The sequence below is a fragment of the Phascolarctos cinereus genome, unplaced genomic scaffold (assembly GCF_003287225.1).
Source record: "Phascolarctos cinereus isolate Bilbo 61053 unplaced genomic scaffold, phaCin_HiC Scaffold_3;HRSCAF=262, whole genome shotgun sequence".
Taxonomy (NCBI): Eukaryota; Metazoa; Chordata; class Mammalia; order Diprotodontia; family Phascolarctidae; genus Phascolarctos; species Phascolarctos cinereus.
The window spans coordinates 42842998-42987176 of NW_027555736.1; the positions used below are offsets into that span (position 1 = coordinate 42842998).

General features: G+C 39.8%; 1 protein-coding gene across 1 annotated transcript; it reads right to left on the reverse strand.

Moving 5' to 3' along the window:
* Nucleotides 1–4035: 4035 nt before the first annotated feature.
* On the reverse strand, nt 4036–57828 carry TMEM72 (transmembrane protein 72). The gene is made up of 5 exons (XM_020994682.2): nt 57497–57828; nt 16372–16438; nt 14414–14485; nt 9850–9989; nt 4036–7393 (listed from the first exon to the last, which is right to left on the reverse strand). The coding sequence occupies exons 1-5, from the start codon at nt 57564–57566 to the stop codon at nt 6927–6929; spliced, it is 816 nt and encodes a 271-aa protein (XP_020850341.1). The 5' UTR covers nt 57567–57828; the 3' UTR covers nt 4036–6926.
* Between the last annotated feature and the right edge of the window lie 86351 nt (nt 57829–144179).

Below are 144179 nucleotides of genomic sequence, written 5' to 3' on the forward strand. Positions count from 1 at the left end.
TTGTGACTCGTCCAAGGTCACAGAGGTAATATGCTTCAGATGCAGGATTTGAACCCAGGTTCTCTTGACTCCAAATGCACCACATTTGCACTATAGCCTGCTCTCTTCTGTCTCTGAACTTCTTAGATTTTTTATCTTTGTTGTTGTTCTATGTAGTTTGCAGTGGTCCCATCCACATTTCACAATGTCACCCTTTCCCAGTCCCAACTATGCCCATTTTCTACAATTGGTCCTTATGTGGACAGAGGGTTGGGCTCGGTGTTGTAGAGTGATGGCCTCAAAGACTAGAAGACCTGGCTTCAGGTCTGTTTTTGATATATACTGGCTGTATAATTCTGGGTAAATCAGTGATAAGTGATTTACTTATCACTCGGTGTCCCAGGCAACTCCCTAAGATTCTGAGAGAGGGAAGGGGAGGGAAGGAGGAAGGGGGGGGAGGGAAGGAGGGATGAGTAGAGAACGAAAGAAGAAGTGAGAGGGAGGGGGAGATAATCTCCTTGCAGAAAAGCTTCCCCAAATCTCTTATAAACAAGAATTCTCATTGAAGTCAGATAAAATCCAAAAAAAAAAAAAGGATATATTATATTTCTCTTTAGAATCATTATCTGATATTCCCTGAGCTAGCTTTGACTTAGCTCAGAGCTTGGCATTGAGGAAAAAAGCACTTGATTTTGAGCCAGAAGACCTATGCTTGCATTCTTGGTCTGAGCTTCCTACCAGGGTGACCTTGGGTAAGTCATGTAGGACAGGCATAGAACAGTATTTATTAAGCCCTTACTATGTTTTGGGCATTGTGCTAAGCACAAGGAATATAAATACAAGCAAAAAAAAAGAGAGTCCCTGCCCTCCAGGACAGCATATACCTAGGCAGTGAGGTGGTAGAACATATAGAACGTTGGGCCTGGAGTTAGGAGGACCTGAGTTCAAATCCAGCCTCAGGCACTGACTGGCTGTGTGACTCTGTACTGTTGCCTGCCTCAATTTCCCCATCTGTAAAATGAGGATAAGATAGCACCCACCTCCCAGGGTTGTTGTGAGCATCCAATGAGATAATCTTTGTAAAGCACTTCACACAGTTACCTGAGTTCATCTCCCAAACGGACCTCACTTCCATGAAATAAGGTGGCTGGACTAGGTTATATCTCTAAGGTCTCTTTTCCCAGTAAATCCTATGATTCTGTTATTTGTGTTTTTGGACAGGACATATAATTTCATCAGTATTGTGAATTCTTGATGAGGAAACACCCTCCGCTGATGCAGATTGGTACCAGATTGCTACCACTGAGAGTCTGAAGGAGGTGCCTGGGTCCCTCAGAGAATAACTGATTTTCCCAGGGTCACAGAAGCAGTATGCACCAGATTTGAATCTAGAAGGTCCTGATTCTGAAGCCACGCAGCCTCTTAGATCCTAGTCTTTTAATTGACTCGTGGAATGCTAGAGCTGAAAGGGAGCTTAGTAAGTGGTGTGCCATTACGTGTTTTAACAAGCAGCTCTGAAAAAAATGTATACGCAAATCACTTTTAAGTTTAATAAGAAATATTAACATTTTCTCCACCATTTTCTTAAGTCTTGAGATAATCAACAAAATAATACATTGAGCCCATATATGTAGCATTCGTTGATTTCCAAGTGTAAATGCTCCTACTGAACATTTAGCAATTGGCCCCCAGATAGCTTCAGAACACCCCTGCCTAGGAATCGTCTCCTCCAATTTCCCCCTTTGACAGATGAGGAAAATGTGACCTCTAGAGGTGAAATGACTTGCTGAAGGCTGCATGGTTGGGATTTGGTTGACTTAGACTAAAGTCTCCACCTCTTTGCTCTCAACATGCTGAGCTGAGCTTTCTACTTCAAAACAGTTTTAACCCTTCTCATTTTGAAAAAAAAAATGCTCAGCATAAAATTCAGTCTAACAAAACAGTTCATTTAAACACTGCTCTTATTGTTTGATTTTCTAAATGTTTTAAATTTATGTTTCCCATCCTTCTGAACAATCAACTTGGAAGATGTCAGAGGCCAGCTGTGAGGGGTCACATGAGCCCTTTATCACTTAGGAAATTCCTGTTTACTTCTCCACTACTGGGCCCTTCTCCCTTCAAATGCCTTGGCATGAAGAGGATAATCATCCAGGCCTTCTGGTTCCCTGTTGATTTAAAGACTTTTCCAACAGCTGGAGGATCAGGGTGAAGCATGGATGGCCAAAGAGTTGTATTAGTTTGGAGGAAGGAAATTGCAATTAAGATTATATTCCCAGAAGCTCAGAGGTCTTCAGCTGGCAGGGTGTGGTTGTGTGTGTCTCTCTGGGTGTGAGTGTGTGTGGTACATACACAGGTTGTTTTTTTTTTCACATTTGAAAACACATAGGACTTACTTGAGAATTTCTATCATCGGGAACTAATGCTGATGAAAGAATGAAATACACTCTATGTGGTTTAGAGGACTGTGACTTTGTGGAAAGGGTGACTTGGAGTCAGATTTCAGTTTAAATCTTTGCCTAACCTCTCTGATTCTCAGTTTCCTCTCCTGTAAAATAATCTGTGTCCTACTTACCTCTCAGAAAAAGCTTTTGATTGTCTTAATGTGGAAGGAAATCAGCTTTCGAGGGAGAGAACCTGGATTCAAATCCCACCATTGATGCTTACTGCCTGAGTCTCCTTGGGCCAGTCACTGACCTAGCTTTAGCTTCACTTAGTTTGCCTGTAAAATGACAAGGTAGGACTAGATGACCTTTGACATTCCTCCCCATCAAGGTGGTGATACTCTCTCCAGTAGAAAGTTAGTTGGAGGGTTTGTGGTGACTGCTACCCTTGAACAGAGTGGGCAAATGCTTTAAAGCTTAGCCAGTGGAGAATCAGCCTTTGCATCACCTGGCTTACATCTTGAAAGCATGAGGTAAATAGTGGCCACTTCTATATATAGAGAGCCCCTTACATTTTCCTAAACTCCACAGAGAGAAAGCATTGGACTTGAAATTCTGGGCATGTTCTTTATATTTCTGGGCTAGGAAGTGAGTCACAGGAATTATAAGTCTTGGATCCTTCAGCTAACAAGTGGGTTTAATGATGCCTACCCACAGGCCATAATTTGACATTTTTTTACCCCCAGGGCAGGAGTAAGAATACACATCAGCAAATCAACATTTGAGGGTGGCCAGAAAGGAGGTATTATAATAATACTAACTAGCATTTATATAGCCTGTTAAGGTTTGCATGGTACCTTCCATATATTATCACATTTGATCCTCACTACAACCCTATGAAGTAAGGGCTATAATTATCTTCATTTTACAGGTGAGCAAACGGAGTCTGAGAGAAGTGGTGACATGCCTAGGGTCACATAACTAGTAAGTCCCTGAGGCAGGATTTGAATTCGGGTCTCCTCCTCTCTAAGGCCAACACTTTATCTAGTGAGCCAACTAGGCTCTAGGCTCGTGGGGAAGAAATTGGGATCCTTTTGGTAGGTTCCTGTTTTTAACTAATTATTTTTGCCAACCAATGCAAAACTCAGTTGTTTCCATCTGTTGAAGTTCTTCAAGCACCCTCTAAACTCCAGCACCCCCAAACCCCAATTATCCTGCCCTTCTTCTGCCCACCTCTACTTACCTTTTGTGGATACCAGTGAGCATGACTACATGACAAAGTGCCTGTAGCTTGTCAGCAAATACTTCCCTTTTCTGTGATGACTGTTTTGACCTCATCCCTCTTGTCTCCAGGTCCGAGAAGATTCTGTCCCATACAATTACTCATAGGCGTAACTCTGGGAAACAGTTGCATGAAATCATCACTTCCTCTTTGATTTGGCAGCTAAGATCCATGTTTGGGAATTCGGCTCGGCTAAAATGGACAAGATCACAGATGTTCAAGCAGGTGTTTTAAGGCTTTGCACCAAGTATGTGCTCGAGAAATCCTTGATGACCATTTGATTGACATGGTTCGGGAAGCCGCGCTATCTTGGAACTTGCCCATCTCCCATATGTTTTGTTACTGAAATTTTTTTCCACTGCAGATGCCAGCTCAAAGATGTATCCACAACCATTGTTTTTCAAGTGTTTATTAAAACTTAGCATGACAGACTGAGAATAACTCCCCCTCCCCCCACTTTAGGCCTTTCCACTCCAGAGTCCAGTCTCACAAGGTCATTGGTCCTCTTCCAGAACAAAGGGCAAACAGCAACAACCAGTCCCTGGCTAAATTCAGTGAAAACAATACAGAGGTACTGACCAACTGCTGGATGCTTGTAACATCTGGCTTTTGAGGGCTAGGAACAATAATAGACCTGTGGTTTTTTCATTCGAGGGAATATCTGATTAAGGAAACTCTCTCTACTAAGAGGTCAGCACCTGCTGTGCAACTTACAGCCTTCCCGAGTGACCTAGGTTACCGAGAAGTGAAGTGGCTTGACTAGGGTCACACAGGCAGTTTGCCTAGCAGAGGAATAATGTCTTGGATTTGGCTCTTCCCAGCACTGAGGTCAACCCTCCACCTACTGTTCTATCCAGGCTCTTTTAAGTGCTTGAAATATGCATGCTTCCTTCTAGCACATCTCAGGAATGACATGGTGACGGTTTACTCCCTTGGGAAGGCCTTCTTTGGAGATCTGTGATGGGCAACCCACTTCGAAATGCAACACACTCCTGCACTCCAAGTTTGCTACCAGCACTTTAATTTGTTTTTTTCCTCTAACTATATAGATCCTCATTATTAGGGGAAATGGAGTTCTCTTGGGCATTTGCGCTGTTTTCCTCTAAGATTAAATGCAACTAGATTTATTTAGATTTGATTACTGTGAAATTTATGAGAAACATAAATTTAGAGCTGCAAGGGACCTGCAAAGTCATTTAATCGATGGCCTTCCTTTTAGATGAAGAAACTGAGATTGAGAGAGGAGGTGACTTTGCTAAGACCGCACTGCTAATTAGAAACAAAGGTGGCATGGGCTTCAGATCCCCACCCCTGGCCTAGACAATGCTCTTTCTAGTCCTGAGGGATGGCCTTGATTCAGGATACCAGCAAGGGCTCACGACCCTTCTAGGCCACAGAGGAATCTACAGCCTGGTATGCTTTGTTCCTCAAACACTCATGCCCCATCTTCCTTTTCCTGAGCTCTCTCCCCAACTCTGCTGCTCCACCCCATCCTGTCTCACACTGCTCACCTTCTTTTCTCTTTTCACCTTCTCTGCTCTTCCTCCCTCTCTTTACTTCTCCTTTCTCACCTAAAGAGACTAGGCTGGCCTTGGCTTCTGTTTACTAAGCCTCTGGAGAAAGTGCAAATTAATAGTGCAAACAGAATTGTGGGAGAGATGTTTTTGTTTATCAAAAGCAGATAAACTGCTTTATAGAACCTTAGAATATATATTTATATACAATTGAAATGTTAATTACAAATTATTATTAAAAAAAACCTTCTTAGAGACCTTTACTAGGCAACGTCTTGTGTGTAGTTGTTGTTTTTTAACTTGCCCAGGGTCACACAGGTAGGAAGTGCCTGAGGCCAGATTTGAACTGGGGGGGAGGTGGGTTCACTGCCTCCAAGGCTGGTGCTCTATTCTTTGGGCCACCCAGCTGCCCCTAGGCAATACACTGTTAATCAATGGGATTAATTTCTTCGGCTGCTGTGAGCTCCTAAAAGACATCATCTTTCATTTCCTTATGAAGATTTGCTAATGTCAGGGTTGTCCTCTTATCCAGGATGTGATGAAGAGACCTTGTCACAGAATCACAGAAGGCCAGAGTCAGAAGTGACCCCAGAGGCCATCAAGCCCAACCCCAAAGCCCTGAGAGTTGCAAGACCTCTTGTAGCGTCTCTCTCCATGTTGAACTTTGCTTGTGTAATACACTTAGCATTGATGCTCTGTGTCATGACATCACAGCAGATGAATTCTCAATGCTCTCAGTTCCTCTTAGATTCCAGGGTTCCCACACCTCTTTGGAAACTGGAAAAAATATTCTCAGAATGAGTGCTGTGGGAATTACCTGAGAATTGTTATGAAATTCTCATTCCCTTATTCAGACTCTTTTTCCCTCCCACTTAAAACTAATTAGTGACGTTTGTCCTCTTCGTGGGCCACCAAAGCCAGCACAATGCATTATCTGGTGGCCAACTTTCAAACGTGAACTTTTACTGCACTTCTTTTCTTTATAACCCCTCATGGCACCAAAACATACAGGAGGCATTTAATAAATACTGTTGATAGACTCTAAATTCAACAAGATTGTATGTCTTTTGAGCTTGTTCAAAAGGCACACGGATTCCCTGGATAACTACAGCTGAGACATATAAACTTAGATGACCGACAGAGGGCTACTCTGGGTGCTGGACTATTTCTGGACTAAAGGACTGGATATAGTCTTGATCAATAGCCATGAGGTAACAGACAGGGCTGTGTACAATGCACAGGAGAAAAAAAAAAGGTGGGATATAGCAAGGTAGTACACTGGCAATTCAGTCTCTGGGCCCAATCTAGCAGTCCCTTTGCCGAGAGAATTCTGTCATTCTGTGCAATGAGTGTGAAGGGCTTCTCTTGAAAAAATAAAAGTAAAACCAAAAACCTACAATGTAAAGTTCTTGGAGATAGAAAGAGTGTTGTTCTTGACTCGGAAATGTGGACTAACCATTTAGCAAGTTACTTTATGTTCCTAGGTCTCAGCCCAGCCATAATATGAGAGGAAATGAGCCTTACTAACCATACATCAAGAGTTGCTGTGTCATTTTGTAGGGTCTTCCTTGGAGATTCCATGAGTTCCTTGGGGACATTCGGAAACTCAAATCCTTTTTAGGCCTCATGAATTCCTTGGAGAGTCTTTGAACTCAGAGGCTTTTAGAAGGGTGGTAACATGAGATGGAATATTCTTTGGGAACCCCTGGGGGATGGGTACCCTTTCAGGCCCACTGTGATGAATAATGAAAGGAGAACTCTATGTGCTCTTCAAAACAAGCCTGTGGATGTGAGAGAAGACATAAGGAGAGGGGCCTCTGGAGGGGGAATGATGGGCACGGTATCCGAGGTGGTCTCCTCCGGTTCACTGTCCCTGTCGTCCAGGCTCTCGGTGACGGAGGGGATGATTTTGACCACCTTCTCTTCGAAGTGCACCTGCTTCTTTCCAGGTAGCAAATCAGCTGGATCCAGCACCAGCTCCATCAGCGTGTCTGGGGGCCTGGCTGGGGCAGACTTTTTGTTACCCTTCAAAATGCTTTTCACGTGGCCAAAGAGGGAGGTCGGCCCTTCCCTGAAGGAGCTGTGGAAGGTGTATGTTTGCTCAGTATCCCCATATCCGGTGGTGCTCACAGCACTAGCAGAGGGGTCCGTGTACTGTTCTGGGGGGCAGCTAGCTTTGTTTTTCTTACGTTTACTCAGGAGGAAGTATGCCAGGCCAGTGATGATCAGCAGAGACCCTGGAAAAGATGATGAGTTTCAGCCACTCCGGAAATGGCACAGCTGAAAGCCAAAGTCCCTCCAAGCATAAACCCCTGGGGCCACCCCCCACCTAGTGGCCGTCCCCAAGGGCCTTCATTTGAAGCTTTGTTTTCCATTAGTATGGGTACCTAGTACTTACCCCTCCTCATGCTGAGCTGAAAATAATAATACCTGATGTGCATAAGGAACCTAACAGAGTATAGTGCAAAGCATCGTCTCATCATCATAGTTACTCGTCATAGAAGCTCACAGTAGGGAAGAGTTCTTCACCTGGAGGTCCATGAACTTCAAAACATGTATGTTGATAACTATGTTTGAGTATAATTGTTTTCCTTTGTAACCCTATGTACTTTATTTGATGAATTTAAGAACACCGTTCTAAGAAGGAATGTCAAAGGGGTCCATGATACAGAAAAGGTTGAAAACCCTTTGTTTACAAAGTTGTTTCCTCACCACAGAGGCAACGTGGCTTAGTGTATAGAGAGCTGGCTTCTACTGTAATAATAGCATCCATTTCTAGAGAACTTTAAGGTTTACAAGGTGCTTTCATTAACATCCTTTGGAGGTACTAATGCCCCTTCGGGCACAGCCTGGAAGATCTGGGTTCAAGTCCTACTTCCAACACATGCTAGCTGTGTCATCCTGGGAAAATCACTGGACCTGTCTAGGTTAATATTGATGACTATAAAATGCTGAGAAGGTGTTGATCTGTATCAGGATAGCACAAGCATTTTTCACTAGAACTACTAGGCTCATAGAATATTAGCGGTGTAAGGGACTATAGAGACGGTCTAGTCCAGCTTCCTTATTTTGCTGATGAGGAAACTGAGTTCTGGAGAGGTCAAAGGGCTCCCTGAATGTCACACAGCTGATAAGCAGCTGAACTGGGATTCAAATTCATTCACTAATTCCTTTACACCAAGGCAGTTAGTAATGATAGAGTTGTAACTAGGATCTAGCAGCTGGGGCTTGGTCTCAGGGTGCTGACCTTCATAGGGAGTTGCCATTATTTATATTCTAGCAGGTAAAAGCAATCAAGCTTGGCACCTAGTAAATGTGAATGATTAGTAAAATAGGAAACTATATGATTATGAGCTTTTTCATCCAATGGATGTATTCTAGGCCGGTCCCTCCCTATCCCTACTTAGCCCCTTCCTAACATCAATTTCCCACTGTCCTGAAGTCTGCTGGCCTCCATGTGGCCTTGTGCTCTTGAGTCTGAAGTCTTTCTCTCAGACCTCTCAAACTGAATTTATATTAACAAGCTAATTTTACTGCTTCTCCACGTGTTAGAATTATGTCTCTGAGTGATAGCATGCCTATGGGCTAGGTTTCCCTCCTGGCTTAGAGGTGAGAGAATAAGTAAAGAGGGCCCCAAAGACACACTTGGCTTGGGGTCATCCGGCTGCATACACACACACACACACACACACACACACACACACACACACACACACACAATCTTGCTCAGTAGCTGATTTTTATACTCAGATATAAAGGAAGCACATGGTAATTAGTTTGTGAGCTCCTTGGGGGCAGGGACTGACTTCTGCCTCTTTTTGTAACCCCAGAGCTTAGCATAGTGCCCGACATGTAGTAGGTGCTTTGTAAATATTTCTTGTTTGATCGATACGGTAGAAAGAACACTGCATTTGGAATTTAGGATCTGGGTTCAGATCCTGTCCCTAACACTTAATATCCACATGGCCTCAGGGAAATAATTTAACCTCCCTGGGCCTCAGTTTGCTCATCTATAAATTGATGAAGTTATCCCACTTCTAAATCTATTCTCTACTGCCCTAAGAAATCTCTGTCCACTTTTAAAAAGTCTAACTGGAGGTCCTGGCATGGAGAACTCTCCAAGCTGACTGCATGAAGAGAAATCTCAAGGGTTATTAGTTGTGACTAAGTTGTTGACTTTTTCCAAATCTGATTTTTCTTTCCTGACTTCCTATATATATATATATATGTGTGTGTGTGTGTGTGTGTGTGTGTGTGTGTGTGTGTATATATATATGTGTATATATATATATATGTGTGTGTGTGTGTGTGTATATATATATATATATATATATATATATATTCTAGTGATTAACTTAATTTTGGCACTTACCAGAACAGTAAACCCTGTGGAAGGTTAGGATCAATATTGAGTTAAAAATTTTACCTGCTAAGACACTATTTTTATTTTAGGCCCCCAGAGGACTCTGGCCTTCTCCATTAAGGAAGATGAGTCCTTGCTCTGAATCCTCCATTTAGTCGGGATGAGCCCTACAGGCTCTCTCTCCATCCCCAGGGACCTCAGCCAAGCAGTCATATAAGGTCTCTGGGCTGTGGCTGGAGAGCCTGGGATGTTCAGTCATTTATACTTTGAGAGCACTTTATTGGGTGCTCTACGTCTGGTATTCCCAACGATCGCGGCCAGTGGTCATACCTGGGATGGTCACATGCCAGACCAGCACTGGGTGCAGAAAGCAGGCCACAGAAAGCAGCACATAGCCCAGGAATTTCTGGAAGCAGCCCAGCCTGCAGGCCTTTTCCCACAAGACATAGGCCAGAGATTCTGGTTGACACCTGAGAAAAGATAGGTGGGGATGGGAGTGGCCATGATTGATGGAGCAAAAAGCAAATGAGGAGGGAGGAGAGAAAATATTGAGGGAAGAGAGTGGAGGTTAAAGGAGAAGGGGAGAGAGGTCCATTTAAGGGTAACAGGAAGTGAGAGGGACAGAGATGAGGAAAACAGAAGGCAGGAGAGGAGAGGCAGAAAGGGGAGGAGAGAAGAGAAGAAGGGAGAGGAGAGGCGAGACAGAGAAGAGAAAAAAGAGGACAGAAGAGGAGAGGAGATGGGAGGAGAGGGGAGAAAAGGGGAGAAGAAGGGAAGAATGGAAAAGGAAATGAAGGGAAGGGGGGAGAAGGAGAGGGGAAAAGAGAAAGGGAGACAGAGATAGAGAGATTAATCTGAGGCAGAGAGGTAGACACCACACTGGCGCCTTGCTGATTCTCCTTGCTGACACCTGGCGTTTGTGCGGTTGCTTGAAACGTTCGACTTTATATTACCCTTTGAATCTAATACTTTGCATTTTATTTAAGGCCAGGGTTGGGTGACCTCTAGTGGCTAGGGAAAAATAGACTACAATGTAAAAGTCCAGGGAAACTGGAAATATCTGTCATTTTTAGAAATCCACATTTCTGGCTGGCTAACCACTCCTTTTTCTTGGCCCCTCCCCCATTACATATACATTTGGAGACCTAAGAAACCATCAAAAACAATGGCCAACCCTCTAGGGACGATGATTGAAGTTGCCCCAGATATTGATCAATATTGAATAGAGGCAGTGTGGTTTAACTGCTCCATAAAAGGAAATCAGGCTAATTTCCCTGATGGATTCTGGTTCTCTCTCTGTGACTCAGTTCCCATCCGTAAAATGATGAAGACAGCACTACATCTGTTACATAGGTAAATGTGGTGAATAAGGGCTATGAGAATTGAGGTCAAATGAAGGGAAATGGGCCATATTAAAAAATCCTTAAGTTTTTCTGCACTATGGAATCTTTGGCTTATTTCCTTAAGGGCCCTCCTATCCTTTCCTCCCCTTCCTTCACTCAGAGTACGGCAGCATGGATTGGAGTTGGAAGTGGCTTGGGAGGCCATCTAGTTCAATCCCATCAATTTACAAATGAGGAAACTGAGGCCTGTGGCGGTGAAGTCATTGTCAGAGGTAGGATTAAAACCAGGTCCCCTGACTCTAAATCCAATGCCATGTCACCCAGCATTCTGCCCATTTGTAGCCATTCTAAAGAGCCCTCAAATGGGCTCCAGCACAACATGCTCCAAAGAAGCCACTGGTCAAAAATCTTGGGCCTCTCATAGACCTTAGAGGTCATCTGTCCAACGTCATTTCCCATGCTGGAATCCCCTCTAAGTAACCCTTACGAGTAATCAAGGAAGAAGATTTAGAGCTAGAAGGAATCTTAGAGGTCTTTCAGTCTAGCATTCGTTTTATAGATGTGAAAACTGGGGCCCAAGGAGGCTGAGGAATCTCTGTGTGATCACACTGGCAAGTAAGTGAATGTCAGAGGTTAGATATGACCCACTCCTCTGACTCCAGCTGGAGTATTTTCCACACTACCACCCTGTATCCTGGGATGCCTGGGTTTGACTTTGGCTCTTACTCAATGAGTGAACACATGAAGGAATTTGTCCTGGTGGCCTACAAATCTTGAGCAGTCTGTGATCCGAAGTCACTTACTAGCTGTGTGACCCTTGGCAAATCACTTAACCTCTGTCTGCCTCAGTTTCCTCAACTATAAAGTCAGGATAATAACAGTACCTACCTCCAAGAGTCAAAATGCTTTAGCATGGCGCCTGGGACGTACTAGACACCTACCTAATAAATGCTGGTTCCCTTTCCTTCCTTACTAACACTCCCTGAGCCAATCTGTAAAACAAGAATTACGTTTTCGAAAACAACCTCTGAAGACTTGTGAGGAAAATGCTTTGCAAGCAGTAACACACTATAAAAAATGAGAGCTATTACCATTTTGAAAACTTTCAGGGATATCTAACTCACGGTCTCACTAGCACAATGTCTGGATGAGGCCTGACCTGGTCTAACATGTTTTTGGCCCTTTCTAGATATTGGTGTGACCCTTCTTGACCAGCCACTCTGGGCATCACTGCAGGTATGGTTTGTGGGGGAGGAATTGGATGAGGACGCAGAAGCTGGTTAATGTCCCTAGTTTCCCATCCATTCATTGACAAGAAGCTTTTTTTTCCCTCTTTGGCTAAAGGCTTCAGAGATCAGAAAAGATCAGAAAAGCTAAAGACTAGTGGGGCTGGGCTCTCAAACACACCACGGTGCCTCAGAAGAACAACTTTAGAGACTTACGCTTTGATCCCATATCTCTCATTTAATATCCGTTTAATTTTGGTCAATCCAGTACAGTCCAACAAGCATTTATTGAGCACCTGCTTCGTGTGTGAGGTGTGATCCTAGGACTGGGGGTAATTAAAACCTTTCCATCTATTATGTACTTGTCTGCCAAGTGAGGGAGGTGACTAGAACCAAGGCAACATTGGAGGTAACCCAACCCAACAGGAAGCAGCTTGGAATAATGAAAGAAACTCTGGACTGTGTAGTCATGAGAACTGGACTGCTGTCCTGGTTTTCTTTTCTGTGTGTCCTTGAATAAATTGTTTTATATATCTGGGCCTCTGCTCCTTCATTTTTAAAATTTAATTTATTATTATTATTTTTTCAATGAACAGAACTCTTTAATTTTTTCTTCTCTTCTCATTGGGAGAAAAAACCCCACACCAAACAATTTGCCCAGTTAAACAAAACAAATTCCCATACTGGCCAGGTCCCAAAAATATATTTCTCAGTCTGCACCCTGTAGCCATCACTTTTCTGTCAAGAGGTGGGTAGAATGTTTTCAGCGCTTTCATTCATAAAGGGGTTGGATTAAGTTTCCCCATATGGCCCTTCCAGCTAGCTATCACTGTCCATGAATCTGGGATCCTAGGAACCACAAGCACTCCATCCAAGTTTTCCCAAGCTATCTCATGTCTCTGACTTGCCAGATGTGCGCCTTTCAGCCTGCCCGTTATCCTCTAGAGAAAACAGAGTAATTGGTATCTCCAGCAGAGCCTAGCCTGATAGCACTGATTCCTTTGGGGAAAAGAAATCTGAGACTTCCTGGAGAGACCCTGAATGGTATTAGATAAACCAGGTATCACCATGGATGTCAGAGAGCTAAGCACTACCAGCGGCCTGTTTGACTGGCATTGGGCCCTGAGACATGAGGAGAGGACTGCGCCCTGTTTTCCTCCATTGTTTCCAGAACTGAGGTAATTTTCAGCTTGAGATGAAATGTCTTGCTAAGCGCATAGTAGCTGCCACCTGTGCAGAAGAAAGAGTACTAGGTTTGAGTCCTGCCTGTAATACTACCTGTGTGACTCCTAAGTCCTCCATAGGTCTCAGTTTTCTTACCTGTAAAGTAGATCCAACATTGATCTATGAACGAGCACTGAACAGAGGTTTTCTGCCTCCTCCTCCTCTCTCCTCTCTACTTCATTAAATCCCCTCCATTTCCTTTAGGTCTCAGCTCAAGGGCCACTTTTTACATGAGCCTTGCTCTGATCTTCCCAACTATTAAGGACAACCCTTCCCTTCCCAGAAATTAACTTGTATTTATTCTGTATATATTTCCATGAGTATGGGGTTTCTCCTGTAACAGAAGACAAGCTCCTTGAGGTCAGGACCTATTTCATTTTTGTCTTTGTCTCCAAAGCATCTAGCACAGGGCCTGGCCTAGCATAGGGGGTTACCAAATGCTTGCTGATTAATAATAATAGCCACTCATTGACTTGTTAATCAAAATTATCTGATGCTCCCAATAACCTGGTGAGGTAGGTTGTTCAAGCATTGTTAGCTACAATTTACAAAACAGCGAACTGAGATTCAAAGAAATTTAAGTGACTTGAAAAATAACATAGGGAGGGACACATGTCTAAGTGTCTAAACTGAGCCTTAAAACCAGGTCTTCTGACCCTCGGGGCTAGTATTATTTAAAAAAAAAAAAGACCTTAAGTTTTTTAAATGGGTAGCTTATATTCTTCTAGCACCTTGATTTCCAAATATATCCCTCCTCCCTCTCCCACCCAATTTGCAATTTCTTGTGACAAAAAGTAAAAAAAGAAAAAAAAATAGCCCATCAGTCAAACTGAAGTGTAATTCTGATTCTGACAGTAGATGCATGAATGTAAGACCTTGCATCTTCTGCAAAGGAGGTAGGGAGGTCCATCTTCTGATCTCTGCTTCAGGGTCATCTGAAGCTCCAGTGTTGGCTACTCTACACCACGCAGTGTCTCCAGGAATGGAAGATGTTCTAGGTTCTCTTGGTAAAGGAAGTGTGTTGGAAATGGTTTTGCTTCCCTCCTCCCCCTTGTCTCCTTGTTTATACTCGGCCACCAGGGAAATACGGAAAATACTCACCTGAAGCAGAGGGAAAGCAGCTTAGCCACAAAGTAGGACCCTTCACAGATGGAGACTGCAGTCCCGGAAAACCTAAAGGAAGGACACTGGTTAGAGGCAGCATCCCCTCCCCTCCCTCACTTTTGGGGGTTGTTCTTTTAATCATTGATTTCTAGTGTCCCAATCGATCTGTTGTCTGTACACGTTGTCTTTTCCCCTCCAGGGTGTGGGTTTCATTCATTTAATTATTCAACAGTAACTTTTTGGGTAACCATCATTTGAGAGCCACTGTGTTAAGTAAGCTCTGTAGGTAAAGTGGAGGTAAGTTAGACATGGCCCTTCCCTCTCCTTACCTAATTTAACATGATGTAGTATTAATCAGGAGGCAGCTAGATGGCTCAGTGGGCCTAGAGTCAGGAAGACATGAATTCAAATCCAGTCTCGGATACCTACTATCTGTGGGACCTTGGACAAGTCACTTAACTTCTGTTTGCCTTAAACCACTTGAGAAGGAAAAGGCAAACCATCCCAATATCTTTGCCAAGAAAACCCCATGAGAGCGTTGGCACACTGTGCTCCACAGAGTAATGAAGAGTTGGACACAACTGAACAACAAATTATTAGGAAATGTAGACTATCTTTTCTCTCCACATCTGGCTTGGATAAAACCTGAATTCTACCTACAACTATTCCATGCATGAATGTATGGTATGTATGTGTGCACATATGTGTATGTGCACATCTATACTTACACATATACATATATACATGAATATTTATATATAAAGGAGCTCTCTTTTTTTTTTTCTTGGTTTCATGGGTGTCCAATGAATTCATCACCCAGTGTCCAGCCTACTAGTGAAAAGCTTCTCTATCTCAGGCAGCTAGGTGGTACAGTGGATAGAGTGCTGGGCCTGGAGTCAGGAAGATGTGAGTTGAAATTTGACCCCAGACACACCAGGTTCACGACTTTACCTCTGTCTGCTTCCATTTCCTCAACTGAAAAATGGGGACCATAACAAAACCTACCTCACAAAGTTGTTGTGAGGATATTTGCAATAGGCTTAGCACAGTGCCTGGCACACAGGAGGTGTTGAATAAATGCTTGTTGCCTTCCCTATTCTAAACTTGGCTGGAAGCAGACATGGCGTATTTATAGGACAATACAATCAGAACTGGAAAGGACCTTCAAAGTCATCTAGTCTAACCTTCTTTTAAAAAAAAAAATTACAATTGAGGAATGTGAGGCCATACAGGGAGTAAAGGTCAGATGCAGGAGTACTTTGACTCCAAAAGCTCTTTCCAATGCAGCCCCCCTCCCCTGACCCCTGGGGCCATACTGGAAGCTTTTCCATCCTGATAGAAGCCATCAGAGTTTATGGTCCTTTAGCACAATATTCAAGAACCTAGTAGCAAGATAACTTCACAGTGAAGCTTTGTAGAAGGACCTGGGGGCCTGGTAGGGAGGAGAGCAACTCTGGAGGTCTTTGGGGAAAAAAACTAATAAATCATCTTCATCATCATCATCCTCATCCTCAAGATCAACAACAGCCACAACCACCCACATTTCTGGGCACTTTTCTCTTTACAAAATGCTTTGTCTATGATACCCTGTGAGCCGGATAGTGCAACAATTATTACCCCAGATTTACACATGGGGATACTGAGGCTCAGAGTGGAGGAGTCAGAAACTCAAGGCCACATTCCTGGGATGGTTTGAATACACCCCTGTTCAAAAGAGTTGGCTAGAGAGAAGGGCCTTGAAATCCTTTGGTAAGGTCATTTTCCTTTGTAAGGAGGCTAGGGACCTGACTGGGGTGGGGGAGGAGATAAATGGAATATACATTTATTAAGTGCCTGCTATGTGCCAGGCACCGTGCTAAACACTGTACAAAGATTATCTCATTTGACTTTCTGGGCCCGTCTATAGGCATCTGTACATACAAAGTTCTATACAGAAAAAGTGTTACTGTACTTACAGAAGATAGAAAGCCAGGCTTTTGAATTGTCCTTGGAGGAAAGTTTCAACTCCCACGCCGATTAGCACTGGAAATACAAGAGGCATGATGGAGAAGGGCAGGAGAATGGCTTGATGCCCCGATGCCAGACTTAAACACAACATCTCATTGACTTCGGGTGAGGAGCTAACTGTTTATTGTGGAACTGTTCTGGCCCTTTAACCACGTGCCTCAGAACCCTAGAGCTGAATCTAGCTTTTAAGAGACTCCATTGGTGGTTCCCTTCTCCTGCCACCTTGACCCTAAGCGCGAGGCTTTTGCTTCATCCCTATGGGAACCAGGCTGCCCTGTCACTTCTTTCGGTCTCCTTGCTATGGCTTCAACAGATAGTCTTCCTCTCCTCCCTTTGTGTCTTATCTTCCTCCATTAGATGTAGTCTCCAGGAGGGTAGGGACTGCCTTGTTTGCTCTTATATCTATCCCCAGTCTTAGCACAGTGTCTGACACATGGTAAGTGCTTTATAAATGCTCTACTTCATGGATTGAACTTCCTCAGAGGAAACCCAAGGATTTGAATGACTTGCCTAGATAGAAGTCGATTGAAAAAAGTCCCATTCTCAAGACAAAGTAAAGGGGAGTTTGCCTACTGAAGAGCTGAGAAAATGAAATTTAGAGTGCTCTAAGGCAGCTTTCTGTGTTTGCTTAGGTTGTAAAGATGGTTAAATGTTGAACCCACAGACAAGCTTTTCACTTAATCTTTTCAGAGCAGACCACATAATAAGCTGTTCTCACTCCTAACAGTTTCCTGATGTAGATGCCTGGGATTATATTATAGTAATTTTCAAGAAGAGGTTCAGACTGATGTGTGTGTGTGTGTGTGTGTGTGTGTGTGTGTGTGTGTGTGTGTGTGTGTGAAGGGCGAGTGTCATGGGATGCAGGTCTCTAGAAGGTTTCTCTAGCTCCCTATGGTCTCCAGGTGTGTTTAATTGCTCTTAGCAAGATAATGACTCTTTTCTACGCTCCATATGATGAAGGCAACTTAATCCTCTTTCTCCATGCAGTTCTGTCACGAATTTTAGGGATTTGGAAATCTACTCATTCCTTCCAATGCACAAATGAAGAAGGTAACTGTCTTTCTTTCTCAATGCTGATTCTTGCAAAGGCAAAGTCAGAACATTTTTTGATAAGAATGTTGCCCCAATTTTACACTGATCTGACACAGATGTGATGGTATGTAAGACAGGTTATGAAAGACAAGCCAATATGCTACTAGAATTAATGAAAAACTTGAATAAAAATCAAAGCATATTTAATGGAATCCATTTACATATCCTTTGTGAAATCTACACCTGCAGAAACTTGGCAGCTCATCCTGAAGTCTGTTTTCCAGGTCTCAGCCCCACCCTGGGCCCCCGGGTGCAGCTACCTGAGAGCAAGCTCCCTGTTCTTCCCCTCCCCCCACGAGGCCTCAGTGCTGTTATCAAAACCCTAATTTGTGGATTTGTCTTTTCTCCCTTCTCACTGCCCCTTTCACTTTTCCTCCTGGTAACCCTGAAGCTTCTCCACAGTTCCTATTCTCTGCCTTTCTCCTTCAGGCCTCAGGTGTAAACTTGAAAAGGATCTGGTTGTGGTCTTACTGAACAGGGGTCCTGATTCAGAGTCAGAGAACCCCACTTTAAATTCTGGCCCTGATATTCACTGTGTGACCTTGGGCAAGTCACTTCTCTCTGAGACTCTCTGAGACTCAGTTTCCTTATCTATAAAATGACAGAGCTGGGCTCCATGATTTCTAAGGTCTCTTGCAACTTGAAATCTTAAATCTTATAACACATTCTCTCTAAGATATTAGTGGATTAGGTGTTTGAACTTGCTGGGAAATGCGTTTCTTCTCACATGACACTTGGTTTTAGCCTTGAGGTCCAAAGAGGCATGTAATTCCCTGGCAGATGTGGGACTTTGGACTAGGTAGCTGGTCTGAATCATTTGTCTGCCAGGTTATGAAGGCTGGCTGAGGAGATCTGCTGGTTCTACAAGTCACTTTTCTGTTGTATTTGTAGGAAAGCTGGTGGCCAGTCAGCAAACATTTTATTAAGCTATTATTATGTGCCAGATACTGCGTGCTAAATGCTGGGGATACAAAGAAAGATGAAAACATGGCTCCTGTCCTCTGGGAATTCACAGTCTAATCCAGTCTACATGGAAACAACTACACAGGATGTATGCAGAGGAAAAGGCAGGCCATCTCAAAGTAGCAGAGGGAGGAGGAAAAAGCCTCCCTATAGAAGGTAGCATTTGAGCAGTCTTGAAAGAAGCCAGGAAATAGAGGGGAGGAGAGAGGGACATTCTAGGCATCACTAAAAAGGCACAGAGTTGAGAGATGGAGTTCTATGTGCAAGAAATAACCAGAAAGTCAGTGTAATATAAGAAGGCTGAAAAGTGAGGAAGGGCCCAGGCTGTGAAGAGCTTTAAATGCCAAACAGATCATATTATATTTGATTTTGGAAGTAATAGGTAGCCATTGGAGTTTCCTGAGTGAGGAAATAGGGTGGTAGCAGTGACACGGTATCGTCTGTATTTTAGGAAAATTATTTTAGTTGTAAAATATGGTGGCAAATGGTGACATTATGCATCCTATAACCCATTTAATTAATAGATAGCTTTGCAGGGCATTAGCAATCATAGAATATGACATTAAGTATGGAGCCCATGTGTGCTTGCTTGGCACGATGGATAGAATTCTAGACTCTATGGCTGTTGGGTCAGCCACCCTCGAAGAAGAGGAACTTGTTGGCAGGCTTATGCTAGAGAATTTGGTATTGCAATATACTAGCTATTATATTAGTGCATTCTAGCTACCTACTCAGGGAACAGATTGAAAGAGTAGAGGAGACGGTTATTCAGAAGCAGCATAATCAAATTAGGGGAGCAATTACTTCCTTGAGCTTTAGTTTCTTGGACTGCAAAATGAAGGGATTTTTCAAATTCTGGAAGCTTCCCCTGGAAGCAACTTTTGTAGGCCCTCTCAAAAAGCCACTGTGTCCTGGTAGCTGAATGAGACCTTTGGGGGGGAGAATTTCAAGACGAAATAACCAACTGGAGTCTTAAAATGTATGTTTCCTTTTGATAAGCATTTTTTTTTCCTTTTGTTTAGCAATAGCTTTGAAACAGGGAGTGAACCCAAAAGGAAAGAAATAGCTCTTCCTCCCTTCTCTGGCCCCACCTTTAGAAGGTGGAAATGCCCGCCCAAGGTCAGCCACACCTTTTCTCCTCTCACTGGACGGTTTCTTTTCACTAGTCCGTATCCCTGACTCCACCCCTGAAGAGACCTTCCCCTTCACTGGGAAAGGATGAGTCCCTGCTGCCCACTGTTGTCCAACACGGCAAAACAGTCCTTTGATTTTTTTTTTTTAGCCTGAAGGACTGAAGGAAAACTCCAGATTCAAAATAGTTCTGCCTTTTGGGAAGTTTATACAAAATCTATAAATCAAGACCTTAAGATTCTTTCTCAACTTTCTCAGCCCCCAGCTTGGCATCCTGGGGAATCAGGATTCTAACCCTGGATATTTCTGGGTCTCAGCATTCTGACACCTCCTTACTCTACTACCCTGCCCCTTCCTCACCCCGATTCACAAATAAGGTAGGGCACAAATCAACAGCAGACCAATCAGATTTAGCTAGCCAACCTACTTCAACCCATCCTTCACCTTTTTAGCTCTTTCCACCCCATTATTCCTACACTAACTTCTTCTGCCTAACTTGTGTTACCTTCAACAAGTCATTTCCCTGTTCTGCGTCTAAATCTCATATCTGTAAAGTTTTCTTTCTTTCTTTTTTTGTAAATTATTTTTATTTTAAACAAATACAAAATGAAAAAAGGGAAAAAACCTAAAACATTGCCATGTACACAGTAGACAATAAGAGAGGATTCAATATAAAACAATACATTTCCATTTCAAGGAAACCTATATAATAAATACTACACATTATTTTCAAAGCTGCCCAGCTTTTCTTTGCTTCTGTTGGTTTTCTTTTGTTCTCTGCTGTTCACTTTTTACTTTATTTCCGCTCCCTCCTTCCTCCTCCTCCCCAGAAAAGGCTACAATTAAGCATAGATATAAATGCATATAGATATCTATACATATACACATATATGCATATCTATAAGATCGTACTATGCTCATTTCTACCTGTCATCCATTTTTCTGAAGGTGGATAGCATCTTCCTTCATAAGTCCAGATCTTTCCATGTTTTTCTAAACCATTTCCTACACCACAGCAATATTCTAACCCAATTACATCCTATCTGAGAGATTTATCTATGAAACTTTCCCCCCAATTTTCTACGTTCCTTTTATTCTTGGCTACATAGGTTTTATTTATACAAGAACATTTCAATTTAAAATAATTGAAATTATTCTTTTTACACTTTCCCTCCTCTCCCCTCCCCTCTCCCTTATTATATAGTTTTAGGTTTGATACTGATGAATCTCCTTCCCTTACATCTTGTTTCCTGGTTTCTGTGAAGTTCCTGACCTTTTGCAATTCTGAATGAACTTTGTTATTATTTTTTTTCTAATTCAATAAAATATTTTTTTTTAGTAATTTAATTGGGAAGACATTGAATAAATAGATTAGTTAGGTAAAATTGTCATTTAAAATTATATTGGCTTTACCTGCTCATAAACAACAAATATTATTTCAGTTATTTAGATCTGATTTTATTTATTTATTTAGATCTGTTTTATATCTATGTTCACATAGTTCCTGTGTCTGTTTTGACAAGTATATACTCGAGTACTTTATACTGTCTAGGTATTTTAAATGTTCTAAAACAAAATTGAAAAACATTGCTGACACACATAAACCATACTGGTTTATCAGATTTTCATTTTTGATTAAATCTATTTTAACTTTGATTTTGAGGTCATGATTACTATCTCTGCTTTTTTTTTACATAAGTTCTACTCCTGCCCTTTATTTTATCATTGTGTATGTCTTTCATTTTTAAAATGTTTCCTAAAAGCAACATATTGTTGAATTCCAGTTTTTAATCTGCTATCCATTTACCCTTGTTTTCAAGGAGAAATATCTGTAATGCATCGGACTCACTTTGCCAAGACATATTATTAACAAAGTAAAAAAAAAAATTCTCAGATTTACAAGACTCTCCTTTTATTTGAGAATTCCAGGGTGGAGTATCCTTAATGAAGGGGCATAGAATATTTGGAATAGGCACTGTGAGACCTGCTCGGGAACCAAGTGGAAAGTAGAGGAATCACAAGCAACATTGGGGCCCAGTTACAGTTGTTGGGCATCACGAACTTGGAGTGGGTCTGCGTCTTTTTTTTCAACAAGGTTTTTAGGTCTCAAGTTCAGTAATGCAAAACATCTAGACAGTGGGCTTGACTTACTCAAAGATGGAAGGGAGTGTAAGGTAAGGGTGAAAACAGCCTCAAGGGAGCTATCCATGGCATCCCAGCTGGGTAAGGGAATCAAGTGGTGTTATCTTTTGTTAGCCTTTGTTTTTAGCTGTTTAGATGTCTGGTTTTCCTCCCAAGGTCAAGGCTGTCCCTTACTCCAGGGAACACTCTCCTCCCCACCCTTCTCCCCTCTGGCCCTCAAACAGTCTTTCTTTACCCTCTGCCCAGGGTAAGGTTCATTGTGTACTCTTTTTTTTATACTACCTTTTTGCATGAATCTAAAGATCTTTTCTGTAGTTGGCAAACAGACCTACCAAGAAGACAAAGGGCTGCCTTCTTTGATGGCTGAAGTTCAGTCTTTTGAATGGTAGCTCACTGCCTAGCAATGCTACATCTTAGTTTTGTGGGTATAGGACTGGAGAATTCCCATACTTCTGAAAAAAGGTGGGTAGGATCTGAGCCTCCCAGCAGAGGAGTATAGGTTTCCCTTTTTGCCTATTAAGGAATGGATTCAATTCCTCCCTTGTTCTCTAGGCAAAGAGGAGCTTCCCTTATCCCCTTCTCTCTTTCTCCCTGTTGTAAGTATAGATAAAAAGAAGAAAATGGACTAGTGCCCCTGGGGGTCACACTGCCTCCAGAAATACCCTAGTCACTCTTAATTGGAATTCAGGGACTAGACTGAAGAAGGGACTTAAGGAAATACGGGAAACACTCTATCTCTGCTCCAACCTCAGGCCAATGCCCTCTGGGTCATGCAAGTCTGGGTCTTGTAGGCAGGGGTCCTACCAGATGTAAGAGATGTCAGAGTTTCCCCTTTAACAGTCCCTCTAGATCTGAACAAACCAAGAAAATACAGGGTAGGAGCAAACTGTTTGGGGCCCAAATAACATAGATTAATTTGAAAACTATTTCCCTACAGCCCTTTCCTCAAAGACATGTGTACATAGCCTATTTCGTATTACTCAGTTAATAAATGAATCAACAAGCATTTATTAGGCATCTATTATTGTGCTGGGCACTGGGGATACAAGACAAAAATCCTTACCCTCAGTAAGTTTCCATTCTACAGAAGGAGAGGGCACACACACACACACACACACACACATATATATATATAATATATATATGATGGCACTTGAACTGTATCTTGAAGGTATCTTGGTAAAAGACTGAAATGCATTCCAGGCATGGGGGAAAACCCATGACACTGAGAAGGGAAATAGAATGTCATGTATAAGAAATAATACGTGAACTCTACTAGAACATAGAGTCTGTCTAAGGGAATAATGCCCAGTGAGGCAGAAAGGTAGGTTGGAGCCAAGGTGTGAAGAACTTTAACTGCCAGACAGAGAAGTTTTCACTTGCTCCCAGAGGTAACGGGAGGGCCATGGGGGTTGGTTAGCTTCTAGCCGTTTCAGAGTTGAGAACTTGGGCAAAACCTGGTTAACAGAGCACCTAGAAGTATAGATAAACCGGAAAATTTGGGTAGTGACAAATGGAAATATCTTTGCAGTGGTGTTCTGTGATTACACATCATGGAAAACCCTGGCCTCTGGAGAATTAGAGTTGAAGATCTCCAGAAGGTCAATGGAATGGTGTATGATTGGGATGAGTAAGTGCTTCAATGCATTAGCAGCAATGGACTGTACAGGAAGAGTGGCTTAAAGAATGTCATCAGAGAGATGTGGTTTGGAAAAGAAGGGTTATTTTTCTCCATGTTGGTTTAATTTGTGATGTGACCTTTCATATCTAGGTGATTACACATTAGGAGCTTTTCTTGGCATAAGGTATGAGGTGCTTGTCTAAATCTAATTTCTTTGTTATTGCTATCACATTTCCCCAGCAGTTTCTGTCAAATGGTGAGTCTTTGTTCCAGTAATGAGTCATGTTTGCTGAATACTTAGGTATTAGATACATTTGCTTTTGCATATTATATGCCTAATCTGTTCCACTGATCAATTTCCTAACCAGTACCAAAGTGTTTTGTAATAATTACTGCTTAGTAGTATAGATTGATCCACATATATGTCTGTTTTATATATATAAACATACATACATGTTTGTGTGTGTATGTACACGTATGTACATGTATATCTTTCTTGGTTAGGCCCCCTTCATTCCCATTTCTTTTCATCAGTTCTCTTGAAATTTTAACTTTTTTCCTTCACATGAATTTTGCTATTTTTTCTAGTTTTATAGAGTAATCCTTTGGCAATTTGATTGTTATAAAATTGAACAAGTAAATTAATTTAGATAGCATTGTTATTTTTCCTAAATTGCCTATGCTACCATGAACAATTAATATTTTCTATATTATTTAGGTCTGTCTATTTCTGTAAACAGTTGTTTGTAGTTGTATTTATATATGTTATTTTGTATTTTGGAAAGTAGATTTCCAAAGGTTATTTATATGTGTGTGTGTGTGTGTGTGTGTATGTGTGTGTATTCATATGTGTGTATGTGTATATATATATATATATATACATATTCATATCCTATATTATAAATAGATATATGTCCTATAATTGAATATAATTCTATTTTTAACACTTCTTGCTGGTTTTTATTAGTATTACATAAAAATACTGATGCTTTTTGTGGATTTAATTTATAAGCTACAATTTTACTAAGGTTCTTAATTATTTAGTTAACTCTATAGTATTCTTTAAGTGCATCATCATATCATCTGCAAAAACTGATGATTTTATTTCTTCTTTACCTATGGTTACTCCCTCAATTTCTTTTTCTCATCTAATTGCTGTAGCCAGCATTTCTAGTACTATGTCAAGATAATAGAAATGGAAGATGATGAATGTTATAGGGGCTGTGGGAAAACAGGTACAGAATATTTGCGAGGATAGGGATTGGATATCTGATTTCACCGGCATAGAGGAGTCTACATAATAAAATTCCTTCTTCCAATGCAAGCTGGCACTTTCTCTGCAATTTTTAGTCATAGGGAGTTGTTTTAGGCACTGAGAGTTTAAGGAACTTGGCGAACATCACAGAGTCAGTCACTCGGTGACAAAGGCAGGATGTGACCTTTGCAAGGCCTTCCTGGCTTCAAGGTCAGTTCTCTATACATGATGACATGTTACTTTATATTGGGTAGAGAAAAGAGGCTCATCACATGGTGAGAGAAGCTGTGACTAGACTGTGGTCTTCATGTCTTCATGATTGGAGGGAGTACTAGCCTGAATTATATTACATGTACATAGACATATCTAATTTGGCTCTGAGTATGAAAGGGAGAAAAAGCCTGTTAGTGCTGCCATTTTGACTAAAGGTTATTGACGGGAAAAAAATAATCTCAAGTAGCCCCATTCTTCTCAGTGAAATATTTTCTCCATATTATACATGGAAAGATGTAGGCAAAGCAGGACTAGATCATCATAGCAGTTTGACTCTTAAATATATATGTCTCACTGAAAAGAACAGAAAGTGAAGGGACCTTAGAAAATTTCAGGTCATGGAATTGTAGGAACTTGAAGGAACCCTAGGGGCCATCTTGTACAATTTTATTATTTTACAGATTAGAAAACTGAGTCACAGAGAAGTTTATTTCTATATCTACAAGTTTATATATGTATGCCATATATGTTTATATATCTATACCATAAGAAGCTTATATATGTATATGTACCTGCATGGACACATATAATCATGTGTGTGTATGTGTGTATGTTTGTGTATGTGTATTGCTCAAAGTCACACATTCCATAAGTTTGAGAGCTAAGATTTGAATATAGGTCTTTTGACTTCAGCTCTGGAGTTGCCTCAGCCATAATTTGGTCAGTCAATCAAACAACAAGCATTTATTAGATACTAACTGTGTGTCATATATAGTACTAGTCAGTGGGGATACAAATAAAAAAGTGAGAGGATCCCTGCCCTCAAGAGGCTTATATTCTACTAGTGTAGTGAATACGTTCATAGATAAGTAAATGCAGGATAGGATAGGGATAAGGATTGGATTTGTGGCTTCATTAGTATAGGAAATTCCCAGATGAGGAAGTACCCTTTACCACTGCAGGTTGGTTCCACTTACAGTCTTAGAAAGCTATCTATCCATCCATCCATCCATCCATCCATCCATCCATCCATCCATCCATCCATCCATCCATCCATCCATCCATCCATCCATCCATCTATCTATCTATCTATCTATCTATCTATCTATCTATCTATCTATCTATCTATCTATCTATCTATCCATCTACTGATCTGTCTATCTGTCTGTCTGTCTATCTATCTATCTATCTATCTATCTACACACTGACGGATAGAGTACTGACATGCACAGTAGATTAAGTCTTGTATTTGGCAACAAAGAAACCTGGGTTCAAATCTTAATCTCTGTGAGATCATTAGTAAGCTGTTTAACTCAGTTTCTTCATCTGTAAAAAGATGGGGACTAAAATGGCCTGCAGGGTCTCTTCCGGCTCAAAATCACTGATCACACACCTTCATTGGGATGCAGGGATATGGTTGGGTGCCTGTCAGCTCTGAATGTTACTTCCCTGGATAAGGGAAGTACCAGGGACAGTAGACAATTTGTTTTGTCATCCCTAATTTATTGATCTTACTCCCAGTGACAGAGGCGGGAAACTTAGAACACTATCGGCTCTTCCACAATTACTCTACATTTAGAGAAAAGGCTAAGAAACGTACCCTTTGGGGGGGCCCATAGGACTCTCATCATTTGGACATTAAAGTTGTGTCTCCATGATCCCTGTAACTTCGTCACACTTGGTTTCCTTATGCTCTTTTAGGGATGCACTTTCAGAGCATGACCACAAGGTGGCAGTGGTTATTCTGCTAACGCAGTCAATCTCAAACTTGGCTTTCAGGCTGTCTTTACGCTTAAAAAAGAGCAGGATCCTAAAGAAGTGTGTCTATATGGGTTGAATCTATGAATACTTACCATATTTGAAATTAAAACAGATAGAGTTTTAGATATAGTCATTTTAAATTATCAATAATAAACTAAACAAGCAAAATAAAAATAAAATAAAACAAAAATCAAAATATTAATAAACAAAATGACATTTTAATGGAAAACATACTTTCCAAAACAAAAAAAAATAGTGAGAAGAGTGACATTGTTTATATATATTTGCAAATGTCTTTAATATCTTGTTTAACGGAAGACAGCTGAATTTTCATGCTGGGTTTCTGCCCTCAATCTGTTTTGGATGACGGATATGAAGAAAATGCAAGCCTTGCCCAGATACAGATCTCAAAAGTGGAGGAGTGTTTGAATAGACAAATAATGTCTTCATATTATCACGAAAATAATTTTGACCGCATGCACCACCTGGAAGGGTATCAAAGAACCTCAGGGGCTCTTGGACCACACTTTGAGAACTCTTGTTCTCAAAAATGAGACGTTTGCAAAGCATTTAACACAGTGCCTGACTCATAGTAGTTGTTATATAAATGCTAGCTGTTGTTGTTTTTCTTTTACTAATTGCTGTGATGTTTCTCTGGGAACAGATTGGCAACCTGAGGTACATATGTTATAGGTTCTGGAGCTGGGAAGGACCTCATTTTACAAAGGAGGGACTGACGAACAGAGAAATGACCTACATCTTTTAGGGTCACACAGGTTACAAGGAGAGCTGGGTTTGAAGTCAGACCAGTCATTCATTCAACGAGCAGTTGATGGCTTACTATATGCTAGGCATTATACTAAATGCTGAGGGTACGCAGAAGGACAGGTCTTCTTATTCCAAATCCAGTGCTCTATCCAATCATTGTTTAGTCATGTCCAGCTCTTCATGACTCCATTTGGGGTTTTCTTGACAAAGATGCTGGAATGGTTTGCCATTTCCTTCTCCAGCTCATTTTACAGAGGAGGAAACTGAGGCAAACAGGGTTAAGTGGCTTGCTCAGGGTCACACAGCTAGTGAGTGTTTGAGGCCAGATTTGTGCTCAGGAAGCATCCTCCTAACCCCAAGCCTGGCACTCTATGCACTATGGCGCCACCTAGCTGTTCTGTCCCATACACCATGCTGCATATTCTACAATCCTACTCTATTGCACACCCTTTGTGTCGTTCAGGGTACCTAGGTAGGGTTGCCAGGTGTCAGCACACCTGGGAAAATATTAATCAGGCATGTGTGAAGAGCTTGTGAAAAGGCAACTTTGGGGGTCAGGGTAAGAACAAATGTCCATTTCTCATTGTTTCTTCTATGGAGGAGGGAGGCAGGAAGGCATGGTGAAAAGCATAATAAATTTGCATTTGGAGTCAGATGACCTGGGTTCGAATTCCAGCTCTGTTACTCACCACTGTTCTAGGTCAAGTCACAACCTCTCTGGGCCTTAGCTTCTTAATCTCTAAAATAATTTGTAAAATGGGAATAATCATAGCATCTTCCTTACAAGGGGATCAAATGGGATAATATACATAAAGTACTTTGCAAACCTTAACATAATAGCTATTATTCTTATTATAAAAGTGTTATTCTAGATGATTTCAAAAGGTGCCTTTCACCTCTAAACCCCTTGAACCTATGATATATTCTGCTTTCTTACCTACTCCTGAAAAAAAAGGCCCAGTTGGGTAATGCTAGAGGATGGACATGTTTGTAAACAAGTTCTTGCCTTTAAATTTCATTTCCTATGGAATATCTCTTGGATGCACTTTAGCTGGACCATCCAAAATTTTTTCTAAATAGGATTCAAAGATAAAGAGATCAAAATGAGAATTCCTTCTAGGTTCTAAGACTAATTGGCACGTTGGTAAGTACTTACAGCATCCAGCTGTTTTTCATGTTTTGTCCACAACCCAAGGGGCCTAATTCTATCTTACTTCTGTAAAATGTTCTCTCTTCTGTTCTATCCTCTATCTGCTTGTCTGTATGTTTTTGGAAAATCAGGGGATATTTGGCTAAGTTGGTAGCATGGAGAAAGCACATATGGTGTAGTTGGAAAAATACTGGACTGGTTCTTCTATGAATGGCATGCATGACTTCATTGCTATTCCTTCATTTTTCTGAGCCTCAGTTTCTTCCTCTGTAAAATGGGAGGTGAGAGGCATTGACCATGATGTTCTTTAAGGCCCTTTCCAGATTTAACCTTCCATAATTCTCTGCTCCTCTTCTCTGTACTTTTCCACCTATTCATCAGCAATCTCCTTATCTTGCAGAAGCCTTTTCCCTTAGGCCCTCTCTTCTGGTTGGTGAATACAGGACCACCATTTTGTGGGTGTGCTGGTAAGTGTATAATAACTGGGTTTCCAGAAAAACCAAAAAGCCATCAACAATAACAACAAAACAAATGTATGCACAGCATACTTTTAGGTTTAATCTGAATGATTAATATTCTCTCTGTCACTTTCTTAAGTCTAGACAATCAACAAAACCATTCACTCATTTCTGAGTTGTGAATATTCACACTGAACGTTTAACAATCAGCTCTTTGGAGACAGTTTGAACTGGATCCAGCACAGCCTGGTGCTCAGGCCATGACCATTTTATGCCCAGATCCACTCCTCATTCTCTGGCCTTTCCCATCTGTAGTTTTCTTCCTAACTGACACTAACACCACCCTTCCAACTCTCTTTTTATATGTAAGTTTCCCCTATTAGAATATAAACTCTCTGAAGGCAGGAGGCTGTTGCTTGCCTCTACTTGTATCTTTAGAACTTACTGCAGGGCTTGGCACACAGTAAGCACTTAATAACTGTGGGCTCTCTCTCTGTCTCTCTCTCTTCTCCGTCCTCCCCCCCTTCTCTCTCTCTGTCTCTGTCTCTTTTTGTCTCTATCTCTCTCTTTCTCTCTCTGTCTCTCTGTCTCTCTATCTCTCTCTCCCTCCCTCCCCCTCCTCCCCTCTCTCTCTTATTCTCTCTCTCCACCCCCTCCTGTACCCATATATCTTTATTTATCTATCCCTCGCTTTTCTCTACTTATTCTAAGAGAGGAATGTGCATATGTTAAAGTATGCTTTAAGCTGTGTCTGGGTGCCTTGTGTGTTAGGGAAATAAATAAAGCTCCTATGTTTATAGAATATACCTCTGTAGAAAAAAAAAACACAGTAAGCATCCAAAATATTTTTGTTTTCTTTCCGTACTTAGACAGATGATGCATCCACTGGCAGTGAACTTCAGCAATATGAAGAAATGGGGGGAGGGAACAGCTCAAGTCTTACTTTTCACAGGCATGTGTGGGATAGAAAAGAGCCTTGAAGTTGGTATCAGATGACTAGGATTCGGATCCCAACTCTAACATTTAGTGAGCTGCATGTCCTTGGACAAGTCACTCCTCTTTTCTGGGCCTCAGTTTTTTATTCCTTTTAAAAATGAGTTAAATAAGGTAACCTTTAAAGTACCCTTCAGAGGCTGTTAGGTGGTGTGGTGCATAGAACTCAGGCCCTGGAGTCAGGAAGACCTGAGTTCAAATGTGACCTCAGACACTTACTAGGTGTGTGAACCTGGGCAAGTCACTTAATGCTGACTGCTTTAAAAAAGTACCCTTTAGCTAATCCTTATGAATTTTTTCCCTTTTGAAGAGATCCCATGCAACATAGAGATGTGAGGAGAGATGGGAAACTTTTATTTAAAGACTAATATATTTGGATAAAGCTCCTTGTAGCTTTTTTTTTAAGGCAATTGGGGTCAAGTGACTTGCCCAGGGTCACACAGCTAGTACGTGTCAAGTGTTTGGTCAGAGGCCAGATTTGAAGTCAGGTCCTCCTGACTTCAAGGCTGGTGCTCTATCCACTGCGCCACCTAGCTGCCCCCTCCTTGCAGCCTCTTGAAGGAAGAATCTGTCTCAGAATTGTGTGTCCTCCACCTCCACCCCACCAACATCCAGCTCTTAGTATTAACACTGAACAATTATGCATGGATTTATTTTAATTTAATTTTTGATCAGACCTTTGATTTTATTGGGAGAGGGATATCTTGGTGAGGAATTTCCTCTACCAAAGCAGATCATTACTTATTTAAATTTATAGTCTTAGAATTCTCTGGGCCACTGAGAAAGTAAGTGACTTATCTAGGGTCACACAGCCAGTATGTGTCAGAGGTGGGACTTGAACCCAGGTCTTCCTGACTCAAAGGCTAGCTTTTTATCAATTGCACCATATTGTCTCTCATGCATAGGACATAATCTCCATTTGTCTCCAGATGTTTTCCATTGACTGTTAGAAATCCCAGCCTGCTACAGCAGGGCTGGAGAGAACAGAGTGCCACACTGGTGTGAATTAGTTTCATCTGTATAACTCTAACCCCCATCCCTCCTATAGTACATGATGAGAATCATCAGACTTGGAGACAGCCCATCGGTTCACAATCTCACAGGAGGATTGGGATTTGTTAGGCCATGTGGGAGAGTTCCTGTATTGACTTTCTTTGGGGAAATCCCTACCAGAGTCTGAGGTTATTTATTTCTGCAGTGTCACTTAAAGAACTCAAGCAAGCATGTTTGTCGTGATATATTTACATATATTTTCTCCCAAGGAGAGTTTTCCCTATTTGCTTGAAATCAGAACTGAGAAGGCCATGCCCAGGAACGCAGCTCATTTAAAAAAAAATTCGTTTGGTTGCATAACCCATTGGCAACATGGAATAATATGTGATATCTGAGCCCCCAATACTATTGGAGCATAAAAACAATGAATCTGTTTGAACTTTGGGCTCTTGTTGATTTCTAGAGCAGAAAGAGGTAAGGGGAAGAATGATACAGTTAGGCCCATATTTGTATAATTAAAAATATGTGTGTGTGTATGTATATGTGTGTATACATATATACACACACATATATATATATATATACACATATACATACACACATATATAAACACACACACATACACACACACACACATATATAATAGCATTCACTTCCTAGGGTTATTGTGAGGATCAAATGGGATAATATTTATATGTAGATACATATACATATACACACATACACACATACACACACACACACACACATATATATATATAAAATAGCATTCACTTCTCAGGGTTATTGTGAGGATCAAATGGGATAATATTTATAATGTATATACATATACATACACACACATACACACACACACACACACATATATATACACACACATATACATACACACACACACACACACACACACACACACACACATATATATATATATATATATATATAAAAATAGCATTCACTTCCCAGGGTTATTGTGAGGATCAAATAGGATAATATTTATAAAGAACTTTGCATACCTTAAAGTGGTACATAAAGGCTACATTAATAATAATAATTATTATTGTTATTTCTTTCCTAGTTCTACATCTATGATCCTATGTTGATACAGGCTGACTTTCCCCAACTACCTGAGTTGCTCGACCTCAAATTAGTTCTTTCCTCTCCCTCCAGCCACTGGGTTTAAATCCTACTCAGACACTCACTAACTGTGTAATCTTGGACAAGTTAATTAACCTATCTGAGCTTCAATTTCCTCATCCATAAAACGAGAGGTTTGGGCTAGATCTCCCTTCCACAGACAAGATCCTTTCCACTGCTAGATGTCTGATCTTCTACATTCTATGATCTACAGCCCTCTAAGCTTGACTTTCCAGACAAATTCATTTGGGCATATGTGATATGTGATATTTTCACTCAATTCTCTTTGCTCTGCTGGGCTGATATATGAATCTGTTTGCCTTAGCCCAGTGTGAGACAAACCTAAAAGACATGGAGGAAAAAGAAATTTAAGAAGGAGGTGCTTTTGTTTTGTTTTTTCCAAAATTGTTCCCAATATAGCCATGGGATTTCTCCCTGTCTATATAACATGTGTCATATGGCTTTCTGAGAGGTGGCCTCAGTGAATGCAGCATAGAATCACAAAGTCTTAAACTTCCTATAAAGTGAGACCTCATGACCAGCTAGTCCCATCCTAACTCAAATTGGGAATCACCTCTCCAACTTCCCCAGGGAATGGTCACCTACAGTCTTCCTGAAGACCTCTGAGGAGATCTCTAATGACCTCCAAAGCAGGGTAATTCACAACCTTATGAGGCAGCTCATTGTACAGTCTGGAATACTCTAGTTGGGCTAGAACTTCTGCCCTCTTGGGGCAACTGGCACAAATACAATCTTCCTTTCACATGGTGGCCCTCCTATCCTTGAAGAAAGTTATTAGCCTCATCCTCCCCCAACCCAAGATGTCTCCTTTATAGGTTAAACACCCCCAGTTCCTCAGTTTTATCAATCTATCATTTACAGCATCGTTACCAGTCCCCTAAACATTTAGGTTGCCCCTCTCCGGGCATGCTCTGGTTCATCAATATCCCATAGACTCACTTCACTATGGCTTGAGGACAGTGACTCAGAGGAAAGGATCCCCTCCACTCAACATCACCAGGCCAGCAATGCCTGGACGGGGAACTTGAATCAGGATTAGGACTGGAAGCAGGATGTCTAAGGCAGGATGTCTGCCGCAGAAAAAGAAAGACAGTAACAATGATAATAATAAAAATAATTGACTTCAAGGTTTGCAAAGCACTTTTACATATATAATTTGACTCTTGCAATAATTTAGTGAGTTAAGTATCATAAGTATTGCTATTCCCATTTTCCAGATGAGAAATTGGATTAAGTGACCTACCCACGACCACATGACTAGGATGTGTAAGAGGCAGAATCTGAGCTCAAGTCTTTCCTAACTCCAAATTTAGGACTTTTCCACATGAGGCCACATGTCTGAAATAAAGGGCAGTTCCTACTGCCCACCTTCCCCACTAATGCTTAGGGCAAGTGATCACCTAGGTCACCAGAGTTAAACCTGAATTTTCTGAAACTGGTAATTGGTAAGTATTTAATGAATGAATACACATTGAGCTAGGAATCAGCTGATTAGGATTATGTGGGTCACTTCATCTCAGCTGCCTTTCCATCCATGGAAAAGGGACTTATTAGAGCTATAAATCACTGAGTTTCTCATCTTCTCATCCCCCCACACTGAACAGACTCCAGGATGATGAAGTGTGTCTGAGGAACTGACTGCATTTAATAATTAAAACTGTCCCCAACTAGTCAAAAGAGGCTTTTTACTGGATACGTCTTATATTATTTGTGCTCCAGAGACCGGAGGAAGCCAAGTTCCTCGAGATGAGGTGGGCCCCACTAAATGGGCAAGTACTTTTGAAAGTATTGAAGTCAGGCCCTGTGAAGGGAAAGCTGTAACCAGAGCAATAATGCCATTGTAATTAGAAGGCAAAAGTGCTGGGGAGAGGGGATTAGGAAGGGAGAATGGGGCTCTTGTGTCAGTGAGGGACAGTATCCCCGTGGGGCCAAGGCTGCATACTCTGGCATCAGGGCAGTGGGTGGATTAGGGGTGTTAGTGTGTTCCTTGAGACCCTCTGGGGAGGCTTAGCTTGGCTTCTGGAGTTCTGTCACCTCCAGCCTGGGAAATCTGGGCTTCACAGAAGCTGAGCTCATAGTCAACCTGATGCCCTAGTGCTGAGCTGTGTCAGAATCACCAATTCAGAGTTAGAAAGGACTTCAGAGGTCATCCAGCCCAATCCCTTCACTTTACAAATGAGGAAACTGAGGAAACTTCATCCATTGAGATGAAGTCATTTGTCTAAGGTCATACAAGTAGCGAGGGGGCAGAATCAGGATTTTACCCAGGTCGGAATCTTGATCACAGAGAGCCCTGTACAAGTGTGTGCCAGGTTTTCCCATAGGACTCTATCAACTAGCTTGGTCTGGTAAAGTTGAGTCAACAGTCATTTATTAAGTATCTCCTACAGCACCAGTCACTGTGCTAAGTACTGGGGTTAAAAAAAAAAGGCAAAAACATAATTTCTCCCCTCTAGGAGCTTACCTTCTCTTAGTGCCTACTTAGAATTACAGCCAGTTATCTGCTATTGGATTATATAGTGAAACAATCAGAAAGTTTCACCTTCCGAAAGCATGAGGCATGCTTTAATAATGTGACTGGGTATACAATGGATAGAATCCATTCTTGATGTCAGCCATGAGTAGAAGTAGGAGAAGCTCCCTTGTGTTTAGTTACTATGATAAGTAGACATCCAGAGACAGCACTGGTGGAATGGAAAAGGCTGGCCTTGGAATCTGGAAGACCTGGGTTCGAGTCTATCTCTGACACAGAGTAGCTAGGTTATCCTGCAAATGTCATTTTCCCTCAGTGTCTCCTTGCAAGTAGGGACTGTTTCAGTCTTTGTTGTTCATAACCTCAGTGCCTGGAACACAGTAGGTTCTTAACAAATGCTTGTTGACTGGTTGATGACTTACAGACATCATTGGTGAGACTTTCCTTAAGTACATTTCCCAATATTGTTGGAATCACAGGTCCAGACCAAAACCAAAATGAAATGAAACCAAAACAACAATATTCCTCCCTTTCTGCAAAAATAACAAAAGTAAACCAAGGCATCAGTATGTTTTTCCAATCCCTATTCAGGGTATATGACAAATTCATAAAAAAAAGATTACGTGATATATTTAGTGTATATTTAAAAGGAATAGCAAGTTGTACATAAAAGATTTGCAGTTTCATATGGAATCATCTTTTATTGTACTATGTTATGGAAACATTTATTTTATTCCATAAATTAAAATAAAATGAATTTTTTTAAAAAGTAAATTACCTTCAAGGGTGAGCTCTATAGTCATGCACTCAGCAGCACATATGTTGTTTTCTCCCAGTATCATCTAAGCTCCTTGAAGAGCTTACCCATTTTTTGTATTTATATTCTTGGTGTCTAGACACCTTTTCTCCATATTTACCCTCCGAAGGATCCGTTTCTCCCATCTGGCATATCATTCCCTTTTCTCATCAGCCTTTCACATGTGCCCAATTTTTACTTTAATTACTCATTGGCTAGTAAAAGGCCAAAGTCTAGTAGACCTACAACTTTGGCTTTGGTAAATCCTCCTCTGCCCCTTCTTGGTCTAGGCCCATTTTCTGTATCCCTAAACTTCCCAGCTAACTTGAACCCAAGAGGCCAATCACTCAGGCTCCTTTTATATCATTGCGTCCACCATGGGCAAACAAGCAAGGCACAAGCATATGCAAGGATGTCATGACCAAATAAATTTGGTACCTGCCAAGGGCCAGAGATGGAGCAGACAGGACAAGTACAAACATTGGGAGTCAACAGAGATCATCAGTTAGCAACAGAGTTTATGGACAGGTATCAGTAATCAAGGACCCACACAAGACCCTGGGCAACAGGGGTCAGAAGCTTGGGAAAGGAACTGGGTAACAAGGATTGGGTGCCTTTAGCAAGAATGGTATTTGATACAGAGACAGGTAACAAGCAATTTGTTAAGGGGTTGTTCTTTTCCAGGCACTATGCTGAGTGTTAAAGATACAAAGAAAGGCAAAAAATAAGCACTGTCCCTTGCCTTAAAGAGCTTATATTCTAGTATGAAAGCAGAGATTCCTTATATGTCTCCTATCCAGGATCACAACTTGTCTCAGAGTATGGGACTCAGTCTTAGAATCACAGCATTATAGAGATAGAGGAGACCTCAGCTGCCTTCTAGTTCAAACCATACCTGAAAAGTAATCCCCACTATGCAACTTAATGAGTGGTTGTCCAGCCTCTTTTTTTTGGAGGGGGCAATTGGGGTTAAGTGACTTGCCCAGGGTCACACAGCTAGTAAGTGTCAAGTGTTTGATCTGAGTCAGGATTTGAACTCAGGTCCTCTTGGCTTCAGGGCCAGTGCTCTATCCACTGTGCCACCTAGCTGCCCCTTGTCCAGCATCTTCTTGAAGACCTACAGTAAGAGTGCCCACTGGCCCTTGGATGATAAGAGGATCTCATGTGAGTGGAGAGGGAGGTGGGGGTGGGGTGATTATATTTACCGCCAGTCATTGGATTCTCGGATTTGGTATATAGAGAATTTTATTACCTCTCCAGGTAGTCTGTAAGTTCCTCACAGTACCAGGGTGGTAGTGGAATGGACTCTCTACCTTTCCTTCTATTAGTTACCATTTATACCATAATTCAAGTTTTACTTTATGTCAAGACCTAGCTCAGTCATTTTTCTTCCTGGGAGCACTTGTGTCATGTCTGGTAGAAGGTGAAGGGGTTCCAATAGCTTCTTACATATCATTTCCTTTTGTATGCTGTTAGACAGATACTTCTTCAAGGCTCATTCTTATTCAGTTTGGCAGGAGACTTTGAGGAGTTCATGAAGGTTTGTACTTGAAATTAAATCTGGCTTTTGACTCCAAAGAGCCAATGTTTTTTTTTTCCTCAAAGGGACATTTGTCGGTCATGATCCATGTCCTGAAATCCTATGTGGATGGTCCGCACTCGGATATTACTTGCCCCATGCCAGTGTAAGCTGATTCTGTGTTATGTTCTACTCATTAGACTGTGGAGCTCCCTTCCAGTCAAGTCTGCCAACAATAATGCTTGTAACAGCCCATCTGTTGGGCTACTATGGTCTTCATCAAAATCACTAGTGCTAAATGTATGCCATATAGTGTGATGTAGTGCAAATAGCATTGAGCTTGCAGATAGGATCACCTGGGTTCAAATCCTGCCTCAGACACTGACTATCTGTGTAACCCTGGGCAAGTCACTTAATCTCTCTGTAGCTCAGTTACCTTACCTATAAAATAAGAGAGGTGAGCTAGATAACTTTTAAAGTCTTTTATATTATTAAATCTATGATCCTATATACATGTGGGCTAACATTATTCAGGAATTGTCCTTTTGCCTGCTTTATTACCATCTCTATGGTATTACAGTACACCATGCAGGAATAACGTCATGCTCACTCTTTTGCTCTAACCTTGGTTTCTCATCTATAAAACAGAATCCTAATTACTGCACTACCTTATAGGGCTGGTTTGAGAGCCAAATGATATAATGCATGTAAAATGCTTTGCAAACTTTAAAGTGCTATTTAAATGGGAATATGATTGTTATTGTCCATTAGTATGGTGACTAATGTGTTGGCAAATTTGGTCTCCTTATTGGTTAAAATTCACTTTGTACTAAGCCCAGAAATCCAGTGACTGTTGATGGATATATAAATAAAGCAGAATAAAAAAAAATAAGCAAATGGAAGAAAAGAGAACACAGTGAGTCTGAAAGTATAAAAGGGATAAATGTCTTGAAAGAAATGCACAGAGACTGAAGTCACCAGAAACCTTGCAGGCAGAGCTGATAAGTTGGTATGGTGTGGACATTTTATACATTGAAATTCATTTACCTAAATGCAGATAGTTGCAAAGCAAGCTTAATTGGTTTTTTTTGTTGATTTTTAAAATCAATTTGTAATAAATAATCAATAGGAAAATTTATTTCTTCCATTGCATCCCTCCCAGTCTGATAGGGAGGTGCACCAAACACTGAAAAAGCAACTCTGGTCCTTACACCATGAGGAGAGCTGTGCTAACCTACTGCTCACTATAAAATTTCATTATTCAAAACTTGGTCCAGCTTCTCTCTTCTATATAAATGACTATTTACGCTTGTATTTTCTCCCTGTTTTCATTGCACACACAGCAATTCCTTAAGTCAATGACAAGCTGTCTGGGGGAAATGGCAGCTCTCCAGGCTAACTTACAGTACACCATGCAAACAGTCACAAAAGCACATAAACAAGAGACCAGTCATCACCACGCTCCCCAGGAGTTTTTAGGCATAGGAGACCAGGTCTAGATTGAATGATTGATCTACCAGGGCAGGGCAAGCAGTTCTGGCTGGTCTGAGCAACAGACAGGAAGAAGTAATTGAGACAGTACTTTCCTCACAAATAACTCTGTGTGGGAGATGGTGTAATTCCTATAAGCCAGAATCTCAGAGCTAGACAGGACATCAGAGGCCATAGAGTCCAACCTATACCTATTCTTGTCTAAGAGAAGGGAAGAGAATAAACATTTATAAAGCTCCTACTCTGTGCCAGGCACTGTGCTAAGTGCTTTTTACAAATATTAGCTCATTTGATCCTGACAACAACTCTGCAACATAGGTGATATTATTATCTTGATTTTACAGTTGAAGAAACTGAGGCAAAAAGGGTTATTTGATTTGCTTAAGGTCATACAGTCAAGAATTGTCTCAGACTATATTTGAATTCAATTCTTTCTGACTCCAGACTCAATACTCTAACCACTGCATCAAGAACTGCTCACAGACAAGTGGATATCCAACTTCCGCTTGAGGGGAGGGAAGGGGGCACTACCCACCAGCAGTCCATTGCACTTTTGGTTAACTATTATTGTTAGGAGCCTCCCCCACAGGAAGCTTAAATCTTCTATGTTCTCTTGGAAGAGGATGACACATTGAGATTGCAAATAGGAATAATAATATGGGAATCCTATTTCATGGATGTAGAAGCTGAAGGTAAAAAAAGGTAAGTGACTTCTTCAAGATCATATAAGTAGTAAAGGTCAAAAGTAGGACAAAAAAGAAGGAATGTTCCTGGGAATGTTGGATAGGAAGGAAGCTGCATCCTGGGAGCCTGGAGAGCTTTCCATCTCTTTTCCATATATTCCCCATGTCTTGTTTACTGATTTAGACCATTGGAAAGAGGAAGTGAAGCCCACATATCCTCAGGAAGAGGAGCTTTTTAAGGCTGGGGTGGATGATCCATGCCAGGAATGATCATAGCAGGCTGTCCCATGGTGTCATGTAAAAGAGTTGCATTTCACAAAGACACTAGCAGAGCAATTTGTCCTCCCAGAGTGTCTGGTTCTTGATATGACTTTCCTGAGGAAGCTATCACTACCTGCTTATCTGATGAGGGCTCGTTAACCACACCCGAACATGTACATTGCCAACTACTTTGACCCATCAGCCCTGGTGAGGAGCTCAATTCCTCCTCCTCTTGACTCAGAACTGCCCTCTTCTCTCCCCTACTGGCTCATACAAAGATGTCACTCTAATCTGCTGCAAAAATCACAAAACAATGTGAAATGAAATATGAGCACGACAGATGTTTAGAGCACATCCCTCACTGTTAGAGGCAGAGGTTCAGGGATTCTTCACCTTCGTTTGTGTTATGGATACCCCTGGCTGTCTGGTGAAGTCAGTGGTCTCCCTTTCAGAAAAAACATTTTTAAATTCATGAAATAAAAGACACACAGTTACAAAGAAACCAGAAGTTAATGAAAATAAAGATGTAATCTCTCCTTTTCTCTTCAATGGATTATTTATTTAAGAACTCCTGTGTTAGAGGTTAGTTTGGTAACCATCCACATCACTGCCTCATCGGCTGAGTACAGAGCAGTCATGATGGGCTAGAGAGGCTCCTAGATGTCTCACTTGTACATCCCAATGGGAACTTTGTTCAACTGAATTAACTCAAGGGATTCTCCTTGCATATCCTTCTTAGGTATCCTTCTCCTTCTATGACTAAGTAAATCACCTTTTGTTAACTGTTGAATGACCTCTGAGTGTCTCATTTTGCTCCAATATCTTTCCATTGTACCACAAGACAAATGATAGCTGACATTTACTATGCCTAGGGCATTATGGGTCACAAGACTTGTTTAAACTAACGGTGTGACCCTGGGCAAGTCACTTAACTCCAATTGCTTCACTAAAAAAACAAAAACAAAAACAAGACATGTTTAAAAATACATTATAATAACAGCGGACATTTCTATAGTGCTTTAAAGTTTTCAAAGCATTTTACAATGCTTTACAATCATCTCATTTGACCCTCACAGCAATGTTTCTTGGAAGGTAAAGCAGGCATAGTCATCCCCATTTTATATTTGAGGAAACTGAGGCTCAGAGAGTTTGGGAAATTTACCCATGGCTGCCCAGCTACTAAGTGTCAGAGGTAGAATTTGAATCCAAGTTTTCCTTTCATTCTAAGTCCAATGCACTTTTCACTACCTGTTGTTGCTGTGAACTATGAGATCCTTACGATTACCCTATGACTTAGGTCACACAAGGATTATTTTCTCTGTGAGTTTAATTTTGTGTAGGAATTGTTACATTTTAAAGACTAATTAGTACCCTTGACTAAAGTATAATAATAATATAGCCAAGGTTATAGGGTCCATTGTCCCAGAGTGCAGTCCTAACCTGGTTGATCAGCTGATCTCCTTCCCCAAACACACATTCCATCTCCCTTGTAGAAGATGAGTCCCTTGAAGGCAGGGCTTTCGGATAAATCTTTTCCTCCTCCTCTTCCCCATCCCATCTTTGCATGCAGCTGGTTGTTGTCTTTTATATTCAAAGAAGACCAAACTGGCATCACTGTGTTAGGTCAATGGGCAGTGTGTCTGATTACGGCTGATCAGACCAATACGAGCTTGGAAGGCTCTATCACAGGGTAGACACAAATAGTCTGTATAAATATTTGGAATGGAGATGTCTCTAAATGTTCATCTCATGTTCTTTTGAGCTACTCCAATCCTGCTTTGCTCATAGAATACAGTGCCTTCTTTGATTTAGACACAATGTGGTGGCGGTCCTGTACCAGTGTCTCCCATGTCTTACAATTGATACCAAAATTCTTCAGACAGACCTTGAGAGTGCCCTTGTATTGCTGCTTCTGACTCCCATGAAACCTGGATACTTTTGCCAGGAAATTTAATTGCTTCCATTTGAATTGTCTTAGGAAGATTCTGAACATCTCCTGGCAAGATAAGGTACCAGATACTGACATCCTTTCTCGAGATGAACTGGCCACATCGTTTGAATGTCAAATGTACATTTGTCTAAAAGACTGTTTTACAGAGAACCCGCTCAATGCAAGTGATCACAGGGATTGCATGTGAACCTAATAAAAGCTTGCCAGATTGGACCATTGAATCCTGAAAACATATGCTCTTGGTTGGTCCCAGGAAGCATGGTGTGAGCATGTGGTTGCTTTAGTGAAAATTCATCCCTATTACTGGAAAAAGGACCTCATCTTAGATCAATGATATCAGCTTTGTATGAGTAGGATAGCACATTATTATAATTTTCTTTTTCTGTAACTGTATTAGTGATGGGCCTGTGATAATGTCATGAAGTAACATAAAACAGAAGTTTTCTCATAGCACAAGACCCCATCTGGGAAATGATTGTATTTCCTGCATACCCCGAGACCACCTCAGATTAGCATATTTAGGAGAAACCTTTAAGATTTGGAACTCTGTGGAGAAACCACTTTACAAATGTAAAAAAAAAAAAGAAGTTACTACTTGAGTAAATTCTTTTAAAAATGCTTTCTGGGTTGGTGATGATTTCATGAAATTTCAAGACCTGAAAACAAAAGCAGTTTCTAGCTACTCTCTTGTGAGTTGGGAGGGGGTAAATGCCTTTATACTTTTAAAAATATTATTCTGAGAAAAGGAACATAGACGTTTCCGGACTGTCAAGGTGGTCCATGATTCAAAAAAGCCTAAAAGCCTCTGATTGAAGAAATCAAAGCTGATATCCATAAAGGTACAGATATGAGAAAGCCTGTTGGTACAAAGATAATAAGCAATGCCTAACTAGAAAAGAAGGAACATATTGGAGAGTAATCAAAAATGAGTAATAAATCATAAAATATAACTATAAAATACTAGATCTCACATTGTAAATAACTCTGTGAATACAAACAAAGGGTAAACTAGATTACTGAGGGTGTTGAATGATGGATGAGAAATGTATAGACTTGGTGTTGGGGACAACTGGGAAATATTTCAAGGTCTGGAGAAGGGGGCATTATGATGAATAAATAAAATATCTACCAGTTAACTTGTATGTGAAAGCCACACACAAGATTTGTATTATACAAATACAACACAATCTTTATGGTCAGTGAGGAGTTACATGATGAGAGACATTCACTGCTCATGGTTGGGCTGTGGCAGGGATGTGCTGGAGCCAGCTCTCACTTGCATGCAAGAATTTTTAGGGTGAGCATTTACACCTCAGGAATAGACAATCTACCACAAATCAGGACTTTTATTGTTTCATTGATTGTCTAGACTTAATAAAGTGCTAATAACATAGATTAAACTTAAAAGTATATATGTATATATTCTTTTTTCCTAGTTGTTAAACATTTACTAGTATATTCCTGTATTTTTCAATAAACATTGCTTGAGTCCAGCAGGGGTGCAATAGAAGGCTCAGGGAATGAAGTCATCACCAAACTGGAGGTCTGGTGACTGTAGGCTAATAATAACAATAACAATCATAATAGTAGCACTTGGCATTCATATGGAACTCTAAGCTTCACAAAACCCTTTTTACCCATTATCTCACTTGAACCTTACAACACTCCTGGCTGTGTCAATAAAATCAAGATGACAGTACCAAAGTAATTTATAGTTTTAATGCCATATCATTCACATTATGCAAAGCCATACAAAACAATAAAAAAATTCATTTCAAAGAACAAAAGCTTTAGATTTTCAAGGAAAAGTAGAAATAGGAAGAGCAGAAGATTGAGGCATCGATAAGAACAGAAAATTTTCAAAAGTAATTGAGTGGACAGAAACCTTCAGATTGGAAAAACAGTGATCATGAGGTTTAATGCTAAATTTCCCCCTCACTTACATCAAGATTTTTTTTAATCTCTGTCTTTCAGGGTACCATGATCTCCAGCAACAAAAGAGAGAAAGATTTAGATAAAGTTAAGGGTATTGTGGTTGCTGTCGCTGTATATATTCACTGTCCTGAAGAACTAGGACAGATTAGCGGCATGAGCCAGCACACAAGACTTCCCCAGAGATATGGGGCGCAGAAGGAACCACAGACCTATAGAGAGTAATGCACCTGAGAATGTCAGGTCCCATTCTCTTGTCCTGAACTGCCTTGATGAATTTCCAGCCAGTAGACAATCTCTCCCTCCCTCCCTAACTGTTATCTTTCATCTGTCTCATTCTCACTGAATCTGTCTTTGCCCTTTCTCCTTTTTTTTTCCTCCAAGGACAGATTCTTGACTAACAGTATGGTTGGCCAAACTTCAAACACTAGCCAGAGAACGAGCCTTATTTTTGCTACTTTTATGTATTTGCTGACAGCAACCACAGTATGGGAGAGAGGTAGGTACCTTGTTCAGTTCTATGGGCATTAGATGTTGCCTTCCTCTTCCAAACAGCTCAGCTTGTGACTTTCTCATTGTGGTATCAATTACTGGTAAGTAGGTATTGAGATCAGGGAATTTGGCAGGAAAACTGTGATTTTTTCCTTCATCACCTCATGTTTTAGTGACCGCAATAGGCTCCTAAATATCTTCTTGCCTCTCCTCCATCCTCTGTAATATATCTTGCAAAACACTGTTGTCATTTTAATCTTCATGAAATGCCAGTGTCATCATAATGCCCCTTCTCAAGACCCTGAAATGTTTCCCAATTGTCTCCAATACCAAGTCTACACATCTCTCATCCATCATTCAACACCCTCAGTAATCTAGTTTACCCTTTGTTTGTATTCACAGAGTTATTTATGATGTGTGATTTAGTATTTATGGTTATTTTTTATGATTTATTACTCATTTTTGATTACTCTCCAATATGCTCTTTCTTTTCTAGTTAGGCATTGCTTATCATCCTTGTACACAACAGGCTTTCTCATATCTGTACCTTCATGGATGTCAGCTTTGATTTCTTCAATCAGAGGCTTTTAGGCTTTTTTGAATCATGGATCACCTTGACAGTCTGGGAAAGTCTACATTCCTTTTCTCAGAATAATATTTTTAAAAGTATAAAATAAAATACTTAAGGTTATAAAGGTAATCAATTATCTTGAAAAATAGTTATATACCTACGTCTAAATCTACCATCCATCTATTCATCCATCCATCCATCTATCTATCTATCTATCTATCTATCTATCTATCTATCTATCTACCTGTCTATCTGTCTATCTATCTATCATCTAAATAAAGCCAAGTTCATGAAACCCAGATTAAGAATCCCTGCCTTAAATAGATTCTAAATTTCTTCACTGCGCTATCTGTCCTATGTATTCTTCTGCTTAGTGTCTAGTAGAGGATTGGACACATATTTATTGCTTAAAAATACTTGTTAGTTGGTTGATTAATTGTAGGCAGACAGCTAGGTACCTCTTCATAGATTTAAGATAAAAGGTTGGAGGAAAGCTGGCTGAAAGGACTTTTGGCAGTCATCCTAAATATATGTTGACTTGATCTGTTCATCCCCACTAGCTATCATCCCAGCTTTCTCTTCCCCTTTTCAGCTGAACTCCTTGAGAACCCTGTCTATGACAGATGCCTCCACTTCTTTTGCTCTCACTCTCGTCTTAACTCTTTGCAACCTGGCTTCTGACCTCATCATTCAACTGAGACTGTTCTCTCCAAAGCTCCCAATGATTTTGCAGTTGCCAAATCTACTGGCCTTTTCTTAATGCTCATCTTTTTTTGATCTCTCTGCAGCCTTTGGCACTGTCAATCACCCACTTCTCCTTGTTCCTCTCTTCTTTCTAGGTTTTTTGTGACACTGCTCTCTCCCGGCACTCCCCCCACCCCTGACCACTCCTTTGTCTCTTGTTAGATTTTGATCCATGTCATACCCATTAATCATGAGGAATCTCCAAGGTTCTGTCCTAGAGTCTTTCTCTTCTCTATACTATTTTGCTTGGTAATCTCATGAGCTCCTGTGGTTTCAATGATCATTATACATATGACTCTCAGATCTACTTGTCCAGTTTAATTTCTCTCCTAATCTTCAGTTTATCATCTCCAGTGACCTATTAGATATACCAAATTGGCTGTCCTGTAGACACAGCTTAACATAGCCAAAATTAAAATCTTTAACTTTCCCTCAAACCATCCCCTCTTCCTTTATTTCTCTCTTACTGTTGAGGGTACTACCATCCTCCCAGTCACTCAGGCCGTTATTACCTTAGGTATCATCCTCAACCCTTTACAATCCCCCCTTTATCCAGTCAGCTGTCAAATACTGTTGTTTCTATCTTTGTGACATCTCTCATATATGCCCCTTTCTCTCCTCTGCCACTGCCACTGCCCTGGTGCAGGTTTTAATCACGTCATGCCTGGATTATTGCAATCGTCTGCTGGGAAGTCTGCCTGCCTCAGGTCTCTCCCTGATCCAATCTATCCTCCATTTAGCTGCAGTGTCAAAGTGATTTTCCTAAAACACAGGTCTGACCATATTACCCCTCCCCCCATTCAATAAACTTCAGTGTCTTTCACGTGCAGGATCAAATATGAATCTTCTGTTTGGTATTCAAAGACCATCATAGCTTGTGTCTTCACCCCATCTTTCCAGTCTTTTAAACCTTATTCCCCTCCATGATCTCTGTGATCCAATGATAGTGATTTCCTTGCTGTTCCTTGCATAGGACACCTCAACTCTCAACTTCAAAATTGTTTCCCTGTCTCTCCCCCCTGCCTGGAATTTTCTCCCTCCACATGGCTGCCTCCTGGTTTCCCTGGCTTCCTTCAAGTCTCAGCTGAAGTCTCCCCTTCTGCAAGAAGCCTGCCTACTCCTCTTCAATCTGAATGCCTTCCCTCTGAGACCATTCCCAAGTTATCTGGTAAATATCTTGTTTGGACATAGTTGTTTCTATGTTGTTTCCTACAAGTGATTGTGAGCTCCTTCAATGCAAGGACTGGCTTTTTCTTTTTTTCCTTTTTTTTTTTGCCTTTCTTTGTATCCCTATCATTTAGCACATTGCCTGGCGCACAGTAGGTGCTTAATAAATGCTTGTTGACTCACTAACTGAAGAAACTAGTCAGGGATATTGAAACTATACCCAAACCTTAGAAAGGTACCTAATAAATGATTTAATGCCATATGAGGATGAGTTTATGGAACTGGAAATGATGGGGAGTAAAGGGGTGAGATAAGAGGGGGAGACATGATAGATGTCTTCATATATTTAATGAAGATGAGGGATTAGACTTGTTTTCTTGCCTCTAGAAAGCAGAATCAGGAGAAATGTGTGGAAATGGCGAATCTGGACTTGATGTCAAGATTAAAATTGTACAAAAGCAGAGTGAACAGCCCAGGAAGGTGTGGTTTTTGCCTCATTGGAGGTCTTAAATCAAAGGCTGGGGGAGCTTTGACACTTGTTAGGTGGGTTGTAGAGGCATTCCTATTCAGGAGTGGGTTAGACCAGATGGCCACTGATGGCCCAGTTAATTCAGAACTTCTGTGATTCTGAAATATTTGTTGAATATTTCATGCTGAACTCTAAGAAAGGTTCAGTGTGACTTACAAATACGTGCTCAACTTGATCCTGAGGGAAAATAACAAGGCTAGATTAAGAAATGATTGATAATAGAATGATCACAGAGAAAGTTACTAGATGGTATCTATGTGTTATATTTTTAAGAAATCTTAACCCAAATAGTGTATAATTTATTCACATATATGAATTAGCAATACTAGTTGATAATTAAAATTGTTACTCATTGTAATGGGTGCAGCTAGGTGGCTCAGTGGATAGAATGCCTGACATGGAGTCGGGAAGAGTTGAGTTCAAATCTGGTCTCAGACATTTACTAGCTGTGTGACCCTGGACAAGTCACCTAACCCTGTTTGCCTAAGTTTCCTCACCTGTAAAAATGAACTGGAGAATGAAATGGCAAACCACTATACTGTCTTTACTAAGAAAACTGCAAATGGGGGCACAAAGAGTAGGACACAACTGAAATGAATGAGCAACCCATGGTAATAAAAAGTTATGTTTTTATAAGAGGCAGAAATTTGCCAAGGGTATTCACCACTGTAGTGGAGGAGATTGAACACAGAGTCAAAGCCTAAAGAGAGATTCCCTTTGGACAGTGGAGGTCCTCCAAATGCTACCATTTGTAGATTACATTCTGTTGATTGGGTTAAGGTTGGTGCCATTTTAGAGCATCCAAATGAGATTTACAGTCTCTCGAAAGAAATAAATTTATTTAATGGGAGAGGGAGTGGCAAGTATAATGGGTGGGTTAACTGGTAAAGATTCAGACATTAGAGCATGCTCAGATTTGCCCTTCCTGGGGGGTTTTAGAGAGCATGGGCAAATAGTCCCTGCTTGTTCCAATCCAACCCGTGAAACTTTAAAAGCCTGTGTCTAGCCAAGTGTAACTGAGGCGGTGGTAGTGAATAACAATGAAGAGACTTCTAATTGGTTATAGAGCTAGAAGAAATGGTGCCTCATGAGCTGATGAACTGGAACTGATGACCCATCAGTGACACACTATCTCATCCTTCTTGGCAGCGAGTAAAGCAATGACTACTCTGAGCTGTAGGGCTGGGGGGAGTGGCAGCCAAGTTGCCATTTGTCCATGAGCATGTGGTAACATGTTTCATTTGTGTTTATTCTTTCCTGATCCTATGCCAACAAGTATTCCTGGAGGAGGAGACTGCCCAGAAAATCGTGAATCTGGGAGATCTAGAGGTTTTATCAGAAATCCTATTAGTGAACAGAGGCTTTAGTAGAGGCTGCTAGAATGACAATGACAGAGGAAGTGCCCACAGATCAAAGTGGAGAAATAATCCCACTGGTGATTAGAAGCAACAGCAGATAATGGCTGCAGATAAGAGTGGAAAAATAGTCACCAAAGGGTATTGGGAGCTTCATCCCTGCTGATGAGGAGATATACTAATTATGGACTCTACCAAAACACTAGTTCACAGAGGCCAGTAGAGAGCTAAACAGAGTAAAATATCATGAGAATTCTACAAAGGGAGAAAGGACTTGCAGGGCCAGGAGTTTCCAGATAACTCATGGCCTTATCTATTCTCTCTATCTGTACCTGAATACCTTTGTACTTTACTTGTGAGTCTACTCTCCCTAAGGACCATGTGAATGCAAGGTGAGAATAGGTCCTGGTTTGGATTTTTTTTAATATTGTTTTCATTATATCTTCTCAATAAATTCTATTTCTAACTGATAGAGTTCAACTAATTCTGATTCATAATGAGGAGTAGAATGGTGGGGGCTCATGAGCTCTCTGGGTTACCAGACAGAACCCAGGAATTGGGGAAGTGAGCCATAGGAAAAAAAGTCACATTGATGAAGATTGCCTACTCTCCAGACAAGTCAAAGAACAACTAGAGTGTCTTAGGAATTTGAGTTGATGATCTCTGAAAGGGCGATGAGAAATGCATGATGGGATCTAACAAACTGCAGCACATTACAAATAAGGGATTATGCAGGAGAAGTGATGTGAAGGATGTCATCCAAGAAATTATCGGAAAGAGCATCCACTGGTCATGTAATGAGTACAAAGAATGACCAATAGACAGACTGCTGCTCTGCAAGTCCCATTGCCATGACAAGAGAATACAAGCTTAGGGCATCATATGGATGCACTGTGGTCAATTTGTGGGAATCCCATGGGATGGGCAGGCATGTATAAGTTGTAATTTACAATATTTGTGAGAATTCTCAAATAAATAAAGTCAGAATCTCAAAAAAAGTTTAACTTTCAAATTCTAATAAAGATATTACAATTTACATGGAATCAGTAGTAGCTCACATTAAAGATCTTCTCTTTATGTAGTGCTTTTACTTTCTTTCCACCCAGCAATGCTATGAAGTAGGCAGTACAAATTTATTCCCATTTTACAGATGAGGTGACAGAAGCAGAGAAAGGCTAATCGGCTTCCCCAGGGTCACACTCTGACTAAGAGGGTCAACTGAGTCTGGTACTCATCTTGTATCTCCAGATTCAGATGTTTTTCATGTACACAATGCTCCTTTGGGGTGAAAGAAAGGGAACGAAAGGCAAAAAAAGCATTATTAAGTACCTACTATGTGCCAGGCACTGTGCTAAGCACTTTCTACTTATTATCTCACTTGATCCTTACAATAACCTGGTGCTATTATTATCCTCCTTTTACAGTTTAGGAAACTGAAGCACAGGTGAAGTGGCTTGTCCTGGGTCACACAGTAAGCATGTGAGGCTGGATTTGAACTCAGGTTTTCCTAACTCCAGACTCAGTATTCTGTTTAGCTGCTTTTTAAAGGTTGGCTTTGAATTCCAAGCCTATGATAAGATGAAAAATTTCATAGTTGGAAATGTAGTTCCAGATTCCATTTTCTTAATTAGAACAGGAGAACACAGAGATATCATCTAAGAAAGTGATACAAGCCAAATAATCTTTAGATGGTGATGATGATGATGATGATGATGATGATGATGGTGATGATGTATGTGTGTGTGTGTGTGTGTGTAATGTATATTCTATTTATTCCTTGAATGGTCAGACAAGTTGAGAAAGCAAAACACCATGAATGATATGGTGTACAGATCTAAATACACAATTTGCCAACATTTGTAAACAGTAGCACTTTAAGGTCCACAGGGCACTTATCTTACAATAACCTTATGAAAGAGGTGGTGCAAGTATCATTATCCCCATTAGACAGACGAGGAAACTCAGGGTCAGAAAGGTTAAGTCATTTTCCCATGGTAGTACAGTTAGTCAAACCTAGAAGCAAAATGGAAATGTGGATCTGTTAACAAGCATGTTTTTTTACTCCATTCTCCTTCACTGCCTCTCAATTTTGCCTTGGAAGGGTAACAAATTCACCTCTATTTGTATCATTGTGTTCAATGATCTTTTTATTGGCTGGAGGAGGTTGTGGGGATCAAATTTAAGAGGGAAGGGTATTACTTTTGAGCCTCAAGATGGATGCGTCAGAAACATTAAGGTCTCTTGGACTTTGACGTGGGGTAGGGCCACATACCCTACTAGCTGTACTGTTTAAAATATAATGAGAACATCTGGATTTAAAATGCTCCTTGGGTCCTTCTATATATTAATAAACAATATCCCCATTTTCAATTCTTGTAAAAACCATGTGGTAAGGAAAAGGCATGGGTATGGGAAATAACTTGGACAGCTTTTTTTTTTTCTCAAAACATATGAGCAGGCCTGTGGTCCAAAGAGATCTGCACTGAGCTTCCAACTGGATCCAAAATATTTGCTAGGTGAGAATGAGCGAGTTAGCAGGAGAAACAGTGTTTACACAAAATCACTGTTTCAAAATCTGCACCTTGTTTGTTGGCAAAAGCACAGGAAAACTGAGCCTCTCTGAATCAGCTGCTTCAACATAAACTCCATCATCTGTTTGCTTCCTTATCAATGAATGTGTGTGTAAACAACCCATGAAAATGTTTTTGTCCCAACACTGTATGTTATGAGTGATTTTCAAGTGGGGAGAAGGAAGAATGAAAAACAGACAAATTAGGGCCTTCATAGAATTGTCCTTTCTCTTACATACAAACAGTAGGTGCTCAGCACATGCTTCAGAAGACAGAATTCAAATTTTGTTCCAGACACTGTTTAGCTACCTGATCCTGGGCAAGTCACTTAACTGCTATCTGCCTTAGTTTCCACAATTGTAAAATAGGGGTAATAACAGCACCTACCTCCCAAGTTTGTAAAGATCAAGTGAGAATTTGCAAAGCAATTTGCACAGTCTCTGGCACACAGTAGGTACTCAATAAATGCTTTTTTCCCTCCCCACTACTCCCATTGTTCTCAGTTCTCTAATCTATAAAATGGGGATAATAATAGCATTTGCCTCCCAGGGTTGTTATGAGGATAAAATGAGAATATTTATAAAGTGCTTTATAAAACCTTAAAGCTATGTTGTTGTAGTGGTTGTTATTATTATTATTAACTATTACTCAGAGGGCAGCCTGGTTCAATTGAAATAAGGTTGGAGCCATAGTTACGACAGACCTAGGCCCACATTCTGCCTCTGAGACTTAGCTTGTTAGACTGTGGGCAAACCGCTTGACCTCTTTACCTCACTTTCCTCACCTAGAAAAGGAAATTATGTATATTGAGGCAATCAGGGTTAACTGACTTGACCAGGTCACATAGCTAGCAAGTGCCTGAAGCTAGGTTTGAATGCAGGTCCTCCTGACTCCAAGGCCAGTGCTTTACCCACTGTACCACCTAGCTGCTCCCAAAATGCAAATATTAATAGGATCGTAAGTTCACAGATTTCAAGACAGAAGCGACTTTTAAGGTCATCTGTTCTGACCCTCTCATTTTACAGGTGAGAAATCTGATATCGGGAGGGGCAAAGTGACTTGCCCAGCTTCACACAAATAGTAAGTGGCAGAGCTGGGGATTTCATTCCAAATCTGGTGAGCTTTAAGGTCTCTTCTGGCTATAAATCATATAATTGTGTGACCTACAATTAGCAGTTTGAGTCACTGAAAACACCCAAAGATGTTAAACCTAATGCTAAACATCCATAGTCAGGGATGGCCTTAGGTAAAATTGTGAAGTGGTCAAGCTGATCTTTGTAGGGTCAGCTACTTTTCCATAGAGGAGGCCAATGCCCCCATGTTCTTTCCTTTTGCCACCTTTAGCAATGGACTTACCTATTTTGTTCACACTAAGGGAAAAAATGATGGAGAATGCCTCTTCTATCATATTTTATTAAATGTGATTCAATTCAATAAATGAAATGATAGACTCATAAACATTCAGAATCTGGAAGGATCTTAGAGGTCATCTAATCCAACCCAATCACCGTATAGGTGATGAAACTGAGAATCAGAAAAAGACAGGGCTTCACTGGTGACAGAAAGAACTTGAACTAATTTTTGCCTCCAAATCCATTGGTAACTGAATTTAATTTAAGACAATATTTATTGGTTACCTACTGTTTGCTGAGCTCTGTACTGGGCTAGATGACATAAACATTATACAGGACAGGATCTCTGCCATCATGGAATTAACAGTTGAGTAGACTGCATTTTAAGAGGCATCAGAGCTTTCAGATAAAAGTATGAAGGTTGAAGGACAGGAAGAGAGAAGGTAGGACTGCAGTAATGGATCAATGGAAAAGGATTTCTCTGGTACCTTCCTCAACCCTGAATCTGTACTGGTAGGTGGTTTTCTATTGTGTCTATGCATAAGTTTAGCTTGAGTCATAACATTGTTGCTTTAGCTAAAATAAAAGCTTGGCCACTGTTTAGGAGTCAGAATCCCCACCCATCTGTGCCATGACTACACACCCTTTCAAAGCTACATAATCCAGGTTTACAACACAACTGAGAAATTAAAAAAAAATGCAGATGTAATCCTTCTTGGAATAGTATAATGGCTAGCATTTACATAGCACTTGAAGTTTTGCAGAACACTTGATATATACTATTTGATTTGATCCTTACAACAACCCTGAGAGGTAGGAATTATTATTATTATCCCCATTTTTATACATGGGGAAACTGAATGGGAGAGAGGTTGTGAGCTGCCTTGGGTCACACATCAAATGTCTGAGTCGGAATTTGAATTTATGTTTTAATGACTCTAAGTTCAGGGCTGTACCCACTCCTGCTTGAATTTAGCTGCTTGAACAGTAAATGTTCTCAGAATCACATATCTTCAGAGTTGGAAAGGGCCTCTGAGGTCATCTAAGCCAACTTGGACAGGGGCACCTTCTACAATATCCTTGAGAAATGACCATCCAGGTTTTACTTGAATGCCTTCAGAGATCTCCAGTAACAGGGGATGCACTCTGTTATAAAGATGTCTATCCTAGCACTGGGCAATTCTAATTCTTAGGAAGGTTTTTATCAAATGGGGCAAAATCTGCCTCTCATACGTTTCCAACCATTGGGCCTGGTCCTGATCCCTGGGGACTAAGCAAATCAAATCTAATCCCTCTTCTACATGTCTCTTTCTTTTCTTTTCTTTTCTTTTCTTTTCTTTTCTTTTCTTTTCTTTTCTTTTCTTTTCTTTTCTTTTCTTTTCTTTTCTTTTCTTTTCTTTTCTTTTCTTTTCTTTTCTTTTCTTTCCTTTCCTTTTCTTCTTTTCTTCTCTTCTCCTCTCTTCCCTTCTCCCATCTCCTTTCCCTTCCCTTTCCCCTTCCCTTCCCTTCCCTTCCATTCCCTTCCCTTTCCTTCCCTTCATTTCCCTTCTCTTCCCTTTCTTTCCCTTCCCTTCCTTTCTCTTTCATTTTCTTCCCTTCCCTTCCCTTTTCTTTTCTTTGTTGAGTTCCTGCATTTTACCTAGGATAGAAGTTCAATGATAACTCACAGGCCTCTTCCCACTTGGCTTTAATCTGCTCTGTTTCCAACTTGGCCTAGTTTACTCCTCCTAGTAGCCTGGTGGCCCTGAGCTCCTGGGGACTCACCAAATTAATGTTATTTATTATCAGCGATAATAATTAATAATTTTTTCCATCTGTCTAGCCAAAATCCTCCTCCCTATAGCTTCCACTCCCCATAGCTGCTCTGGTTCTGTCTTCTGGGGCCAAGTCTGAACCATCTTTCATATGCCAACCATTCAAATATTTGGAGAGAGCTATTCTTTTCCCCTCCTAATGTCTACTCTTCTACAAGCTAGATAACATCATGTCCTTCAGTAGAATTTCCTATGGAATGGTTTTGAGTCATTTTGCCATCTTATTTGTGTTACTCTGGATTTACTGTAGCCTGCTAAAATTCCTTCTCAAATGTGGCACCATGTTTAAAATGTCAAATTCTGTCTAACTGTGTTTCTGGGTAGCTAGGTGGTGAAGTGGATAGAGAACACTGGGCCTGGAGTCAGAAGAACCAGAGTTCAAATCTGACCTCAGACACTTACTAGCTGTGTGACTCTGGGCAAGTCACTTAACCTCTGCCTGCATAAAACTGGAGAACAAAATGGCAAATCACTCCAGTACCTTTGCCAAGAAAACCCCATAGACAAAATGGTTGATGGGGCCACAAGGAGTCAAACGCAAGAGAACAGCAGTCCAACTGTCCTGTTTTAAGAGACGGCTGGGTGGCACACTGGATAGAATGCTGGTCTTGGAGTCAGAAGGACCTGAGTTCAAATCCAGCATCAGATACTTACTAGGTATGTGGCCCTGGGCAGATCATTTTTGGAAAGGGAAATGGCAAACAACTCTAGTATCTTCACCAAGAAAATCCCAAATGGGGTCACAAAGAGTTACACACAACTGATTAGACTAAACAACAACAGCCACGTTGTCTACTGAGACATCAAAGGGTAGCAATGAAATCATGGATCCTTGCAACATTTAGAAATGTACAAGGCACTGGGGAAACCAAAGTAAAAAATATCAGATGATATTTTTCTTTGAGGAGCTTACAATCTAGGAGGAAATAAGGATAAAGGCTAGACCTAGGAGGTTATTGCTACATGGAATTCCTGAGTGAAGAAAGTCTCTCTACCAATATAGGTCAGCACCTTCTCTGCAATTTATAGTAGGGGTGCTTAACCTTTGTGTGTGTGTATGTGTGTGTGTGTGTGCGCGCGCGCGTGCACACGTGCGTGCGTGCATGTGCACACATGGTGCACACATGTATGCATGTGTGTGCAAGTGTGTGTGTGTATGTTTCATGGACTTCTTTCTGTATCCGAAGCATTTTAACAAAAAGTTAAACATAAGGGGGGGCATCTAAGTGGCACAGTGGCTAGGGCACTGGTGTCAGAGTCAAAAGGACCTGAGTGAGCAAATTGCTTACCCCTGATTGCCTCAAGAAAAAAAGGTGGGCAGGTAGGTGGTGTAGGGGAGAGAGCATGGGTCCTGGAGTCAAGAGGACTTGAGTTCAAGTCCAGCCTCAGACTAGCTATGTGACCCTGGTCAAGTCACCTAACTCTGAATGCCTCAAAAAAAAAGTCTGATTAAACCTATGGGCTTCTTCTCAGAATTATGCTTTTGTTTTTAAATCAGGAGAGATGGTGGAATCTGAGCTAGGCTTTTAATTAAAGGCTGAATTTTGTAAGTGAGGGTGCATTATTTCTAAGTATAAAGAATGACATATGAAAATGCATATGAGAGTAAGGAGCCCTATTCCCTTGGAGCCTTTACTATGTGAAGGGCAGTCATAGAAAATATGACTTGATATGTAGGTTGGAGGTAGGCTGTGGAGGTCTAATTATTGACATCGATGTTAATGGCCGGACTTTGAGCAGGAAGAAAAAGCTGTGGTTAAGAGAAGTGATGTACAGACAGAGAAGGGACTTCAGTCTCTGCTGTGGGTATAGATACATTAGACTTTTTAACTGCCTTTGGTTAATCCATTAGGAGGAAAGATCTATAATTTTTTAATGGCTTACAGACATGTCTCTATCCCATTTACCATACTATAATCCACTCTTATTTATTTCTGCTAATGAAAGGGTACAGTGGCATGAATAATCTAAAACATTAGACAATCAAATATAGCTTTAGCTTTTAGATCTCTCTTATAGATTGCCCACCCCAGCAGATTTACCTTTTTAATGCTTTGCTCCTAATTTCACCTAATGTACTGCCCTTTTTATGTAGGGAGAGGACGTTGCTGTCCCAATTCCAGCAGGGCTTTTGCTTTGAGTAGGGATGGATTTGTGCTGAGTCTTTGGGACTATGGGCAAGCATCTGAAGGAGTTGGGGATGGAGATGGAGGAGCCTGCATTTCAACCAACTGAATTAACAAAGTCTTGCAAATGAGTTGTCATTCCCTATCATCCCCAAAGAGTGGATGATGGAAAGAATGGTCTGAGGACCTGCTGGTTGATGGTAGGACTAAAGTGAAGTTAAAAAAGAAAAAGTCTCTACAAAATCTACATAGTAACTAACTTTCTCCTAAGCAATGAGAACAATGATAATAGGATCATAGGCTTTAAAGCTAGACAGGATATTAAAGGCCGAATAGTCTAAGCCCCTCACTTGAAACTGAAGCTCAAAGAGTTAATTGACTTTCCCTAAGATCAAACAGGAAGTGACTGGCAGGTTTTGAATTCAAGCCTTTTGACTCTAAACCAAGCACCCTTGCTTGATGTACTCCACTATTGATGATAACCACGATCATAACAAGCAATACTCTTATCCACCTGGGTAGTATCCATATAATATTAAATATATTAAGAAAATAGGATAGTGTCTTGTCCCAGAACTCTGTCTATATGAACTCCACCTTAAAAAGCTGAGGACCGTATAACCATAGCAACAATAATAAATTCACATTTATATAGCACTCGTGAGTCTACTAAAGACTTAATGACAATCACAATTCATATTTCCATAATTGGAGGTTTACAAAACGTTTTCCTTAGAACAACCCTTTGAAATAGGTTCTCTCGTCATATCCATTTTTGAGATGGGGAAACTAAGGTTCCCATTGGTTCCCCAAGCTCATATAGATAGCAAGCATTGGAGCTGGGCTATGAATCCAAGTCTTTCAACTCCAAAGTCAACATGTTTCCCACTGCATAACAAATACTTTTCCAAAAATGCCTATATTCTTGCAATCATTCCCTATTTTTCCTCTCTGCTTCTGTTAAAGGGTTAGACTGGGGTTGGCTTTTGGGCATCTTGCTCTAATCCCAGAGAAACATATCATAGAATGTGAGAGTTGGGAGTGAACTTAGACACCACTGAGACTCATCCCTTCATGTTGTAGGTGAGTAGAATGAAGCACTCAAGAAGCATGGCTTTTGTAATATAAGCAAACCTTTGTACTTCCTGATGCCATCCATCAATCAATTTCTTTATTTAATTATTAAAATGATTGATGATGCAGTTCACACTCTATCCCAATGTCAGAATTGCTCCGACACGGGGAACTCTCTCTGGAAGAAAGTTTTAACAATGCCACAAGCTTTTACCCTCCACTTGGCTAGAATGGATACAACTTGGTAAGTTTTGACCTGTGTGTTCAGTTCTATACAACACCATCCCTAGAAACAGCTGATCTGGGGGTCTTGGAAAAGAAACCCTTGGGTCATGGAGAATAGTGACAGAGCAGATGAATGTCTCTTTCTTCTTGTCTGTTTCTTTCCTTTCCCTGTGGTTCCCAGTTCCTCTGGTAGGACTGTTTGCTATGAACACACCTGAGGTAGCCAGGAGGCAGGAAGAGTTTGTCTTACCTGCTGCCGTGGAGATGCCCAGGAAGCGACAGAAATATTCCAATCCTGTCCAAAAAGCCTGCCACTTCATCCTTCTCCTCGAGGTGGGGGCAGCCAGCCTGGAGAGGCAGCAGAGGCTGCACTTGCTAGCTAGCCCTGGCTCTTGCCTGCATGTCTCCCTAGAAAAACGCAAGGACCCGCAGGAGCTCCCAGAGTTCCAATGACCTTTCTGAAAGTGGTGTCCCCTCCCATTTCGTTTCCTAGAGGACCGTGCCTGCTGAGGCCCTGGAGGGCAGAGTGGAAGCAAAACAGGTTGTGGCTACATCCAGCCAGCTAATGCTGCTTGGGTTACCTCCCAGAAGTGTGAATAAAAATCACCTTCCCTGCTCTCAGCCTTGCTCCCCCTTCCTACACTGTCTCAATGATTGTGCTTAATAATTACCTTGTCAGAATTCCTTTCTGAAGCTGTAGCTATGTGCTGCTGGGTACACTGTGGCTTCAACCCCCCCCCCCCAAGCTTCACTTTGGAGTTGCTGTTGGATTGTAGATCAATCTGATTAAAGGCACATAAACTCCTTAATGCTGGAGAGCAGCTCACAACAGCATGAATTAACCATTTGTGGCTGGGGACAGATTGGGGTTCCTTGTCAAAAATCTGTTCATTTAGAAAGCTACACATTGCACCTGACCTGTGAATTGGGTTGGGGCCCGACTGGAGATTATGTCATACATTGGAGTCATACGTGTGTGTGTGTGTGTGTGTGTGTGTGTGTGTGTGTGTGTGTGTGTGTGCGCGCGCACTCGCAGGCAAGTTTATGTCAAGGTCATTGTGCCCTTTTATACCTAAGTGCTAAGAGACAGGATTTTGGTGGAGCTCTGTGACCTTGGACTTAACCTCCCTGGACCTTAATTTCCTCATCTGTTAAAAAAGAAAGGGTTGGAGTAGATAGCCTTTGAGGTCCCTCTAGGTCTGAGATCCAAGGACCTCTTGTCTTTCTTGAGAATTTGCACATTTGTGGTTAAGTAGGATGCTCTTCTGCTCCCTTCCTAGGCTCTTCAGTGGCTATAAATCGAGCCACAGGTTCAGCAGCCATAGAATTCCAGATGCTAGGGATGACTCTTGGGAGCTTAAAAAAGTCAGTTTCATATGAAATGTTGGTGTGTGCTAATGCCCACCTTTGGAAAAATGGGGACTCAAGGGACAGAAAAGAACAAAGCAAGACATATTCATAACTCATAGTAATCCCTTGGCTCTGAAGACAGATAAGGCTGCTGGGGGTGACTTGTAGCTGATTTTAGAATTCTGGGAAAACCGTTAAGTATCATCCACAGAATGGGAAATTATCCACAGAAACAGGACCATACACCTAACAAGATATTAAAGAACAGATGATACATATTTAATGCAAAAATCACTTTTGCTCTGAGCCTGTCTCTCTGATGGGATTGGCAAGGCACCATTCTGAACCAGACGTGTTCAGTTTTCCCTCCTCAGTCTCTGCTGAGTGCAGCCATATCCTATTAGTTGCCAGTCCTGTGAGGGGGAAGGGACAACTTGAAAACTGCATGGTGGAAGTAGGAGAGGTATAAGCAAATGGAGGTGTCCCTTAATCCAGCTCCAGGCTGAGCAAATGTAGGGACAACAGGAGGATCTGGGAGGGGACCCGTACTTTCTATTGATGTTGAGAAGCATAGAAAAGACAAGAGTTAGAGGAGCCATGTTCATTGGCTTCAATGTTTGAGGAGCTGTCCTGTGGAAGAGGGATCAGACTATTCCTGGTGGCCCAATGGGGCAGAATTAGGAACAAGGGGTAGAAGACAGAGAAAAGTAAACTTTGGCTTGATGAAAGGAAAATCTTTGCAACACATAGAGCTACACAAAAGGAAATGTGTTGCTTTAAGAGTTAGTCTCACTCCACCCCACACTCCATCCCACATTGAAGGTCTTAAAGCAAAGGCTGATTATCCTCTTTAAAATACATTGCAGAGTCTAGTATGGTGGAAAGAACACTGGATTTGGGTTCAAATCTCATCAGTCACTTTTCTGGGAAAAATGAAGCAAGTGTTTTCACCTCTGGGCCTCAGTTTCCTCTTCTGCACAATGAAGGGATTGGACTAGATGATCTCTAAGGTCCCTTCCAGTTCTCAATCTATGATCCCCAATGGAATTCTTTTTTTTTTTTTCTGGTATGGGGTGGGCTACGTTGCGACTGAGGTCCTTTTCAATTTTGAAATTTTGTGATTTTGTAATCTCGTCCTACCACCTTGGAATTTTGGCATTCTATCCCAGCTGCTTTGTGGAAGTTACTGAACTCCTTTTCAAGACTAAGAGGCCTTTCTCTATCTCAATAAACTAGGTCTTAAAAGTGGTAGCTTGGTGCAGCGGGATGAGGATTGACTCCAGAATCAGAAGAGACTTTGGTTTCAATGCTAGCTCTGGTATTTATTGGCTGGATGAGTCTGGGCAAAGCTACCTAATCTTTAACTTTGGTTTTCTCATCTATAAAATAGGACAAATAATATTTACCACTCCTACTTTACAGCTGTTGTAATGATTATATGAGAGTTTGGAGGGAAAGTGTTCTGTGAACCTCAAAGCACATGTAAATGTGGGCTATTATTCATAGAAAGGTGAAAGTGGGTGCCTATTATGAACAGAAAAGCTACTAAGGACACTATAGTTAATTCTCATTAGTCTGTCAGCTAGACAGCTTTTCCCCCATTCAAGTCTCCTGGGACCAATATTTTGAGGGGGCTGTTCTGGGGGCAGATTTAAAATTTTACATCCAATGAGTTTTTTAAAATACTCCCTGGGCCCTGCCATCGTCTTTATTTATCCCTTTTTGCATGATTGCAAATCTCTGGAAATTGCTTTGCACATCCATCTTCTTGAGAGTGACCTTGCAACTATAAACACTCACCAAAATCTTTTTTTTGGAGGGGGATGTTTAGGAACGTAAAGTCACTATCTCCAGATAATGAGTTTCTTTCTTTAAAATAATCCCACATGTGGGTGGGATGTACCATGTTTTAGTCAGAGTCTCGGAGTCACAGGACAAAAATCCTCCCCTATGAGCCATGGAGAATAAAGAGACTTACAACTAATTGGATACTTTAAAATGAACAAGGTCTGAAAGGACAAGAATAAGTGTAAAGGATTTATACATTTGTGAAGAGTCACCTGCACTCTCCTAGGATGTCATTCTTGTATAAATGTCTCCTCATGTTAGTGTGAGAGTTTCATATCTCCCAGGGTTTTCAAAAACTTTAGAAATACTATACTTTGTATTAACTAGAGAAACAGCATTCACTACCCTCAGTGGATCTAAAGGAAGGAGGGGGAGAGAGAGAGAGACAGAGAGACAGAGAGAGAGAGAGAGAGAGAGAGAGAGAGAGAGAGAGAGAGAGACAGAGAGAGACAGAGAGAGACAGAGAGAGAGAGAAAGAGACAGAGAGAGGCAGAGAGAGATAGAAAAAGACAGAGAGAGACAGAGAGACAAAGAGACATACAGAGAATTCTTTTTTGCATTATTGTTACTACATTGACATACAGGATTGTGGAATGTCGTAGATAGATGGAAGTTTAGAGGTCTAGTCCAACCACCTCATTCTTTAGATGAGGAAACGAAGATCAATCAATAGAGAGGGGGTAGTGCCTGACACACAGTAGGTGCTTAATAAAGACTTGTTGGATTGAATTGGTTTTATTGATTTGCCTAAGTTCACATGGCTAATTGGTTTCAGAGCCATGGTTAAAACTCAATTACAGATGACCAGTCCAATACTTTTTCCACTGTCCCACAGCGGTCAGATGCTATTTTACCTACAGCTTTTTAATGGTAGTTGCTCATTCATTTATTCAACACACACTTAATTATCACTTTATGTGAATAATCTATGCTCCAGAACTTCAGATCTAGGGTCACATAGGTTGGATTCAATCTTGAAAGCTTATTGATACTAACTCTAAGACTTGAATCTCCACACAGGGTTTGCCCACAGAATATCAGATTTTGGCACCAAGCCCAGATACTAGGATAGGTATAAAGGTGATTAAGACAAAGTCTCTGTCCTTAAAGAGATTAGAATCTCAGAATTATTGTGCTTGGATTTGAATTATTCCTCATTACATGCCTAAGGTTGCATCAACAACATAGTGAAACAGCCCCAATCCCTTCAGTCAACTGACTGAGGAAATCAAACTGGTTTGAAGGCTTCTAAAGGGTTGGGTTCATGTGTCATTCATTCATTCATTCATTTATTTTACATTTTTTGAGGGGCTACTGTATGAAAAATATTGTGCTGGCCATTGTAGAGGGTACAAAGACAAACAAGAAATAGCTCTTATCCTCATAGAATTTAGAGTCTAATGGGTAGTCATAAGAATTTCTACAATACAAGGAATTGTGTAAGCTGCTTCATAAAGGTGGCATGGTAGATTAGAATTAGTATTTGAGTTGAAATGAGAAGATATGGATTCAGGTTCGAACTTTACTTTCTACTATTGGCTCTGTGGCTTTGTGTAAGTACAAATAGCAGACGTAGACTTGAATCCCATTTCTCCCACTATCTATGTGCCCTCTCTGGTCCTCAATTTCTTCATTTGTAAATAATAATAATTACTAGTCTTATATAGTGTTCTTTAAGTTTGCAGCATTTTTTTTTGATTCTCATTACAACCCTAGGAGGTAGGTGCTATTATTATTATCTCCATTTTGTGGATGAGGAAACTGAGGCACAGGGGGCATAAGGGAATTGCCCAGGGTTACCTAGCAAGTAAGTGTCTGACAAAGGATTCAAACTCGTGTCTTCCTGACTCCAAGTCCTGAGCTTAATCCACTGATCAACCAGAGAGATTTCAATTAAATGAAGAGGTTGCCTTTGATATTCCATAAATCACTTATTCATTTTCAACCTCAGTTTCCTCATTTGTAAAATTGATATAATAATATTTATAGCGTCTACCTTATAGGGTGGCCATGAGGATCAAATGAGAAACTGATTTTACTCTTTATAACATTTATAGTTCTAAAGCACTACGTATACAGTTATACCTTCCACATTGCAATTTTCCCCATTGCAGTTTCTATATATTGCAGGCCGGCATAAGAAATTATAAATGGGAATTTTGGGGGAGTTTTGCAGAAGCTGCAGACGACATGCAAAGGTCAGCAGACAACACAGAAAAAGTTTAGAGACTCAGAGATGCACAAAATATACGCATAGTATTGTATAATATCAACATATTTTGTCTTTTAAAACTTTGTACTTTAATACTTTAAATAATAAATAAATAAAATAATACATTAATAATATCTCTTAAATAAATGCACCCCAAAAATACACCCAACAGTATCCAATATCAACAATATGGTACTGTAAATACCTCATAAAAGAAAACGAAAAAGTTCAGGCTTCTCTGATATGAAAGGAGGGCCAAACAATTTTACATGAATTTTCCAGGTTGTTCGGGTGCCATTCCCTTAGCCCCTCATTATGTGGAAGGGATAAATGTTTAGTCTAGAGGTTCATTTTTGCTTCTTGGTCCCCTTCGACAGTGTGGTGAAGCCTAAGTATCCCTTCTCAGAATCGTATTTTTAAAAGAACAAAATAAAATACAGAGAATTACAAAAGAATACAAAAGTTAGTGAAAATTGAGGTGTCATTTTTTTCCTATACAAGTTTACTTGACCCCATTAAATCTATCCATGGACCCATTATGGGTTTGTGGACCTCAAGTTAAGAATTCCTGATATAGATGAAATTATTACTATTGTGAGGATGATGAGGGCAATAAAGCTTCAGTGCGCTTTTTTTTTTTTAGGCCATAATCTCTTTCTTCTTTTGTTTATGCAGAGTTGAGGTGAAAATAAAACACCACAAAATCCCCTGGGGGCCAAATGTTCTAGTGATGAAACTCCCCACACCTAGCTAGGTTGGTCCTTGGATGACAGGAACACACAGTCCATCAGTGGGCATAGACATGAAACTTCCCTATTTTGGCGGAACCCATCAGACCTTGTACTCCCTTTGCAGACTCTTTGAGAGGCCAAGGTCACTTGGACTTGGAATTGGGAAGATGTGAGTTCTAATCCTGTCTCAGTTACTTATGAGCTGTGTGGCCCTGGGCAAATGTCTCAGTTTCTTCATCTATAAAATGAGGAAAACAATTGTACTTTATAGGGTTATGTGAGGATCAAATGTGACAACACACACACATATACATATACATATATATATATATATGTATATATATAGTGCTTTGTGGACATTGTAAGTGCTATATAAATGCTGGATATTTATTATCATCATCATCATCATCATCATCATCATCATCATCATTATTCCTCACTATGATAAGGCATTAGAGTAGCTGTAGTAGTAAAGCAGCTTGAAGATGAAGTGGTAAAGCGCTAGAGCAGCAGTCAAGATCTGAATTCAAATCCGGCCTCAGCCACTTATTGTCTGTGTGATCCTGGTCAAGTCACTTCACCTCTGTCTGCCTCAGTTTACTCAGCTGTAAAATGGGGATATTAATAGCACTTCCCTCCCAGAGTTGTGAGACTCAAATAAGATAATATTTGTAAAGTAGATCAGGTGTGGTGGTGACACTTGTCATCCCTGCTACTGGGGGAGACCGAGGCTTGAAGAGTTTTGAGGGTAGTAGGGTTAAAACCCATCAACCATCCATACTCCAAGCATCCAATATGGGTGTGTGTGTGTGTGTGTGTGTGTGTGTGTGTGTGTGTGTGTGTGCGCGCGTGCGCATGTGCATGTGTGTTATCAGCCTGCCTACCTAGGATCAAACTGGCCCAAGTGGGAAATGGAGCAGCTCAAAGGTCCAAGCTGAAGTAGGGCTAGAACCAGTCTGGTTTCTGCACTGAGTCTAGCATCAATATGATGAGGAGGTCAAAAGTCCTGTGCTCATCATTGGTAGGATGGGACCTATAAGTGGTTGCTGCACTTCTAGCCTGGGTGAGACAAGGTGACCCAGTCTCTTTCAACAAAAACAAAAACAAAATCACAATAGAGTAATTGGCATGGGAAAAGTCATTGTTTTATACTTTATTTCCTTTCACAATGAAGTTTTCCTCACTAAACCTAGAAAACAACAACAAATGTGTAACTAAAAAATTCCCAATCCTTAGTTTTAGAAGTGTGACCTCTTCCAAGAAGTTTTTTTATGAATTCCTCATTAGCGCTCTGCCTCCAGCCTTCCTCCTTCCTCCCCCAATTACTTTTATGTGTATTTCATTTCTACTTTTCTGTACAAGTTCTTTCCTTCCCTAGTAGGAGGTAAGTACCCTGGGTACAGGCAGTATTTTAATTTTGTCTTTGTGTCCATAGTGGTCAACACACAGTAGGATAAAAATTAGATGGCAACTGAAGACTATTTTTGTACATCCCCTTCTCTATCGAACATAGGCCTTCCCTACTTCTGGTCTTCACAGCTGCTAATAGCAAGTGATTGTAAATACTAAGGAATGATTAGTTTTAATCTGTTTGCAAAAGACATTCTTGAGAGACATTGCATAAGAAGGGTCAAATATACAAGAACATACCTTAGTTGGGAAGTTTCCATTGTCTTCATTTACACTTTTCAGCTTGTCAATATTAGTGACCATTGCATGGGTAATTCCTGCCCCCTAAACACACACCTTCAATTCTCACCTGGAACAGAAAATAATTTCAATTTGCAAGCACTCTAGCTAATTTCTTCATTTTTTAATATAAACCAACCTTCTAAGTAGGCAAATTTCATTAAAGGGAGTGGAGTGGAAGGGGAAAAGGAGGTGTACCCCTTAGTGACCAAGGGGAGAGTAGTGCCAGGACTTAACTAGTTCCTCCTTTTATCCTAGACAACTTACAACTCTTTAACCCTATGCTGGGGCAAACCAATCTCATGTTTGTACTTCAGGCTGAAGGACTCACTGTGTCTTCCACTCAGGGCTTGTACAGATGAGCCATCAAACACTCATAGAGATGGGTTGAGCCAGCCTAGCCCAGCCCTATACAGCTCATCCCTGTGGCTGCTGCTGCTCCTGGGCCCTGGGTATTACTCTGAGGAAGTAGGGATAGGAAGGGAAATGAGAAGAGAAAGGAGAGTGCTGAGTAAACAGCCCAAGGCAAGGGCTGGATGAGGGTGGATAGGAGCAGTCTCTTTTCTTGCTTATTAAGGGGCTGGTATAACAGGGTTAACTTACCTGCACCAACCCTGGCTTCTGGTTATGTAGGCAAGTAGAGTGTTGAAGTAGCACAAAGGGCTTCTTGATTATAGCCCAAATCTGCCCTGACTTCTGAGCATGCTTATTTCTACTGATAGTTACCGAAGACTTGTGTTCCCCTTCTCTTGGTTTTTGTAGGTAGAGGTAGGATTAAATGTAGTACTGTAATCATCTCAACCTCCAGGCTGAATGAGGGAGCCAGTGGAATATGAGCAAAACTTAATTACTTTCCTTTAAAATTTAAAGAAAATACAATAATATGAGAAAAGCTCATTTTTAAAAAAATTTTAGAGCCTACGAGAGGTGGAGCCAAGATGGCACAATAGAGAAGTACCCAACTGAGTTCTCCCAATGATTCCCTCCAAATGACTTAAAAAATAACATCTCAGAGCAAATTCAGGAGTGGCAGAGCAAACAAGAGGTCAGAGTGAGATATTCTTGCAGCCCAAGACAACTTAGGAAGTCAGAAAGAGAGATCTGTAGCACACGAGAGGAGGCTGGCTTGGAGTCCATGTGGATGAAACATGAGCGGTGGGATTAAGTGGTGGTGACAGAAGCAGCCGCAGCTTTAGGAGCTCTCAAGTCGGATATGATCATTCCTTGGAAGCACCGAAAACTTCCAACTCCCAGAACTAGGTCTGAAAATAGCAGTAAAAAAAGTATGAAATTTGAGATGGAGCCCCTTCCCCTCACCCCTCACATCAAGAACAGAGCCCAACATTAGCATAAAATTGCAAATCAAGAAATAGGGGAGAAAAATAAGCAAACAACAACAACAAAACCTGACCATAAAAAGCTACTATCATTTCAGGTAAGACCAAGAGACAAACTCAGAAGAAGACAACAAAGTAAAAACAGCTATAAGCCAAGCCTCCAAGGGAAAAAAAAAAGTGAATTGGACACAAGCCTAGCAAAATTTCCAGAGAGAGGAAAACATATGATGTTCATAATCAAATAAAAGTGGTAGGGAAAAATAAGAAATGAAAGCAAAGGGAGAAAATTATGAAAATATAATTAATAGCTTGATAAAAGAGGCACAGAAATGCTGCAGAAAATAACACCTTAGTAATAGAAATGGTCTAATAAAAAAAAGTACAAAAGTTCACTGAAAAAAAAATTCTCAGAAATTAGAATTGGGCAAGTGGAAGCAAATGACTCCATGAGGCACCAGGAAACTGTAATAAAACAAAGTCAAAAGAATAACAAAAAATGGGAAATATCTCATTGGAAAAATAGCTGACAGGGAAAATAGGTTGAGGAGAGATAATGTAAGAATTATTGGGTTATCTGAAAGCCATGATCACAGAACCTAGACATCGTATTTCAAGAAATTATCAAGGAAAACTGATCTGATATCCTACAACCAGAATGTAAAAGAGACATTGAAAGAATCCACCAATCACCTTCTGAAGGAGATTCCAAAATGAAAACTCCCAGAAATATTATAGCCAAATTCCAAAGCTCCTTGGTTAAAGAGAAAATACTTCAAGCAGCAAGAAAAAATAATTCAAATATTATGGAGCCACAGTCAGGATCACTGAAGATTTAGCAGCTACCACATTAAAGGATGAGAGGGTTTGAACTATGATATTCCACAAGGCAAAAGAGCAGGGATTACAACCAAGAATAATCCACCCACTAAAACTCAGTATAATCCTTAAAGGGAAAAATGGATATTTAATGAAGTAGACGATTTTCAAGTATTGCTGATGAAAAGGCCAGAGCTGAATAGAAAATCTGACTTTCAAATACAAGACTCAAGAGAAGTGTAAAACAGTAAACCTGAAAGAGAATTATATGGGACCTAATAAGTTTCAGCTGTTTCCCTTTATATACTGGAAGACAGTATATGCAATTTCTAAGAAATTTATCATTATTAGTGCAGTTAGAAGGATTGTCCATAGAAAGATGATGCGGGAGTGAGTCAAACATATTGGGATGATGCAAAAAAAAAAAGGGTAGGTGAGAAAAAGGGATGCCATAGGAGAAGGGGAAGGGAGAAGGATGAGGAAAATTATCTAACATAAAAGAGGTGTGCAAGGAAGAGCTTTTACACTTAAGGTTGAGATGGTGTGTGTGTATGTAAGTGCTTGCAAGGCTTGAACCTCATTCACATCTACATTTGTTCAAAAAGGAAAAAATATACATATTCAATTTGTAATAGAAATCTATGTTACCCAACAGGGAAGTAAGAGAAGGGGTTAAGAGAAAGGGGATATTATAAAAGGGAGGACAAATAAAAGAAGGCAATGGTCAGAAGCCAAATGGACTTTAGAGGGAGGACAGGGGAGAGAAACACAAAGGGAGAGAGAGAGAGAGAGAGAGAGAGAGAGAGAGGAGAGAGAGAGAGAGAGAGAGAGAGAGAGAGAGAGAGAGAGAGAGAGAGAAACAGAAAAAATAGGATGGAGAGAAGTGCGTAGTTAATAATCATAATTGTGAATGTGAATGGGACGAACTCACCCACAAAACAGAATATATTGATATTAAGTCTAATATTGATAGACTTAACCTTTCTCAGCAATACAAGAATCTAAGACATCTCCAAAAGCCTCATGTTGGAAAATGTTATCCACGTATGAAGAAAGAACTGTGGAGTTTGAATGCAGATCGAAGCATACTATTTGCTATTCTTTTTTCTTCTGTTGTGTTTTGTTTCCTTTTTTTGGTCATTCCTCCTATTGGTTCTAATTCTTCCTTACAACATGACTAACATGAAAATATGTTTAATGGGAATGTACATGTATAGCCTATATCAGATTGCATGCCGTCTTGGTGAGGGAGGTGGGGAGGGATGGGGAGAAAAATTTAAAACTCGAAAGCTTATGGAAGTGATCCTTGATAATTCAAAATGAATTAATTTTTTAAAAAATCCTAATTGTGAATGTGAATGGGATGAACTCACCCACAAAACAGAAGCAGATAACAGAGTGGATTCAAAACCAGAATCACACTTGAAACAGAGTGAGACACACAAAGTTAAAATAAGGGGCTGGAGCAGAATCTATTTTGCTTCAGGTGAAGTAAAAAAGACAGTGGTAGCAATCATGATCTTATACAAGCAAAAGCAGAAATAGATCTAAGTAAGAAGGGATAAGCAGGGAAATTTTGCTAAAAAGAAACCATAGGCAATGAAGTAATATCAATATTAAACATACATGCACTGAATGGCATAGCAACCAAATTTTTTTTTTTGAGGCAATGGGGTGAAGTGACTTGCCCAGGGTCACACAGTTAGTGTCAAGTGTCTGAGACCAGATTTGAACTCAGGTCTTTCTAAATCTAGGGCTGGTTGTCCTCTGTCCACTGCACCACCTAGCTGCCCTGTGCATCTAGATTCTTAAAGGAAAAGTTAAATAAAGTACAGGAGGAAATAGACATTGAAACTATACTAATAGGGAACTCAACTTCCACCTCTCAGAGCTAGAGAGATCTAACCATAAAACAAACAGGAAAGAAGTCAAGGAGATGAATAGAATTTTTAGAAAAGTTAGATATTATAGACCTTTTGAGAAAGCTGAATAAGAATAGAAAGGAGGATGCCTTTTTCTCAGCTGTAGATGGCACCTTCATAGAAATTGGCCATGTATTAAGGCATAAAAATTTCACAACAAAATGCAAAAAAGCAGAAATATTAAATGAACCTTTTCCAGACCATAATGAAATAAAATTACCTTTAATAAAGGGTGGTGGAAGCATAGATTAAAGCTAATCGGAAGCTAAACAATCTAATTTCAAAGAATGAGTGAATCAAAGAAAAAATGATAGAAACAATCAATAATTTATTAAACAGAATGATAACAAAGAGACAACATTCAAGATTTGTGGGATGCAGCCAAAGCAATATTTAGGGGAAAATTTACACCTCTAAATGTGCACATCAATAAAAGACAGAAAAAGCAGATCAATGAATTGGGCATGCAACCAAAACCAAACAAACTTTAAAAAGAACCAATTAAAAATCTTTAATTAAACACCAAAATGGAAATCCTAAACATTAAAGTAGAGATTAATAAAATTGAAAGTGAAAATACCATTGAGCTAATAAATGAAACTAGGAGCTGGTTTTATGAAAAAGTAAAATAGGTAAACCATTGAATAATTTGATTAAACTAAATAATTCAAATTACTAGCATCAAAAACAAAAAGAGTGAATTCACCACCAATAAAGAGGAAATTAAAGCAATTATTAGGAGCTATTTTGCCCAATTACATGCCAGTAAACTGACAATCTAAGTGAAATGGATAAATATTTACAAAAATATAAACTTCTCATATTAACAGAAGAAACAAAATACTTAAATAACCCTATGTTAGAAAAGAACAATTGAGCCATCAATGAATTCCTTAAGAAAAAATCCCCAGGAGCAGACGGATTCACAAGCAATTTCTACTAAACATTTGAAGAACAATGAATTCCAATACCATGTAAACTATTTGGAAAAAATAGACAAAGAAAAAGTCTTACCAAATTCCTTTTATGACACAAATATGGTTCTGATATCTAAATCAGGGAGAGCAAAAACAGATGAAGAAAACTAGAGATCAATTTCTCTAATGAATATTGATGCAAAAAATTTTAAATGAAATACCAGTAAGGAGATTAGGTTAAGATATCACAAGGATCATACACTACAGCCAGGTGGGATTTATACCAGGAATGCAGGGCTGGTTTAATATTGGGAAAATGATCAACATACCTGACCACATCAATAACAAAAACAAAAAACTATGTGATTTTATCAATAGATGCAGAAAAGGCCTTTGATAAAATGCAACACTCATTCCCATTAAAAATGTTAGAAAGCATAGGGATCAATGGAGCCTTTCTTAAAATGATAAATAGTACCTATAAAACCAAGAGAAAACATTATTTGTAGTATAGATAAACTTGAAACTTTCCCAGTAAGATCAAGAGCGAAGTAAGGATGTTCATAATTACCACTATTATTCAACATTGTACTAGAAATGCTAGCTATAGACAGAAAAAGAAATTGAAGAAATTAAGAAAGACAATGAGATCATTTATATCAACCTGAACTTTCAAAAAAATTCCCCTTTACAACATACCCAACAAGTAGTCGTCCAGTCTTTGCTTATAGTCCTTCAGTAAATGTGAACTCACTGCTTTCTGTGGCAGCTCATTCCACTTTTCTGTAACTCTAATCATTAGGAAAGTTTTAATTTTTCTTTACATCACGTCTAAATTTGTCTCTGAAACAATTAGAGCTATCTCTGAAACAATTAGAGCTATATGGGATATGTTGCTTGGGGAACAGTGGAATATGCTTGTTGGGGAATGGGATGCTTGGAGAGGCAGTAGGTTCCTCTTTCACTTAGATCTATAAAGGAAGGCTGAGTGATCCCTTGTCACAGATCTTGCAGAGGGGACTCCCACTTAGGTCTTATCTAGACTCTGAGGTCCCTTCTAAACCTGAGATTCTGTGACTGTGAATCCAGGGCAGTAGTAACATTTCTAAATTCATATAGCACTTAGGGCATTGCGCCTATGAAAGAAATATGAAATACTGATCATACCTTAAGTTGATATTCAGGCAGTGACAAAACTTAGACTTGATCAGAAAAGTTGCTTTATAAGGTAAGTCGAGTTTCCCTTTTCAAGGTACCTGGTATGGAGAACTTTGAACTCCCTGGGTGTTGCCTGGTTTTTTAGGGATCACCCCAAGCCCCTCAGCCATATTCAATAGAATCATTGAGGAATGAAAGAGATAGATCACAGAAGTCAAAAGGCAAGTGGCTTAGGTCATCTCTTCAGTTTCTCTGGGGACAGAAACAGGGCTGTTCCTTTATACCACTTATACCACTCCATTAGAAATGGAAAAAAGTGTTAGGAACTTTTACCAATCCAATCCAACCCAACACACATTTATGAAACATTTACTACATACGAGACTCACTAAAAGATGCTGGGGGAAAGACAAAGGCATAACAAAAAATAATCCCTGCTCCCAAAGAGCTTACATTCTATTTGGCATATATAGGATGTAAACAGAGAAGTATATACATTATAATTTGAGAGGGGAGAGAGCTGTAATAACTGTGGGGATGTGGAGGGGCCACATGGCATGGTAGATAGAGTTCTGGATTTGAATTTAGAAAGACCTGGGAAATAGTCAACAGAAAGAAGACATTATGAATAAAGAGGCCTGGGAAAGGCTTCCTGAAGAAGATAGGACTTCAGCTGAAAGGTGAAGGAAGCCAGGAAATTAGTGGACATAGATGAGAATGGAGAGGGTTCTAGACATATAAGACAGCCAGTGAAAATACCCAGGGGAGGATGGAGTGTAGTGTGTGAGAAATGGTGAGGAGGACACTGTCACTGAATGGTAGAGTAAATGGAGGTAAAGGTGTAAGAACACTGGAAAGGTAGGAAATGGGGGCAGGTTTATGGAGGACTTTGACCATCAAAACAGGATTTTATGTTTGGTCCTGGAGTTAATAGAGAGACATTGAAGTTAATTGGTGTGTGTGTGTGTATATCTGTGTATCTGTGTGTGTGTGTGTGTGTGTGTGTGTGTGTGTGTGTGTGTGATATAGGCAGGCCTATACTTTAGGAAGAATAATTTGACATTTGAGTCAATTGCCAGTTGGAGGATGGATTAGGGGGAAGAGAGACTTGAGGCAGGGAGATGAATCAGAAGATAAAGCAATAGTCCAGGCACGGAGTGATGAGGTCTTGGACCAGAGTGGTATCTGTTTCAGAGGAGAGAAGATATTACGAAAGCTGACAACTGATTGAATAAGGAAAATAACTTTGGCAGATAGGTTGAAGTACAGAGAGATTAGCTAGATATAGGGAGAGAAATTATGGGGCCATTACAAAACAAATCAAACAAAGAAGACAAGTAGCAGGAGCAGCTAGATGGTGCAGTGGATAGAGCACTGGCCCAGGAGTCAGGAGGACCTGAGTTCAAGTTCTGGCCTCAGACACTTACTAGCTGTGTGATGCTGCACAAGTTACTTAACCTCAATTACCTCCAAAAAAAAAACCTCACAAAAAATCCAAAAGAAAACAAACACACACACATACAAACCAAGGGAGCTCCTGAACTTGAGAAGTGACTGTTCAAGCAAATAGAAGGGAGCATGTGTGAAACATGTTGTAAAGATAGGAAAAACAAGATCTGGCAATTGGCTGGACATAAGGATGAATGAGTGTGAGGTACTGAGAGGATAACTCAAAGGTTGCAGAACTTGGTGGACTAAAAGGATGGCGGTGCCCTTGATGGCAACAAAAAAAAAAGTTTTAAGGGAGTGCCAAGAATGAGTTGGTGGGGAAAGATAATGAGTTCTACTCTGGATATGTTGAGTCTGTGGTGACCATAGGGTATTCAGTTCAAAATGTATAAGAGACAGTTGGTGATATGGGATTCGGGAGAGACTTGGGCTAAATATAAAGGTTTTGGAGATACTTTAATGGAAATAACAATCAAAACCAAAATCCTGATGACATGACCAAGTACGTGGAGAATAGGAAGACAGGCTAGAGCCTTCGGGAATGTCTACCATTAGGAACTGTGGTATTGATGATCATCCAACAAAGGAAACTAAGAAGGAACACTTAGGAAGGTAGGAGAGGAAATGAGATGGAAGTGTATCATGGGAATCCGGAAAGGGTGGATTTTCTCGGAGGCAAGGGTGGTCAACAGTGCTGAATGGTGCAGAAGTCAAGAAGGATGAAGACTGAGATAAGAACATCGTATTTGGCAATCAGGCAGGGAAGAGCAAGCAGGTCAGAGTCACTGGATCTCAGAGTACCTAGGCGGAGTAAGGCAAAAGAAAACTGAAAAAATGGGAAGGTCAAGTCAAGGTTGAGGTCAAGCTGAATTTTATATTTGATCCTGGAGGTAATAGAGAGCCACTGGAAGTTGTTGGATTTAAGGGAACGGGGCACATATTGTCAGACTGAGCTTTAGGAAGATCAATTTGACAGGTAAGTAGAGGAGGGATAGAAGGGGAGATGGGGGAGGGAGATTAATTAGGCAATTTCTGCAATAGTCAAAGACAGAGATGATTAGGTCCTCCTTATACCTGGGTGAAGGTGGCATCAGAGAAGAGAAGGGGGCATATATGAGAGATGTGGCAAAGGTAGAAATGACAGAATTGGGAACAGATTAGTTATGGAGAGGAGTGGGGAGTTGAGGTTGGCACCTATCTCTGAGGACTATCATTCACTGACACTGTTCTTGTGTTATTCTTTTCTCACAAGTTGCCCAGAAGGGGTATGTGGTTACTGCCTTTGGAGGTCTGTCATCCTGCTACGTGAAATTCACCAATGAATCTTTCCTATTCAATTAAATAGTTCAACCTGGGTAGATGCGGCTTTAATATATTTACCTGTAAAGTTCCTAGAGAATAGGTCTACCATTTAAAATGTTTTTTATAGATAGAAAACAGCAGTGGGCTTATTAGTACCTGTAAAGTTCCTGGAGAGTAGGTCTACTATTTAAAATGTTTTTTTTTTTATAGATAGAAAACAGCAGCGGGCTTATTAGTTAATAAATTAACTCTCAGCATTTTTTAATTTAATTTAATTTAATTATTTTACCAATGGGACCATAGATTCATATTTGGAAGGAAATTTAGAGATGGTCTAATCCAATTTCCTCTGCAGGATCTTAGAAGGAGGAAAACATCACATTGACAATGACAGTGCTAGCCTTAAGGTAGAGGTATGCCAATAACCACTTCCATACTAGTAGAGATAGTAACGATCAAGAATAATTATATACAACATGGCCTCTTTCAGGAAGACAGTTTAGCCCCCTATCTCCCGAATAGGATAAACATGGCTTCCAAGTTAGAGAGGGAGTCATGGTGAATTCTCTTATTAATCACTTGATCGGCATGGATGACAACAAATTATTTTAAAAAAAGACCTCATGAAACAGCACCTTTATCTTGTCCATCTTTGGGAGTCCATCTTTAATATCAAAATGTCATTGAGTCTTGATACTTAGAAAAATTCTTAATGTACACTAAAGAAAGACAGAGACTAATGGCTTTAGTTTCAATCGAGAGGTCCAACTGAACCAAAGGGTGAAACTATTCCTTATATTTTGGCCTCTTTCAAGCAATGCACATCAAGTATAAAGTTCTGAAGGAGAAAGATAAGGTTGTATATGTGGTTATGACTTATTATCACTCTGAATTCAACACTCAATTGTAAGAACATTTAAAACAACAACACCCCAAATACCAGTCAGCATATAATTTTGGAACTACAAAATATAGAGTAACATATTTGGAAAACATTCTAACAAAAATCCGTCCATTGTTAATGAAACATGGGGCCCATCATTCTTGGAAACTTTTTACTTATTTATTTATTTTGTTTTTTGTTTTTTGTTTTTGCTTTTTAAAAATTTTTTTTAAATATGAATTTATTTTTAGTTTTCAATATTCACTTCCACAAGTTTTTGAGTTCCAAATTTCTCACCCCTCCCCCACCCCAAGATGGCATGCATTCTGAATACCCCTTCCCCTGGTCTGCCTTCTCTTCTATGTCTCCCCCCTCCCTTCTCTTATCCCCTTCCGCTTCTATTTTCCTGTAGAGCAGGATAGACTTCTGTACCCCATTTCCTGTATTTCTTATTTCCCAGTTGCATGTGAAAACATTTTTTTTAAAACATGTGTTTTTAAAACTTTGAGTTCCAAATTTTCTCCCTTCCTCCCTCCCCACCCACCCTCATTGAAAAGGCAAGCAACTCAATATAGGTGTACATGTGCAGTTATGCAAAACACTTCCTTAGTAGACATGTTGTGAAAAACTAACTCTATTTCCCTTAATCCTATCCTGCCCTCCCATTTATTCTATTCTTTCTTTTGACCCTGTCCCTCCTCAGAAGTATTTGCTTCTGATTACCCTCTTTCCCAATCTGCCCTCCTCTCTATCATCCCCCTGCTCTCTTGTCCCCTTCTCCCCCTATTTTCCTGTAGGGTAAGACAGATTTCCATACCAATTGAATGTGTATGTTATTCTCTCCTTAAGCCAAATCCTATGAGAATAAGATTCCCTCATTCCCTCTCACCTTCCCCTGTTTCCCCTCCACTGTGAGAGACTTTTCTTTTCTGTTTTTTTTTTTGTGAGATAATTTACCCCATTCTACCTCTCCCTTTCTTCTCCGAGTATCATCCTCTCTCATCCCTTAATTTTATTCTCCAGATATGACCCCTTAATCTTCAACTCACCCTGTGCTTTCTATCTATCTATCTATTTATACATACATACATACAATTTTTTCCCTTCAACTACCCTAATACTCACAAAGTTCTCATGAGTTACAAATATCATCTTTCCATGCAGGAATGTAAACAGTTCAATCTTAATGAGTCTCTTATGATTTCTCTTTCCTGTTTACCTCTTCATGTTCCACTGGAGTCCTGTATTTGAAAGTCAAATTTTCTGTTTAGCTCTGGTCTTTTCATCAGGAATGCTTGAAAGTCCTCTATTTCACTGAATGACCATTTTTTGCCCTGAAGGATTATACTCAATTTTTCTGGGTAGGTGATTCTTGGTGGTAATCCTATCTCCTTTGCCCTCCAGAATATTATATTCCATGCCCTGCGGTCCTTTAATGTAGAAGCTGCTAAATCTTGTGTTATCCTGATTGTGTTTCCACAGTACTTGAATTGTTTCTTTCTGGCAGCTTGTAATATTTTCTCCTTGACCTGGGAACTCTGGAATTGGGTACAATATTCCTAGGAGTTTTCCTTTGGGGATCTCTTTCAGGAGGAGATCTGTGGATTCTTTCAATTTCTATTTTGCCCTCTGGTTCTAAAATATCAGGGCAATTTTCCTTGATAATTTCTTGAAAGATGATGTCTAGGCTCTTTTTTTGATCATGGCATTCAGATAGTCCAATGATTTTTAAATTCTCTCTCCTGGGTCGATTTTCCAGGTCAGTTGTTTTTCCAATGAGATATTTCACATTGTTTTCTAATTTTTCATTCTTTTGGAATTGTTTTACAGTGTCTTGATTTCTGATGAAGTCACTGTCTTCCAATTGCTGTATTCTAATTTTAAAGGAAGTATTTTCCTCAGTAAGCTTTTGGACTTCCTTTTCCATTTGGCCAATTTTTTTCTTTTTAGGGCATTTTTCTCCTCATTGGCTTTTTGGACCTCTTTTGCCATTTGGGTTAGGCTGTTTTTTAAGGTGTTATTTTCTTCAGTATTTTTTTGGGTCTCCTTTAGCAAGCTATTGACTTGTTTTTCATGATTTTCTTGCATCACTCTCAAATTTCTTCCCAGTTTTTCCTCTACTTCCCTTCCTTGCTTCTCAAAATCCCTTTTGAGCTCTTCCAAGGCCTGGGACTGATTCATATTTTTCTTGGAGGCTTTGGATGGAGGAGCTTTGACTTTGTTGTCTTCTTCTGGTTGTATATTTTGATCTTCTTTTTCATCAATGTAAGATAATATAGTCTGACTCTTTTTGCACTGCTTGCTCATGATCCCAGCCAATTACTTGAGTTTTAAACTCTTTGTTAAGGTAAGAGTCTGCTTCCAATGTGGAGAATGTACTGTCCCAAGCTTCAGGGGTTTGTGTACTTATTAAGATTGAACTGTTTACATTCCTGCATGGAAAGATGATATTTGTAACTCACGAGAACGTTGTCAGTATTAGGGTAGTTGAAGGGAAAAAATTGTATGTATGTATGTATTTCAGAGATACTTGTAGGGCCCTGTAAATTTTCAGTTCTTCCAAGGTGGTATGATAAGGGGAGAGGTGTTTACTCCTTTCCTGGCCTGTGACCACAAGTATTCCTTTCTGTCCTGTAACTGTGAGGAGGGGTTCATCTCCACAGCCACTACAAGCTCCACCACGCCAGCACTCCTCCTCACCCCAGCACTGCTGCCCAGAACTGTGACCCAGATCCACACACGGGCAAAGCAAGAGATTCCTGCCTCAGCGCTGGCAAAGAGATTCCTGCAGTCCCTCTCAGCCACTGGATTTCCCCCTCAGTCTGTGGGCCGGAAGCTCGGGAAGCAGCTGCCCCCCCAGGACCAGGCTCTTGGGGAATGGAGCTGAGACCCCACCTTCCTCTCTGACCACTGACAGAAACAGACTTTTCCCACTGACCTTCTAAGTTGTCTTTGGCATTCGTGGATTGAGGAGTCTGGAAACCTCCACAGCTGCCCACGATTCAGTCCTTTGAGGCCTGCTCCAGGTTTGCTGCATCCTGTCCGCCCACGCTGCGCTGCGCTGCGCTCCCAGCTCCGCACGATACACCTTTCTGATCAATCGTCCAGGTTGTCTTGGGCTGGAAATTTGTTTCACTCTGTCTTTTTGTGGGTTCTGCTGCTTCAGAATTTGTTTAGAGCCATTTTTTATGAGTATTTGGAGGCGTTTTGGGGAGAGCTCAAGCAAGTCACTACTTTCACTCCGCTATCTTGGCTCCGCCCCCTCTCGGAAACTTTTGGAAGGATTCACACTTCTTCATCAAAAAGGAGGAATAAAAATTCTAGAGCATATGACAAACAGGTTAAAACCTTCGAGAAATACTTTTTGGAAAGGTAGGTATCTCTTCAGAGAACAATAATGAAGGTTTGTAATAGGTACTCATCTTTGCCTTTTTTGAATGTGCAGAAAAGTGGTTTACCTCTGAATGAAGTTTGTGAAATAACTAAAATCCAGGAATAACATCAAAAGGCCTCCCTGGGGTAACATCCGCTAAAACGACCAACATATGCAGAGAAAGAAGCATTGAACAAATGATGGACTCATACAAATATTTTCTGGATACACAGTAGTTACAAGGCAAGTCAGTACCAGATGATTACCACCAGTTACTGTAGATAGATTATCCTTACGGAACCTGGATTTATTGATCAATTCAGATTATTCAAAGAAATAATAGACACTATGTAACCCATCACTATAGGATGCAAAAATTTAACACCTACTTAGAACCTTTCCACTGTCATTTTCCTTGAGGGCAATGTTAATGCTAATGGTAATATTTTCTTAAGGTATGTTGTCACAGTCTGTCCATGTTGTATGCATATTTATGTCTCCTGGACATACCATTGATTCATAAGAATTTGAGAGCATTTTTAGTACATATCAATGAACCAAACATTTGTATTGTCCAAGCTATATGGAATTAAAAGCTTTCAAAATATGAAGATCTCACAGAAGAAAGCAAAATCATGCAGGAAGAGGATGTTTATATCTTCGGCATCATCCTGTCTGCTTAGAAGTTACTTTCTGTGGGCCTACATAAAGAAGGTAAGCTGACAACTAATAATTTAATCCAATACAAAAAGTAACTATCTCACTCATTTGTGCAAAAGTCCACAGAACATTAAATGGAAAAGAATAAGAAAAGTATAGTGATTTTTCCCAGAACAGATTCTACCTAAATTTTATTGAAAAAAAAAAGAGATATAAGCACGGTATAATATCTCTCATTTTGTAATTTTGTATAAAAATATGAAGACTATTACAAGATAAATATTACCTAATAATATTTATATAACAGTTTAAGATTTACAAAATTCCATATATATTGTCTCATTTGACATGCACAACAACTTTGGAAGATAGGTTTTACATATATGACTATCCCCATTTTACAGATGAGGAAACTGAGGCTCACAGCTCTTAAATGACCTGCCTATGGTTACATAGCTGTTAAGTGAGAAATGCTAGAGATGCTGCTCTATTCTTCCCTCTCAGTGATGATAGATACTACTCAAGGAAATGGTTTGACTTTCTTGGCATGTTTAGTTATTTAAAATGGAGTGGAAGAAGTCATTAGGCAAGTAATGCTGTTAAGATTTCCAAGGGAGCAAAAACTGAGAAAATCTATTTCTCTGGTATCTCATGAAAAAAGAACCTTGAATTAAATGTGTAAAGAGTCTGTGGAGGGCTGCTGATTGCATAACAGATTTTTAGATTAGGTGTGTGACCTATTCAGGGGTTGTGGGTTCAAGTCCCAGTAGAGTTACACTTAAAAAAAAAACCAAATGCATATTATATTACTACAAAAATAATGAAATGTACTATAATGAAAAACAAACTTTGTATTTAGAATCAGGTAAGTCTTGGGTTTGAATCTTGTGATGTTTTAAAGTTGAAAACACTTCAACTCACTGAGTCTCAGTATTTGCAAAGCACTCTGCAAACTTAAAGTACTATATAAATGCCACTTATCATCATGATCATCATTATCACCATCACTATCGTTATCATCACCATCATCATCACCATTTCATCATCACCACCACTATCATTATAATCATCATCACCATCATCATCATTATCATCATATCACCATCACTATCATTATCATCATCATCGTCACTGGCAGAGTATACTTCATAAGGGTATTGAGAGGAACAAAGGAGATAATGTAGGCAAATTGCCTTGCTACCTTATTACTAATAACCAAATTACCTTTTCATGTTAAAAATCATCCTTGTAATGAAGGTCTCCTCTCATCAGTAGATGGCAGCTAGGTGGTGAAGTGGATAGAGTGCCAGGCCTACACTCAGGAAGCCTTATCTTTCTGAGTTCAAATCTGGCTTCAGACACTTATCAGCTATGTGACCTTGGGCAAATCACTTAACTTCATTTGCCTCAATTACCTTATGTATAAAATGATGTGGAGAAGGAAATGGCAACCACTTTAATATCTTTGCCAAAAAAAATCCAAACAAACGTATAGGGTTATGAAGAGTTTGAGATGATTGAACAGCACAATGTATCTATGCACTGGCTATTTGTTCAGAATCACTGACTGTGGGAGGTCATTCAAAGGCTTTGGGTTTCAGTCCTCCTAGGAGCATGTTTTGAAAGTTCTCTCTTGCATTATACACACTTACATTATAGTTAGAGGAAACATGGTAACATGAAAAGAATGATACATAAACAACTAGGAAAGATCTGAGCAGATCTTGCCTCAGGCAACAGCCACCCTCCTGTTGGCAAATCACTTGGTCTGTATTAGCTTGTGTTTTCTCATTTATAAAATTAAGATATTGATGCAAGAGGTACCTACCTCATAGAATCATTACAAGGATCCAGTGAGATAATGTCTGATAAACATTTTGTGAACTTTAAAATGCTAAATAAAAGTCAACTACTACTGTGGATGATCTAATCCATCCACCTTCTGAATTCTTATGAAAAAATATGCAACATCTTTCTCTCCTGCCCCATTGTTATCGAAAAACCTGTTTTATTTCAAAAAGTAAAAAGTAAAATAAATTAAATTAAAAAAAGAAAACTTGTATCAAACTCTAACATAAGGTGAGTAGACTCAGTCATATTATAATGATTCCACCTCTGACCTTACAGATCATTATCTTTAGGTTTGTCTCTCCATATTAAAGCTATGTACGATCTGCCCAGCAAACTCTGTGGTAGTCTGGATAGCACATTGGAACTCTATCATTTAAAGGTTAAAGGCTTGAGTTCTCCCAGAATCACATTCTGAAAACTATCCCCTGGCTTGTGCAGGGTAATGTGATGGTTCAAAGCAGCCTGGATTGGAGGTAAGAGCACTGAATTTGGATTAAAGGATGTGGGTTAATAGCTCTGCTACTTTCTGGATAGATGTGTTACCCTAAACAAGTCACTTACATTCTCTAGGCTATAATTTCCTCATCAGGGAAATGAAGGGATGGGCCAAGATGATATTGCAAGTACCTTCCAGCTCTAAATAATTCTGGGATAATTGCACGACTTTCATGAGATTATAAAAAAAAAAGTCAATAGAAAACCTATGACCCAAATTAATGCACTCACTACTCATCACATTTTTTCCTCATCCCAAAACTTCAGCAGCTTTACAGAGAAACATGCTAAGGTGGTATCTACACTAAGGGAATTGCTCCTCTATAAGAAGAGAATTGAAGGCCTAATTTTTTGGGGAGAGGACTAATTTCTTTCCTACATCCACTTGTTCTGTGGATCCAGAACTGATAGCATCAGCTACATTTGTGCCAGGGAGGCACAAAGGGAATTTCTCAGTGGGTCTAGATCTTCCTCAGGCTTCCATACCAATTCCATTTTGGAAAACCACCTTTGAGCTGCTGTTACATTACCCTGCTGCCATACCATTCTCAGTGTACCGTGTGTCTTTTTCTCATCTTCTCAATCAACTTACGCATTATTCTCTTCATGTCTCCTATGACCTTCATGCTGTTGCTAATACATAATCTTTCATTTCCTATGTTTGTGCCTTTGCCCAGTTGTGCCTCAGCTTAGAATGCCTTCTCTCCCCATCTCTTGGAATCTCAGGTTTCCTTCATTATCCAGTTTAAGAACCACCTTCTGCAGAAACACTTTTCTGATCCCCCTGGGCTCTACAGCCTTCTGCTCTGTGTTAGGAACAATATCCCGTGGTCCAGCCTCAGGGTAGGTGAGGCTAGCTTTTCCTTAAAACACATTAAAAACTCTCTTCCAAATTTAATTGACTAAGGATGTAGTTTCCCAGGTACCTAAGGACAAAAATGTCCAGCAAGTGGAGGGATGGGGCTCTACCCTCAGCATTCAGCCTGTAGACCAGCAACATTAGCAGCACAGGAAAGATGCATTCACCTGGATCCTCAATGAACATCCCTTCCCTGCTCTGAATGTCCTTCCTCTGCCATGGCTAACGAAGCCTCTGTTTGTTAACTCTTCATGATGAAGAATGTCTCCTTGTGTATGATTTCCAAAGCTCAGTACCAGACTGCCTGGTCAGCTCTGACCTATGACGTAGTCATGGGTTACCTTGTACTTAACATGTGTGCGTCTTCTCTTTGCACACATGTGAGTCATCTCCCTGTTTTTGTCTTTGTAGCCCCAGTGCCTAGCACGGTGCCTGGCACATAGTAGGTCCCTAATAAATGCTGTCATCGAAGTATTAGTAATGTCTGACTACTGCATTTACCCTATTGGGTGCTTCAGCTAATGTTCTGAAGGCAATGCAGTTTTAAATGCTTCCAGAACCTGATTAATAGAGTTGGAGGGGAACCAAAGTGGGCTTGAGTATATAAAGGAATCACATCAACCAGGTCCAGGTCAGGCCCAAATCCCCAAATATGCAGAGAATTTCTGAGGTAATAGGGATCTCAAGGTATCCGAAGAAAGTCATCAGTGGTAGTGATATTGGTAGGGCTGGATGGTTGAAGCAGAGGAAAAACCAGGCCCAATCAGAGAATCCTCTCAGAGTGATTTAGAATCAATAGAAAAGGCCAAGAATTGATCCACCTCCTGGAGCTTGTTTGAAATAGACCCTCTATGAAGGCTATAGAAGCTGTGGGCCTGTCCTCATCCCAGCCTGACTCCTGTAGAAGTATTGGGAGCTCAGAAGCTTATGAACTGCCTGGGGCCATGGAGGCCTGGCATCATGGAGGTCAGGGATGGGGATCTTAACCAGTTTGAGCCTCAATTTTCCTATCTACAAAATGGGAATGCTAGTGATAATACTTCTGGTATTTGCCTCACAGAACTGTGGTGAGGCCAAAGGGACATAATGCATATAAAATGACTTGTAAACTTTGAGGCTCCGTATAAGGGTTAGCTGTCATTATTTCTTATTGAGTGAGCATTCTGTGCTTGATATTCTCTTAGGCCCAAGTCTCACTTCTGGGGAGCCCCACTTAGGCTACACTTGGGGAGAACTGCCCCTGGCATTTGGTTGCATTTATTATGACTTCCCAGACATTAATAAGCATGAAAATTTAATATACAAAAAAGAACAGAGGATTGTAATGAAACTGTGTACTGTTATATCGAGTTTTTAAAAGTGAGTATTAGATTTCACTTTAAACTTAACAAAAATGCCCTGCTTGTCCGTGTGTCACCTTCTGGCTGGTTAGCATCTTTCAAGCACTGGCTTCTCAAGAGCTGCTCTTCCTCCCTCCATACGTGTGATGTTTCTCATCAGAACCAGGCTTCAGTGCTTCAAGGCTACGTGATTCTGCTCCTGTGGATATTCTCTCAAGTCATGCAGACGTCAGCCCCTCTACCATTAGTCAATGGCCTGAGAGAGTTGCTGAAGCCAATGAATCAGTCACCTTTCAGCCAACCAGAGGTCATGAGCCTCTCCAAATTCAGGGAAATTGGTTCTCAGAGGACAGCCTTGCCCTCACCAGTCTGGTCCTAGACTACTTTTCCAGCTGTGTTGGACCTGCCCAAGCTTGCAATCGGCTTGTAAAGCCTTGACCACCTCCAAGTCACAACAAACCGTTGGAGGAGAAATTTAGAAATGGTAAATAGGATATAAGGAAAAGGATAATCAGCAGGTAATTGATTTCTGCTGTGATTTCAGCTTTGCATGTCTTTTTCCACCTAAGGGAAAGAATAAAGCAGCCTTCCCAAACCAATGAAGCGAGAGTTCCATTCTAGCATGCTGTGCAGCAGAGCTACGCAGGGGAAACATCGAAGCATCATTGTATAAAGGATTTTGAAATGGGCTAATAGAGATTCACATCCACTTTTGTTTGATCCTGAGGGAACTATAAACTCAATTTCCTCAAAGTCCAAGCAGCTAAGAGCTCTCTAAAGGCAATATGGCATTAAAAATCTATTAAGAGAGAACAGAAAAGCCTCTCCTGGGTTTCCGGAGAAATTCTCTGAGTGCCCGGCTTAGACAATTAGATAGGGAGGCTAGCCAGTGGGATGTGCAGGGGCCATTGAGGTCAGCTGCAAGTCATGTTGGAGGGTCAGGCTTAGTTCTATAAATACGCAATTATTGAAAGAACCATCTCCATCATTATCATTCAAGACAACCGGGTTAGAGATCTTGGGTAATTCCATATTTGGGGAACAGGGAAGATGGATAATAAGACCTCAGCATCTCAATTGTATTTCAGAAAAAAACAAAACCCTGTAATTGTTCAGGCCAGAACAAAGGTTGGGCAAAGTTCATTTAACCAAGGTCAGCAGCAGAAACCGATAATGCCAAGCACACTACTTGATAATTCTTGATTTCAGGATCCTCAGTCTTAGACTCAGCACTTCTGTAGGCTGGAAGATCTTGAGTTCTGGTGCAGCTGCTGGTGAGGGGTTGGAAAAAGCCAAGCAGCACAGGGAGCATTACGGAATGGTACCTAGGAGGGAGTAGAATCAAGATGTTACCAATTTCAAGGTAGATCCATACCAGAATCTAACCCATAGAAGGAAATCAGAGTGTCATGCACCAAGAACAGAAGTTCTGAAATATGAACTGACATTCTAGTTTGGGGTCAGAGGCATCAGAAACCACATGGGGCCACAGAGAAGGCCCTCAAATGGCAATTGTTGTTTAGTCATTTTTTTTGCTCATGTCAGACCCCATTGGGTTTTTCTTGGCAGAGGTCCTTCAGATGTTTGTCATTTCCTTCTCAAGCTCATTTTACAGAGGAGGAAACTGAGGCAAACTGGATGAAGTGACTTGCTCAGGGTCATACAGGGACAGAAAATGTCTAAGGCTGGATGTGAACTCAAGTCTTCCTGACCCCAGGCCCAATGCTCTAACTGGCCCTGTGCCACCTAACTGCCTCTTTCATGGCAATAGCACAGCCAGCACCTTTTTGCCTAAGCATTGCTGTTTACTGTCTGTTTTTAAAGTCATTCCCATCCCCACAGAACTCATGGACCTCAGCTGGCACTGACAGGTATGAGCAGTTGTAATTAGAGCTCGTGTCTGCAAAACCATTAGACCAGTTGTTTGGAAATTTAATCATCTTTTGAGCTCTCTCAATAAATAATTTCCATGTAATTATGTCATGGAAAAGAGCAAAAACTATCTTATTTTTTCCATCCTTTCTTTTGAATCATAAAAACAAAGAATCATAGATTTAGGGCTGGAAGGGATCTCAAAGGTTTTCAGCACAACTGCCCCATTTGACAGATAGGGAGACTGAGACCTAAGGAGGCTAGGTGACTTGCCCCAAGTGATGTAGGTAGTAACAGTAGCAGGATTTGAACCCAGTCCTCTGACTCAAGCACTGGGGCTCTTACTCTTCTATCACATGTTCTAATTTGTGGGCCTCTATGTTACAGTTGGAGGATGACTCAGGGAGTTGTGCTAATGAAACACCTGTAATCCAGGGCAAAAGTATTATGAATTTTGTGTCTAGTGAGAATTAGAAGAGGTGACTAACGTGAAAGGCCAATGGGAGAAAGACAAAACACCCGAAAGCCACTATGGATTATGGGATGATAGTGGCCATCTGTACGTATGGGACAGATGACTCGGCAACAAAGATATCCTAATCATGATAAAGCTGAATCAGGTTACGTCAAGCCTTCAAAGTACAGCCACTTCTGGTCCAATCATAGGATGTCAGGGCTAGAAGGTCGATCAAGTCATAGATTTAGTGTGAGAAAGGGCCTGAGAGAACATGCAATCAATGCTTTTATTTTGCAGATGAGGACACTGGAGCCCAGAGAAGTTAAATGAGTTCTCTAAGGTCACACAGGATATTTAATTTTGGTCCCTTGAGTCCCAGGAAGTATTTTTTTCCCCATTATACTATGTGGTCAACTACCCATACAGCCTTCAAAGCTCAGCTCCAAGGCCAACTGATCCACAAAATTTATTCTGATTATTCTAGAAAGAAGCATGTTTTATAGTTCTCAGCTACCACAGTTACTTAATTCCCATAAAAAGGGGATAACAATAGCACCTACCTTCCAGGGTTGTGAGGATCAAAAGGTATATAATATCTGTAAAGTGCTTAGCGCAGAGCCCAACACATTGTAAATGCTTAATAAATGCTTGCTTCCTTCCCTCAATATTCTTCCAGTGGCACTGGGTGGCTCTGAGTCATGGAATTCTGTAGTCATTGAGGTGAGAGACAATGGAAAGTGAGGTTTGTGGTAGCTGTGAGCAGACTTCAACCTAAAACAAACAAACAAACAAACAATGGAATTATGTGGAAGAGGTGACATGGTGATAGAAAGGAAGCCATCATAGAAGTATATGGTTAGAAAAGACATGAGCTGGAGTGTTGTCTGTGGAGAGTAGAAGTAGGTAAGGGTAGCTGGATTGTAGAATGCATGGAAAGGGGTCACATGTAAGATGACAGGACAGATAGGGAGGGCCCAGGCTATGGGGAGATTTAAATGATCAACAGGAGTTTTATTGGATCCTGGAATTAATAGGTATCTGGAGTTCATTGAGTAGGGTGGTGACATGGACAGACATGATTTAAGAAATCACTTTGGCAGCTGAATGAAGAATGGAATGGAGAGGGGAGAGACTTGCGGCAGGGGACCAGTTAGTAGGCTTTGCCATTGTCCAGCAGTTGATGAAAAGCACCAATACTACAGTTCTGGCTGTATGAATGGAAAGAAGATGATCAAAATGAGAGATGAACATAAGCAACACGAGCAAATGGGAGTGGTCAATAGTGCTGAAAGCAGTAGATAGGTCAAGAAAGATGAGGACTGACTGAGAAGATAATAATATAATAATAATAATAATGACATATTGATGTAGAACTTTAAAGTTTTTGAATCTCTTTCCAGATGCTCCTCACAACAACCTTAGGAGGTAGGTACTACATGTATTATTATACCCATTTTATAGATAAGAAAAAATGAACATCAGAGACATTATTTTACTTGGCCAGGACAAAACAGAAAGTATCAGAGTGAGGACTGATGTCTTCCTCATTCTAAATCCAGCACTAAGCCACCACTCCCTGCTTTCCATTGGCTAGGTGAATCAACTGGGTTGCCCTCTGGAAGCCCTCTGAAGCTCTGTCTTCCATTTATGCCTCCCATCCCAGCTGATCACCAGAAGGGAGGCATAGAGCCCTTCCATATTTCCATATCTATTCCTCTCTTTCAGCATTGGTTTCATTGGGAGATACTCAACTTGTCAGAGACCAAAATAAGGTTACTTAGGGCAGTGATGGGGCCAACCTCTTTTTCAGGAGGAGCCTACTGGGTTACCCCTCCCCATTCACCTATCTGGGTGGGTCAGTTAGACTATTTCTAAATTCAGCCTTGCCTTATTGGCCCCATGTCAATATTTCTCTGAGTTCAACTCTCTCATTTTATAGATGAGAAAAATGAGGCCAGGGTAAAGAGTGGCAGCCATCACTATACCAGAAAGTCTGTGACCTGGACTCAGGATAAACCTGGTTTCAAATCTTTCCTCTAATGGCTGCTAAGTGAGTAACTGTGGTTAAGTCTCTGAGCTTCAGTTCCTTCATCTCCAAAATGGGACTAGTCATACAATTTTTACATAGTTTTCACAAGGTTCAAATGAGACAAGGAATGTAAATTGCTTTGCAGACCTTAAAGAGCTATAGAAATGCCAGTTATTATTATTCCATATAGTTTGGAATTTACTGTCTTACATTCAGAAAATGTTAGTACCCATCAGCTGAGGACTGTGAAGGGTTTTCTTTTTTCTTTTTTCCTTTTTTTACTGCTGATAAATAGGAGAAATTAAAACTTGTTCCTTCATTCGTTTAACAAATATTTATTGAATGTAAGCTATGCTCAGTTTGCAAAGGGCTTTCTCGTAGCAATTAAAAGCCTTGCCCATAATGGAAAACAAAAGGGTCAGTCAGGAGTTCTGACTCCCTTTCCCTTGCTTTAATTTCTTATCCAATATACCTCCTTCACTCATAATGTAGTCCACAGTGCTTCTAAAATGGCTTCAAGTGACTAAAAGAGAGCATCTAGATAGAGAGGCCAAATGCTGGCCAATGCCCATGACACTCAGATGTGTATATGTGGGGAGGGACCAGATTAGAATGCAGTTTGGAAATATTTAACAAAATGATCAAAAATACAACACAATATGGATAATATTAATTTGTGGTTTTCTAAGTCAAAATGGGACTATAGGGATTGGTTTCTATTTGAGTTTGATGCCACCGATCTAGTCAATATCCCAGACCTCAGGGACACATGCTGTAAACCAACCCAGTTAAATGAGAAGCCATTTCATTTATAAAGACCTAACCTGAAATCCCAGACCCACCACACAGAGGAGAGATCACTTGCTTCGTGAGTCATTTCAACAGATGGAATCAATAACAACAACTCTTATTGCTATGAAACTTGGAGGTTTGCAGGTCTGTCCTCACAACAATTTTATGAGGGAGGGAAGACAAGTATTACTAGCTATCTTATATACGAGGAAACTGAAAATCAGAGAGGGCCGCATAGCTAATAAATAATGGAGCATTTTTCCCTTCTAGGTTTCCTCCTTCTATGCTAAAGAGCCCTTTTCCAGTCTTGCTTATATCCCATAAATCAATGCCAACCTTTTAACCTCTCAGAAAGCTTGTTGGAGCTCTATCAAGAATCAATCACGAACATGGCTGGCCTTGGAATAAGGCCCTCTCAAGGGCAGGGCAGTACTCAGTGGTGAATCATATGGTGTTAGAGATTAGGGTCCTCAAGAGATCATCTGAAGCTTCCTGCTTCCAGAAGGAAGTGAAATTTATCTTTAAATGACACTGTTCCTTCCTCTTCCTCTCCCTCCTCCCCAGGCCTTCCTTCCTGTGTCATAGCCTTTCTCCACACCCAACCCATCCCAACCCAATATAAATACTGTACTATCAAAACCTCCCCTCAAGGAAGGATCTGATATCAGAATTGAGATCTTTATATAAACTTAACAAATAATTATCTAGCCTTTGTGAGAAGAGCAACAAGATGGGAAATACCTTACCTCCCAAGGCAGCCATTTCTTTTTAATTAGTTTTAATTGTTGGAGTGTTCTCCTTATATCAAACCTAAACTGGCCTCTTTTCATCTTCTTTTTATTTCCCCTGGTTCTGTCTTTGAGTTAAAGGGGCAAGTCTAATCTTTTCCCCATGACATCCTTTCAAATCCTTGAAGGAAAAAATCTTTTCCTCCCAGTCATTTTTCTACTAGGCTGACCATCCCAAGTTTTTTCAATAAATCTCATAGTACCTGGCATATAGTAGGTACTTAATAAAAATTAGGTTGTTTTTTGCTGCCTGAGAGTGAAATTCCCATGAATTTCTGTCTGGTTAACCTCTCTGATCTATGCAGGATCCAATTTTTTGACCCAATTTTTATATTATATTATTTTCGGGATGGAGAAGCCCTCAGAATTTCAGCTCAATTCAATTCAATTTAATTCAGTTCAACACAATAATCAGTGACAAAGGAAACTGAAATAAAATTGAATTTGGGATCTTTTAGAGAGAAGACAAGTTGAGAAATTCTTGAGCTAGGAATCATGAAATCATACAATTTAGAGATGGAAGGAATCTTAGACATCATGATGCTCAAAATCCTTGTTTTTCATATGAAGAAACTGAGGCTCAGAAGAATTAAGTGATGTATGCAAGATCACAAGACTTGCAAATACTAGAGCCAGAATTCAGTTCCAGATCAGTGGAACTGATATATCACTGTTTCTAAGGACTTAATGTGGAACCTCAATTCTGTTACTTGTCCAAAGTTGTGAGTAGAAAGTATTCTTTGGGTTCACAGTCCTAGAATCTGGCTGAACATACCTCACTCATCAAAGTTGTAGAAGGTAGCCCTGAGGTTTTAAGGTATCTTTCTCTAATGACATAATCTCAGAACTCCATTATGGGCATGTTCTTCCCATCATTAGCTCCACTGACTTGCTAGTCACTTGCTCAGGTCCACTGAATTAACACCATTAGCTTTCACAAAGGGATATGCACTTAATGATATAGTAAACACACAAGCACAGACATTTACTCCCAGTTCTTTCCCAAATACCTTTGGGTCAGACACTCTCCTCTACACCACCATACTGTCTGGGGTGACTAGGCTCAGGTTCAACGATAGCACTTCATAGCATTGGTTCATAAGCAAATACAGCATGCTGCTGGATGAGGCCTTATCTCAGTTACTGCTGGGCCAAGTCTCAAAGGCTTTTCCTCACTCCCTGGGGTATCAGTATTGGTCTGGCAAAAAAAAAAAAAAATCAGGTAGAGCCCTACTCCCGGACCAGGGGTGGTTTGTTCTCATGGCTTTTTTGAAACTCATAAGGTAATAGCCTCCAATCTCCAATAAAATGGAAGAGCAAATGTGGAGGCAATGAAACAAGGCTTGTAGTCACAGGTAACATGTTGCACCAGATGGGGAAAGTCTAAGGGAGAGTCTCCCCTTACAGTATCCTCTCTTTTTTGTCATTGTAACGCTACTAGGTAGGAAGAAGGGGGGTGAGGCCAACTGCTGTTTTTTGAATACGCCTATCCATCCAATCAAAGAGGCTCCCTAATCACCACGTGGTTAGCATAACAGAGCAAGTTACTGAATGTCTGTGGATGCTCCAAAGTCTCTCCTATTACATGGCATCATGAGTCTTCACAAGTAAGCCCCCTAGCCTCTTCTAAATGGGATACCGCCTCAGCTGCACTCTGTATATACTCATTAAAAAATTGACTTAGTGGCCAGTTCCCTGTTACATGTTACTTATTCAAGGTCTTATACAAGGGTGTTCTGGTAAATGTTTAACAACCAACACTTTTTAAAAAAAAGTACCAGTGGCATACTTTTAAGTTTTAATCTTCATTATTAACATTTTCCCTATTATTTTCTTAAGTTAAAACAATGCAATAAATGAAGCCCTAATTTATACTGCTTGCTGATTTCTGAAGAGTAAATACTCACACTGAAAATTTAAAAATCCCCTCTTGCCATCCATCTCAAGTTGACTTCTGTATACCCCTAGAACATCATGAACAACTTAATGCCTTAAAAACATCGAGTAAAACCTGAACAGAGAAGAGAGCTGTTTGGAGGAAGGAAGAACATGCCCTTCCCTGAAGTCTGTATCCCCCGTGCTTAGCACAGCTCCTTAGTAAGTGACTGACTAAGTGAAATCACACCGGTAGGTAGCTCGTCAGTTTTGCCTCCTCTCATGCCTGTGTTGGCTATGGGTTAATCTGTCCTTGGTTGATCTCATGGACTTTAACACGCCGTGGCCTTGTCTTCCTCGTCTGGCAAATGAGGGTGTTGGATTTTGTCCAGTCATGAATATCAACAGGGAGAAGAGGAGGCAAAGGGAATCTAATTCCCCCCAGTCCCCCAAAAGAGTCTCCCTGACAAGGTCATCCAGCCTGGGCTTGAAGACTTTCAATGAGGATTTATCTGCGACCCCCCAAGGCAGTCTGTTCTACATTTGGACAGACTTGATGCATCAGGAAGCGTTTTTTGGTTTTGTTTTTTTTCCTACCATCCAGCTGAAATGTTTACTTTTCTGCTTCTATACAATGCTTCTCATTCCATTTGGGGCTGAACAGAACAAGCATAATTCCTCTTTCACATGACATTCTTTAAAGTACTTGAAGACAGGTATCGTGTCCCCCTGGAATCTCCTCCAGGCTAAAGATCCTTAGTTTCTTTTAAGGTTCCAGCTGGCTCTAAAATGTCATGAAATTATTTGGTGTGAATTATTGTAGTTTGGAAAGGAGATTTTAAAAAGATGATATCAATTTTTTCATTTACCAAGTATACTGGAACTTGTTTTCCTCAGTCCCATAGCAGCCTTACCTACCTAGCTAAGACTTGCAACCTTATGTGTCAGGATAGTGAAAGGTCTTCCACTCATCGATTGCAGAGATTTGTTTGCTTAACTTATCTTCCCTACTAACTGTTAATTCCTTTTGGCAAGGGCCGCTTCTTCTTTTTTTTTTTTTTTTTCATTTTCCCATAGTACCTGGCAGGCTGCCTTGGCCATTGTAGGTGTTCAGGGATGGTTGTTAAATGAGTGAGTGAATGAACGGCACACTTAAAGAACATTCAGCAATTATTTCAAATCAACACACCTTTGTTGAGTCTGTACTATGGACAAGGCGCTAAGATTGGTGTTGAAGTTACAAAGACCAACTCACCCCTGTTCTTAAGACTCTTATGCTCTAATAAGGGAGAAAAAAAGGTTGGTCACATGATAGGAGCAAAGGATTACAAGTGGACAGCCAGAGTGCTCCACTGGTACCCTGTGATGACAGCAGAAAGTGAGCATGGCCATCCTAGATGAAGAACTTGTGGGATGACACAGGAGCAGAGACTGGCAGATTGGGAAGTCATGGATGGTTCACAATGTACATTTTTGGAAGGAATTTCCCAGTGAAAGAGATCACAGATACATTGGAGTTTTTGAGATAATCCTCATAAAGTTATTGTTAATTGTAAATAATATACATGAATGCCAGTTATTATTTTTTGTTTCACTTTTCTCTTTCTCCAATCCATCTTTCATGCCATTGCTAAAATAATTTATCCTGAAAGTTCACTCTTAAGCTCAGAGATTTTCCATGGTTCCCACCAACTTCTACACCTGGGATCGCAGGCCCTCCACGACCTGGCACTGTCCTCAGTGAATACCGCATACCAGTCAAACTGAATTATTGTCTCTTCTGTGAAAGCATCTTCTGCTTTCCTGCCTTTGTGTCTTTGCTCATGTTATTTGCCACGCCTGTGACATCCTCCCTTCCTCCCTTTTCCTTCTGAATTCCTACACATTCCTTAAAGCTTCACTCATGTGCCATCCCCTCCATAAAAATACTGTGATCCCAGTTATCAGAAATGATCTCCCCCCTCAGACTTCACTAAGCTCTTTATTATTCATTTTAATGCCCAGTTCATGTAACATGTTTGTATCAATCATTTCTATTTGTCACATATATCTTATGTATAGTCATATGTATATATGCACACATATGTATAATTATATATACACATACATAGTCATATATGTACACATATATGTAATTATATACATATAGTCATATATACACTTATATATTTATGTACATATAGATGTAATTACATACATAATTATACATACTTATATATAGTCACATATATGACTATGGATTATATGTATGTAATTATATATATATATTTATAATATATATATATATTTGTAATATATATCATTGTCATATGTATTGGTCTCTCATTATACAGTAATTTCTATGGGGGCAAGGATTGTGGATTATCAAACTTTTACATCACCCCTCCCACACACACACACACACACACACACACACATACTGCCTCAGGACTATGTATACAACAGGTGTTTAATAAGGAGTTGCTATGTGTTATATTCAATGCCACCATGCAGTCAAATACCAGTGCTTGTTCTGGCAGTTCAATGTAAAAATGAGAGTAAAGCTAAGGAAAGTGAGGGTTTTTATGTACTGTTCATGAAACAGTCAAAGTGTCCATGCCACACAATTGGCATTTAAAAGGGACTTGGTAGGGGACAATCTCTTCTTTTGTTCCTGTAGTTACATCTGACAGTCTTTTGGAGTGGTGCTGACTCACAGTAGTTTTGCAGAAATAAAGCACTATTATATTGAAGCACTACTGTACCTCACCAGTTTTTTTTTTCTTTTTTTAAACTAATGCCCAATAGTCCCAGAAGTGGCTTCTTGCATAAGGGAGCCACTTGGTCTAGGATGGACCCTGACTGTGAATGCTTCATCATAATGAATTCAGCAACAACATTTTATAGGCTGCTCAGAGACTCTGGTTTTCCTGGAAACACTTTGCCTGGTCTAATTGCTCTTCAGAGGCTGGTTAATTTTCCAAAAAAATGCAGATAACTTGCTGACTTAAAACCCCCACTTCTCTAGCCCATTGCCCCAGGCAAATAACTTATTCTAGCCATTCTGGACTCTATCTTTCAGCCAACTGCAGTTTGTAAACGGAAGGAAAACCTGGAGCAGGTGAAATGATTTTTACAAGTGACACAAGCTATGGTGGAAGAAGGGTCCCATCAGCACGATTCAAATCAAGGTTCTGTCAGTGGTGCAGGGAAAAGACAGGGATTTGGAGTCAGAGGACTTGGATTTAAATTCTGGCTTCTGTATGACCCTGGACAACTCACTTCACTTCTTTAGACTTCAGTCTAATTTGTAGAATGAGTCAATTAGATAAGATGGCCTTTGAGTTCCTTCCTTTCAGCCTATGATCCTACTTCCTATCTGTATGACATATGAGAAGTCATGTCATCTCTCTGGCTCCCAGCTTTCTCCTCTGTAACATGTAGACACTTGACTTGATGATTCCTCAGATCCCTTCTAGCCCTAAAATCTTATGGTCTTATGTGAGACCACCTGGCTTTAAGCCTAATGTTCCTGGCTATGAAGAAAAGTCCCTTCACTTTCCTTTTTTCTCACCTCCCTCCAGTGGGAGGGATGTGAGGAGGAATTTAAGAGTTGTGTCAGTTTACATTTCTCTCATTATTAGTAATTTGGAGCATTTTTAAAAAAAATATGGATATTGATAACTTGGATTTCATCCCTTGAGAACAGTCTATTCCTATCTTTTTACCATTTATCGATTAGGGATTTTTATTCTTATTTATTTAAATCGATTTCTTAGCTATCTGACAAAAAAGTGATGGACTAAATATGCAGAATAAAACATACATTTTAGGATGTGGCCAGGGTGGAGATTTGTTTTCTTGACTATTCATAGAAGTTACAAGAGGCATGCTATTCATATAGGTTTTTTTTTTTTATGGGAGGAAGAAAGAAAATGCATACTGATTATTGAAAAAAAAATTAAAAACCCCCCAAATTTCCCTTTGTTTACTGTTGGTAGGGATTGTGGGTATAACTGGATATTATTGTGTGTGGGAATATTATAAACTGGAAAAAGCATCTGGTCAACATTTCTTGAGTGGGTGAGCTAAGACAATCAGTCAAAGCCTGGGGAAATGGATAGAGCCTCACTAGTGAGGAGAGCTCAGTCTCTTGGAAAGCTGACCGGGGAATCTGATGGGAGGGGCCACACATGTCAAGTTGTGTGACCTGAAAAAGAAATATGGAGAGTAGCAGACTGAGGACAGTTGGACAGGGCATTTTGGATCCAACTCCTTATTTTAGAAAAGAGGAAATTAAGTCATAGAAACATTTCTATTGTTTTTATTTGTCCTTTGCTCTTGACTTGTTGGTGAATGGAATTTAAGTGGGGCAGAGGTGCACAAAGTCATCAGCCTCACTCTCTCTTCTAGCAGTCATTTAAGTCCAGTGGCAAGACAAAAGTCAGGATGACTGGTGATGCTCTGGGATGTGATAGATGACCTTGGCATTCTCAATGTCTGACCAAGCTAGAAGCACTCCACAGCTCCTGCTTTCATGGCCATTGGAATAAAATGTTCTCATCCACCCACTCCTCCAGGTAGAGGCTTCATGTGCTTGAGGTAGATATCCCCCTAACTCATCCTGTCAGTTAACTTCCACTACTTTAGCCCATCTGTTGAAACGGTTTTACCAGGATATGGCTGCTGAACATACTATAGCTTTTTGGAGCCACAGGTGAGAGTTGGGTGACAGGTGGACACCAAAGGTGGATGAGCAGCCCTGAAAAGGGCTCAGCAAGTCCTCCCAGCAGAGGTGCTGGTCCTCCTGGAACACCCACACACTCCATAGAAACATTTAGTGACTTCCCAACCCACTCACATAGTAAATAGCAGAGCCTGGATTCAGGCTCAGGTGCTCTGGCTCCCAATTGATCATTCTTTCATTCAGAGTCTTTTATGGAAGGGGTAGACCCAGACATGCGGTAGGTTGGAATGAGGTTGACAAGCCCAGGAAGCTTTGGATAGATTAGAGAATTCTATACACTAAACATCAGTTTTCTTTTTATCTGCTTTTTCTTAATTGTAGATTTGATAAAGTATACTTCTTTCTGGGGTGAATCATAAAGTTTTAAGGATGGAAGGGCCCTGACAGTTCATTTAGTCAAGCTTCAGAGAAGTAGATTCAGTGATTTAACTGCAGTCATAAATCAAGTTAATGACAGGATCAGGATTTGAACTCAGGTCTCCTTGATTTTCATTCCAAAGCAGAACTGCAAAGAGAAGAGAACCCAAGTTTCCTGATTCATAGCCTAATAGTATTTTCATCACACCTAGGGTGTTGACTTAACACAGGGTATTATTACCCTTTCACAGAGATTTTTCAAGGTTATTTAAAGATATTTGAAAAATCTTATTATCATCTTTTCCCTAATGCCACCTTGCCTTCTGTCATGGTGATTTTGAATGGGCCTCAACCACAATCACAATCTAGATTGTTAAGTTCTTTGAGGGAAAGTACTATGCCTTTGCAACTTTATGTCCTAAGAACCCAGCAAAGGGCAGTGTATGAAGAAGATGATTACTAAATATTTGCTGATTTTGGAAAAAAATTCTATGTCATGTTGCTTGAATTAGGAAAAAAGGACAAGAGATTTAGGGTAGGAGAATATGGGGTTGGAGGAGGCAGTAGGAGTAAGCTGAAGGCTTCATTATGGGTTGATGATAGTAGCATAGAGATATGGAAGGAACTCATATGTTAAGAGGTTTGGAGAGGCAGGCCAGTGAAAATTAAGTAGAATGAAGAAAGCAAAGAAGATAGAATTAGATATGTCTGGTCCCCTTCTAGCCTGTGTCCTGTTTTCTTCATCCTGACCTATTTCACATTTGGGGGATATGTCAGCCTGACTAGGATTGGGACTGGAGATAATAGGTGTGAGTGTACGGGCATTTAATTCAATCCTTAGTTTTCCCATCTGTAAAACCAGAAGATTTAATTAGATATCGAAGGTGTTTTCTTGAGTTTAAAGGTGAAAATTCTAAAGAAAGACAGCATGTCATAGCAGACAAGGAACTGGACCTGAAATTAGGAAGACCTAGGTTGAAAATACTGCCTCAAGTACTTACTAGCTGTGTGACTCTGGGCAAGTCACTTACCTCTCTGTTTTTTAGTTTCATCATCCATAAAATAAGGGAATTAGATGTGAAAGCCTCCAAGGTCCTTCCCTGCTTAAAATCTAGGATATGAACGCTTATTTAAAAATTTGCTGAGATGATCGGAAAAGACTGGTTAGCTAAAAATATCAGCGCTTCTCCTCAACCCCTTTTTGGCCCTCATGGTACTTACTGTAGTTCATCAAACCTGAATTTCTTCTCAGAAAGAGGTCAAAATCTAACCCCATATAACCCACCAGCCAGGAAAAACACCTTCTCCTTTCTCCCTAATTTTTTTTTTCCTTCGGGGCATTCGATGACAACATATGAGAGGACCAGGATTTATATCCACAAATTTGGCAGCTGTTGTCAGATCTGCTCGGAGGCTGAGAGATATAAATCTCATTTGTGTCTTTTTCTCTAAGACTCAGTTATTTGTTATTTGAATCCAAGTACCTCAGAGGACTGGCCAAGGAATGAGGCTTGGCCAGGAAGGTTTGGTTAGGTACATTTTTTTTTTTTACAGAGCTCTGTATTATTTTACCCTTTTCTCTATCTCTTCAAACTCCCTGTCATCATTTTGAAAACTAACAATCACACATAAATATAAAAGTCAAACAATGGATAAATTGCCCTTACCCTCAGCGGGCTCCAATTATCACGAGGCTAAGAGATCATCTGGTTTTTATCCCCATTCCAGCTCTTTGTTCTTTCCTTAAGTTGCTGCTGGAGGGAGGCAGAGATTGGAGCTGGAGGAATGGGGGATTGGTGGCTGCCTTCTTAAGTATGCAGCCTGTTCACTGAAAGGAGGGACAAGCAATGAAAATACTTTCTGAATGTCCTGGCAAATCTCGCTGTCTCTCAAGAAATAGGACTTGGGGACAGAGAGAACACTGTGCCCCAGACAAGTGCTCTTTGGATCGAAATTCCTTATAAATGGAGGCTCATTATCCACCTGGTATGATGCAGAACACTGACCTGGGCTCTATTTCTGGTTCAGCCACTGTCTGAGGGACCTTGGGTGACTTCTTTCTCCTCCTCTTGCCTCAGTTTCCTTTCAGCTCTAAGAAATTCTAAGTTCTATAATCTCCAAACGTTCCTAACTCAAATGACTCAGGGAAAGAACTCTAGAAGTAAAGACGAAAGCCATCCTGAATGAAAAGGAGTATTTTGGTTTGTTTTGAGTTTCTCTTTCTGTGTTGGGAAATGTGTATTTGTACATCTTCCCTTTTGATGGTCATTGTATCATATGCCTCTTGAAGCCTGGGGGTGGACACTCTGCACCATTTCTAGGTAGCACTTAGAGCCAGTCCGAGGCAAAATTATGATGAAGACGAAATTTGTGGTAAAACTTCACCTTGACTCTTGTTTTCAATTACTCCTTTCTCTTTGTTTGATACCTCCTCCCCCACTCCAAGATGTTGTGTCTTCATGTTGCTATGGTTCTCAGGGATCCCTAATTCATGCAAGGTTATCTGCATGTTCTACTTCTCCACTGTCTTCTCCTTCAAAGTCTTAAATAGCCTCAAAACTTTGTTCTTTGTCCTATTCTCTCTAGCCTAAGGGCCCTTAAGTTTTTTTGATTCATGAATTCCACTGGCAGTCCTTTTCAGAATAGTGTTTTTAAATGCACAAAGTGAAATACATGGGATTACAAAGGAATTCAATTATAATAAAATACTGTTGTTAACATATTAACAAATATTCATGGACCTGATGGACCCCTATATCTATCCCATAAAGACAGGGGTATGCTGCTAAATTTTTAACAGAGAGATCTTTGAGGGGAAAATGTACCTATAACACTTAGAAGTTTTCTTCATGTGTGCAACTTCTTACCAGGTAACATGTAATTTTTAATAACGATTTTCAGAACTTACCCCAAAGTGAGAACTGTAAGGCTTTCAGGCAGAACCAGCAAGAGGCGTGATTTTTGGGTGGTGGCCCTTTCTTCTCAACATCCATTAATCTCACCACAAAGGCATCTGTCTTCTCAGCCTATGCCCAGGGCCATTTTGACATATAACACTCAGCACACTCTACTTATTAAACCAGAATTACTATATTGGTGCTTTCTAGTACCTGAGCCTTTCTGTACTGATTACAGGGCATGAGTTTGGAGTTTGGACTCTAATTGCCATAGATGTGTGGGTAAGACAGTCGGCCTTGAACTTGGGAGGGAAACCTAAAGGACATGCACATGCTCAGTTGTGAGGGGTGTGGCATTGTGTGTTGAGTGTAAGGAGGGTGGGGTACCTTCAAATTTGTGGAGGAATCTAACCCACTGAATGAGATCTAGTGGGAAATATTGCCAGATTGAGCCATAAATATAGAGTCTTAATGCAATACTGTCAGCTCTTGAAATCTTTGGCACAGGCATGGACTAAGAAAGGGAGAGTGGCTCAAAAAAATGACCAGAAAATGAATTAATGAAAAATAACATTTATGAAGTATTTACTATGTGCCAGGCAAGGAGGTGAAGCTAGGTGGGACACTGGACAGACTACGGAATAGACTCATCTTCCTGAGTTCAAATGTGACCTCAGACCCTTACTAACTGTATGACTCTGAGCAAGTCACTTCAGCCTGTATGCCTCAGTTTCCTTATCTGCAAAATGAGCTGGAGAAGGAAATGGCAAATCACTCCAGTATCTCTGCCAAGAAAATCTCAAATGGGATTGTGAAGAGTCAGACATGACTAAAAAAATGACTGAAAATGAACATATGCCAGGCAGTGTGTGAGGCACTAGGGACACAAATACAAAATGCAAGACAGTTCCTGCCTTCAGTGAGCTTACATTCTAACAGGGAAGACAACACACACATATACACATATGTGTGTATATACATACATATACACACATACATATATATAAATATATACATATATGTTCATATACACATACAAATATACAATTAATCCTCAACATTCACCCTTTTAACTTTCTCGACTTCGAGCATTTGTGTGATTTTTATTAGTAACCTCATTTTTCACTTTCATGTTGGCAGCCTCACACATTTATGGCTATGTGTGGTAGAGAAAAAATGAGAGTCTTGATGCATACAAGTTTATGGAGTGGCTGGTATCCAACCAGGTGCTTCACTAGTCTTGTTCACCCCACTGTTGTATAGTTAAGTGTTCCCTGTGCATATGTTGTATATATTCATTGCCTTTAAAACTCAAGTTTTGTGTTGCAATTATGCCCCCCAAGGTGTAATGCAAGTCCTTTGGGCTCTAAGTCCAAGCTTGCAAAATCAATGATGCGGCTTAGTGAGAAAATAAAAGTGCTGGATAAACCTTGTTCTGAAATATCTGCAGCCATTGTTGGCCATGGGTTTGGTGTTAATGAATTGACAATTCATCGTATCCTCAAAAAAATGTATTTCAAGCTGTTGTGTTTTTCATGATCTCCAACATCACCCACAAGCTCACCAGTCTTGGTGTTTTCCAACAGCAGTGACTAAAGACCCAGCAACTTCTCCCTTGGTTTTCATAGGGTGCCCATGGTAGAGTATAGTTTATAGTACAACAGCCTCACACCACCATCTAACAGAGTGGAAAATAAGTTTCAGGTGAAAAATGTTTTAGTTTTAACAATTTTATTTGTTGTATAGTATTTATGATACTGTAGATTTCATGAGTAATGAAAAGTGAATATTGTCTGAAATCAATTTTTTTTGTTTTGATTGAGACAATTTAATTAGCACAAAAGATCACAGAATTCTAGGGAATTGCTGGAGAGGAAAAATGTTTTTCATGTTATCAATTATATTTTGTGTACTGAATTTCATGGATTATTTCATGGTTACTGTGTTAGGAAAAGTACATATTATCAGAATTAATATTTTTTATAAAGAATTATATGCAGAAAATCTATTTTCAATAATCTCTAGCAAAAAGATTACAGTTTTAGGTGGTCATGGAAACTTAACTCCTTATTTCCCATAGGTTCAATGTATCAATATTTGTATTTTTGACTTTTGCTCACTTTTCTAGGAATGTTACCTCTGCAAAAGTTGAGGATTGACTACATCTATCTATCTATCTGTCTGTCTGTCTGTCTGTCTATCTATCTATCATCTATATGTGTATATCTACATATGCATATATATATAATATATACCTATATACATATGCTTATATACATGTGTGTATATGTACATATCTCTCTACATGTATGTATATATGTATATATGTGTGTGTGTGTGTATATATATATATATATAGATATAGATATAGATATATAGATATATAGATATATAGATATATAGATATATAAATCTATTTATCCATCTGTCTGTCTATCAGTCTATCCTAGCCAGGGAAGAGTGCTTTGGATAGAGAAACGAAAGGAATAGTGAGTGAAGCTATAAGTAAGTTGATTCACTTATCCTTTCCAGGAATAGTAGTGTTGTCTGATTACCATTTTCAGAGCTAGAGTTGGAAAGTGTTCAGGGTCTAGGGTGGTAGAAGGAAGGACCTGGGTAAAGCTAGATGTGGTGAGCTCTCATCAATCAGAAGCCTAGGACAGCATTCCCCATCTGGCCCTGTTCCTGGCTCCTGGACTTCTACACTGTACTGTCTCCTCTTGGAACTTCCCTCAACTCCTAGGGTCTCCTGCCCATACGCATGAAACTGCGCCCATAGCCTTCGCATTACTGTGCAAGGCCCGCCCCCTCATCCTATTGGTGCATTCCTCCTGGACCCTCCATCTTGTGGAGGGTCTCAGGCTGGCCTTCATACCCCTCCTGGCCCTGTTCCTGGTTCCAGGACTTTAAAGCAATGCTCCCATACCAGGTAACTTTATTCCCCCACCCAACCCCCACTTTTCAGCTCCATTGTATGTGTTGTGTTCCCCATTGGAATGTGAGCTTCTTGAAGATAGAGATGGTCTTTTCTTTTTTTTTTTTGCTTACATTTGTATCCCCAGTGCTTAGCATAGTGCTTGGCACATAGTAGGTGCTTAATAAATGCTTGCTTCTTTCCTCCCTTCCTTTGCAGTGTAGAAGTTCAAGAGAAAAGCTACAAATGCAAACATGAGTAATATCATCAGGGCTCAAGCCATCAGATTTCATGCTGCCCGGCTACTTCCACAAAAGTCTCTGGGCTCTTGCCTTCCCTCTGGCCTCACATGTAATCAAGCTGCATGCTGTAGAATTACATTTGCCAGCTTTCCCCAAAGATAAACCAGCCCTATTTACTCTACTCAGCTCCCTTAAATAAACCAGCTACTGTTTGTCTGGGTAGCACATGTAACTCCTGCTTCCACCTAATGTGCAGTGGTTATACCAGGAAAGAGAAAACAAAGCAAATTCTGCCAGTTCCAAAGTACACTGTGGGTCTACTAGTCAGCTAGAGGATAAAATTAAAGTAAAGGCATTTGATGAAATAATGTAAGAAAAATAGTAATAAAACATTTCCTCCGCAAATATTGGGCACGCTTTCCTGCAAATACACAGCTCAATCAGTGGAAAGAGTGGCTACATCTTCAGGGGGTTGAACAGTCAATAAGTATTTACTGAGCATTTTCTGTGTACCAGCACTGTGCCAAGTGCGGGGGATGCAAAGAAAAGAAAACTAACAAACAAAAAACACAGTTCCTGCTCCCAAAGAGTACACAAGTCTAATTGGGAGACAGTATGTAAAAAGCAAACAAAAACCCCAAGACAAAAGCAACCTGTTTACAAACCAGCTATTCACGGGCTAAACTGGAGACAGTAACAGGTGTAGACCGTGGCATTCAACGGGATGAGAAAAGACTTCTTGCAGAAGGTAAGATTTTTAGCTGGAATTTGAAGGGAGCCTGGGAACTCAGGAGATGAAAATGAGGAGGAAGAGAATTTCAGGCATGGGGCAAAGTCAGTGAAAATGCACAATCAAGAGATGGAGAATGATAAGAAAGCCGGCATCACCGGATCTCAGAGTTCAGAGAGGGGAGGGAGGTGTAAGAAGACCAGAGACGTAGGAAGGGGGAAGGTTATGAAGGACTGTCAAAGCCACATAGAGGATTTGGGAATCTACAGAATACAAGGGGAAAGGCGCGAACCTTTTGAACGCGTGATCAGAGAGTGCAGGTATTAATAACAACAGTGAGAGCAGGATCAAGAACAGCAATAATGATACCTGTGTGGCTGATAGCTATGTGGCGCCTTAAGGCTTGCAAGGTGATTTGCACGTAATATCTCACCTGATCCTCAGATAACTTTGTGATTTAAGTGATACTTTTATGCCCATTTTATAGTTGTAGAAACTGAGGCTGAAAAAGTTTCAATGAGTTGCCCAGGGTCACAGAGCAGGAATCCCTGGTGCAGGATTCAAAATCAGGTCTTTTTTGACTTAAGTCTAGTGCTCTATCCATCGTCACCTAATGCCTTCAAGAGGGTACTTTTTTTTTTTCACAAAAGTTAAGAGAACATGGGACAGCTTGTGGTTAAATACCAGTACAATGCTATAGATAGTAAATGGTCTATGATCATAATTACAATAACTCATACACAGAAAGGTTTAAGTTTGGCCAAGCACTTTCCTCAAAACCAACCTGTGAGATTGGTAGTACACATATAATTAACTCCATTTTATAGATGAGTAAATTGAAGCTCAGAGAAATTATATGCTAGGTCCAAGGTCATATAGCTACCAAGCATCAGAGATGGGATTCCCAGTTCTACCCAGAGTTTTGGCATCACCAATTTCTTACCTCATGTTTTCCCCATCCTGGCATGACAGGGAGATACAATACTTGTCTTGAAGAAAGGAAAACCTGAGTTCAAATCCTGCCTCTGACACTTATTAGCTGTGTGACACTGGGCAAATCACTTAACTTTTCAAGCTCAATTTCCTCATCTGCAAAATAGCAATGATAATAGTATCTACTTCATAAGGTTGTTTTGTGAGAAACAAATGAAATAAGACATGCAAGGCGGTTTGCAAACCTTCAAATGTTCTCTAAATGCTAGTTAGAATAATGCTCTCTCTTGATTAGGACTTGACTGGGAATTGAAAAAGAACCCCAGGCCCTTCTGAAGAGGAAAGGTGGGACAATTAACTAAAAATGGAAATTGTCCATCAGAGCAAGGGAGCTCTCCAAGAGTGTGAGAGGTTGAAGATGATTAATGAGGAGCAGAGGGATGGGGGCATGGGTTTATTTCACAGAAGAGAATGGGAGTCTCTAGGAGTCACCATGGAGTTCAACAGGCTATGAATCAGGCCTGACCATTCTTCTACCAGCTGCACAAACTCCTGCCCATACAGTCTCTTCACTTTTGGACCTCTTTGGAAAGGGATTTTCCTTTTCTGCATAAAATCTTGAACAGATCTGGATTCTGACCAAATGAACTATTACAGTGGTAGGCAAAAGGTTCTGAGAACCAAAGGAAGAAACCGTCTTAAAACAGCAGGGGCAAGAATAATAGCCATTTGATTGAAATGTTTAAAAAAATACACTTTAGTGACTCCATCCCTTTCATTATGGAAGAACAGAGTACAGATGGCTCAGCAAAAGCTTGGAATCTGAAAAAAATGCATTTAAGAAGCAGTCTTTCTTTCCTTCTGGTTTTCCATTATGAGAAGTCCAATAGATTTAAAAGATTTATGGTGGGCACTTTGCAGATGACTACAGAAGAATTCCTCTTCATAATCAGGCATCTTTCATGTTGATTTCAAAGATGTAGAGCCGGGATGAGGTGGAGTTACTGGCTGGGAAAGAGGGACTTTCTTTTGCTGTGTTGAAAGGCCCCTTGCAAAACTCCTGGGAAAAGTCCTCCTAACAACTCCAGCTGGAGACCTCCACCAAATTTCTGGGCCCATCAACTTGTCTTTCCAGGAGGGAATTTGGAATCCCATAAGATTGAAGCTACAGTCATTTTCATCCAGAAACAGATGATTCTTGGGGCTGATTATCTAGCCCATGGATTATCTGGGCTCTTTCCTTCCTTTCCCCCCTTCCTCTTCCCACACTGGAGTCATTTAACTGCTTTTTTACTCATTTGTTCATTCATTAATCTAAGATAAATGAATTGAGCACCTACCAGGTGCAAGGCACAGTGCCAATTGTTGTGAGGGATATGCATATTCATATGACACAGCCTCAGTCCTCAAGGAATTTTTGATGTCATAGGAGAGATGATATGTACAGAAAGAAGCAAAATAACAAGGCAGGTTGTGATAAGTACCAGAAGAGAGGGGCTAACAAAATGTCATAGGAGCTAATGGGACTGAAAGATCACATCTGGTTCAGAGGGATCTGGGAAAACTTTATAGAGAGGAAATCATTTGAGTTGGGCCTTAATGGATGGAGAGGATTTTGATAGGCAGAGATAAGATAGGAGCAGGCATCCCAGGTGGAGGGAATTGCTGGAGCAAAATTATAGAGAAAGAAACAGTTCATTAGGAAAAAAAAATAAGTGTAAAAGACTTGGTAAAATGGTAGAGAAAGGAGGAAGCTGAAAGTCTTTTATAGGATCATCAGATCACATAATTAGAGCTCATCAAATCCAGCTCTTATATTTTACTGATGAGGAGGCACAGAGAGGTCACAGAGTTAGGTAAGACTGGAACTCAGGCCTTCCTTACTTGAACCCCATTACTTTACCTGGGACCTTCTTTTATTGATGGAACCCTTGTTCTGCTTGCCAAGGGCCTTATAGGGAGACGTAGCACCTAGGTGAAGGTCAGCCAGGAGAGGGCTTAGCCAATGGCTGTGGAAGCAGGCACTGAATCAATTAGAGGGAACAGTGGCTCACGAGCACAGTTCAAGGCTCTGCTGAGGGTAGGCAGATTATATGGATGTTGGGGAAGAAAGATAATGATGGGGAGATGGGGTAGAAGTTAGCAGCAGGAAGTCTAAGGTAATAACCAGATCAACTGAAGATAGGCAGAGGTGCTCAGGGGATTAGGTTACTCCCCAGAGTTTTGTCGTGAAGTGAGAATTTCTGAAGGCCTGCTAGGGGTATGTTTGTTTATCAAGTGACTCCTTCGACTCTAAGCTACATTCAATTTGATAACTATTTATCAAACACATATTGTATGTGCTAGGCACTGGAAATACAGTGACAAAGAACAAGTCCCTGTTCTCAAGGACCTTACATTCTACTTGTCTAGGTGGGTAGGGTGATGAGATATATATATATGTATATATGTATATATGTATATATGTATATATGTATATATACATATATATACATATATATATATATGTATATATGTATATATGTATATATGTATATATGTATATATGTATATATGTATATATACATATATATACATATATATACACACACATATATATACATATATATACATATATATATATATATATATATATACATAAAGATAACAACAAAGTAAACAATGATTTGCAAACAACTAGAGTGATTTGCAGTGAGTCATCATGTAGGAGAGTAGAGTCAAATGCAAATAGAAATGGATCCCTACCGGTACATATTGACATAGGCAACTGTAAATTAATATTTATGTTGTATTTTTTATTTATTTTGTTAAACATTTTCCAATTATATTTTAATCTAATTTGGTCTCCCTTGGAATGAATTTGACACTTCTGATGTAAGAAGTGCTATTTAATCTGATTCTTGAAAGGACTAGGGATCCCAAGGGGGCAAAGGTGAAATGGGACAGCATAAAAGGCATGGCGGCCAATTGGTGCAAAAGCATGGAGGGAAGTGGAATATTATGCACTCGTGTATTCAACAACTCAGGTTACCAGCAACGTAGAATGCATAGAATCAATCTGTAATGATATGATGGAGCCAGACTGGGACATTTAAAAATGCCAAACAGGGGAGACTGCCCTAGAGGCAAGTAGGAATCATTGAAGCTTATTGACCAGGAGAATGACATTGTCCAACTTCAATCTGAGTGATGCCAATTTGGTAACTACTTGAAATATGGATTGAATAGGAAAAAAAGACTGGCTTCCTGGAGAACTATTAGAAGGTTACTGCAGTAGTTCAGGCAAAAAAGTGATAAGGGCCTGAACTAGCATGGTGGCCACGAAGGCAGAGAGAAGAATCTGGATGTAGGAGATGTGCAGAGGTAGAATTGCTAACACCTGGCAAATGATTATGATATGGGAGGGGGAGGAAAATGAAGAATAGAGGATGAGTCTGGGGTTTTGAAATTGGCTCATAGGATCAATACTAGAAGGGATCTTAGAGGTGATCTAGTCCAATCCCCTCATTTTTACAGATTAGGAAACTGATACCCATAGAGGTGAAGTCACTTGTCCAGGTCACACATATAACAAAAGCCAGAGGCAGGATTAACACTCAAGTACTCCTGATAACTAACCCAGCATTCTGGATTCTCAGAAATATTGGGGTGCCCTCTACAAAAATCAGGAATTTAGGCAAAGGAGTGTATGTTGGGGGGAAGATAATAAGTTGCATGATAATGTCTTTGATACGACTTTGAGATATCCTGGTAGCAGTAACATATCTTTCAGGAAGATGGATGTGGGGTTTTCAAAGTCCATTTTGGACTGTAGTGGAGGGTTCTAAAGGACATGAGCAGGGGCCTTGCCCTGAATTCTAATAAAGTTTTCCATTAGTTTATGTTGGCTATACTGTAACATTCTTTTATTCACTACCTGTCACTCCATTTTCCATTAAGGGATATTCCTTTATGGTCTATTTTCAACCTAAATAAAAAACTAATCCTTAGCTGTAAATATGGTGCCGAGCTGAGTCCTGTTATAACCCTAAGATTGATGTTTTCTGATTAGAAACAAATAAAACAAGTTATGCCAAAAATAAATCTGGAAATTCACTAGGTCAAGGTTGAAGTTAATAACTGAAACTAAATGGCTGGCCACAGGCAAATTTGGTTAATGTTTGAATGGAAAAAAGAGGGCGCATTTGTCATTCTAGGCTCAGGGAATGCTTCTACTTCTAGGCCCTGGTGAAATGAACCAAGACAACCATGTGTGGGCCACGCAGAGAGAGTGTCAGGAACCCAAATGCTTGGTTCTGAGAAATCTACTTGGATAGCTAAGGATCTTATGCAAAGGCTCTGGTCCCAGTGACAATGTGACTGAGCTAACCTTTCTGCAGGGGAATGTTATTTCTGTTTTGTGATATTTATCATTAGTAGGGCTTTGTGACTGGAAGGATGAACAAGACCCAGAATGTTCTAGTTCAGCGATTCTTAACCTTATTAACGTTATGAACCCTTTTGACAGTCTTAGATCTCCTCAAAATAATGTGTTTACGTGTCTAAAATTAAATACATAGGATTGCAAAGGAAATGTTGAAATGCAATTATCACAAGATTTTTTTTTTTAAGTTTAAAGACCCCAGATTAAAAACACTTCCACTGATGTGATGCCTAGGTAGTGGTGAGTGATGGAGTTGGCCAGACCCAAGGAAGTTGAGAAGAGATTGATAGATTAATTAAGATAGGGAAAGTAATTGGTAAAAGTCCTAGTAGGAAAAATAGAATAAAGTTTAGGCAGGTGGGTAAATTGGACATCAAGGAAACATGGGAGCTAATAAGATCTAAAAAGATCAGTCAGGTGCCATATTCCCTAATGTACAGGCCATCTACCTGTCTGAATTTTATACTATTTCCCCTACTAGAACCTTCGCCAATCATTTTCTCTGCCTTAATTAGTCTGTCAATCTCCACTTCTCCGTTGTGCTGTATTTGGCCCATCCTATCATCCACTAGCACCTAGTAATGAGGAGCACCATGAAGTCACTGCATTGGGCAGCAAAAAAAGGAAGTTGAGCACGATATCATGGGAATATAGTGGCAGCCAGTGGACAGAGGGTTCACAGGAAGTCAGTTAGTATTAGGTGAAAGGATGGTCTGGCAACAACCACAGAGGCTGTGGTTCAAGGTCAGATTCTAGTCTTTGGGAGGAGAAGTGAGAACAAGCAGGGGGTCAAGGCAAGGACTTTAGTTCAGAAGAACATGACAAGGACCTTGTTATTGGAATTTGAATAGAAGGTAGGGAGCAGGAAGGGCCCTAGTTACCCACAGGGTCAAGGTACAAGGTCAGGTGAGAAGCCATGCTAACTATACCATCATGGCCAGTGCAAATGATTAACAGCAAGGGATGAGCTAAAAATCCAATGACTAATTTTCACTCAAATAAGAAGAGGGTTTCAGATTGAGTGTCTTCTTTATAGATTAAAAAAACACCCAAACTAAATACTGTACTTGTCCTGTGGTAGAAAGTCCACTGGCTTTGGAGTCTGAAGATCTAGATTTAAAAGCTGCTTTGAAACTTACCACCTTGGGCACCTTTATAGACTCAGTTTCTTCATTTGTAAAATGAGGAGACGGTTATTTATACTAACCTTCAAAGTGATACTTCAAAGTTCCTTCCAGTTCTACAATCCAAGACGAGTTATACGTAGCTTGTAAAAAGAAAATAACAGACATGGGAAAATATATTTTCTTCTATTTAATTAATTTCATATATCAGAAGTATACATGTTGTTTAAAAATCTGTGCAGAATGACTGTCGAATATCAAGATTTCATTAGGTCAAGTGTCCATAAGTTGCTGAATAACACTGGTGGCAGATGGGACTCAGTGCAGACCAGACCTGCAGATCTGAGAAAAAAATCTTGACCTACTAATGCAAGCCCAAGTCAGATGATAATGTAGGCCACATATCAGGAAGAATAATAACTACTATATACCTTAATAGTACATAAGGTTTTTGTTATTGTAGTTATGCTTGTTTTGTTTTTAATGAGTTACTATAATTGAAAAATCACATCATGTTTGTGGCATCATGTTTGTGGCAAACAAGCTTTGGTGGCAAGTCTCACTAAACTGACTGAGGCTGATCCTCAGACAACAGATATAGAATGGGTCACTCTCAACTGTTGAGAACCCAGGCTTACCTGTAGTCCCAAGGAGCCATCAGAGTAGGAAATTAACAAAGGATATGAAAAAGAAACCAGTATTTTTATTTTCTCTTTCCTTTCTATTAGAATAATACAGATTTTGTTAAAAAAATTAGTCTCAAAATTGAAATAGTTTAGGCTTTAATTAGGTCTTAATCTGACTGTAAGCAGAACTTTATGTTTTTCCTGCCTAGGCATTGGATGGCTCCCAAATCTTGGAGTGAGGCTGAATCTCCAGGTGGGCTTAAGTGGCTCCAGCTGCAGGGTTTGGGGGGCGGGGACGGAGAGTGAGTTGGCTGCTCTAGAACTTGGTCATCTCTAGCAACTAATCAGATGGCTACATAGCCTCATAATTTCTTGAATTTTTAGAGAAAGAAGGGACCTTAGAGATCACAGGATCATCAACCCAGCTGGAAGGGAGTTGGAAGGGAGAGCACACACTATTTAGTCCAGCCACTTCATTTTATAGCTGAAGAAACTGAGGTAACATAGTCTCACATATTGATTCTCATGACCCACCAATTTTTCAGAAGACAATAGTGAAGCTCAGAGTGGTGAAAGACTTGGCCAACATCATATAGCAGTAGACTTAGAGAGTGCTCAAATCCTAGATCGGTGAGTGTTCTTCCTACCTTTCTACTCCACTCCTCTGTTTGATGTTCATTTTAAGAAGTCTCACTGCTAATGTGTGTGCAAGGAGACAACCACAGTGGGTGACTACACTCCACCCCTTTATTACCACAACTCGAAATGGCATATGTCTGAATTCATGATATCTTATACTGATAGAACGTGTGTATGTGGTTGATGAATAGATCTGTTTCTGGAACCCATTGAACCCTAGATTAAAAGGAAAGCTAGGTATGTAATTGGGAGATAGAGAATACTAATGAAAAAAAGTGTTTATGCATAAATACATGCATCTATATATGCATACATGCATATACACACATATATGCAAACATACATACACACAACCACACATATATTCTTATGTAGAGAAACTGGAGATCAACAGAGCCCAACTTCCTAAATAGGTGGGGAACCCATCTAGTAGCTGAGTAGACAGAGAAGATCCTAAGGAACTTGATAGAGATCTGTTCCCTGAGGCTTCTAAAGACAGAATCTGTGCTGGAAAAAAAAATTGGTTCAACTGAGCTATAAGAAAAAAAAAATACCGAGCTAAGGACTTAGTCCAGCTGGATTCTAGGACTACTCTAACCACTTCATAAGGACTTAGAATAAGAAGGAACTTTGGAGATCATCAAGTCCAGAGACTGGTTTTGAACATTTTGTGTTGCGAACCCCTCAGACAGTGCCTGGTCAGGCCTAGCCCCTTCTCAGAAGCATGTTTTTAAAGACATAAAATAAAACACACAGGAATCCCAAGAAAACCAATGATCCTGGAATAGTTATCAAAATATGTTTAAAAGCATAGTCACAAAAACCATGTTAAGAACTCTTGATCTGGTCTAAACCACATATTTTTTTTTCAGATGAGGAAAGCAAAGGACAGAACAATGACATAAAAGGAGAATATATATTTGTACAAAAATATTTATAGAGGCTATCTTTTGTGGTGGCAAACAATTGGAAATTGAGGAGATGCCCAACGATTGGGGAATGGCTGAATAAGTGGTGGCATATGACTGTAATGTAATACTATTGTGATGTAAAAAATGATGGGCAGGATGATTTCAGAAAATCCTGGGAAGACTTATGTGAACTAATGTAAAGTGAAGTGGGCAGAACCAAGAGACCAGTGTACATAGTAGCAGCAATATCATGTGATGAATGACTTAGCTATTCTCAGCAATGCAATGATCCAAGTCAATTCCAAAGGACTCATGTTGAAAATTGCTATCTGCCTTTAGAGAAAGAACTGATGAAGTCTGAATGCAGATTGAAACATGCTATTTTTTACTTTATTTTTTTTTCATCTTTCTGGTCTGTTTTCTTTCACATGACTAATATGGAAATTTGTTTTGCATGATTGTACATGTATAACCTATATCAAATTGCTTACTGTCTCAGGGACGGGTGGGATAGATGGAAGAAGGGAGAAAATTTGGACCTCAAAATCTTAAAAAGTAAAATTGGTTTTACATGTTATTGGGGAAATACTATTAAAAATAAAAGAATGATGGTGAGCTTTGCTTATGGTCATACAGCTTGCAAAGGGTCAGAGTCAGAACCTAGGTTACTTCTGCTATTCCATATTGTTTCCATAGTATAATGGGAAGAGCTCTGGACATAATCTGTGTTTTCAGTCTGGCTTTGCTATTTACAAGCTGTGTGATTATGAGCAAATGACATAACCTTTCTGAGCCTGCGCTCCCTCATCTGTAAAATGAGGACAATAACAGTTTTGCTGTAGTTACTTTGCAATGTGACTATAAAGATCAAATGAAATATTGAGCTAGGTGGCGCTGTGAATAGAAACCTGGATTTGGGAGTTAGTCAGTAAAACCTGAATTCACATCTGACCTCAGATGCTTGATAACTGTGTGCTCCTGGGTGAGTCACTTAACCTCTGTCTTTTTCAGTTCCCTCATCTGTAAAATGGAGATCATAATAACACTTACCCCCCAGTGTGGGATTAAATGACATAATATTTATAAGGTGCTTAGCATACTGCCCTGTACATAGTAAGTACTTAATAAATTCTTGTATAAATATTGTAAAGCCCTTTCTAAAACTTAATGATCCATCGGTTAAAATTTAGATATTAAATTCCGGTTTAGACCAATTAGTTATGTACAAAGAAAATGCTATAGAATATTCTTATGAATCTTCCTTGGCTTTCCATTAAAAAATAATTTGATAATATTGTAAAGTATAGCTTATAGGAAAGGCAGAATCGATAATTAACAATTATCTAATTAATTGGATCAGTATAGATAGATGCACTAGGTAATTCAGGTCTCCAAAATGGAGAGTTTTAATTACCTGGTTGATCAGCTGTCTTAACACTTAGCATGGCTCCACATGAAGGTAAGTACTAAATTAATATGTTTGATGATAGTGGAAAATCAATAAATTTTTATTTTGTTTCTTAGTTCATTAGCAATGGTCAACATACTACTGTGGGAACTGAGCAGCATCATTTTTTACTTTCTTGATGAATGAAGGTAGAAGACAAAAGGAATTTGTAGGGGTTTAGCTCATTACTTAGAGCTAGTAGAAATATTAGAGGACGTCTGGTTCACTCCCTTGCTCCATTTGGCAGAGGAGAAAACAGGGCTAGAGAACTTAAATGATTGACCCAAGGTCACAAGGAGGTAATTGGCAGAGTCAAGATTTGAACCCAGGTCCTCTGACTCCCTTTCTGTAATTTCATAACAATTCCAAGGAAGGATTGCTCACAGTTTCTTATTGGAGGGGAAAATAAAGGAGTTGTTTTTGTTGTGGTTTAAAAGGCAACAAGAAACACCATTTCCTGATAGACTTGGTCATCTCATATTTCAGTGTTCATGAGCAACATTTACAAAAGCAAAACAAAATGAAATAAAAACAAGCACCATGAAGGTAATTGCAGCTTATGCATCAATATTTGCACAAGGGGATGAATCCTAGAAAAATTCTGTGGACAACTTGATAAGCTTCTCAATAAAATCAACATGTATAATAAGAGACACATAAATATATGGTACCAGGGGTGGGGAACCTGCAGCCTCAAGGCCACATGTGGCCTTCGATGTCATTGAGTGTGGTGTTTTGACTGTGTCCAAGTTTTACAGAACGAATCCTTTTATTAAGGGGATTTGTTCCTTGAAGTTTGGATTTAGTCACAGGGCCACACTTGAGGACCTAGAGAGTCATATGTGGCCTCAAGGCTTCAGATTCCCCACCCCTGCTACGGCAGTGAAACAAGTATTGCTTTGGACAAAGAAATGAGAAAGACCAGAAGTTTGTAGACTTTACACAAACCTCGTGCCTATATAGTCTGGATGTTTTTTTCCAGGAAGAGTTGGAAGGCCACAGACATGGCCAAACATCAAATACCATCACAAAAGAGGAAATTCACTATATTCTAACAGACAGGAAACATCTGATTACTAGTGATGGAGTAATTTCTAATCATTTGTCCGTAAATAATCAAACCATTGATTTATTAGAGTGAAGTTCTCAAAATGTGGAATCCCTAGGGATTCCTGAGATTTTTCCATGGGGTCTATGAAGTCAAAACTATTTTCATAATAATTCTTTATTTCTAATATGGTAAATAACCACAGATACAACCCACATAAACATTAGCGTTTCATGGAGTGGGGTTCTTAATAATTTTTAAGAGTGTAAAGGTTTGAGAATCACTGTGTTAAAGAGATAAAAATAAATATCAAATTAAAATAAAGGATAAAAATTAGAATGGCATACAACCGAGACAACTCCAACTTATTTATTTACACACATGGTTGATACAAAAAAATGGGACATGGATGAAAGTACAGGTATCTATAAATCCTACACTATTTCTTAAGGAAGTTTAACCAAATGTAAAGTAATTGCAGCAATTTGTCGGTCAGTCATTTTAGTCATGTCCAACTCTTCATGACTCCATTTGGAATTTTCTTGGAAAGATTCTAGAGTGGTTTGCCATTTCCTCCTCCAGCTCATTTTATAGATAAGGAAACTGAGGCAAAGAGGGTTAAGTGACTTGCCCAGGGTCACATAGCTAGTAAGAGTCTGAGGCCAGATTTGAACTCAGGAAGATGAGTCTTCCTTTAACCCCAGGCTTAGTGCCCTATAGACTGTGCCACCTAGCTCACTTTAATTGGAAGAATTAGGAAACCAAAAAAATCTCAAACTGTCTCAGCCAGCAAAATATTTGATGTCCTTGACAGGAAGAGAGATATAGCAGGGAAAGGCAATGATGCTTTGTGAAATCTTACAGGGAAGGATAATGGGAAATGTGAGTGAGGTCATCTTTTAAAAGAGTAAGAAATAGCACAGGGAAAATTGCAAGTTCTCAGAAAGATTGATGAGAAACCTAAATGAATCCTACCATCCAAAGGATCATTTAAGTATAAATTGGAATGATGACAACAGATGAAAAAAATTCAAGATGAAAAATGCTGAAGGCCTGGAAGCATTTCTATAATAAACTATTTTCTTTATCAGTGACTGTCGAAGCACTGCATTCGCTTTCAAACTTTATAGTCCCCAATGTATTACGTGAGGAAGTGAATAGAGTGGATAACAAAGGTGAACAAAAGAAAGGTGAGAAGAACATTTGTCCAAGACAAAGTACAGGCAAAGGTGGTCTCTGCTGGAGATGATGATTGTGAGGACATTGAGGAATCAATTCCCTAGCTATCTGAGCGAGGAAAACAAAAAAAAAATTGCATTATTATTAAAAAGTATGGAGGTAATACCAAAGAAGTTAAAACATTTTTACTTTTCTGTCTTTGCAAAATTTTTATGAGAATAATTGATTCATGGATGGAGGGCATCCTTGAAGAAGGCATAAGAATGGGACAATCATACTTTTGGGTGGAATAATATTTTATTTTTTCCCTATTACATGTAAAACAATTTTTAACACTTGTTTTTAAAATTTTTGAGTTCCAAATTCTCTTCCTCATTCCCTTCCCCTCTCCCTGAGATGGTAAGTAATTTGATATAAGTTATACATGTACAATCATGCAAAATGTATTTCCATATTAGTCATGTTGTGAAAGAAGACAGACCAAAAAAACCCCACAAAAAATACAGAAAGTGAAAAAAAAATACAGAAAAGTGAAAAATGCTTTGATCTGTATTCAAGCATCATCAGTTCTTTCTCTGGAGGTGGATATCATTTTTCATCACAAGTTTTTTGAATTGATTTAGATCATTGTATTGCTGAGAATAGCTGAGTCATCCACAGTTCTTCATCATACAATATTGCTGTTCTCCTGGTTATGCTCACTTCACTTTGCATGTAAGCCTTTCCAGATTTTTCTGAAAGCATCCTGCTTGTTTCTCACACAACAATAATATTCAATTACCTCACATACCACAGCTTGTTCAGCTATTCCCCAATCGATGGACATCCCCTCAATTTCCTATTCTTTGCTACCACAAAAGGAGCTGCTGTAAATATTTTCGTACATGTGGTACCATTCTGCTTGATAATCATGCTTTTCCAAATAATAATTTATAGTATATCTTTATAGTCACATAGTTGCCTGAGAATTGCACAGAACACACAGTGATATCCCCACTGGGTTTATTGTTTGTTGATTCTTAGAAAAGAGTTTGATTGTGGAGACCCAAATACTACCTTAAAGGTTTTTCCCAGATAATGTGCCCACACTCATATGTTAAAACCATACAAAATTCCCTAAAAGATACAACAACAGAGATAACTTTTTTGAGACCTTCTGGTTATCAGTATCAATTGGGATGTAAAAATGGATGCTTTTTTGTTTGACCAAGAAGTTTATCACCTTTGTGCTGTGCTAGGTACTGGGCAAGATATAGAATTTCGACAGGGCTTTCCTCAATGGTCTTAATACACAAACATAGATCAATGCAATACTTAATATTATATAAGTGCAATGGAGTAATAGAACACAAATTACTACATGAGATCTTCAGGTGAAAGTCATTACTGACTGCGAGAGAGGGTCGTGATGAGGGAAGGCTTCCTCGCAGAAACGGCATTTGAGTTTGGCTTTAAAAGATGGGTAGGAATTCACCCAGTGAAGGAAGATATTCCAAGCCTAAGGGAACTTCAACAACCTGGAGGTGGGAAAGTACAGACTATATACAGAGGACAGAATCCATTTCAGTTAAAGTATAGCATCTGTGGTGAGATAAGGTCTATAAGATAGGATTGGAGAGGTAGTGTCGCACTACACTGTGTAGGGCCTTGAGAGCCAGGCAAAAGAGTTTGGACTTTACTTGTTAATAACATCTCCCTCCATTAGCTTTATTTATGAATTTTCTTTAGAAACATATATCAGCAGTTAAATATGCTAACACACTCATCAAAACATGACGAATAGAGGCAGCAACAGGAGGAGCAGTGCTCAAACGTCACTCACCTATGTGCCCGTGGACAATTCACTCCCCCTGCCCGGGTCTCAGTTTTTCCATCTATAGAATGGAGTAATTAGACTAAATGCCCTCTAATATCCCTTCCAGCTCTAAATCTGTGCTTTAATGAAAAAGGAAAGTACAACAAACAACCCAGTGATTGGGAATGATTGTCCATATATTTGTAACTGCTTCAATTTAATGATTGGTATTGATCACCTATTACATTTAGCATGAGTCTTATTGCTATGTAATGTTGCCTTTCCACGTTATTGTTAATGTGTTTAGTATTCTTTTGGGATCTGTTTTCTTTACCCTGTGTCACTTCATTTGAGTTTTCCACTTTCCTTGCATTTTTCATAGTCATCATTCTTCCCATATATCTTATTTTCTTTACTCATTCCCTAGTTGTTGATCACATAATTATTTGCAATTATTTGTTTGCGTTTGTTTTGTTGCTGCAGTTTGTGATACTGGGAATATTTTTGTATGGCTATGTCTTTTACTACCCACCCATCATTCCTCTCCTTCCCCCATTAATATCTTACTTAAGGCATAAAGTTAAGGATGGGATTTTGGGGTCAAAGAGTTTCCATTGAAGACAGCACTGTCCTCCTAGGTACACAGGTTTAGGAATTCCTCTTTTTTCCCCTGCCCTGAATATCTGATCACTTTCCAAGTCTTGTCAAGACTACCTCCAAGATATTTTTTAGCATGCATCCTCTTTTGTACCATACACTGATAACCCTAACTCAGGAGGCCATTATATCTTGCCTGGACTATTATAACAGTCTCCTAATTTGTCCCCCATGCTTTCAGTCTCTCTACTCTCCAATTCATTTCCCAAACAGATGCCAAAATAGTCCTAAAGCATGGGGCAGACTGTGTCATTTCTCTGCTTAAAAACTCTTAATTGACTCCCCATTGCCTACAAGATAAAATACAACCCCTTAAGGATCTTTATAGGCTGATTGACAACTACCTTCTGCCCTAATTTGACATTGCTTCTCTTCATAAACTCTACATTCTACCCATAGTTGGCACTTCAACCCCCATCTCTGTCTGTCTGCTTGTGTTTTCCCATGACTAGAGAGACAGCTGGTGAGACAATGGATAGAACACTAGACCAGGAAGATCTGAATTCAAATTTGACCTCAGATACTTGCTAGCTATATGATCCCTAGTGGTTCCCTTAACCTACGCTTGCCTCAGTTTCCTCATCTGTAAAATGAGGATAATAATAGCTCCTACCTTACAGGGTTGTTATGAAGACCAAATGAGATAATAAAGTGTTTAGAACAGTGCCTGGAATGTAGTAAGTGCTATAAAAATGTTAGTGCTCTCATCATCATCATCATCATCATCATCATCATCATCATCATCATCATCATCATCTTACGAGGTTGTGAGGATGAAATGAAGTAATATTGGGAAAAAGTGCTCAGCATAGTGTCTGCCCCCTAGTAGGTGCTATATAAATGCTTATTATTCCTTCCTTTCCCCTCCACACTATGCCTGGTAAGCCTTCCTTCCACATCTCAAATTCTCAGAACCCTTGTCTTGAATGAACATTATTATAATTTTTATTCTGTAGTCCATGTTGCCTTATAAAGAGGTTGAACCAATTAAGAATGACCTGCAGTAAACTAGTTTGCTATTTATTCCATAGCTCAGGTGGAATCAAACTCCTTTTTACTGTCTTTGGCATTTTGATGGATATTTGGTGATAAATGTTTAAAATTCTATCACAGTAAATATTAATAGATTTAGCTTGCATAAACAAAAATACTTTGAGTTCTCAGTAATTTTAAAAAGTGTAGAGAAGTCTTGAGATCAAAAAAATTGAGAACTGCCAGATTGGAGGGATGTTATAAAGAAGACATTGACAATATTTCACACCTGATTGGATGACAGGCAAGAGAGAGCGAAGAGCCAAAGAAATCACCAAGGTTTCAAGCAGGTGACAAGATTAATAATGAAACTATTGACAGACCAAGTGAAACCAGAAGAAGAAGCAATTTAGGAAGAAAGAGCACATTCTCTCCTTTGGATCAAGGACTGACAGGCTCGTAGTGCATCCTGATTGAGGTGCCCTTTAGGAAGCTGGAATGTGTGTCTGAAGCCCATCTCCACACATCCTGTTTCCCTGAATGGTAGACATCCTGCTCCAATTCATATGATTTAGTTAATAGTTTTTTGACCCTCATCGCTTACTCCCTTACCCAGGAGTTCTTAACTTTTTTATATTATGAACTTTTTATGTTTGACAGCCTAGTGAAGCTTATGGAATCTTTTTTAGAACAATGTTTTTTTATATGCATAAAACAAAATACATGGGATTACAAAGGAAGCCAATCTTGTCTGTTCATTAGGAAGGTAACTCAGGCATGATATGAATGATGGGTTAGAGGGGACAGAATGCAGTCAGGGAGGACTTTTGAAAGACTATAATATAGGTAGGCAGGTATTATCACCATTTTGTTGATGTGGAAACTCGGGTTCAGAAGGTAGCTTGCCTAAAGTATATGGAGTAAGAACTAGCAAGAGTTTCTTCAGGAACACATCAAGTTAGAGCAAGTAAGCTGGGAGGGTCTAAGATCAGACAGAAAATCCTTGACAAAGAAAAGAGCTGAGGCTCATTCTATGACTTTTGGATTTGTTATCCAGCCCCATTTTCATTTGCAAGGAAACTGATCAGGCAGCACTGTGACATCTGTGACTGGCTTACCAAGTGGGCACTGCTTTCACAGCTTCCGCATTACTAGACCACCTGGAATGGAGGCAACGTATGCATTTTTAGGTGCAAAGGAGAAATGCCCTGGAAGTGGAGCAACTCTGCCCAGGAGCGGCTTGCAGGGGAGTGAACTGCTTGTCCATCCAAGGCAAAGCCAACAGGATCAACATGAATGACACGTTGGGCTACGTTCATAGAAGCATAGTTCCCAAACCAGAGGACTGCATCCTGCAGCTGAAAGATTGTCAGATTTGGAGTCAGAAGGCTTGGGCTCAAATCCCAGTGCAGATGCATATTACCGGTGTTACTTCGGACAACTCAATAAACCTCTATAACAAGTTTGAAAGATGTGGTATGTAGTATGAAAAGTCATATGATACAAGTAAAGCTGAATCTGGGGAAGTTACATATAACAACCAAAACAAAGCCAACCATAACAGCTAGCTTTCATATAGACCTTTAAGGTTTGCAAAGCACCTTATATTGCCTTATTAAATTTAAGCCTCACAATAACGCTGTGACATAGGTATTATTATAATCCCCATTTTACAGATGAGGAAACCAAGGCTGAAAGAGGATAAGTGACTTGCCTTAGTTTCCCCCTCAAAGTCAGAGAATTTGTGGTGGTGGTGCTACATAATCTTAGCAGTCCTCTTATTTGGTCCCTCCTAGTGCCAATATTTTGTGATTCCATTTGCACACTAGGGGGGAAACTAAGGCACAAAGAAAGGAAGTAGATTTCTCAGGGTCACACAATAAGTGGCATTAGAGATGGAGCACAACTCAACAGAATTTGAGAAAGGGGTGAGCTAATCTAACGACTGGAAAAATTGAAATGAACTTTCTTGGATAGCTGTAGAAACTTCTTCTTTGGAATGGTATAGAGAAAAATAACGATTTCCATTTCATGGGTGATATGTTTATAGGAGTCATCGGTCTCTTATTCTTTTCTTGTCTCTTTTTCTCCTTTTTATTGCTAAAACTTAAATACACAATAAGAAAAGAAAAAGAAACATATTATAAACCTAAATATTGAAACTTAAAAACAAAATGAGAAAAGAGAAAAAGCATGTCATGTGCATAGCAGAATGTGAGAGGAGTCAAAATATATAGCAATAAATTTCCATTTCAAAAAGCTTGTATAATAAATACTTGTTGTATTGAGAGCTGTCCATCTTTTCTTTGCTTCCTTGTAAGTTTTCTTTTCTTCTCTCCTGTGCACTTTTTGCTTTATTCTTTCTTTCTCCTTCTTCCCCACTCTTTTTCCTGTCTCATTCTTAACGCTAGCTCTATTTCCTCTCTGATGTGAAAAGCAATCAAATTATTATATGAAATGGATCTTAAAGGAACCAGAATTTACTCCTTATTTGTCTTCTCATCCTCTATTTACACAGTTCCCCAAATGTATAACCTTGCATGGGATTGATCTTATTTAAGATGTTGTCTGGTCACATAGTGAATTAATGTTTGTTGAGTTGTGGGTAGTTGAACTGGATGTTCAAGGTCTTCTGGCCCCCAGATATATTTCCCTTCACCCTACTCCTATGCTTAAAGTCTGAAATCTCACCCTTAGGGTATATTCATTCCTATAGGCATTCTATGATCATGTGTCTTCTTCTTGAGTATAAGTATCCCCAAGAGAAGTCATGTTTAGATATCATGAGTCATTAACATGACTAAATGAATTAGTCTGCTTTCTTTCTTGATTAACTCCATCCCATAACTGAGGAAAGGGGCTGAGGGTAAGTGGTAGGGAAGGGGAAGAGATAGATTTGGAATTTAATTTGCATTGTGCAACAAGATAATGAGCACCTGGGTTTTAGGTCCTAAGGAGTGGGAAGACAAAGAGCTAGAAAGGCCCCAAAGAAAAACTTCTCTTCACAATTTTGCTGAGGGCTATCTAAACTTGCTTCCTACATATTGTACTTATGAAACTAACTTTTGACTCCATGTGCAATATTTATGTTTATCCATATGACTTTCATCTTATTTCATTTGACTCAATGTTCTAGCCTATTAAAATCACCACTGTATTAATTTCCACTGCTGACTTTATGTCATCTACTGATCTGACAAGAACAACCTCTACACATTTGTCCAAGTCATCATTAAAACTGTTTGAAGAGCACAGAACTGCTTTCCTTCCAAGGTGATTTTGAACCATTAACAACACAAGTTCTGGTTGTTCAGTTTCTTAGCCACTTAATTATGCTATCATCTAGCTTCTATCTCTCCATCTTTCCACGAGAATAGCATAAAAGATTTTGTCAAGTGCTTCTTTATAATCTATTTAAACTATATTTATGGTATTATCTTGACATATCAAACCTAACAATCTAGTAATCATTAAAAAAAAAAAGAAAATTAAGTTGGTCTGATATGACCTATTCTAGGTGATTTCATATCAACACTTACTAATAACTGATGCCTTTTATAATTGTTTTCTTTCTTTCCTTCCTTCCTTTCTCTCTGTCTCTGTAATTTGCTCCCTCATTTATTTATTCATTCATTTATTTCCCTATCATCTATCTATTTATATATTAAATTTATATACTAATCTATTTAGCTAACTTTTTCTTTATTTATTTGGTTTGTTGTTGTTTTAAAACATACCACTGTCATTTGCCTATATTCCCTCCACCCCACCCCCAGGAACTATCCCTTATTATGAGGAAAAAAACAATGAAGCAAAACAAACCAGCCCAACCATTGCATCTGATGCCATTTTCTACCCTGATGAACAGAAAGTGAAGGGGAGCTGAGGGGGTAATGCAGCTTTTAGCACAAGAACCGTTAGTATAAACAGAATATATTCTTTTTTTTTCTTTGTGTAGGAAATGTAAAGAGGGATAGAATTAGGACTTGATTGGAAATTGTCCCTGGGGTTATGAGAATGAAGGTATGGGTACAAGTAATGTTTACAGGCTTGATTTAATTCTGTATTAATGTTTTACTATTCTGTTCTACTTTCAATTTCTGTGTCATCTGGTTTGATCAGATAAAAGGGGATTATCAGGTGGGGGCTCATGAACCAAGGATGTAAACTGAAGTTGACTCAAGGAGTACTTTGAAACTGAGCTTAACTTTAAAATAGTCATTGGAGATTGGGGAAACCTGACTATATAGAGAAAAAGATTGAATAAATTATTTTTATTGCAAATAATTATTTTGGATTCACAAATATGCAGTGAAGCTGCCTAGGGATTCAAGTCACATATCACTTGGCTTCCTCTCTCATTTGGATTTAAGCCCAAACCATATAGAAGTCGGTCATATTAAAAAGTTAAAAGATAGTTTAATTCTTATCCTGGAGTAGGAAAATTGTACTTTTTTTAGGAAACTGCTCAGGATTGTGCAGCACTGAAAGAATTAAATAATGAGTAGAGCATTTTAACTTTTCAGGCACACCATAATTGTGTTAAATAACTCACCTTGTATTATTGAAAAGCTCATTTACTACTTCTCATTTTCAAAATGTAGCACTAAAGGAATAAATACTGAGTAATCCTCTTACTTGTGCATCGTGTGGGGCACAACAGACTGTTCCCTGTTCATGTCTTCACTGGAGAAAAAGCAGCATTGATTGAACTATGATGGAATTGCAGAAATGCTTTAGGTACACAAAAGAAATGATTGAGTGAATGCCATCACTAAGGAAACAGTAGTATGCAGTGTGTATTCTCCCTCTCAAGTAGTTTATAAGAGGCCAGGAAAAAATTGAGACGGAAAACTGGGGACTAGCCTATGCTTGACAAGCAAGAGGAAAGGGAACCAAGAAGAAAAGATCAAAATTTGATCAGTTCTTCGTTCTTTACTTATCTGTGCTTCAGAGAATCCTTTTGGTGATGACACAGCCCTAGGGCCATGGTCTTTATGAAGCCTTTCCTGAGCCCTCACAACTACCAATTTACATTGTATCTAGTTACCTTACATTTGCTTGTTCTATAAATATGTACTTAAGTAGACATTCCTCCCCCAGAATATAAGGTCCTTGAAAGCAAGAAAATTTCATTTTTTCCTTTGTATTACTCGCACCTAGCTGAGTACCTGGCACATAGTAATAAATTGATAATATAATAATAATAATAATAATAACAACAACACAAAAAACAACTAACATTTATATAACACTTTAAGGTTTACAAAGAGCTTTATATATGTTTATCTATCTAACCTGACAACTGCTTTGTAAGGTACCATTTTATCCCCATTTTATAGAGGAGGAAACTGAGAAATAGGTTATAACTTTTTCTTATGAATAACTACCTGTTTTCTACCTGTCTATGTAGGAAAGGTGATGAGCAGTTGCACAGTTAGACCCCTGAGCTTTTCATACCCTTTATACCTCATTTTTTCTTAGATATTAGGCAGAAAATAATGTAATTTTTTAATTTTTAATTTATTGAAACTCATTGTGTGTGTGTGTGTGTGTGTGTGTGTGTGTGTGTGTGTGTGTGTGTTTTAAATCAAGCATAATAGAAGGCGGGAAACCCAAAACTTAACTAGTAAGTAATTGAGGCTGGATTTGAGCTCAGGTCGTCCTTACTCCAAATCCTGTCCTCTATCTGCCACACCATAGAACTTCCTAGATATATGTCAATTTATTGACCTCACACATTAAAGAAGATTCAAGGAATACTAAAAGATTGAACTTGGGAATAACTCTAGGGCCAATGTTGCCTGCCATCTTCTCCAAGTGGGTATGGCACTGATGTTGGCCATTATTTTTATGTTTGATCAATGTCAACTAGAATCAGGGTGTAGACACAAGCCAGACAGTCTTGTCATTTACCAAACTTCTGGCAGTTTGGAGTTATCTCATGGGCCATATTTTTCTTAAAATTCTCCTGAATAACTGAAGTTATATATCAATGTCTCATCCTGGTGAGTAGGTGATCCTGGGGTATTGACGGCTACCCCAGTAGAACAAGCCTGGCAGATTCCCGTAAGCTTTTAGTGGAGTCACAGTGACAGACAGATATATCTTCATGTCTGTTGTCTGAGAACCAACCTAAATTTCACAAGATTCATTATCTCCAACTCATTTTTTTTTTTGCTTTTTGATGAGGCAATTGGGGTTAAGCGACTTGCCCAAGGTCACACAGCTGGTAAGTGCTATGTGTTCAAGGTCAGATTTGAACTCAGGTCTTCCTGACTCCAGGGCTGATACTCTATCTACTGCACCACCTAGCTGCCCCTCTCCAACTCATTTTCGAAAAGGAATGGGTATTTGTTAAAATTAATAATGTTGGGGCAGCTAAGTGGCGCAGTGCAAAGAGCTCCAGCCTTGGAGTCAGGAGGACCTGAGTTCAAATCTGACCTCAGGCACTTGACACTTAACTAGCTGTGTGACCCTGGGCAAGTCACTTAACCCCAATTGCCTCACCAAAAAAAAAAAAAGAAAGAAAGTAAAATTAACAATGTAGTAACCAAACCATTGTATTTATTTGTGTCCCTTTCTGCACTTTTTTTGGTTGTCTAGCAGAGTTTTAGACTCAATTAACTATATCATGAATTATTTTTCATAAAGTTTGTGGGAATTATCAACCCTTCAGTTCATATTGAGAGAGAGTTTTGAGCAGATGCTGATGAGGCAATTGTTACAAACCTAAGCAACATTTGAAACTTGGAACCCTTGTGTCTTACTTTTGCTAATTGCTTTTATCCAGGGATTCTTCATCTTTTCTGTGGTATTGACCTCTTTGGAAGTCTGGGGAATCTTATGGACCTCTTCTCAGAATAACATCATCAAATGAATAAAATAAAATACACTGTATTGGATTAGGAAGGAAACTGGGATATGATTTCAATTACAGTGAGGTATTTTTTTTTCCATCCAAGTTCACAAACTCCTTGAAATTTATCCATGGACTCCAGGTTACATATCCCTGCTTTAAGTCTTCACTTCAATGTATGTGACCTGACCTATCATAAAATAACTCACTGGGGGTCGTGATGAAAAGTGTTTTCCAGCATCACAAAGATGAGCATTTGTAATGATCATGATCTAGGACTAGAATCAAGTGGGAGGAGGAGATCTAGCTGGATTGCATTTGGGAACTTGAGCCATCCTTTCAGTGATTCCAAACTGCTTGGTGTGCAGTAGCAGCCTATCTCTTTAGTGCCATATTGTCCTAGTGATGCTCTAGGGCTAGGACTCATGGAAGACCACAGTTTCAGATGGATGAAAATGATATGTAAGCCAAAGGGCACTGGAAACACACATGGTGAATATAAAAGGGCTACAGTATATTTGCTCTCCTCCATTCCCATCAACTTGTTTGTGAGAAGTCTTATAGAAGATATGATCAATGATATCTCTAAGTGGGAAAGGAGATGGGTGAAAATCATGGATGGAAAATGACTTCACCTGAATTGCCATCGGTATGCCTAAGTTTCTAAAAGAATTGTACAAAAGTCTCCAGCGTGTTTACTTATCTAGTTACCTGTAGTTCTTCCACAGAATGTAAGCTTCTTGAGGGCAAGGCCTGTTTTTATTTTTTGTTTTTGAATCACCACCTCATACACTGTTTGGAACAGATTAGGGGCTTCATAAATATCGACTAACCTGAATTGACTTGAATTGTCTCTACCTTGTAGAATCATATGATCCTAGTTGTAGAGATGGAAGGCACCTCTGGTGAAAAAATAACAAAAATGTCATGGATTAAAAAAAAAAAAAACTTGTGTGTCCACAGTTTGCTTATTGTCTGCCTGCATTAGACTATGAGCTTCTTGAGAGCACGAACCGTCTTTAACTGTTTCTTTGTATCCCCAGTACTGAGTACAGTGCTTAATAAATGTTTGTTATCTGTAGTTCTTCCATAGAATGTAATAGACTGACAGATTAAGAAAGGGTGGGGACGTTACTTTTTGACAGAATAAAAGCGAATACTGATCATTGTTTCAAAGCGCTGATAAAAAAAAAAAATTATGCTCTAAAGGGTCTCATGCCCCTGTAGGTCAAACCTGAGCTTCCTGCCTACCTTGCCTGCCCAGCCTCTGGCTCTGGTCCCCAGGAGCATTTTAGAGTCTGGAGAGAGTTGAGGCTTGATCAAATCCTAGATGCCCTTTTCAGTAAAGTGAGGGTCACGCCATGGAACATTTAGTTCTAGCCAGGCTGGTGGAAACAAACTGAGCACAATGGCACCGAAAGCTGCTTTTCTTAGAAGAATGAAAACCATTCTCCACTTGGGGCCCAGCCAGGCTTTGCATGATTAATTGCTATATTCAGTCCAAGATTAGCCCAGGTTGGGTTGGAAGGATTTTGTTTCTGGTTTGAAGGACTCTTAAGCATATTTATTTGGTTTCCCTTGGATCCTACATTTTTAACTGCTTAGATGAAATCAGAGTTCTGTAAAACAAGAGTGATGGGGGGAAATGGTCTGGGCCTCTGGTTCTTCCTTGGGTTGGCTACTCCTCATGGTATCCAGGGGTTTATTAGAAACACCTTTCCATTGCGCAGGGCAGGCAGCCCTTCCACAAAACAGTGAAGCTGGTAAAATGGCTCTCCTTTCCTTTTCCAAATCTTTCATTATTGTCCTCATGGTTGCCCAGGGCTCTCAGGAGGGGAGGATCTGATTAAACATGGCAAGAATTAGGGACTTACTGTGTTCTCTTTTCCAGTGGAATTTGCATTATAAAAAGAACAGCAGGCAAAAGAGGATTGAGCACTGAACTAGAAATCATAACAGTTGGGTCTGGTGTTAACTCTGCTACTGGCTGTGTGGTCTTAGGACACTCAACCTCTCTGGGTCTCAGTTTACTCATCTGTAAAATGAAAGGGTTACATATAAACTAGAAGTTCCCTTCCAGCTTATATACTATAGACCTTTAAAAGAAGAGGGAAAGAAAGCAAAGCTGAATTAAATGGCTGTCATTCACTAAAACTAATATTTCAGTGGGGTTGGAGGAGGAGGTGAATGTGCCCTCAAATAATGAGATAGCCCATAGATGACAGATTGTTGTCTCTGTTTGTGAAACTACAGGGACTCTGGGGGAGCCCAGGATATACTAGAGTCCAATTCTAGAGTTGGGAGGGACCTCAGAGGCCCAAGTGGCAATGGTATGGGGGAGTTAGCTTAAACAGATGCTTGAGAAGCAAGTGTTAAATCTTCAGCCTGAGCATTTACACTTTGGAAATCAGCCAATGCTGCCAACCAGGGCTGGATTTATTGTTTTGTTGATTGTCTGGACTTAAGAAAGTGCTGGAGAAAATATTAATAATGAGGATTAAACTTCAAAGTGTGTTGTGGGTAGATACCCCCTCTCAGTCAGTTGTTAAACATCTATTAGCACAAGCCTGAAAATAGATCAATCAATCTACAAATATTTAAACCTCTACAATGTTTGTTATTGTTGTTCAGTCTTTTTTTTTAGTTGTCTGACTCTTCATGACCACATTTGGGATTTTCTTGGCAAAGGTAGTGGGATGGTTTGCTATTTCCTTCTCCAGTTTATTTTAAAGGTGAAGAAACTGAGGCAAACAGTGTCACAATACTAATAAGTGTCTGAGGCCAGATTTGAACTCAGGAAGATGAATCCTCCTGACTCCAGGCCCAGCATTTTATCCACTGCACCACCTAGCTGCCCTACTGTGTTATAAACACTATTTCAGGTGTTTGGGATACAAAGCCTCCACAATGGCAAAATGTGCCAGGCACTGTGCTAAATGCTGGGATACAAATAAAAACAAAGACAATCCTTGCAATCAAGGGGCTTATAAGTCAAATGGGGGAATGCAACAGACACACAAAGGAAGCTGACAAAGAGGGGAATGAGAGAAGGTATCTGGCCTAGGTGCAATGATGGGCAGAGGACACGGTGGACATGTTAGTAGGAAGCAGATTCATAATTACTTGTGTATCTCTCCAAAAGTCTCATGATGGAAAATGCTATCCACATCCAGAGAAAGAACTATGGAGTTTGAATGAGATCGAAGCATACTATTTTTTTCTTCTGTTTTATTTTGTTTACTCTTTCTTGTGGTTCCTCCTATTGGTTCTAATTCTTCTTTACAACATGACTAGTGTGAAAATACATTTAATAGGAATGTATATGTACAGCCTATATCAGATTGCACACCATCTTAGGGAGGGAAGAGGGGAGAGAAGGGGAGATATTTTAAAACTCAAAAGCTTATGGAAGTGATTGTTGAAAACTAAAAAATAAATTAATAAAAAAAAGAAAAAGAAAAAAAAAGTTATCTTTGTCTCTTTGAGGCCAAGCAGATTCAGGCTGTTTCTCTGTCCACATAGGAAGGACTCTTTCATTCTCTAATTCATTCTCTGAGGGGTAGGTTTCAGTCCCCTCAGATGGAAACACCTCTACCAAGGCAGGTCAGCATCTTCTCTGCAACTTATAGGCCCAGAGGATTGCCTTGATCCCTAAGAAATTTGATGACTTGCCTATGGTCACACATCCCATATGAGTCAGAAGTAATACTTGAGCCTATAGGGTCTCTTTGACTTTGAGGGCAGCTCTCTATCTACTATACCAAGGGTAGGGAATCTTCACCCTCCAGGACACATGTGATCCTCAAGTGACTGAATCCATAGTTCACAGAACATATCTCCTTAATGTTTTTCCTGAAATATGGCACCCTGAACTGGACATACTATTCATATGGGATCAGCTCAGGGATGAATCTCAGTCTAGACATCCTGCTTCTATTAGTGTTGCCTTGGGCTGTTTGAGTCTTTTTGGCAGCCACACCACACTGTTGACTCATATTAGAATCGTTGGAAGGAGGTGCCATCCAGCACCTACCTAAATGTGATGGGAACTTCCTGGAGATAGTTCCAAATGGAAATGAAGTTGGACTCACATGTCATGTTTTAAAATAGTCCAAGTTGGATGTTAGTGATTGTAATTATAATAACATGTAACCTAGCCTACCCTTCATCCATCCTAGATAATGTTGCTTTAAGTCTCAGCAGCCTGGAAACTCAAAGTCAGGTGGTGGAACAGCTTCCCTGTGGGTTATGGGATTGGGTACTCATCAGCTCCCTTATAGCACTAAGATCATAGAATTGTCAGAATTGTTACCCACATCACAGTATGTTAGAATTGGAAGGGATGCTAGATATCACTGGGCCAGGACTCAGGAAGTCCTGAGTCCAAATCTGGCCTCAGATATTTATTTTCCATGTGACCTTGGGCAAGTCACTTAACTTTTGTTTCTCAGTTTTTTCAGCTTTAAAATGGGGATAATAATAGCATTTACCTCATAGTGTTGTTGTGAGGATCACATAAAATAATATTTGTTAAAAATGTTGAGTATAGTACCTGCTATATAATAGATAGTTTATAAATGCTTATTTCCTGTGCCCCCATTCCCTTCAAAAGGATCATAATTTCATTTTATAGACCAGCTGTTAAAAAGGGAGGGTATTGGACTTGTCCCAGGTCACTTGGGAGCAAGAGGCAGATCTGAACCTAGAGCCCAGGTCTCAAATTCCTTTTCCATAAAAGCGTATTTCTTCTTTTCTCCCATTTCTATCTCTTTAAGGGCTAGATTCTTTGTTTATTAAAATCCCAAAATCACTGCTGAGCATATCCCAAGAAAGCATTACCAGAAAAGAATCCATCATGTCATTGGAGAGACTGGACCAGGAGGAGATAACATCTAAGCAGAAACTGATAGACACACCAAAGACAAGCTAGACACACCATGGACAGGCAGTTTCAGGATTCTCAAAGGGAGGCTGCCTTTGATTTTTTGTGCATTACAATGAATTAATCTGAGTATAAGTAGTTATAAATTTAATTTAGTTTTTATATTGATGTTTAATATTAAATTTCTAATTCTAATGAAACTTTTTTCAAAAGCTTAGACTCTTGTCAAACTTCTATCCAGTTCCATTTTGGTTCTATCAACAAAATCAATCATTTATCAAGTGCTTACTTTGTGCCAGCCCCCGGGCCAAGGCACTGGGGGTTCAGATGAAAAGAATGAAATCTTTCCTATTCTCAAGAGCTTACATTCTTTCAGAAAACTGATTTCTATTTCTCCTCTCCCTGTCTTTGATTAACAGTAAAGCTTATTGTGTGGTGAATCCCAGTTCTATTTAGATGAAATGAACATGAGGGCCTTCCCCTGCTGCATTCTCAGCAGTTTAATTTGACAATGCAGTTGTGGAGAGAGGGATAAAGCAGCCTAAAGAGTTGTGGGAAAACTTAGAAAACTGCCATAAGTCACAAAGAACAGAACAACCTGGCAAGTACTGCCCAAGAGTTGAGAACACAGTATTTCAAACTTCATGACTGGAATAGAAGCTGATTGGTTTGAGTTCAAAGATAACATAAGGACTAGTGAAAATAGCAAAAGTGAAGAAGGAGCAGAGAGTGACAGTGATATCAAGGAAGAAAAAGCATGAAACATAAGACTTGTAAAATTACAAGAAAAATATAGATTAAACTTTTAAAATTAGAGGAAAAACATAGATTAGTTTTAGGCAAATCATTTGCAAAAACTATTTGTCTAGAGACAGTATGACCTAGAGGATAAAGTTTTAAGGTTGATGACTAGGGTGTGATTCCTTACTACGACACTCATGAGATGTATGATCCCGGGCAAATAATTTAACATCTCTAAGACTCAGTCTTGTCATCTGTTAAATAGGTATAAAATTCCTTGTAATCCCTAGCTGACTTAGTTATTGTGAGGTTCAAATGATATAGGGGATATAAGAAACTTTTCAAAACTTCAAATGCTATAAAATAATTATTACTATGTTGATTATGGGTAAGTAATTAGAAACAACTTGGGCTATAATAGTAATAGTGATTATATCTAAATTTAGAAACATTTTAATAGTCATAACTGGGTAGAGGAAGTAATTAATCTTCTTTTTAAACTAAAATAGCAAGATAATATGTTGATGAACTGCAAGTTAAATAGAAAGCCTTTTTTTGTTTTAAATTTTATTAAAAATCTTCTAAATTGTACCAGGTGACTTCCTGCCTTAGTACACAGAATATACAGAGTATAATTGAATATTTTTGATGAGCATTTTGAAGATCCTTAGTTCAATTATTGTGTACGTCAATTAGAATTTTACAGAATTGTAGAAGATAGGACTAAGTGTAAACTTGATTCACTAAACATTCCCTAGAAAATTCCTTTTAAAATAGATCCTAGCTATTGGTCAGTATGAATGATCCATGCCAACTGGTAGGAAGTCACTTCCTCTACTGAACAGAAATCCTCTAATGACTCGTGGTGTTGAGGTGACCTTGCATTTTCAAAGGATATATTAATAGAGTGAAAACTCTTGGCAGATTCTATCAAGCTAGATAGTCCACAAGTACTGTCATAGAAACAAATTAATTTGCTTGTCATCCAAGAATCACCCTAGCTTATTTCAGAAATGATTAACATTACCAATAAGCATATATTAAAGGTTTACTTCATGAAAAACAGTCTGCTAGGCTGAGGTAGATGCAAGGCTAGGATTAGACATGGTTCCTGTCCTTATGGAATTTATAGTCTTGTAGAGGGGTAAGTTATGAACACTAATAGGTATAATAAGCACTATATGGCTGTTCGATCTTCCTTCAGTTTGGAAGAGTACTAATGATATCATGGGGTGATGTTTTGACTTGCTTTTGAATTGGATTTAAGTGAGGCAGAGTTGTAGGAAGTCATCAACTTCCTTCTCTTTTCCAGAGTCATTGAAATTCAGCAACAAGACAAAAGTCAAGATGATTAGAAATGGCCTGGGATTCAGTGGATGACCTTGGCATCTTCAATGAATGACCATGCTCTAAGTGCTCTGCAGCACTTGCTTAAACTGCTTTCATGGCTATTGGAACAAATTGTGTTCATCTGTTCATTCTGCTGGGTGAGGTCTTTGTATGATAGAGGTAGACTTCTCTTGAACTCACCTTGGGTTTGAGACCTGTTGATTACCCTTAACCTGGTTTAGCCTGTCTGCCAAGATGGTCTTACCAGGGTGTAGCTGCTGTTCATCCTACAGCTTCTTGGAGCCACAGGTGAGAGTTGGGAGGCAGGTGGACACCGAAAGTGGATGAGTAGCCCTGAAAAGGGCTGGCAAGCCCTCACACCAGAGGTGTTAGTCCTTTCTGAATACCCCATACACTATATAATAATAAGTGGATTAAGGAGTTACAAAACACAGTGTTATATGGGACTGAGAGTGTGAACCTTTATTAACTGGAGGTTAAGGGAAGAGAATACAGATTAAGAACTAGAAAGTACTTTAAATATGATTGAGTCAATCTCCCTTGTTTTACAAATGGGGTTATTGAAGCATATAATTAAATGCCTTGTCTAGGACAAGTCAGAGGCAAGATTTGAAATCAGGTCATCTTTACTCTAAACTGAGACCTCTCTCTCTTGCACATCTAGCTGCCGCAGAGAAAGTTTTATTCAGGAATTGTCACAGAAGGTGGCTTAGAGCAAATCTTCCAGGTTCTAATGTATCACCTCTCTAAATCCACAAAGACTTGGGCAATATTGCTAGAAATGGGCCGCCTTAACCTGATTCAGAGCTCTCTAACCCCATTCTAGGGACCTGTGGTCCTGGGTAAATGACACTGTGTATATTTGCTTTCTTTTCCCCTTATTTGTAGGGAATAGCAAGGACAATATTAGAGGGATAGAGAAGCCATGACTGGGCCTGCATGAGGGGTATGTTCACTGAAGGCATTGGGGGCAGTTTTGTCCTTTGCCTTGGAGGTGGTATGTGTATGAGCCTCAAAGTTTTTGTTTTGTTTTAGCTGGAAAATTGTTCCTTGGCTCTCTCTGGATGTCTGCCTCATGCATTCAGGTAAGTCCTTCCAAAGTTCCCATTGGTCCATAAGTTGGCACTAACTGAACACCCACATAGACTGGCTAAGCCTTTGGTACTGCCTTAGGGTGACGATAGTGTCACAGTCTCTTGCCATATCAAAACTGCTCTGTTTACTTGGGATGGGAGCAAAGTTCTTTAAGACATTTTATAGTATAATAATGTCTTTTCTTCCTTCATTGCCGCCTATTTCTGTGGCATTTATGGGAACTTGGGGAACTCATTAACTACATTTTACAAAGTACATTCAGACAAATGGATCATAGAAGTCTTGAACTTATGTTGAATCAGGCTTAAAAATAACATTCTTAAATAGCTAGTCTTTGAGAAAAGAACTTGAAGCAGGGAAATGAGGGAATCAAATGGCTGGCAGTGGGTAAGTACATATCACCATCCTGTCACGTGGAAAATGTTTTTGATTAATAGCCACAGTCATCACAGAATAGGAGTATGTAATGGTGGGGAGGGAGGGCATAGCTTAGTGGATAGGACATTTAAAGTCAAGAAAATACAGGTTCAAATCCTACACCTCTTATTCAGCACTTGTGTGATCTTGGGTAAGTCACTTAACCTCTCTGTGCCTCAGTTTCATTATCAGTACAAAGGGGCTGGACTCCATGCTCTCTAAGATTCCTTCTAGCTCTTGACATAAAGTGAAAGCTCTAGGCTCTTCCAAAGATAGGAAGTTAGCAATGCAAAGGTGTTGGGGGTTAGACCAACAAATTTAACTTTCCTATTAATTTCTTGGTCAACTGTTTGCAGCTCTCATCCCCATTACATTTTTTTCTCCAAAAGCCTCACCATGATGAAGAGGTAATGCTGGGCTCTGAAAGACTATTCCAGATGCATACACACTGTGAAAGATTTTACTAAGCCAGAAGAGCTTCTAGCATGGACCCAATGATGGAACATATATGTCATGTGAAAACATGCTACACTAAAAGGGGAGGGACTTATCACTAGAGATATGAGCACTTGGTGATTAGGTTTGCAATGCACATTACTTACTGAGCCTGGGATTCTTTTCATTCTTCAATGTTGTTTTGAGATGTATGTATAATGAGGCTTGGCCAATAAGTCTAGTTCTTATAAATATGTGCAATGTACTTGGTTGAGGTAATGCTTACATAGATAGACTTCAGAGAATTTGCATACATTCTTTAACCAAACTGGAACCAGCTACAGAATGTCTAGGCATGCTCTAAAATTCAAGGTGGGATGGTATCAGTCCAGAATTCTTTTCACACTCACACGTACTAAGCTCATTGAAACATTGCATAAAATACATGTGTCCACATAGATTTTCTAAATGCATAGACATGACTTATAGGTGGCATGCATAGATATGGCCCCAGGCCAGGCCTACTTCTGTAAATAGGGAGATTTAAGGCCTGTAACTACACAATAGCTGGAGGAGAAGGGCAGGAAGACTGCAGGAGAGCCTCCAAGGCTGGGTGTTATTCTCTCTGGTCTCAGCAAGGGGTATTGGGCTAGAATTATATCTACTTGTCCTCCTAAATATATATGTCTGATCAAGAAATCTGAGTCTGAGTTCAGAGTTAAAACCAATTTCTTGATCACTTTTGAGCAGGATGGTAGCCCTTGGCTTACCCTCGCCAGCTTGGCTCCATTACACCAAATGCTGATTACACACATCACATACAGTGAATAGTAAGAAAAGCCATTTATCCAAGCAAACAGTAAACAGAAATTGGAGAAGTTGTGCAGATTGGATACTACATTAGAAAATGCTCGAGTGAATGAACTCTTCACCTGGGAGCAAGATGAAATCTCAATTCAAACTGAAAGAACCATCTCATCCATTCTCACTGGATCACAAGCATCAACATATTGAAACATCTTCTACCGTTATATGTCTGTGGCCGTGGGGAGATCTTGGCTTTTGTCTACCATAATCATCTTTTTTTTTTTTCTTCCCAAAAGCTCTAGTGATTTCCAGTTAATCGCTTCTTCCCTCATGCCAGGACACAGTGTCTCTCTCAGCTCCTCCATGCTAATCAGGAGTCACATCTCCCTCCCTATGCAAAACCCAGCTTTGCAAAACTTCTCCAAGCTTGAGTTGGAAGCAGGATTGCATATAAAGAAACAATTTTTGATTGTGAGCAATAATGGAGAACATTGACATAGATAATCTCCAAATTTTGATATGTTTTCCAAATGCTTCATTCCATTGAAATGCACAAGAGTGTGCTGGGAACCCTGGACAGCAAGAGTTGATTGAAGAATATAAGAGTGAGTTTGTACATTTGTACATATTTACATTAAATGCTTTGCTAAGTATGCATACACCTAAGTATGTATTATATGCAAGGGGGATGAATTACAAAAATAATAAGAAATGAGGTAGGTCAGCAGCCCACATAGTTTTTCAGCCTCTGCATCCAGAGACCACAATGGACTTCTGGTTCAGGTCTGGTAAAAAGTTGCAAAGTAGGCACTTCATTGCTAGTGTCTTTCCCCCTGACGTTGTCTCCAAATTGTCCTGGCTATGATCATGTTTGCATGTTGTCTCTCCCATTAGACTGAGAACTCCTTGAGGACAGGGACTGTTTCTTGCCTTTGTTTGTATCCCCAGAGCTTAGCACAATGTCCCATATATAGTAGGTACTTAATGACTGCTTGCTGATTTATTAGAATTAATTCTAGTTCAAGGAAAAGGAATTTTGACACTAGAACAGTTTTCATTTGAGGTTGAGCCCTAAGGTAGAGTGCTTTGGAAAGACCCATTTTGATCTGGAAGGAACTTTGGAGGACATTTAGTTCAACCACGTAACTTTACTGTATATAAGGAATCCAAGACCAGGTTGTCAGGGGCAGACTTAGGATTTAAACCATGGTTTTTGGATGTCAGATTCAGTGCTCTTCCTGAATATTATGTATACTCTACTATATCTGCCTTTTAAAATGCTTATTGTTATTCTTGTTATAGGAATCTCTGCCATGTCTATTTCCATTTCCAGACTTACACACTCATAGTTGCTCACAGATGTACATACACATTGGCAAGGGGAGGATGGGAAAACCTACATAGCTTGAACCATGGATAGAAAGTATGAGCTTAACACAGATGAGCATGCAATGATGGCTGGTAAAATTATACACCCCCTAGACCTAGATTAAAAACAAGGAACACCACATCTAGACATTCAGATCACACATTGCACATAGTGTAATAAATATAGTCAAACAAATATACAAGGAGGTAATGATTGGTGAATTTTAATATTTCATAGACATTAATTTGTTGAGTCTTGGACCTTTGATTTCCTCAAGTAGGAGACTTCCACTCTCAAAATTCCTTCCAATCATGTATATTGTCAGGTCAACTGTAACATATTCTTAGAGATACCCAAGACATTAAGAGATTAATTCACTTAGCTGTGGTCACTGTAAGAGAGGTAGAGCTTGAGCCTGGGTATTCTTGTCTCCAGTGTTGGTCTTCAGCTGACTTTGCTATGCTCCCTCTCGTATGTTACTTACAGGTAAAAACAAAATCCAGGAATGTTAGTGGGAAATATTGTGATGTGGTGAAAACGAAGCTAATAAGATTTTAGGGTACATTAAGCAAGGCATTGCTCCCAGGAATGGGGAGATGATGATTCTCACTACATTTGACACTTGTAATATCCTATCTGGAATATTGTGGTCAGTTCTGTTTTCTGCATTTTTGGCAGAAATCTATTTGTTCTAGGTTGGGCTCTCATCTGCATGGCTTGGCTTGAGTAGCTATTAGAAGAATAAACAAATAGGTACAGTTTAATGTAATAAAAAGTACAATGGAGTTGGATTTAGAAAAGATCTGTATTTGAATGTTACTTCTGATGCTCAGTGATATAACTTGGAAATCTTGTTTTGGACGTACCTGTAGTTGAGTAAGATCCTCTGGGAGGATTAGTTACGTGGGGTGGGGAACCTGCAGCCTCAAGGCCACATGTGGCTCTCTAGGTGGTCAAGTGCAGCCCTCTGATTGAATCCAAACTTCATAGAGCAAATCCCATTAATAAAAGGATTTATTCTGTTAAACTTAGGTTCAGTCAAAAAGCCGCACCCAAGGACCTAGAAGGTCACATGTGGCCTCGCAGCTGCAGGTTCCCCACACCTGGCTGGTATCATCATTCGTGCCAGGAGAGAAGGCAGCCAAGCCTCTACAGGCTTTGGCCTTTTCCTCCTTGGAGGTTGAAAGTGGAATGTAGGCCCAAAGAGATGTTTGCCATGGCAACTAACTCCTGACAGTGACATGCATTTGGAGATCTTCAAGAGGGGGTATGGAAATGCCAGCTGCTGTGGAAAGAATCCTTCCAGTGGGGGAAGCATGCCCCTAACCATCTCCATGTTGATTCTCTTGAGCAAAGCCCATCTTGTCTCAGGCAAGCAAGGGCTCTTCTGAAACTTAACTGTTTGACACTGGCAAATCATTCAGCCTTTCTGAGCCTCAGTTTTCTCATTTGTAACATGGACAAAATACTTGCACTGCTGACCTCACAAAATTGTTATGAGGACCAAACAAGATAGTGTGTGTAAAGTGCTTCTGAAATGATCTATAACCATGTCTGTGTCTATATCTATGTCTAAATCTATATGTCCATGTCTACATATCTGTGGGGCAGCTAGATGGTACAGCGGATAGAGCTGGGCCTGGAATCAGGAAGAATTCAGATTTGGCCTCAGAGATGTACTAGCTGTGTGACCCTGGGCAAGTCACTGAGCCCTGTTACCTCAATTTCCTCATCTGTAAAATGAGCTGGAGAAGGAAATGGCAAACCCCTCTAGCATCCTTGTCAAGAAAACCCCAAATGGGGTCATGAAGAATCAGACATGACCAAAATAACATGTATGTATATATATGAAAGAGATATCTACACACATATCATGATAAAAATAGATAATATATGATATAAATATATTTGTTATTGTTGTTCAGTCATTTCAGTTGTAACTGACTCTTCATGAACCCATTTGGGGTTTTCTTGGCCAACATACTACATTTCCTTCTCCAGCTCATTTTACAGATGGGGAAACTGAGGCAATCAGGGTAAAGTACCTTGCCTAGGGTCACACAGCTAGTAAGTGTCTGAGGCCAGATTTGAATTCAGGAAGATGAGTCTTCCTGACTTCAGGCCGATACTCTATTCACTGTACCGCCTAGCTGCCCAAAAACTTAAACTGCCATCAAGGTTGTAATCAGAAATACAAAAATAAGATATAATATAATGTGTGGCATTTTATATACATTATCTTGCTTGGTTATCAGAATAAATATTTTAGGTACACAGTACAAGTATTATTTCCATGTTGCAGATGAGAAAACTGAGGCTCAGAGAGATTAAATGGGCATATACACATACATACTTTATTATTCTATTTGTGAAATCCTAAGCTTGGTCAAATATATATGGTGTGTGCATGTATATATATATGTGTGTGTGTGTGTGTGTGTGTGTGTGTGTGTGTGTGTGTGTGTGTGTGCTTATATGTAAATTTATATGCATACATATAATCATATACATCTATTTCACCAGATTTGTGACCAATGAAGATCAGTACCTTCTGTGCAGCTTGGAGTCTCAGAAAATTGCCTGGAACCATTGACACATTAGTTAATTTGCCCAGGAACAAGGGGCTACCTGTGTGTCTGAGATGAAACTTGAGGTCAGGGTCTCCTAGACTTAAAGGCCAGCTCTCTCTACAACAAGCCAGTCTCTCAAACCACTATTTAAGAGTAAGATTTTATTCTTGCTACAATAAAGCAAAAAAGCAAAACAATTCTTGTATTAATTGAAATTCCAGTCTACTGCTGCCTCAGTTTCCATAATCATGTGTCTAACTAACTGTAACCTAAACATATATGAGTCCTGAGTAACTGAGAAAACATGAGGATTTCTAGGCTTAATTTAGTTTTGTATGAATTGGGTAGGTAAACTCAGCCCAAGGGAAAGTATCACGGGAACGGGAAGAAAGGGAAGGAGTATTTATCAAGCATCTACTTTGTACCAGCTCCAGTGCTAAGTGCTGTACACATATCTTATTTGATCAGTTGAGGATGACTGAGAGCAGTTGGAGAAATAGGTGCGTGGGACAGTAAATAAGTAGGCAGTCACATTTGATGAATCTGTTTCAGTACAGAAGGATGATCCAGGCCTCCAGAAAGGGATGAGGATGGCTAAGCAGCTCCCTTGTACCCATATCCACTCTCCCCAAAAGACAAGGCCGTGTAAGTTACTAAAAGGAATTACTGTGTGTGTGACTGGGTCAGAAGATTCCGCAGTTCCTCCCCTCCCTGTCCTTTAATTGGTTACTGTGTAGGAAACTGAAGGGCATTAACTAGCCTTCAATCCGGTGTTTCTGTGAAAATCTAGAGTGGAGCTGGGCTTGAAGGATACTGAAGTAGTGGAGAAAACACCACTGTGAGCAGATGAACTTGTGCAGCCTTAGTTTTGGGATCAGCTTGGCTACTGGCATGATTCTGACACGTGGCTCTTTTCTATTTTCCCAAGGACTCCAGAAGCCTTCTTCTTGGTTGCCATGGTCCCAACCCTTACTTCTCTATAGCACATGACAACTCCAGCCAAGAGTTCTGGGATAGGTTGGGTTGCTAAAGGGAGCCTGCTGAGGCCATGCTGGATCTGATTCAGCATTCATTAAATAATCCTAACTTTTTTTTTCACACTCTTCAGAGAACACGGAACATATTTTAAAAACCTACAAAAAAGTGTTAGCTAGTAGTTTATTAACCAGGGCTCTCTCTTCACTAGCACGGTCGATATACTGCAAATTAACATATTAATGATGACTCTGAGGCGTTTCATTCCTAGGAATGAAAGACATGAAATTGTATTTCACATTTTGAATTTAAGGTTGAATCTTCTTAAAGAAAATATCTGGCAATCTAAGTGAGACTGAAATCATAACAGAGCAGATAGATTACTGGACAGGGAATCATAGAATCTTAGATCTAAAGCTGGAAAGGACCTTGAAGTCCAATCCCCTAATTACATAGATGAGAAGAAACTGAGGCCCAGAGGCCCAGTGTCACATAACCAGTAATTGTTGGAGGGAGGATTTGAGCCCCACTCTTCCTGAGTACAGGTCCATTACTCTATCCACTAAGCTGTGATGCCTTTCTTAGAGTGAAGAAGTCTGGCTTAGAATTCAACTGCAAATGTTTACTGTTGATATGACTATAGGTCATATTCATTTTATATTACTAAGTCTCACCCTTCTTTTCTATATGAATGGTATCATAAAAATTATAGTACTTCTTTGATTGGATTGTTTGGGTAGCTCAAATAAGATAGCATACATAAAATACTTTGTACACTTTAAGGTGCACTTATAAATAACACATATATAAATATAAATTACAAATAAACTAATAGTCATGTTTTATAATAATATATTAATATGTTAACAGAATTTATTAATATATAACACATAACATATATATAAAATATAATGATATAAATATAATAATAAATAAACATATATGTCAGCTAATAGTAGTAACAGTAATAGCAAGGATATTTGATTAAGTAGAACAGTTATGGGACTATTTGATACAATGGAGAGAGCTGGGTTCAAGTCCTGCCTTTGACAATCACTGCATTTGTGACTTTACTCAAGTCACGTAAACTGGACTTCAGTTAATTTATCTATAAAATGTCTTCATTATGCTTCCTTTGGACAATCTGATGATGCCTCTGTTGCCCTTCTCAGAATCATGTTTGAAATGCATAAAATAAAATACATAGGATTCAAAGGAAAGCAAATTTTATTGAAATATAGTTATAAAAATATTTTAAAAACACAATAAGTTCCTAGACACCAGGTTAAGAATTTCTACAGATCTATGTACAAATTATGCCTAATAATTAATGTCATTGTTTCATTCCTATCATTTATTCCATATCATATCATTCCTACCAGCGGAAAATGTTAGTCTGTCACTTATGGGAGATTTTCAGCTCTAAATCTCATATTCTTCTGTGTATCTTGGGCTTACTGGGAGGAGAGCTTTTGAAGATTAGAGAGTATGGAGCCATCAGGGTCATTTGAGGATGTCAAAAATCTCCCCAGACTATAGGAACTTGTCAGTTCTAATCAACTTTGACAGTGTAATACCCTGAACCCCCAGAGTCTGTCTTCTCTGTCCAAGAAACTTGACCTTCATCTCCAGATGTCTGCGGTCCTGCTCTCCTCTGCTGACTCGGCATTCTGTTTTCTTCTTCTGGCTAGATCCTTTCCCTCTAGCTCTGATGATCACTGAGCCACTTCTAGATCTGAAAGCCTATGACCACTATGTTTTGGATTTGAGTCTCTTTCTGCTTCTCTGCCATCCCACAATTCCAGGGTCCTCTTCTCCCCTTCGTGTAAAAACAGCGATACCATTAGCCAGGCTCTGCCTCAGATGACTTCCTACTGCCCTCTGTTGGTATTGGTAAATTCCGTAGGCACTTTGCTTATTCTCCCTCTCCTCTAGAATCCTTTGGGTTCCTTCGGGTTAATACCTTTATAAGTGATCTATGCTCTCAACTCAGAGTGCCTAGAAGCACATGACCTCCAAACACGCACACTTGGCAAGGACAACATCAGTATTTAGATGCTGATTTGTTTGAGAACTTTCCTTTTAGTGGATGAGGGGAAAACAAACCAAAGAAATGGCATATGGTAATTATAGCTATGTAGTCTTTGTTATTCTGCCTCTCCTTTGTCTCTGCAATGTTCCCAAACCTTAAGCCCACTGTCTTTAAGGATCTGGTGCACTAACACTTAATTAGCACTTTAGGGCACGCAAAGTGCTTTCATATATGCTATCTTGTTGGATCATGGCAACCACTCTTTGAAGTAGATGCTATTGTTATCCCCATTTTATGGAAGAGGAAACTGTGACTCAGATTGGTTGGATCAACAGAGCTTGAAAAGCTGAGATGGTTTCCCCACATCTCACTCTTTGATCTTAGAATTTGGGAAGCTGCCCTGACTCCCATCCCAGGCTACTGACCTAGGCAAAGCTATTTCATCTCCATGAGCCTCAGTTTCTTCATCTGTAAAATGAGGATCTTGCACTAGATGACCTTTAGGGTCCCTTTCACTTTGACCTCTAATTCTAATGGGGGGAAGGCCACACATACCACCTAAGTCATAGAATTTTCTTTTCGCCGTTCTTGTCCCTGTAATAATTTTTTTTATGACTGAAGGGGGCAGTAATCTTTCATGGATCCAACATTACCTAGCCTTTAGCAGGCTGTCAACTTGTGGGGGAGATGCGGTCATCTGGCCTGAGTTTAGAAAGCAGGGAAGTTTAATTAGCTGAACAGTGCTTTGCAGTTCTTCTCTGCAGAGGACCCCTTGGGGGACCAGGAGGATTGTGACTCACGTTCTAACTTCTTAATTAAAAAAAAAAAAAAGAATGTTTTGAAAGTCATTCTACCATGCCAGCCTGGTTCACATAATTCAGCACTGTGTGGCAACACACTTGGCCCCTATTTCCCAGCATTCCTGAGTTTTGTATTTTATCTTCTAAATGCTGGGGGGTGTAATTAAGGTGGGCAATCAACAAAACCCCCGAATAACGTCTCCACTGTGCCCACTCTGGCCTGCAAACCCACTGCTAAGATCATAATGGTTTGAGCAAAGAATGGAAACACATGCCACTCTCACTTTTACTCCAGATACTGCCTGAGTTTCATGGCCAGTAGACCAGGACCACTTTTCCCAAACAAGGGAAAATAGATATGGGGAGAGGAGGGAGAAAGAAGGTGATGTCATGCTGGGAAACTTCTCTTAGAAACTCCAGGGTTCCTTATTAGCTCTAGGATCAAACTCCTGTTTGGCATCTAAAGCTCTTCACAATCTAGCCCCATCCTGCTTTTTGAGTGATATTATGCGTTCTTCCCCTCCATCTGCAGTGCTGCCCAACCAGGTTGGCCCTTTTACTTCTCCGTACACATGAGACATTCATTCTTTGTCTCCTTGATTTTGCGCTGAGCATCCCCTCTATCCGGAATGCACTCTTTCCTTACTTGTCTCTTGTAATTTCTGTTCTCAGTTCAAGTACCACCTTCTGCATAAATAAGGCCTTTCCTGGTTAACTCAGGGCCTTCTACCCTCTTCTTTCCTTTACTATTACTTTCAGCCTGGTACATGCCTTTATCACTTCAAACTTCTGTTTTTGTTGTTCAGCCATTTCAGTTGGGTCTGACACTTTGTCACCCTATTTGGGGTTTTCTTGGCAAAGATACTGGAGTGGTTTGCCATTGCCTTCTCCAGCTCATTTTATAGATGAGGAACTGAGGCAAACAAGGTTAGATGACTTTCCCAGAGTCACACAGCTGGTAAGTGCCTGAAGCTGA

Coding starts and splice junctions, on each gene's coding strand:
- TMEM72 (XM_020994682.2), bottom strand. CDS start 57,566: ATGAAGTGGCAGGCTTTTTGGACAGGATTGGAATATTTCTGTCGCTTC. Junction 16,439..57,496: donor GGGCATCTCCACGGCAGCAG/GTAAGACAAACT, acceptor TTGTATTTCCAG/TGCTAATCGGCGTGGGAGTT. Junction 9,990..14,413: donor CTGCTTTCCCTCTGCTTCAG/GTGAGTATTTTC, acceptor ATCTTTTCTCAG/GTGTCAACCAGAATCTCTGG.